Here is a 131,673-nt window from a genome sequence, read left to right as displayed (position 1 = left end):
GACTGAGGTCATTTATGTTAGGGGGGCTGAGTGGTCTCGTGGCCCCCTGCAGATTTTATTTTTTTCTCCAGCCGTCTGGAGTTTTTTTTTTGTTTCTTCTGTCCTCCCTGACCATTGGACCTTACTTTTATTCTATGTTAATTAGTGTTCTCTAATTTTAATCATTTATTTTGTCTTTTTTCATCATGTAAAGCACTTTGAGCTCCATTGTTTGTATGAAAATGTGCTCTAGAAATACATGTTGTTGTTGTTGCTGTCCAAGTCCTTCTGTGATGATATAACGGATTCCAAATTATTTACTGATCCACCTATCTTGGTATCATCGGCAAACTTAACCAGCTTGTTCCTTATATTCCTATCTAAATCATTTATATTTATTAAAAATAGCAGTGGCCCCCAAACTGCCCCCTGCTGGTCACCACACTTAACATCGGCCAATTCTGACGAGGTTCCTCACACCGTCACCCTCTGCTTCCTGTGTCTGTGCCAATTCTGCACCCACCACACCCTGAACTGCCACTTCTTTTAGTTTGATGCCCACCCTCTCATGGGGCACCTTTCTGAAAGTCCACATCAATAATCTCATCTTCTCCTCTCTGGTCGTATCCTTTTCTTGCCTCCTCATAGAATTCCAGACTGTTAGTAAAACACGACCTCCCTCTTCTGATCCCACGCTGACTGTTCCTAAAAATTCCTGTCCTTGCCAGGTGTTGCTCAATCTTCTCCTTAATAATTCCTTCCATTAATGTTCCTGTGATGCATGTTAAGCTTACTGGCCTGTAGTTGCTTGGATCTGCCCAGTCATCCTTTTTATATAATGGGATGATATTTGCCATTTTCCAGTCCTTCAGAATCTCTCCAGTGCTCAGTGACTTCCTAAAACTATGTGTCAAGGGTTTCAAACTGTACTCGCTAGACTCCTTAAGAACTCTGTGATAAATACGATCTGGTCCTGGTGATTTGTTTGATTTCATCTTATTTAATCTCATCAGCTCTTCTCTCTCTACAATCCCTCAGTACCTCCTTAGTAGTCCCTGTTACTGCTCTGAGGTTATCCACTTCCTGACTTGTGAAGACCTCAGAAAAATGTAAGTTTAGGGCATCTGCTATTTCACTGTCTGTATCTTTTCATTCCCCTTTACTGTTCCTGATGCGCTTGACCTCCTCCTTGTCTGTTCTTTTACTACTAAAATACTGAAAGAATCTCGGAGGATCTTCTTTCGCCTTATCTGCTATATTCCTCTCCAACTGTCTTTTAGCCTCCCCTATATCTGGTTATAAAATCATCATCTCTATTTACACCATGTTGTAACGTGTTAAATTTTTGGACGAGTACAACTTAATGAGTATAATGAGTATAACTTCCCATTCTTTTCTCTCTTGCGGTGTTCTGAAGTTGCCCATAAGCACTGTGACTTTAAAGTCCTTCTCACAGTGTCCATGGCTGCTGATGATCTAAATCATTTCTATGTATTAAAAATAGCAGCGGCCCCACACTGCCCCCTGCTGGTCACCACTCTTAATGCCCCTCAATTCTTGATGAGGGTCCTCACATCATCACCCTCCTCTTCTGGTGTCTGAGCCAATTCTGCCCCCATCTACACACCACACCCTGAACTCCCCTTTCTTTTAGTTTGATGCCCACCCTCTTATGTGGCACCTCATCAAATGCTTTCTGAATGTCCAGATCAATAATCTCAGAACATGTGAAGTACATGCACTTTTTTGTTAAAATACTTTTAATGTTTACTTCTGGGAAACTGAGCATAAACGGTAAGCAGAGAAGGTACATTCCCCACAATGCTGTGCGGTTGAATTGAAGCTCCACCCCCTTCCCCACCTTTCTGTGGGCAAGAATCCTGCCTTCTTGTTTCTCGATGATCATTTAATAATAATAATAATCCATCTATCCATCCATTTTCCAACCCGCTGAATCCGAACACAGGGTCACGGGGGTCTGCTGGAGCCAATCCCAGCAAACACAGGGCACAAGGCAGGAACCAATCCCAGGCAGGGTGCCAACCCACCGCAGTAATAATAATAATAATAAATTTTATTTATATTGCACTTTATATTTTAGCAATCCCAAAGTGCTACAGAGTAAAAATAGAATAATAAAAAAACCAGAAGAATCTATAAAATACTTTAACAAAATGACTTTCTAAAAAGATGAGTTTTTAGGTTTCGCTTAAAGGCCTCAGTCCCCTTTGCCCTTGTCCAGAGTCGGTCCTGTTCAGTTTGAATCTTGTGTTACGTCTTTTCTCAGTGAAAACAGGAGATTGAAAATTCTCAGCCTCTTTTGTAAACTACATGGGCTAAGTAATAAAAAAATTAATAAATAAATAATTTTTGGATGGAATATCTCTCTTATAATAAAAGGAAGGCTTGGAAGGAGACGATACGTGATTTTCTTGGAGACACTTTGTCCTACGAGACAAGGCAGTGATTGATGAACAGCGGGACATGCAGAACATGCGGCAAGCCAGCAGCTGATCCAACCGCATCTCCTTAGCTTGCATTCAAAATCACAACGCGAGCGGCAGAGACGCGAAGTGGCTGGCACGTAGCGCGCCCCGGGAGGGGAGTGTGCAAGCGAAGCGAGCAGGAGGCACGGCCCCCTAGTTTCTTTTAAGGGGAAGTGTGACAGTGTCCTTCATCTTCCAGCAGATGGCACTGTTCTGTAGAAATTAAATAAGTAATAAACTTGCCCGTGTTGTTGTTTCTACAAAGTTTCTAGCAAATTCAAGTTACAGCTCCCCTCCAAAAGTCATGAACAGCAAGGCCAATGAAGTTGTTTTTGCTGTGCACTGAAGACATTTGTGGATGAAATCAAAAGACAAAGATGAGAAGAGAGACCAGAGTTTGTGGCTTTTGCTCCCTGGGATTTCCATCTTGATATGTGAACTCTTTGAGGGCTGAATATTTTTTCCCAAAAAACTCGAGTTTTCTTAAAAACACACAAAGTTATTGGCTTCACCCATAAATGAACCTGAAACGTCTGCTGCTGCATACTATGCCTCCTGTCATCATCCGTTTGGCGTCCCTGGCAGCAGTGGGAGGGCACCGGGCTGGCTGTCGCAGTGTGACATTGGTTTGTACGTCTTGTCATCGGAAGTGGTGGTCCTCCCAGGCAAACGTTGCTGTGGGACATCAGCTACACGAATGTGTTCAGCACCACAATCAGCTGATGCTGGTACCTCACATTTGTTTTCGATTTCTGGCTCCAGATCATTTGCATCAAAATCGGAGTCCAGCCACTCAAGAGTCCGATTCAGCGATAACACAAAAAACATCGTACGCGGAGAAATTTGCTTTGCACATGCGCTTTGGTCACTCGTCAGATGTCGATGCCATTTTCGAGGTGGTTTACTCTTCACTATTTAAGAGATGCCCCTTCGGTCTCAGCTTTCAAATCTCACCATTTCAGTTTAGCACACCCTGACTAGAGCTGCTGATTAACAACATAGATGCAGTCTGTACAGTTAGTCATTAGCACTAAAACATAAGTAACATGATAGTTAGAATTAGATACTAACTCTCACTTATTCTGTTTCTCTTCTTGGTACTCAAATGTGGCACTTGGTGCCACGGCCCACCTGCCAAGTTGTTTTGCCTGCCTAATTTAAAGTCCTCTCTGATGGAGGATCGCAGGAACCATCGGGTAGAGGGGTCCTTTCATCGGATTGGCTGGCCCAGCGCTGTCTCAGCTGTGGAATGGCCAATAGGGGAGGCAGCTTGATGGCCGAGGTCTCCAGGACTCTAAACAAATCTAAATCCTATTATGGGATATCATCTACTGTTAAATTCTGCTCCGCACTTGTAATATTTTTATACTGTATTGAGCATTCCTTGGGTTCTGCTCTGTATATTGTATTGTATTAACCCCCCTTGTTTTTGACCCCTACTGTATGCCCAACCTACCTGGTAAAGGGGTCTCTCTTTGAACTGCCTTTCCTGACGTTTCTTCAATTTTTTCCCTACAAGGGTTTTTTGGGAGTTTTTTCTTGTCGTCTTAGAGAGTCAAGGCTGGGGGGCTGTCCAGAGGCAGGGCCTGTTAAAGCCCATTGCGGCACTTCTTCTGTGATTTTGGGCTCTATTGTATTGTATTGTATTGGTGCACATGCAGGGAGTCGAGGTCAGATCAACAAGGCTAACATTCCTTCTAGCAAAGAGAGTTGAACTAAAACATAATGGCAGGATTGGTCACAAGTAACAGCCAATTAACATCCTGTACCCCTGAATTTTAACAAAAGTCAACATCCCCCCTGAAAGAGTTAAACAAGATAGCAGAGCGCACATTTTGTATCGGACCACCCAGATGTTCAAGTGAGCACAAGTCCTGGACCGTGACATGCTGACAGGTGTCTCTCGGTCCGCAGGGGTGTCACAGAAGGTTGACTGTTGAAGTTGCCCTGCATATCCCCTCACAGTTTAAGCTTTGGCCTCCACCTGTGACGACCGCAGTTGTAGTTAAGAAGGGCAGACCAGCGTGAAGACCAGAGGGCTGTCTGTGGGAGAAAAGCAGGCCATTCTGAACCTGAGGGGGGCATTTCAAAAACTTTAGGAGAAGTCGGTACCACCATTTGGAATGTCCTGAAGAAGAACGAAGGCACTGGTGTACTGAGCAACAGGGGCTGAACCGGCCGTCCGAGGAAAACACCACCACCTGCTGACACACAAATGGTGAGGACAGTAAAGAAAAACGGCAAACAACAGTCGAGAACATCAAGAACCACCTCCAGAGAGCAAGGGTGGAAATATTCCAGTCCACTGTTCGAAAGAGAACAACCATATAAAGGCCATACTGTGAGATGGAAAGCACCCATTAGCAGGAAAAAAATCAGAAAGACACAGAAAGTTCTGGAGCAAAGTTTAATGGAGCGGTGAGACAAAGATTAACGTGAAAGACACAGAAAGTTCTGGAGCAAAGTTGAATGGACCAATGAGACAAAGATTAACGTGAAAGACACGGAAAGTTCTGGAGCAAAGTTTAATGGAGTGGTGAGACAAAGATTAACGTGAAAGACACGGAAAGTTCTGGAGCAAAGTTTAATGGAGCGGTGAGACAAAGATTAACGTGAAAGACACGGAAAGTTTTGGAGCAAAGTTTAATGGAGCGATGAGACAAAGATTAACGTGAAAGACACGGAAAGTTCTGGAGCAAAGTTTAATGGAGCGATGAGACAAAGATTAACGTCAAAGACACGGAAAGTTCTGGAAGAACTAAGATTAAAGTCCACCAAAGTGATGGAAAGGCCAAAGTATGGAGAAAGAAGGGATCTGCTCCTGATCCTACACATAAAAGCTCAGCTGCTGTTGTGTTGTGCAAAATCTGCAAATTTTGGAGTCTCTATTTTCATTAAATTTTGCTCAAGACAAAACAACAGCTTAACTTAAACACAGGGCACTTGGTTTGGTTTTCCTGAATTGTACCCGTATCAATCCCAGTACCATGTGTTTGATCCAAGTAGGAATCCAGGAGACGCTTCCAGCTGTACTGCCAATTTTTGAAGGGCACCAGGACTAAATTTGGTTTACAGCTTGGGATCAGGAAGCCGTATCCGATTATTTTAAAACCTGTGAATGGGAGGAGATGCCACGGGACCTGAAATGGCCAAATCAGCTTACAGCAGGAGATCGTTAAGACATCGACAATTTTATCGCTTGGGAGAAAACCGATGACGTCGGAGTGAATTCATTCAGCACTAGCAAATGGTGCTTGCCAAAATTTTGCAAGAATAAAAGTGTTAAAGGAATAATGACGAGGGAGAGAACATCATCATCAGACGTTACAGTAAGAAAGTAGATTATTTTAAGAAGTAGTGACTTGTGAGAGGACTCAGTATTAGAATAGTCACATGATTAGTATGAGATGTTATTATAGTCGCTTACAACAGCAGGAATATTTATAATACAAAGTGTCACACAAACAGGTTAACAGAACATACTGGATAAGAACAGAAATGCAGGGCACATGTCGGTCAGTATGTGTGAAGTGTGGCCGTCGGGTCATGTACTATACCGACGTCTGTAATAATTTGTTGTATAAACGTTATTGTCAACGAAAATATTCCCCTGTGTGTAACCCGCAAGTACCTGTACGTTTAACTCTGGTTTCGATGTAACTCTGGACAATGTAGTTATGGGTAAAAACAGGGCCTGGCAAATAAACTCCGACGTTATTAAATGTTTGTCATTGTACCTTGGTGATCGTCACACAACATGCTAAACAAACGAGGAATTGCCTACGCCGTAATATGAAGGGAATATCTTGCTTTGAGTTGTCAGTGTTATGGAGTCCCGGTAGTTTTTCTGTCGTAATGTTTCGTGTTGTCTGGCAGTTTTCCGCTGCTCTTCAGAATGGCTGTGTGTGTAATTCGTTTTTTGTTCGTTGTCGAGATGCGAGACTTGCTGCTGCTGATCTTCAGCTAATGTCGCTCTGCGGTTTGTCATACGTTGTCTTTGTTGTTGCCTGTGCTGGTTGGTCTGTCGTGATGTCGATGTGTCTGTTTCTGTGCGTTGGTCGGAGTATGTAGGCCGGCGAGGGCGTATTTTGTTGGTCGCCGCTACGCTGTATGTGCCTTTTCATTTTATCGGGAGGCTTACGTCTAAGTGAAGGAAAAAGGAGGCGTAAAATTTTAGTGTCAAAATGCAATTTCGTTCAGTGATAAAATAAACACCAAATAAATACCAGAGTTGGTAACACTGGTCAACAAGTATTTTGCTACTGGGATTCTTTCACCTGTACTTTAACAAGATTCACTTGCTGACTCCAAATCTGAAAACCGTTTCCGTCCAGCATGTCCCATTTTTTAGTTATGATGTTCCAGTTCTTGGACAACTAGGGTGACTGGACAGTAAAGGCGATGCGTTTCAGCATTTTTAGAAATACGTCTGGTCCTGAGAAAAGTGAAAACAAAATTAAGGAAGGTGTTTTTGTTGTTCCTGAAATCCGTGAACTGATGCTTGACGAGGAGTTCAAAAAGAAACTGAAGCCACTGAATCAGTACTCTCATTTGTGCAGGTTGTCCAGAATTTTCTTGATAAGCAGAGCAGAGAATTATACTAAGCATGTGGAGAATATGCTGAAAGTATATTAGCTCACGGGAGACAGAATGTCACTGAAGACGCATTTTTTACATTCTCATCTCAACTTTTTTCCACCAAATCTAAGCGATGTCAGAGATGAGCATGGGGAAAGATTTCACCAAGATATGAAGGTGATGGAAAACTGATATCAGGGAAAATTCACTCCAAGCGTGATGGGTGACTGCTGTTGGTTCTTACAAAGAGAGACGGATGTGCAGTACAAGCGCAAAAGCGAGTGCCTCCAACATTATTGGGCACGCTGACCTCTCTTTTATATTGAGGTAAATTGACATAAATATACTTCAACGTGTCTCTGGTATCGTCTTCCGATTTGTTTTCAGAATAAACACATCAAAACAATTTTGGTGGGATAGAGTCCGAACTCCAGATATCGTGTTGATATATAATATTGATATTCAAAAGTGTCAAAATGTCAATGATGTGTATTTCAAAAACCTGACGTGCTAGCTTAATTACGAGATAGATAGATAGATAGATAGATAGATAGATAGATAGATAGATACTTTATTAATCCCAAGGGGAAATTCACGAATTCATTTCATATATGAAATCAGGCGGCACGGTGGTGCAGTGGTAGTGCTGCTGCCTCGCACTAAGGAGACCTTGGGTTCGCTTCCCGGGTCCTCCCTGCGTGGAGTTTGCATGTTCTCCCTGTGTCTGCATGGGTTTCCTCCCACAGTCCAAAGACATGCAGGTTAGGTGGATTGGCGATTCTAAATTGGCCCTAGTGTGTGTGCTTGGTGTGTGTGTGTGTGTTCTGCGGTGGGTTGGCACCCTGCCCGGGATTGGTTCCTGCCTTGTGCCCTGTGTTGGCTGGGATTGGCTCCGGCAGACCCCCCGTGACCCTGTGTTCGGATTCAGCGGGTTGGAAAATGGATGGGTGGATATATGAAATCATATAAAATGATAAAAAAACAACTTAATAAAGAGCTGCTCCGAAATTCCCAGAAGCAAACAAAAAATATTTTTTTGTAGCCCAGTGTAACTGGTCACATTGAAGAACTGAAGAGTGAAGATGAGCCCAAGACCGAAACTCTGCGAGGAACGCGGATTCCCCACTATTGTTGTGGAGGGATAGAGCACTTGTGGCAACCATTGTTTATATCGAGCACAGACGGACACAAGCGAAATAATACAAGGATATTGACAGCCAGCCAATCAGAACATCTAACAATCACGAGTTATGAAACCCCTGCATCTAATTTTATAATAAACTAGGGGGCTTCACCCCCTGCTCGCTTTGCTTGCCAACCCCCATTTTTGGTTTTCCAGATACACACTTTTAGGATTTTTCTTTGAACTGTAGCTATTTCATTAGTATCACTTTTACTTCTGAACTTATGTAAAAACAATATTTGGAATCTTTCGAGTCCCAATGTGCTGAATCTGTTAAATGAGGTCAGTGAGACTTGTGTTTAATGACTTTGTACCATAATTCAGGACAGGTTTCTCTGTTTGGAATTTCAGCACAGACAAAGCAATCGACATCATCAGCAGTTAATAATTTTTTTTTGTAAAGTAACCAATAAATGCATGTGAGGTAAAACACGTTATTGAAATTCTCTGACTTAAACTTCAAAGCCTTACAATATTTCCATACTTCTCACATATCACTTATGTCCATATATTCGATCTCTATTCGCCTTTTCGTTATTTCTCAGAGTAATAATTTCTTTCTTTGCACTAACGCGATGTTTACTGTCTTTCTTTTGACATGGTTGTCGTTTTTTTCTGCTTTCATATTCTGTATTTTGCTCTGCATGCGTTTCGCACCTACGTTTTTTTTTTTTTGAGGCTTTTGAATTCCAGTTTTCATTTTCTCGAACCTGCTCTCCATGTGTTTGACCCCCATTTTTGAACCTTTTTATGACGTTTTACTTTGTTTTCTACTCTTTGTCTTCTATTTCTGACCTCGCTTTATCCTGCTTTTTTTTCCCAATGACACAGACGGTGCAGTGTCTCCTTTTTTTTACCCATAAGGAGACTCAGACAGTCAAGGTGCCCCAGAGTAAGAGAAGGACCCGGAGAAAGAAAGCCGGCTCCTGTGACAAGGGAGGATGTGAGGCTGGAAGCTCACGTCCGATGATGGGCCACCCTCTGCTGTGTCAGAGGGAAACTCCAATGTCAGCTGGGGAGAGGGGGGGTGTGAGCGTCCCCATTGCATGTCCCAAGTTTGGGGGCACGGAGAACTTGGAGGGGGTGCCGGTCGAAGGGGGGAGTGTTGCCAGGTGGTGGCGTCATGGCAATGGCTCCGCCCCCATTTCCAGCTTTTGTCTTGTAGGACCGGACCCTGGACAGAAGTGTGTCAGCTCCCCGCCATGGGAGATCTGCCCTTTGGCTCTCAGCTGACGGAGGGGCAATGTGGCGAACACCTGGAAGGACTGGAAGAGGGACTACGCCTCCTCCGGACCATGAGAGGGCAGCCACCCTGGTTGGTATGGTGGCCATGGGAACAGAGCATGGAAGCTCAACCCTATAGGGGCCCGTGGTCACCACCAGTGGGTACCCAGATGCCTATAAAGCCTTGGATGTCAGCACTTCTGCCACACCTGGAGGTGCTGGTAGAAGGAAAACCAGGGACACCCGGAGTGCTAGGAAGTGCTGCAGGAAGCTCATCAGGAGGCACCTGGAACACATCCGGGTGGACTTAAAAGGGGCCACCTACCTCCATTCGTGAGCTGCAGTCAGGAGGAAGAAGACAGAGCTCAGCAGAGAGGAGTGGAGGTGGTGAAGAACTAAAGAAGTGGGTGATTGGTGCAAAGGCACTGTGTGCTGTGGACATTTTATTATAATGTGTACTTTATGCAACTAGTGGTGTGTGCCTGTCTGTGTCCAGGGCTGGACTGCCACACCTTCATATTTCTATTCTGAAAAGATGTTTTCACGGGATGTAGACAGTCTGACGTCCGGAGTGCCCTGAACAAGGTTTTCATGAAGGAGGTCTACTTACTCTGCGCTGTTTGGCGTAATCTCAAAGTCCCTGCCACTCAACTGCAACCCCACAGCATGAAGCTGCTACCACCACACTTCCCCATGTGATGAGCCGTGCCTGGTTTCTTCCAGACATGACGCTAATCTTGGTTTCATCAGACCAAGGAACCCCGTTTCTCTCAGTGCGAGGGTCCTTTAGATGCCTTTTTGCAAACATTTGTCTTTTACTGCAGAAGGCCTTCCGTCAGGTCACTCTGGCATGAAGCTCAGATCGGTGCAGTGATGTTCTCCACACAGGTTCTCTACAGCTCAACTAAAGTGACCACCAGGTTCTTGGTCACACGATTGGCTAGTTCTCTAGAGCAGCGGTTCCCAAACTCGATCCTGGGGACCCCCCGTGACTGCAGATTTTTGTTCCAACCAGATTCACAAATCGGTGATAATCATCAATAACAACTGATCTCATTTAATTAGCGGGTCTTTCTTACTCTTATTCTGCATTCAGAAAAAAAAACACAACAGGATGGTTTTTCTATTTACTAGGGGGCTGTGCCCCCTGCTCACTTCGCTCGCCAACCCCTTGGGCGGGCGCTACTCACTAGTCATTTCATGGCTCTGCCGCTCGCGAATGGGGAAGTGGATGTCCAATTTAAACAGATTATTATTTTCATGGGAATTGTTACATATGCATAATTGAGCTAACTAGTTTACATTACTGTGAGTAATTAACCATATTAAAAAACGGTAAAACATAATAAATTGAAAGAAAATTATGTTTCATGTTGAGTTCGAGGTATTCGTTGCATTATACGTTTTCGTTCTGTTTGGCTTTGAAATTAACACGCAAATACTTTTTAAACTTACACTTTTACTGTAAAACTTCAGTATTTCGAATTAATGTTTCGTCAATATCGCCCTGATTTTTGATTCCATGTTTGGAGTTACATCGTGATAACGCAGTGTATAACTGTCCGTGAGTGAATTTTGTTTCTCTCTCTCTCTAATAAATAAACCGACTTTTTCGAATGTTTGTCCTGGTGATTTGTTAATTGTCGTAGCAAAAGCTATTCTCACGGGAACTGTAAACGTTTTAATACGAATGGCATATCGAGATCTCCTTTGTTGTCTCATGTTAGATGTACTACATTGCCTTTCTTGTCGCCTGTTCAAATTTGACATGTCAGAATTGTTCGACCAATTTTTAATACAACTAATCTTGTCCCATTGCGTAGCCCATCACTCAGACACAAATTACACAATTACATTACGACACATTCTTCTTTCTACAGTAATTCGGATGGTGGAAGACCGCACGGTGTTAATGGTTGTAGATATTCTTTGTGATATTGTAAGTTGATGTTTCCATCTTCCATACCATCACCACCAACTGAGTCTATTGATACGCATTTAACCAATTTGCCGTGTAACCGATCGACAATTTTCACGTTAATTAGTTTGACTTCATCGTTTCTAGGTGCTAGGATTGCCCGTGTACTCATTTCATCGGTGGATGAAATTCTTCAATTAGATTTGGACATAATAAGTCTTCTATTGGGAACTTAAAGTGAGGAAAACGTAAAAATTTACAAGAGCCAAGACCACAGGAACTGTGATGACAAAAGCATTCACACGAATGAGAGGTGAGAGGACTGCGGGCGGGCGCCATGAACCGGAAATGGTGGACAGGAGAGCGGGACTTGAAAAAAATCTCTTGGCAATAGTCGCGTCTCGTTTCAAGATTTTCTTTTATAAGAGAGAAGACATTTAGAAATATTTGTTTTATAAAGCTATAAATGCTTAACTCTCTTGTTGTTTTTCTATTATTGTCCCCTTTACTTGTGTAGTTTGCTCCCTTCATTTAACCCTACTACTGACAATTAACAACCAGCACAGCAGACACCCGGGATGATGAAAGCAGACCAGCTAATTAGTAAATAATTAAATAACCAGAACACCTGGAAGAGCAGAATGAAAAGTAGGTTGAAAATACTGTTAACAACTTAATAAAAAATAAAAAAAAAACTACATTCCCCATATGACTGCTTATTACATTTTAATAAAATCTACCAAACTTAATTTGTAATTTCTACATTGACTCCAAGACACAGAAACTGGGAAATAACTCACTTAATTAGGCTAAGAGTCCAATGAAAAATGGAATTTGGTTGGAACAAAAACCTGCAGCCAGAGTTGGTCCCCAGGATCAAGTTTGGGAACCGCTGCTCCAGAGGGAGTTCTGGTTGCTCCAAGCGTCTTCCATTTAAGAATTACGGAGGCCACCACCATGCTCTCAAGAACCTTTGCATTTTTTTTTGCACCCTTCTACAGACCTCAACATAATCCTGTCCAAGATCTGCAGATAATTCCTTCAACCTCATGACTCTATTTTTTGATCAACTGTGGACAGTGTGTGCCTTTACTACCCCGTGCAAATCCTTGAATTGAGCACAGGATTCCAAACATCTCTATTATAAAAAATACAAAAATCTTGGAAGGAGATGAGATGCGATTTTCTTGGAGAGACACTTATACAGTGCATCCGGAAAGTATTCCCAGCGCATCACTTTTTCCACATTTTGTTATGTCACAGCCTTATTCCGAAATGGATTAAATTCATTTTTTCCTCAGAATTCTACACACAACACCCCATAATGACAACGTGAAAAAAGTTTGAGATTTTTGCAAATTTATTAAAAATAAAAAAATTGAGAAAGCACATGTACATAAGTATTCACAGCCTTTGCCATGAAGCTCAAAATTGAGCTCAGGTGCATCCTGTTTCCCCTGATCATCCCTGAGATGTTTCTCCAGCTTCATTGGAGTCCACCTGTGGTAAATTCAGTTGACTGGACATGATTTGGAAAGGCACACACCTGTCTATATAAGGTCCCACAGTTGACAGTTCATGTCAGAGCACAAACCAAGCATGAAGTCAAAGGAATTGTCTGTAGACCTCCGAGACAGGATTGTCTCGAGGCACAACTCTGAGGAAGGTTACAGAAAAATTTCTGCTGCTTTGAAGGTCCTAGTGAGCACAGTCGCCTCCATCATCCGTAAGTGGAAGAATTTCGAAACCACCAGGACTCTTCCTAGAGCTGGCTGGCCATCTAAACTGAGCGATCGGGGGAGAAGGGCCTTAGTCAGGGAGGTGACCAAGAACCTGATAGTCACTCTGTCAGAGGAGAACCTTCCAGAAGGACAACCATCTCTGCACCAATCCAGCAATCAGGCCTGTATGGTAGAGTGGCCAGACGGAAGCAACTCCTTAGTAAAAGGCACAATCAGCCCACCTGGAGTTTGACAAAAGGCACCTGAAGGACTCTCAGACCATGAGAAAGAAATTCTCTGGTGTGATGAGACAAAGATTGAACTCTTTGGTGTGAATGCCAGGCGTCACGTTTGGAGGAAACCAGGCACCGCTCATCACCAGGCCAATACCATCCCTACAGTGAAGCATGGTGGTGGCAGCATCATGCTGTGGGGATCTGGGAGACTAGTCAGGATAAAGGGAAAGATGACTGCAGCAATGTACAGAGACATCCTGGATGAAAACCTGCTCCAGAGCGCTCTTGACCTTAGACTGGGGCGACGGTTCATCTTTCAGCAGGACAACAACCCTAAGCACACAGCCAAGATATCAAAGGAGTGGCTTCAGGACAACTCTGTGAATGTCCTTGAGTGGCCCAGCCAGAGCCCAGACTTGAATCCGATTGAACATCTCTGGAGAGATCTTAAAATGGCTCTGCACCGACGCTTCCCATCCAACCTGATGGAGCTTGAGAGGTGCTGCAAAGAGGAATGGGCCAAACTGGCCAAGGATAGGTGTGCCAAGCTTGTGGCATCATATTCAAAAAGACTTGAGGCTGGAATTGCTGCCAAAGGTGCATCGACAAAGTATTGAGCAAAGGCTGGGAATACTTATGGCCATGGGATTTCTCAGTTTTTTTTTTTATTTTTAATAAATTTGCAAAAACCTCAAGTAAACTTTTTTCACGTTGTCATTATGGGGTGAATTTAATCCATTTTGGAATAAGGCTGTAACATAACAAAATGTGGAAAAAGTGATGCGCTGGGAATACTTTCCAGATGCACTGTACGTCCCGCGAGAAAAGAGATTTGACCAGGCCCGGGACTGGAAATAAAGGAGAAACAGTAAATGACAAAGAAGAATGTCGTAAAGAACTCAAAAACATTGGCGGGGCACACATGCAGAGCAGGTTGGAGATAATGAACGTATGAAAATTTGAAAGTCTCAAAAAAGGATAGTAAAGATCGCATTAGCACAAACAAACTGAAATTACTCTGCGAAATAACGGAACAGCGCGAAGAGATTTAAAGTTTAAATCCAAATAATATATTCAATCAGAGACTTGTAGATTGTCTAATTCATGTTGCCAGTGAGAATTAAAAGATTCCAAAAACATTGGCATGGACCTTTAACAGATTCTTTCAAGTCACGCCATACTTACAACTATTTTCAAACAAGACCACCGTCATCTAAACTCAGTCGTGTGAATGCTTTCATCAGACACACTTCCTGTGCTCTCAGCTCTTATAAATTTTATTAGAACAGTAATTTTATATGTTCTAGATGGCACGACAAAGCGAAGAAGAAATAGCATGGACAAACATTAGAAAAAAAACAATATTCACCTACATATTGTTTTTACTAAAGTTATAAAGCAAAAGTGAAAATAATGCATATGTAACAATCCCCATGAAAATAATTTATTAAAATTGTATATCCGGTAAACCAAACCCGGGGGCGGGTGAGCAAAGCCCCCTAGTCTCAGTGATGATCAACAGAATGAGATGCGCCCAAGCCAAATTTCAAGTGCCACAGTAAAGTGTCTCAATGGGATATTTCAGTTTCTTATTTTTAATAAATTTAGAAAAATTTCTAAAATCTTTTTGCTCTGTCATTCTGGGGTGTTGAGTGTTGCCTGGTAAGGGAAAAAAATGAAGTTATTTTAGCACAAAGTTGCTACATGGAAAAATGTGAAATGAGTGAATGGGAGTATCTGCTCTCCCACACAGCATAACACCTAAGATTTAGAGTCAGTCTGAAATATTTTATTTTTTTTTTAGAAGCAGTACAGATTATGGGGTGTTCAATTTTTTTTACTATTGGTTAATTGGGGGTAAAGCATAGGAAAAGTTAAAGAGTTTCTCCTTGAAGAGAAATTTATGGTGCTCTTTTCAATTTCAAACATACACCGGGTCAAATCTGACCCAAAGACGTTGTAAGGGTTAAGACGTGATCAGGGCAGTGAACATCTACAGCAGTTCAGTAAAGCACCAACTGGCAACGAATGAGCAGACCATATTGGTTTCAATTCTTTTATTAAAGAACAGGTGCCAAAAACAAAAAAATATATATATATAGAATATATATCTTCGTTTCATATTCATATGTCAGAGGATGTAAATTCTGGCAGTTTGTTAAAATGGAATCAAACCCCCATCCCAATTACCATCCCCACGACAATCCAAATACTCTCTTCTCTTTCTCTCTCTCACTAGCACCAAGCATACAGCTCATTAATTAATATATTATATATAAATATATATATATGTATATCAAGAGGAGTAATGCATCAGGGAGGAACTCTACCACATTGTCAATTTTTACAAAGAAAAATTACCAAAAAAAAATTGTGAAATGTAAACCTTAATTTTATTTTACATGTATTAAAAGAATTCCCCCAGAAGAAATTCTAAACCTGAGTTCATCTTGGTATCACTAAAAACATACAAAAATGTATGTACAATGTACACTTATCCTTTACATACAGATGCGTGTATACAGATTTCCTTTTCTTACAAGAACAGAATTTCAATTATTAATTACAATCAAATACAAATATACAGATAAGGGGGAGGGGAATGGACACACACATGGAGGTTGGGCTGATGAAGACAAAGATGAAGCTTCAAAAAGCCCAACTTGGGTTGCATTACTGAAGTGCTTTCACAATGTTCTTTATAACGGGCCTGACAGACAACGGCAAATTTTCTTTAGTGCCTTGAATGGCATTTGGGTGCTGCTGCTGCACCATCTTTACAGTCAGCCGTGGACAAAGAAAACTACACCAAAGGCAAACATTCCCGCCATCGGAGGTCTCGACTCACCTGGTAATGGCCGTGGCCCAGACACCTTGAAGTCTTGTCTTCATGGGTTGTTTTTTTGCCCATTTTGTGCAGTTTTCCTACCAATGTTCTCGGCAAGCTTGCAACCCAAGTTACTACACACGCCAGTACTTCATACGAGCCTTGGCATCCGTAGATTTTCATGGTCACCAGTTTCAGAAGCCATCTCTGTCCGGCAATGAACTCCAAACACTCAAAAGCTTGGGGTATCACAAAGCTTCTTAGGAGTGGCTGCCAAGCTCCACTCACCCATAAACAGTAGTCAAAACAGGGTGTTTTCATAAAGTGCCATTCCAGCAACGCCTTTACCACAGTTGAATCTGACTGAACAAAAGCTACCCAGAAACAAAATTAAAGCAAAACACTGACAAAGACCCCGTGTGCGTAAGCCACCACAATGCCCATGTTTAATCTCCACCTGCCGCTTTTGTTTCTTCGGCTTCAACTAAATCTTCCACCCACAGCAGCTAATCGGCAGCCACTGCGCTGTAGCCCAGATTTAATTGTGCCATCACAAGGGCTACGTGTTTGAAGAAAAGACAAATCAAACCTGGCTGACTGGTTTAAAAAACAGTAGCCTGTAGTACTAGGGTGTTGTACTGTGTTAGCAATCATGGATGTGGTGAGAAGTTAAGCAAAATGACACCTTTTACTGGCTAACTAGAAAGATTACAATAGTTAGTCAATAAAAGGGGTCATTTTGCTTAACTTCTCCCAACAGTAGTCTGACAGAGACTCCTGCTATCTACTGCATAAACTCAACACCTGTTCACCCGAGTCAACATCTCCCAGTGGATCTCATCATCTATTCCTCCATATTCTCAGTTGGTACCCATCCAGCATGTCTTATGCAATAATTCATCAGCAGAGGACCCCCCCGCCTCTTTTTTTTTTTGTTCAACAACAGTAGTCAGTGGTATAATCTAGAGGTGGTCTGTAGTACCCAAGTCAACCCTGATTGGGATTTCCACTTCCAAATGCAAGCTTAACTTGACTGAAATGGCAGCAACTCCAACATGGAGATTTTCACACTGTTGCCAAACGGAGGTGATGTTTCTTCTAAGAGCAGTCACATCATGTTATTCTGCTGCTCGCTTGCCCCTTGATAAGCAGATAAAATTTTCAAAATGTATGGGAGTGGGAGAGAGACACTCAAAGCATCTTGGATTAAAAATTCATGCAGAAAACCTGCCATTTGCAAATGGACAGTCTGACTGTTTAAGCAAGGAATGCAAGAGTAGGGATTCTAGTTGAATCTTCAGGACCAAAGAGACACTGCAGACGTCTCCAACTGTGTACCCTGCCGCTAACGAACTGCTGCTGTGAATTATCAAACAGTTGACCTGCTGGACCATACCTGTATTAGGTACACAAATATGAACAAGCACTTCACTACATACTGCACCATATGTATAATTTATATGTGACACAATTTGACTTGACAATGCGGTGGTACTTTCTGCTGTGACAAGGCACTGGGTTTTAATCCTGATAATTACAAAAAAATAAGCATTATTGACCAACACAGTCCTATTCTGTAAACACTACAACAAAACAACGAGGGCTGGTGGTTAAACTTTTTCAAGTGTGCCAATCCACACCAGGCAGACAAAGACCCCAGTAAACCAATAACAGGCTCCTGCCCAATGACATGCCTGTTAAGTGGACTTGGAAGTCCAGAACTGGCAGGTGTGACCTTTTGAGAACAGATGTATCCTGGAGGGTGTTCTGCACTGGCAGCCCAGTTCCGTTGTGCTCTTAACGGCAAAGAACTGGAATCTTCCCCTCAGGGATCTGCTGGTCACTGCCTGATTGCAATGTCGACTATAAACAAGTCACTTAAATTTTCCAATGCTATACCTGTAATATATTGTTGTATGTGTACTTGTCAAATGCCTTGGGAAGATGTTTACTATAGAAAAGATGCTACAAAAAATAAAATGTTTACAGTCTGGTGCCCTGCAAACCTACCTGGGTAAAATGGATTGGCAGATCGCTGCTAAATACCGAAGCAAAATGTAAAATAAAGTTAACAAGTTAAGACAGTCACAGTGTGGACGGTGCCAGCCTCTTTTAGTTAACATGCTGGCACACCCAACAACATGTCAGTTCAGTTTCCATTAGTCTTAGTGCTACTGTTTTAGAAATTGTGAAGCATTTACTGTACCTGTATAGTGCTACAGGATGAATTCCCTAGGAAAAAGTCAAGCAAACAGTTTTAAACGCCCCTATGTCAGATGAATGCTGTGCAGCAGATTAGTTGCAAAGGTGCTGGACCCTACAGTGTTAAGCACAAAGTCACAGGTTCAATTCCTACTGTCTCCTCGAATGACCCTGAATCACCTCACCTGCCTGTGGTAGAAATGCAGAGAAAAAAACAAAACAACAAAGTCACTACAACGCATCTTGGGATGGTTTCACTACAGAAAGGTGCTTCATAAAATTGCATTCATGGTTTGAGTTCCTCACTTTCTTTCCATTTTCCTGGCAAGATCTGGTGTACTTGCAAATAAAAAAAAAATAAAAAAGTGCAAATTGTGAATACAACAGCACAAAACTTTGACATAAATACTAACTTCAAGGAGAATCAATATAAAACACATTAATATTTGTTTTGCTGCAACATTCCTTTTAAGACCAACAAAATTAAAAGGAACAACTGAAGCCTATCCTTGAATCAATGTCTGAATTTCTAGTGTGTCCCCACATCGGCACAACCTATTCAGGAATGTCACCTTGCATCCACTCCCACCAGTTACAACCTGAACTACCTAGCAGGGATGGCATTCAGCAGGAGGCTTCACCCACACCAACCACCACTCCCTCTCCCCTCTACGGCCAAATGCCAGGCTGATTTATGTTTTGACACATACAAAGTGAAAGAAGGTCACAATGTCATGTAGCATTGCACATCTGTCATAAAGCACATTTCCAAATTCAGTAAATGACACTGAAATCAAAACAGACATATGAAGACAGGATGCAGAAAAAGAGAGGCTCCTGTATGATTCAGTAACACAAAATCATTAACACGACCAAATAAAATCTGGCTGTAAAAGTACAGGGTCTGTGGCCATGGTGATCTCAACTATCAGGAGTTCCACAGATACGAATGAGCACATAAACCGCCCAAATTTTTTCTTTCCAAACAAACTTCAATAAAATTTCAACTGGATGCTGACAAATTTTTTTTAACCTACAAATGAAGCAAATGAGTTTTGACACAGATGAATACGCTAACAACCAACACTAAATCTGAGGCGAGTTACGTCACTGAATGTAACCAATTCAGCACGCAGCTGTACATCAGCCCCGTCACTGGTGAGCTGTTTAGATGAGCATTCAGACCCGCTGCTTGTAATTTACAGCATCCTAAGTACATGTTCCTGCCATATCACCTCAGAAAGCATAATGACACCCTGAGAGACTATTGTGCAAGGACAGCACATGCTTTAGAAGAATCGGTTAGTGATTGACTTGTATGCTGTAATTATGCCTTTTCCAGCACTACCAGGGACTGTATCATTAAAAGCTATTGAATCTTTAAGCATAATGGCAATATACTACTTTATCTATAAGGCTAAACTTAGCTTAAAGGAATACTCCACCCAAAGATAATCATTTATGTTACTTACCCTCAGACTGCTTGTAGTTATGGCTGAGAATAATTGTTTTATGAAGAATGAAGGGAACAAAATTTCTAGTACACAACAGGCATCAATGGTGGGCAATGCTGAACAGCAGCAAACAAAATCAAAATGCCCAAGAAAAAAAATAAAATAAAATCACTCGTGTCAGATCCAGTTCTATACTCGTGATGTCCTGAACATACAGATTTTTACGATAAGTTAAATGGACCATATCTGTAAAGTCCACTTTTTGAACAAGCTTTTGTACTGAAGATCTGTCTCCACCTCTTTATTCATTGGTCAGGAGTCCTGCCTTGTAGCGGCACATTCACTGGCTACCATTCCCTTCACATGATACCAACTAATGCAGTCCCGTTTTGCACAAGCAAACTTTCCAGAAGTGGTTTATTTCACAATGGTTTTAGCCAAAATAAATGCCTGGAGCATACCTCTGAATACCAGATAGGTCAGGGGTGTCAAACCCCAGTTCTGGAGGTCTGCAGGTTTTCATTCTAGCCATCTTCTTAATTGATGACCACTTTTTTTTGCTGCTAATTAGCTATGTTTGCCTTACATTAGCAGCCAAATAATAAGACACAAAACAAGTGGTCACATGACCAGCTCTCGCTCGCCTGTGTCCATCATACAATATCTGAAAATTAAGAAAGCTGAAAGTCTCAGTAAGGTTGACTTCTCAGGTCACCAAAACATATTTGAAGATGTTCTTAGGAAAAAAAAAAAAAAAAAACAGAAAATCAACAGTTTTAGAAATGTCTGCTATGGCAGAATAAGAGCACCATCAAGCCAAGGAATTAAATAACAGGTTTAATTAACAGCAAGAATCTGCTTCTCGTCAAGAATCAATTCAGGGGACTGAATCCTTAAAAACAGGGCTACAACAATAAGGGAAAAGAAGTTAATTAGCAGTGAAAACTGGTCACTGATTAGGAAAAGGGTTAGAATGAAAACCTGCAGCCCCTGTGGCCCTCCAGGATCGGAGATGGACATCCCTGAAAAAGTGAATTATACATGTACCTGTATAACTTATAACATGTACAACTTAATATCAGAAGATCCATGAAAAGAATCGTGTTTGCTGTTCTGCATTGGTCCCACTTGACGCCTACTATATCAGTAATTTTGCTACCTTAATTCTCCATAAAATGCACACTGTTTTCCAGCCACAACTACGTAACATATTTAAAAAAAAAAAAAAAACGTTTTTGGGTAAAATATTCTTTTACAGTGTCATTTGACAATGTTCACTAATGTTAAAATGACAGTGATACAATAAGTTTGAAAACTGTCATAGCAAACTTTGTAATTGCTATTAGACATTAATAGTTTGTCCTGTACCAGTGTGTGCTCCTAACCCCTCTCTTTCAATTCAAAATTCTTCAAGGACAAGAAATTTGATTAATCCAATTAAGGGTCACAGTGGACTGGACACAACCCTGGGACAGGTCACAATCCATTTTAGGGCCCACTCATGCACATCCCAACAAGGTCAATTTAAAATGTCCATTTAACCTGACATGTCTGAGGATGAAGACAGTGTAAGCTAGCCAGCACTGTTTGCAAAGGAACATCTTGCAATGTCCTTGCTTTTTGAAGCTTGGGGTAGACTTTGGCCACTTCTGTCCATATATGTTAGGAGTGGGTTTAGAAAATATCGGCAATTTCTTTTTTTGTGAATGCTTGGCTTAAAGATACCCAGATTTGTAAATGGGCGACTTCAGTAATTTTGTGCATTTTAAACAGATTGCATACACAGACAACTATTTAAACTATCACCATGCCACAGCAATTAGCTTAAAGAAAACATTAATTCCTCAATCCCTACAGAGGTCATTCACCAAGACCATGCAACAGACAATGCGGAAAACATAAATCAGCCTTGATCATTGTCCTTTTCATCTGCTGTCTGCCTTTGAAAAGGAGCATGTTATCACTGACAGGTTCTGGAAAACACTGCTTTATCTAAGACCTAAGTAGCGATTATACCTACATGGGAAGACTGCACGGGAACCTTAGGGGGACTTAACAACAGTGGTGCATGTCACTGTCATTTATAAAACCACCTCTATGTTCTTGCCTGAATGACAGTCAGGAACAGGAAAGAAGGGTTTATGCATGATAGCAATCATTCTTAAGTGGAGACAGGACACAAGATGACTACAGTGCCACCTTAGTGTCTATTACCAGATGTCACAGTGGTTGAAGCAAAACTAGTTCAATTAAAAGTCACAAAGTAGTCTGCGTCATAACCTTCAAATCTGCTCACCAGACAAGAAATATTCCACTGATTGATTAAAAGGTGAGTTTCTCTGAAGGGCCAGGCAGCGAGTCAAACTGGCAGACACTGAAAGTGGCAGCAATCAGAAACACTGCTTTGGATGCAAATGATCTACTGAACAGGCCACTAGTGTACATCTCAGCTCTTACCCACAATGCCCAAGTTTTTCTGTATGAAACAAACGGAAATGCAGATGTAAAAAGGTCCAGTAGCTCCGATAATCATTTCTCAATTGGACTTGCCAAATCAAAAGACAATGAGCACTTCCAATTCCTTTCGGTCGTCTTATCAAAATGTAGAAAATGCAACCAGCCACTTTCGCTTTGCATCTATGTCCTTGGCGAGACAAGTGGCTATTAACAAAAGAAAAAAAAAAAAAGTCACATGAGAACACAGTACATTACTCTGCTGTCAGACATATAGTGGCAGGCATGAGAGTCTGAAAGCACTGTCCAGGAGCTAATAGACAATATCTTGATGACCACAACAGAAATAGGGGTAGAGGTTACACAAAAATAAAACCAGTGTCTTTGTGCAAAGATGCAAAGCCATTACTTTGGGAGAGGTGGGAGTGGGGGAGGTGGTTCAGCTGGCAGTGGTGGGGGCCTGGAGCTTTCTGTGCCTGAGGGCTTTGCCCCCACTGCCATCCCCGGGAAACGGTAGGCAGGCATATAGTCAAACATAGGGGCCTGTGCTGGTTGCACACCTTGGGCGCTCAGCAAGGAGTTCAGCATTTCAAACGTGTCCTGGTATTCATTTGACTGGCTGCTTACACCGTGTCCATTTGAGTCACTCCCCACTGGCACTTTCTCCCCCTTTCCATGACCAAAGCCAACTGCTTGTGACATAAGGGAGGAAGGGAAAGACAAGAGACTTGGAGCAGAGAAGCTACACTGCTGGCTGGATGACTGAGATGAAGAGGAGTTGTGCAGCTTGTGGGAGGAAGAGTTTCTGGAGGATTTGTTCACCTTTGGCTGATGGTTGTGAGAAGCCGCCAAGCTGGAAGTAGACATGTCTTCTGTGAACGGACGCTTACGGGAAGAAGAAGTGCTGCTCTGAGAGGCATTTTGCTTTAAAGAGTCACTGGTATGTTTGCTGCCTATGCTACTCCCTCCACCATGCTTATAAGAATGCTGCTGTTGTTGCTGGTGGTGGTGATGGTGGTGGTGGTGATGGTTGGTGGAATGTCCCTTGTACCGGTCCTTGTGCTTTCCACTGCCCTCATCTGGCGAACTTTGCCTCTCTGGCACTACAGGGACCTTTATTCGCACTTTGATTTCCTCAGGGCGCGAATGAGAGGTAACTGTAGGTGGCACCACCTTTTCCCCTGGTCCAGCTGCTGGCAGCCGAAGCTTCAGAAGTTTCTCCTGTTTGTTGGCTGCATGCCTCTCTGTCTTCTCGGAGCCACCAACAGGGATTTTCACAATAATAGGGGAAGGGTTGGAGCCCTCAGTGTTACTGCTGTCCCTCTGGTGTGGTGCATTTGTCTTATCCTTTCTCTGCTGTACTATGAGTGCCTGCGCGGCGGTGGCATACTGCTCTTTTACGTTGGCTTCCATGTTCTCCAGGGTGCGTTTGTGGGCAGCCAGTTCCTCCGCATGCTTGGCTCGGTACTCGCTCAGGGACACTTTGGCTGGTGGTGCTGGCCACTTCCCTCCTACAACCTGCGGAGGATGGAAGCCCATGTCAGTATTGGCTATGTGGCCATGAGTCGGCACCCTAGGGTGACCACTAATCACCCCAGGATGCTCAGCAACAGTAGCCCTGAGTGTTTCAGAACGAGACTCTGCTTTCACCTTTTGATGCCAGTACTGCTGAGTGCCCTGGGACATTCCAGAAGTGTCCTTCTCTTCTCCTGAAGACATAGAAGGAGGTGCAGACATGCTCATGAGCCCTGCCAGAGCACTTTCTGAAGACGCCATAGAAATCATAGACATCATTGTCTCGGTCTGGTCTCCTCCCTCCTGGACCTTGGATTTCTTTGGTGCAGCTCCTGCCTAAAGATTAAAAAAATAGAATAAAATAATAAGCACATAGCACGGCATCAATTCTGGTTAATTAGTTTAAGTTATTCTAGGACAGGAAGATGAAAAGTAACATTAGTGCAGAGTAGAAGATTAATACCAAATATGCGCTCTTAAATGAACACTCCTAGCTTAACATACAACCTTCATATTCACAATACGGCCCTCTTATCTGGGTTTACAGAGAAGTAGTAACTGACTGAATGGTTTTGTACAAAAAACTTTATTGTTCTTTAATAACGAGTGTTTATGTATATGAAGCCCTCAAAGAACTTTGTGCAGCCACGCTTTGATTCATAGACATGGTCCACAGCACTAGATTAATACTTGCCAACAATAAAACAGCACAGGAAAAAAAAGTCTCATATACTTGATTTAAGAAAATACCATAAACAAGCTCCAAGTACAGAAGGCCAAATCCAGACACTATGCATTTACGCACCCGTCAAACTTCCCACAACCCATAAAATTAAATAAACTTACACGACACTTTTATTGAAATCAGCTTAAAAAAAGCACACACACTACAAGTTCAACTATTTTCACAACTGTTTATCAAAAGCAGAGACGCATTATCAATGCAAGTTTGATGTTCTTTGGTATCTGATAGTATTATTCAACATGTTTTACTGGATCAGTAAATCGCATAGCACCAGTTTTCATTTCCTCTGGAGCCTCTCTGGGTCACAGTCAGTACTCCCCTGTGCTCGACCTCTTTCCTTGCTGTGTCACTCTGCCTTAATGACCTGGTGTTTGGTCTCTTTGTCACATTTGCTATTTCCTGAGAAATGATTGGATTTCTACTATGCTGAAACACTACTGTGATGAACTTCTACTGAAAGCAAATGGTTGTTCTGGAATAATCCTTATATACTTTGAATACCACAGTATCCCAATGTTTTTGACAGGAGATTGTCACCAGACTGTCACTGGGAGCTAATCAGCACACTTAATGCTAATGAATGACAACCCACTCAGTTTATGATGACAAGAATAATGTACCATAGCGGCTCTGCTCTAAAGTAAACTCACGTGATGGATCTGTGTGCAACAACCTTTCTTCATCTAATATTGCCTAACTTAACTTAATAGAACTTAATGGTTCTATGTGTACTGCATTCCTAATATGTCATGCAAGACCTGAAAGAAGAAAAAAAAAAATAAAAAAAAATGGGAGTTTACTTATTTATTATTTGGTGTTGAATGCATCTTTTGCTATAACATTATCTTTGCTCTTAAACCAAATGTACTGCTTTGAATATTTGTTAAGCACTTTAACCATGGGAAAAGACCAATGTAAATAAAATGTATTGCGTGCACTACTGGTCAAAAGTTTTAGAATGCCTCAGTTTGTCGTTTTTCTTCAAATTTAATCATTTGAAATGCAATGACTGACCTAAACTGCCAGAGGGTTCAATTTAAAGTTTAGGTTTGCGTAAAACGAAAAAAGGAAACTTCAGAATATTACAAATAGGCCTTCTTCAGGGAGCAACTAATAGATTACAACCTACAGATGGTCTGCGACAACTAAAGTTAGTTAAGCCTTGCAAGTTGAAGCCAAGAATTTGCGCAGGTGTCCCAACTTCTGTTGATTACTTGTTACTACACCCTCTGAAGATAGACTTGGACAATATTACACTGTAGAAAGTTGCAGATTTCAGTGATAATAGTGTGAAAACTGCAATTAACTAATAAAACGAGGCAAGGCATTATTACCCTTAAAAGTGTAGGCCTTTCATTTAGAGAAATTGCAAAAGAAATCAGTGTCAGTGAGTACAGTGGTGTCCCACACAATTCAAAGGCAATTGGAAAGTGGAAGAAACTGAAATGGGAAGAGATCTGGCAGACCCAAAGTCTCAACCCAATCAGAACACAAGTGGGTCACCAGCTTGCATGATAGGTGCCTCACAGCACAACAGCTTCAATCACAGCTTAACAGTGCGGGCTAAAAACAAAAAAAAACAAAAAAAAAACTTCTAAAACTTCTACTTTCTACTGTGATGACTGTCCTGCAGGTTTGACAGAGTGAATGGCAGGAAGAAAGCCATTCCTTACTGGACAAAATAAGAAAGTGAGGCTTGTCTGAGCCATGAAATACCAGCTGTGGACTACTGCAGACTGGAAGAAAGTCACATGAACCGATGAAACGAAACCTGAAACCTTTGCTTCACTGTGCAGTGTGTGTGTGTACACTGTCAAGTTGGTGAAAGGATGGTTCCTCAGTGTCAGTGCTTGACACCAACTGTCAAATGTGGAGGAGGAAGTGTGATGGTTGGGGTTCTTTTGCTGTAAGCAGAGTTGGTGACTCTCATACAGAGTGACTGGCATTCTGAATCAAGAGGGTTACCACAGCATTTTGCAGCACCACGCAATACCTTCTGGTCTGCATCTAGTAGGTCAGAGGTTCATCCTACAGCAAGACAAGGACCCAAAACATACTTCCAGGCCATGTCAGAAATACATTAAAAGAAAAGAATAAGGTGGTACACCTGAAAACATGGACTGGCCAGCAGCCCCATTGAGCTAGTTTGGGATGAACTGGATAGAAGGGTGAAAGGAAAGCAACCTACAAGTGCAATTCATTTGGAGTTTCTGAACCAGTGCTGGGAAGATCATTCTGACTAATATTTGATTTTCCTTATAGAATTTATAGAAAGAATGCCATGTGTGTGTTTGACTGTCATATCAGCAAAAGGTGGCTACTTTGATGAATCAAAAATGCAAATACAATTTTGTACAGTTAACAATTCCTTGACTTATTTTTTCTATTCTTTGACTTCATGATACATTAAGACATTAAACTGAGTGCATTTCCATAAATACAGAAAAAAAAACGAGGTGCTCTAAAATGTTTGACCTGGTGTAGTATGTTGCATAGTGTCAATTAATATTTTTTTTAACCCTATACATGTGCAGAGATTGTCTTATTAAAAGCATGCTATGCAAGAATACATTTAATTAAAATTAAACATTACTGGTTCCATTTGGTTGACACAAGGATAACTTTTTCAGGAACAGCTGCGCAGTGGCAGTTTAAAACCTCTGGTTCATATAGTGAGCAAATTGTTGGAAATTAACAGTTATAGTCACGTCAATTCGCCACCTTGCCTACAGTATATACAACATTTCCCAGTCTACATCCATAACCAGATTCGCCCACAAACCTTTAAAAATAGATATGTTCTGACATGCATCCTTACCAACCCTAAAATACTACTCATCCCACAGGGCCACCAATCTCACCATCACTTGATATCTAAATACTTGCATATAAACCCTTCCTGAAATTAAGATATTGTAGCTCTCTTTATCCATCATCCATACACTTGAAAGACCTACACAACCTGCTTGCACAGATCCTCTAATCACACTTGCCTTCTCAAACACTGCTACCGTGGAAGAGCACCTCCATACATTACCTTATAGTTTCGTATTCGCTTCAGTCGGCTTGGGGTCTTCTCCAGGATCTGCAGGAACTCATGGGTAAGCTCTAAATACAGAAAAATACACAATACTGAGTGTGGTGGTCCACGTGTAGTTTTTACATAGAGCATAAACTAAACGGCTACTTAAATTAGCATAGTATGAATGCCGTGAAACCTGAGCCTGCCCCTAAGTCCTTGATGCTTAACGCCTCAAGTATGTTAATGAATTCAGACAAGTTGACCTAAATGACTTACTTTCAGTCCATTGCTATGTATAGAAGAGACAACCTTCTCAGACTTGTTAATATATTTAAAACAAAAAATGTCCTTCAAATTACATGGCAAAACTACAGGTGCTAGTTAAGTACAAGCTAACAAAATATACAACATTTCTGATTTAGGACAAAGAGAAGATAAATTTCTCCAAGTCGTCATTAACCATTTTAAACTTTTAGATGGACCTCTCCAGGGTTCGGATACAACTGGCAGCAATTAAGCAAAGGAATGCTTGAAAAATTAAAAACAGTAAAATGAACGGGTATTATTCTAGATTAGCAAAGGCCTCCATCATTTTCCTTTGTTTTTGCACAGATGAACAGTTACAGTGCACTCCATTAATATTGATAACCGTAGTAAATAAAAGCAAAATCAGCTGTGGAAAAAATGTCAGTGTATACCTTCTAGACATTTCATATACTATTTTGACAAAAATCTGAACTGAAGTAAAATAACTGAAAAGGAAACTCTCAAATAGCTTTGTCAAATACGCTATGGGGCCAAAGGTATGTGGACACCGCTCACAATGATTGTTAACAGGTGCATCAGATAAAGCACATGGCCATGCAATCTCCATTGACAAACATTGGGTTGTACTGAAGAGCTCAACAGAGCTGTCATAGGATGCCTCCTTTACCAAAAGCCTGGCAGATATTTTTGATCTGCTGTCTTTCATGAAGTTAAAAGTATGGAGGAGCAACAGCAGCTCAGCCACAAAGCGGAAGCACAGCTAAACTCGGAGCGGGGTTGCTGTGCGCTGAAGCACAGTATGTATAACAGTGGCCTAAATAACAACAGAGTTCCTCTGGGAGCGACATCAGCCCAACTACTGATCATCAAAGTTTCATGACATGGGTTACCTTGGCCAAGCAGCCATACACAAGCCTAAGATCCCTATGTGCGATGCCAAGTGAGTGTAGGGTAAAGCACAATGCCATTGGGCATGGAGAAGTGGAAGTGTGTTCTCTAAAGTGAGAAATCAGGCTTCACTGTCTGGCTGTCTGATGGACAAATCTGGGTCTGTCAGATGCCAGGAGAACGCTACCTTCTGGACTACATAGTACCTACTGTCACATTTGCTGGAGGAGGGATAATGGCATGATCTGAGAGAGGACCCTTGGATTCAGTGAAAAGTACTGTTAATGCTACAGCAGGAAGGCATTTTAGACAATTGTACACTTCAGTTTGGGGAAGGTCCTTTTCAGTTCCAGCATCACTGTACAACTTGCATAAGGCCAGGTCCATAAAGACATGGAGGAACTCTAGTAGGTAACAGAGCCCTGATGTCAACCCTACTCCTCCTAGTTTTCTCAACCAACACAAAAAAAAAATCTAAAGAGACAGCCTTCCAGAAGAGTAGAGGCTGCCAGACAGTCACAAAAGGGTGGGATGGGGACAGTTCCATATTATTACGCATGGTTTTGGAATGGGATGTCCAACAACCTCATGTTAGGTGTGGTGATCAGGTGTTCACAATCTGTTAGCCGTGGTGGTGGATGGCCAGGATGCCTTCATAAAGGAAGAACTAGGGGAGAGAACTTGCACAGGGCATTATATCACCCGGAGTGCTAGATGGCAGCCCCCATAGGCTGCAGTGGTGCCACAGACTCCCACAGGTTTCCATGGGAGTTGGGTTCCGTGGTTGCCACCTGGGGCTTCTGTAACGGACTGCAGAGCCCTACTTTGTTGGCCTTCTGCCTCCTCATGAAGTGCTTCCGGAGCACATAAACGGGCCACTGAAGTACTCCCGGGCGCAAGATAAAAGAAGCCCGCTACCACTGCTCCGGGAGCCAGAGTCGGGAGGAAGAGTTTGGTTGCTAGAAGAGGAGTGGAGACAGAAGGAGAGAGAGAGAGAGAGACAAAGGCAGAGAGAGAGAGAGAGAGACAAAGGCAGAGAGAGAGAGAGAGAGAGAGAGAGAGAGAGAGAGAGAGAGAGAGAGAGAGAGAGAGAGAAGAATGAAAAAAGAAAGGGCTTTGTACTGTGCTGAGCAGTTGGGAAACAACAGCCAAAATAAACGTGTGTTGCTGAACATGTGTCCATGACTGCCAGTGTCGGGGTTGTCGTGTTGGTCTGCCCGCTGGTGGCCACAATAATTTGCAGATTTTCATTTACTACTGTGTGCAGCCTCACTTTGACAACTTAACAGCTGAAACCTTCTCCTAGATTGCTTAATGAGGATGGCCACGGCAAAACTTTGATTTTTTTGGTCACCGAATCATTTTTGTGTCGATTTTGAGGTGCACTTTGCATCACTGTCTTGCTGAAAGACCCAACCACAGCTCAAGTTAAGCTTCCAGGCAGAGGCAGTCAGGTTTTGATTTAAAAATCTACTGAAACTTTGAGTCCATGGTGCTATGCATCCCACAAGTTGTCCAGGACCTTAGACATAAAAATAACCCCAGATCATAAATAAACCAGCACTTTCAATAGTGGGGACAACTTACTTTTCCACATTTCCATCATTACCTTAATGCCAAAGAGTCTAACCAAACTATGCATGAAGAAGTTTTATAAAATGCAAAAATGCTTCATAAAAAAATTAGATTTAACTAATAAAACTTTGATAGTCTTTTCATTCTGGAACGTTCCAACAGAGCAGTAGTTTTACGTTTTACTGGAGTTAGTTTATAATTGTGTATGTCTGAGAGTTCCACCTGTGGGGAAGTGACTCATGTTCTGGAGCTAATAATGCAAGTTAAGTGGCACATCCACAGTCACTTCAAGTTTATAGCAGATAAGACACAGTTACCAATTTCCTATAACCCAATACTTTCATCTTCAGGCTACAATATTACATTCCTTTTGGGATGGATGGATGGATGAAACTGTCCGGTCCTCAAAATAATCTATAAATTTAGCAGTAGCAGATTCCACAAGTGTTCTTAAAATATTTTTAGATATTTTTATTTCTAGGAATTGTCATGTGGTGCTTCACAATGATGCATGTCTAGAGTTTAAGCCCATCTTCTCAAATACAGCTCATATAATGTTAATTAGACAAAATCTAAAATAATGCACTAAAAATGAGCCCACTCCTCAGCTTTAACTTGCCAAAGAAGCAACATGCTTAAATACCGGGACTAGAAGAGAAATTTTATTCTTGAACATACTACTGCTGTGAATACTACAAATACAACTCCACTTCACTAAAGTATGTGCTAAAGATGACCAGGCAAAGTCAGAGAAATTCAACTTCTGCAGTTCGCTTTTTCCCTCCACAAGGACTAAAGATGTTGCCAAATTTAAAATGAAACTTGTCAATCAAGAGGGCAGGGCACAAAGAGACAAATCTTCGGGGGGTTAAGGAGGGAGGCTCACACTGTCAGGATCCGATTGTGATCCCTTTACCCTCCACTCTTTTTAGGTGACTGACAGGGGGGTGGCGTGATTACACATATGATGATAAAGCATTGAGCAACACTTTGATAACTTGCTCTCCTCACCATATATCGGGTCAGACATTTTAGATCTGGGGGGGCGCTATATGTGTGTGTGTGTTTGTGTGTTTATAAAAGAATATCTGATTTAAACTAACAGTTATGCTAAAAAGATTTACCCCTAGGTTTAGGGTGTTTCACTAGCTCAGTTTTTTATTTAAATATAAAATTGATCACAAAAATATTTTACTTTGCCAGCATACCACTTGCACTTCAGAAAAGGTAATTCATTTGTAGATAAGCATGTTTGGGAGATCTAGGGAAAGCTTTGATTGCTGATGCAAGAGGTGTTGTGTGATACCAGCAGGGACCACTTACCCTGTGGTTGCTGTGTGGATACCAATGCCTAATGCAATGGCAGGAATACTGTTGGGTTAAAAATTGGCATAATCCTTTGGGTGATATTCAAAAACAAAAGGTCCCAACTCTGGGGCCATAAAAAGATCCCTGAGCATCTTTCAAAAAAGATTTGGGTTTTTCGGATGTGCTAGCTAATAGTCCATCACGACCTTGTCTATTCTACCATGGAGTGGTGGCTCTGAAGCTAGGGATATGCACTGGCAATCGGAAGGTTGCCGGTTCGAATCCCGTAAATGCCAAAAGGGACTCTGCTCTGTTGGGCCCTTCAGCAAGGTCCTTAACCTGCAATTGCTGAGCGCTTTGAGTAGTGAGAAAAGCGCTATATAAATGCAAAGTATTATTAATTATTATTATTACTCCCACTAATCATTCTATGTGTCTAACTGGCTGGCTAACTCTCTCACGTGTTCACCACCTAATAGCTAATGTGTAGTGAGTGTACTGGCACAAGAATGGCTGCCGTCACATGAACAAGGTGGATGATGCACATTGAGTCTGGTTGAAGTGGCTCCCCATTGTCTTTGTAAAGCGCTTTTGAGTGTCTAGAAAAGCAGTACATAAAATGTAATCAGCTAAATCAAACACAAGTGTATATAGTTTGCAAAAAGTAAAAATTAAATGATTGGGAGATGGACATCACTACAATGGTTTCCACTGATTTTACACAATTTTTATTCCTGTCATACTTAACCAAACTGATGTTTAGGAGTATCTCCTACAACCAGCAAGTCGCTAGTTGACAATGATTAATAAGACCAGTGAAAGCTTGTAATGGCAGACAGCGGCAAGCATTAGTGTTCTGTGTCTATCTTTTCACTCCAGTTAGGGGCATTTAATAAGACTTTAGCAGACTGGGGTCAAAGTAAGCCTTTAATGTACTGTCTGGGCTTATTCATTTTATATTGTCACTTTTTAACAAATACATGTTTCAAAAGGCTGGGTTTCAAATGACACGTTAAAGGTGATGAAGTTAGCCTCAAACAAATAACACAAACCATATAAAGACTGCCTAAGATGCTGTCTCCTTGGATTCACCACCACTTTTATTTGTATGTCAAGAAAATTTTTGAATGGATCTGTCACATTCAACCCATATTTATTCAGCCAGAAGACAGGCTGGTATGGTGCTCTGGTAACTATAAATGAGCCTTTTGTGAGAGACTAAATGTACCTTTGCGATAGACTGGCCTTCATTGCGGGCTGAGTTCTGCTCTATTCCTGTTAACTAGGTTACAGAAAGCACACTCCCCTATGTGGATCAGCTTCTCTAAAGTTATGCACATACATACACACAAATGTACAAGTTTCACAGACAGATTTTTCTGTCTCAGAAATCAAACAAATCCTTGAGGGGATATATACAAAGGGCACAAGTGAATTGCTTCAGTGGCCAGTGTTTTCACTTTGCAGGTATATGTTTAAATACCATGCGCAGGCGATGAACGTCTGGCTTCACAAATTTTGTGATTTTTACTCACTTATGATTCAATCAAGTCCAACCTTAATGATTACCAGATAATGAGAAATTGCTCACTATGGATTCTTCCATTTATCATACAGATACAACATTTATTTATTTATATAGCACGTATTTATACAAACAGTGTAGCTCAAAGAGGATTACAAGACATGAAAAAACAATTAAGATTAGGCAATAATATTAAAGAATAAATAACAAAAAACAAAAAGGTAAGGTCAGATGGCTGGGAAGACCGAAAAAACAAAAAAACTCCAGTTGGGCTGGAGAAAAAAAAAAAATCTGCAGGGGGTTTCAAGGCCAAAAGACAACCCAGTACCCACTGAGCATTCTACCTAACATAAATGTTCTTAAATCAATCCTCTTTGTTTTCAGGCTTCACAAGATAGGATTTCAGGAAGTTGGTGTCGTGGACAATAGTACACTAACACTGAGTATGTTTATACTATACTTTTGTACAATTTATTAAATTGTTTTAAATAGACTAACATTAAACTAAGACTTTATTTTCTCACACCGAGAAATCGACTATAAACTGGACAAGGACTGGTAATATCCACTATAGGTTCCCCATCACCAAAGAAGATGTACAGCATGGATCATCAACTGGCGACCTGCAGGTTACTTCCAGCCCGCAAAATATTAATTACGTAATAAAGAAAATGTAGAGAGAGGAAAATGTGGTATGCTATTTAGAATATTGGAGCCATTCCAAAACAATTGAGATATAGCCCATTAATATAATTTCATTAGGTTTACATACCAAAAATAGGTGCATCCCACCCCAGCTTCTAAAAAACTTCAGCATCGGTAAATGGTTTGTTATGTTTGGAGATAAGCCAGATAGCTATAAAGAGATGCACGTGTTGCCCTCTCTTGTTCAGTTCAAGACTGGTTAATTCTGCTGGTGTTGGGAATATCCAGCTTTCAAGGTCACAATTTTTCTGTGACAGGCCGCTGATTGCTCAAGGTACAACACTTGGAAAGTTGCATGCCTTGTATAATGGTGATGTTTAATATTGTATTCCTTTAAAACTGCTATTGTTTCATTGCAAATGAGGCATACAAGTCTGGCATTACTGAAAGTTGGCTTGTTAAATGCATACTTTTCAATCCTTTCTTCATTAAAGCTGTGGTTTTCCGCGTCAATTTTCTGCTTTAGTCTCTTTGACGGTGACACTTTCCCTTGCGACTGATGATAAACAGGACAGTTATCAGAATGTGAAGCCAAAAATATGTAGATTGCCTCCTGGTGGTTGGCTGGAGTATTGATGATAGGATTTAAAAAAACTAATCTTGAAAACTGGATATTTAAATGCCTGCAAAATTATTAACAGAACCTTAGCTGAAGAAGAAAGGGCAACAAGTGCAACTCTTGAGCCTCTGTGGGTTTTCTCTAATTAAGCATGATGCTTGTTTTAAAGAGCGAATGAATGGTCCCTGACAAACAGGTATATGATTAGGATAACTGCCATTGACAGATAGCACGACAGCTCCCCTAGTGATGGGCAAATGAAACTTCATGAAGCATTTGCTTCATTTTTTTTTTGTCCCTACTAGATGGTGCTCTCTTCTGAAAAATAAAGCACAAACTCACATGTTTTGACCCATTTTTGAACCGAAAGCACTCTTTTGTGGGGACAAAAAAATACTGCAAGTACTTCATGAAGGTTCATTTACATATATCATACCAGAATATTAAAAATACTAAAGTATCTTGATTGCCTAACTGCAGTTATCACACAGATCTAAACTAGTCACATTAAAATAACTTTAGTTTTGTAAGAAAGTGAACATTTTAAACAATAATATCTAATCAAGCCCATTTTAATTTTAGTTGAAGGTTCTGGCCCCCACTGTGCCAAATTTCTGGCCCCCTGGACAAATGTAGTCGATGATCCCTTAATGTAGAGTGTGAGATATACAAGGCAGCAAGAACACAGTTAGCTCTTGAGGGTGATGGGATGAAAGCAGGGAAAAAAAAACGTGTAAGTATCTGAATAACTGTGACAAAGGCCAAATTGTGGTGACTAGATCAGAGCATCTTCAAAATGGCAGGTCTGGTGGGATGTTCCTGGTATGCAGTAATTAGTACCTGCTTAAAAAAAAAAAAAAAAAAGAGGTCCAAGGAAGGACAAATGACATCATAGGCACCCAAGGCTCATTGATGTGCATGTGAGGCAAAAGCTAGCCCGTTTGCTCCAATCCCACAGAAGAGCTACTGTACAACTTAATGCTGGCCACGAGACAAAGGTGTCAGAACATACAGTGCATCACAGTTTGTAGTGTATGGAACAGTGTAGCTATAGACCAGTCACAGTGCCAATGCTGACCCCTGGTTCATTGCCAAAAGCATCTACAATGAGCACAAGCGTCAGAACTGGACCATGGTGCAATGGAAGAAGGTGGCCTGGTCTGACGAAACAAGTTTTCTTTCAGACCACGTGAACGGCCAAGTGTAGGTGCATCATTTACTTGGGGAAGTGATGGCAGCAGGATCCACAATGGGAAGAAGGCAAGCCAACGGAGACAGTGTGATGCTCTAGACAATGTCCTGCTGGGAAACCTTGAGTCCTTGCATTCATATAGATGTAACCTTGACATGTACCACCTACCTAAAGACTGCTGCAGGCCACGTACACCCATTCATGGAAACAGTACTCCTTTTATTATACAGTGTGGTACTGTACTACTGTCACTACCCTGTGGGAGACATGCAAGTAAGAATTTCACTGTAATGGGTGCACATGACAATTAATTAGACCCGGAACAGGGAGCGTAGATTGCCTTGGATTGAAACGATTAAGACACCACTCATCTTTTGGACGGTTGCTAGTACAAATCCCATTTACTACCAGAATGGGATCCTATTCGTTTGGGCCCTTGAGCAAAGCCCTTAACCTGATAATTGCACCAGGGGTGCTATACAATGGCTGACCCTGCACTCTGACCCCCAAAGGTCATGCGAAAAAAAATTCCCCTCGGGGATTACCAGAGTACACCAAATCAAAACTAGATAGTACATTGCAGCTATGTTTTACAATTCTACAAATACAACTGATGTGCAGCAAAAACTTTCACTCAAAATACAGATCTCTTATTTTTAAAGAATTACTACCATGGGTAACATACTGACAAAGCAACTAGTGGTGAGACCATGTGCTGTGAGGATAGAGTTTGCACATGCTCTCTGCATCTGTGTGTTTTTGGTCTATGCAATATGTAATTTGGCTTTCCCCCACATTCCAAAAATGTGCAAATTAGATTAGATTAACTGGCTACTCCAAATTAGTCTGTGTAAATGTATGCATGAATGGGCCCAGCAACGCCCCACACAAATGCAGGTTAGGTGGACTGGCGATGCTAAATTGGCCCTATAGAGCGTGTGGGTCACTGAGTTCACCCTGTGATGAGCTGCATTACAATCTGTGAGAGTATAGGCAAGTTACAGTGACTAAAGAAGGGACAAATCAACAACTACACAACTAAACTCTCTGTCTGTTACAGAGTGAAATTTCTTCTGCTTGGCTTTTAAATATAGAAAATGACAAACACAACTTACCATCTAAAAGCTCAAGGGTGACAGTGGGATCAACATATTCCCACCAGTGCTTCGCATCAGTGGAAACTGGGATCTCCCAGTTTGACCACTTGCATGCCAGGTGAATGCACACACAGGCCACTACAGGAGGCCTATACTGGAGACAGAACGTGGTCAAGTGGAGGCTGTGAAAGGGAGACAAAACCGGACACGTTGGAGCAAAACGTACCTTGCCCGTTAACCTTGCCTTCCTTCATACACAAACAAACTACACACCAGCACTACGGTAGCCACAAGCCAACTCTGTTCTGTGTCAGATATACACTAGTTTATGGTCTGAAATGCTTTTCCAATAATACAAATTCAGGCTTCAGTTAGCAATAGCATAATCCAATGGCTTACCTGTTTGTGGCCATAAAATATGATGTCTGTGCAAGGTCCTTGCTTGCTGCAAGAGAAAGGCCAGGGTGTGAATTGTATAGTATACTGTATGAGATATCACAAGAAGTTACAAAAACAAGCTTGCTATGAAAACAACTATCTAGGGATTTTTGACAGTAGACAAACAACAAACATCTATAACAATTGTCAAAACAGCAGACTATGAAATACTCCAGCAAATAAAAAAAGCCTCATCTTTGTCTTTGTATTGCAAGCTGGCTGAACTAAGCACAAAAAATACAATGAGAATGAACCATTAAATGCAAACAGTAAATGACTAAATAAAAACGTAATAAGTGCAAATGAGAAAAAAAAAATTCACTTAAAAGGCAAATACTACTTATCTTAATCCTGACAGACTACTGATGTTCAACTAAAAAAATCTAATGCTAAATTAACTGTACAGTCAAGTACCATGTGGCTTGAGATGGGTGGTGCATTGTTTGAGGAGTTCTAGCCCTATCCAGTGCTAAGAAAATTTAGCCATAAAAAAATACTTCTAAGCAATACTGTCACAACGTTGTCAAAAATTGCAGAACTCCAACATTACTCCAATGTTAGTTTTAATTAAACCTGGAGTACTGCATGCAAGTTTGGTCACCAGGCTACAAAAAAAAAAAAAAAAAAAAAAAAAAAAAAAGAGACATACATAGCAGCACTAGAGAAAGTCCAGAGAAGAGCGACTTGGTGTGTTACAGGACTGCCAAAGGTGCCTCTCCCTAACTGCTGAGTAAAGGGTCTGAATACAGTTACCATGATAGATCAGTCTTTTTGTTTTAAACTTGCAAACATTTTCTAAAATCCTGTTTTCACTTTCTCATTCTGGGGTATTCAGGGTTACTTAATGCAGGGAAAAAAATGATTTTGGCAAAATGCTGCAACATAAGTGGATAGGACTGGCAAGCTCTTCTGGGCTGAATGGACTGTTTTCGTTCAGATTGTTCCACTGTTCTAATAAAAAGATGTGTAAACGTGAAGGGGTCTGAATACTTTTTGAAGGCCAGGTTTGTTTTTTAATATAAAAAAGGGCTCCTTAAAACAATGCTTAAAACACTTCTCTACCCATGTACGCTGCTCCCCGAATCGAATGACTAGCATCTACCCTGCCAAAAACATTCTTTCAAAAGTGGTCACAGTCTATTTTTTTTTTTTAAACAATAAGGCATCTTTAAATTTAAAACAGCAAGGAGAGTTTATTATGACCACAGTTATCAACGTCCTATAACATGTAAACAACAGTAGGATACACCAAACTCTTTCAGCACAAACTACACCAAGTCTTCCACTGTGATTGACCGTGATGCACAGGACAAACTATCATCTTCTTTTGGCTACCACTGTTGGGGGTCGCCACAGCAGATCATCTTTTTCTATATCATCCTGTCCTCTGCATCTTACTCTTACACCCACCACCTGCATTTCCTCACTCACCTCCTCTTAGGCCTTCCTCTTGCCTGGCAGCTCCATCCTTAGCACCTTTCTCCCAATATACCCAGCACCTCTCATCTGTACTTGTCCAAATCAATGCAATCTCACCTCTCTGACTTTGTCTCCCAACCGTCCAACCTCAGCTGACCCTCTAATGAACTCATTCCTAATCATATCCAGCCTCATCACACCCAATGCAAATCTTAACATCTTTACCTCTGCCACATCCAGCTCAGTCTCCTATCTTTTTGTTAGTGGCACCGTCTCCAACCCATAAAACATAGCTGGTCTCACTACAGTCTTGTAGACCTTCCTTTTAACTCTTGCTGGTAGAAGCACTCTTATTCAGAGCAAGTAGTAATTAAAGCTTGCATTCTGTAAATCATTTCAGTTTTTCACAGAACGGGAAACTTATGTTAACAGCACGTACAGGAAGAGAGAACATTTCTGGAATACTAATGATATACTTATGAACTGCAGTGATTACCGTATATATGCTCGCTGATAAGTTCTCCCGCGGATAAGTCAGGACTTGATATCATCGTATAATTTCTGGTATCTTATAATGTCAGTCGTATAAGTCAAATGCGGAAAACACGTGCTATTGGTGCAAGAAATTATGATATGCTAACACCCACCTGAGAGAGTAACCACGGAGCATACTGCCTTTTTCTTCTCTATGTATTGTGCCTGCGTGACCACACGGTAATACCCGAACTATTTCGAAGCGACATTTGCACTGATTTGTGTTTTTTGTATCTCACACCCTCATCGTAAGAGCATCCCTTATCTACAATGGAGCGTTTGATCAGAAGCAAATGTGTAGCTGGTTTTAAATTAAAAGCCGTTGAAGTGGCGAAAGAAATTGGAAACTGCACTGCTGCAACAAAATTCCATGTGTCTGAGAAACTGGAGGAACCAAGAAGAGATTATATATATATATATATATATATATATATATATATATATATATATATAAAAAGTATTGCATTTTTGAACAGGCATTTAAGTTGGGGTCTGATTTTAAGTATATATGGTAGTTTATATTTCCTTCTTGGAATCCTAACATTAGGATACATTTAAAGATACCAAAAGACGACAACTTTGAGAGATGTTAGATATAAAGTATTATTGTACAAGAGATTACTTTATAGTAATAACATTTGTTTTTGTTTGTTGACCATTCTTCTGTATATACTGTACTTTTGTAAACAACAGTGATTGAAATTTCAAAAACAGGGATACAAGTGGGACTCGTACCACATCACACTCAAATGCTACCATGTGCTTTATTCCGCTACTGCCAAAGAATGGCAAAGATTTCCATTTCCAACTATTAAATGCAAAACCACCATTTCTTTTTTTTCATAAATCAGTTACCTTTACAGTGAGGTTAGACATTTAGACCTTAGGGCAATGAGATTTATCTATAAGTGAAAAACAATCTTCCTTAGATTGTCTTCAAAAGAGCTAAGAATGTATCGGTCAGTCAGTCACCGAGTGAGTGAGGTTATCAGGGACAATTGCCGAGCCTTTTGCCCACCAAGTTCCAGGAATGAAATCACTCAATATCTGCATTCCAAAAAATGACAATATCAGCTCCAATTGATGAGGCAGATGCAATAAAGCATCTGCTTTTGGATCTCTCATCTTTTCCAAAAGTAATTACAAACAGAAGTACATTAATCTCAAACCCATGCTTGTCATTGTGAGACAAAAACAGGACAGAAAGAAATGTAATACATTTTAAACTGTATCCACTTAAGTGATTTTTATAAGAAAGAGCAATGGATTAGTTGAAACAAAAATCTACCCCCAATATCACACTTTAGCCCTGGTGTTACCCTTGCAACTTTCATATACATAAATTCCACATAATACTCACTTATACGTTAAAGGTATTGTAGAAAATCTTCTTATACAATACACTACCGTGGCTGTTCGTTTGTCTGTCCAGGATTTTAAATCACCTGTAGCTCGCAAACCGTTTCACCTATTGACTTGAAATTTGGTACACATATACTATACTATCTACTATCCGCTTTCAGGGTGATGAGTTTTATTACTCTTTATTTTTATTGTAGAATCAACTCTCGGCAGCGCGCAGCAGGGTGGCCGTGCAGTGCATGCGTATGGGCGCCGTTCTCATTCCCTGCCACCTTCGCTAATCATTCTTGAGGCAGATTGAAGACTTAAGTAAGTGAAAAATTAAAGAAAACATAATTGCAACATTAAAACTAACAATCAGTTTAAAAGATGCTGACGAAAGAAGAGAAGCACGCAGGCCGCTAGGGTGGAGAAATGAAGAGCTGCTCAAGAAGTAGCAAGCGCATCAACCTCTGAGCAAACGAATGATAAAACGTACAGAGAAAGAGCTCAAGTCAAGTGTATTCACTGCACGTTATCGTGCAGTACGCCGTTACTGGTGTATTATAATGATTGATGCAACAGTCCTATTGCCTCTCTAGTGGCTTAAATACCCAGTATAGTCGCAAGTTTATTGGACTTCAGAGCATTCAAAGTTGTAGGCTGAATGGTAAATATTTTTAAAGACTCCGAAAGAAAGGCATGTCTTACCTCGGACAAGCTGCGTACATTTCACAACATGAGTGTGTGGGTGATCAATAGTAATTTCAAAGGCTGCAAGAAGGTGAAAAGGGGGATAAGGAGGGAAGAAAAACAGGAAAGAAGTTAGTATTATTTGAGTTAACAGTCCAAAAAAGTGGCACATTAAAGCACCTCAATTATCAGAGAAAAACAAAAAAAAAGACCCTGGATTATTTCTGAGCACATATTATATTTAAATATAAAAAACATCCTTTTCAGCACCTGGATAATAATAGGTATACATTTATTCACTACTCTTAAATCAAAAGCCAATTCCTGCTACTTGTTTAAATAGATGGCCTAGGTTAACTTGAACATGAATTTGTGAAATCAGGAATACATCACAGTCTGTGTTGATTCTAAATCAGGTGTAGGTCATTCCAGGTCAAGAGAACCTAGCAAAAGGTTTACTTTTAATGCCTAATTACGTCAGAATAGCTTCAAATTAACATTGAGAGAACACAGAAGGAGCTACCAATGTCTCTCATGGAATTGTCACCAAACTCTGTGCCATTAGCACCTGTGCATGCTCAGCATCAGGGAAGTCTCATTAAAAGGAAATGTGAAAGCAGAGCAAAAATAAGTAATCATTGGTTCTTAAACTAGTCCTGGGACCCCAAGTGGCTGCAGGTTTTTGGTCCCTCCCCCGTTTCACAACCAACCAGTAATTTGACTTCTAACTGATCTCATTTAATTAGCTTGGCCCTCTTTTCCTCCTCTTATTCTACATTTATAGTACTAAGGTGTTGTGTCGTGTTAGCCATTATGGATGAAATGAGACGTCAAACAAAATGACACCTTTTAAGCCTTGCAAGCTTTCAAGGAAACTCGGGCAAGTTGCAAGATTACAAGGGGCTGCAGTTGCCTCGAAAGTTTGCATATTGTAATCGTTTTAGTTAGGTAATAAAAAGGTGTCATTTTGCTTGATTTCTCATTCTACATTCAGAAAAGCATGGCAGTGTGACTGTACATTTAGAAGACATTTTGAAATACTTTTATACCAAACAGTATTTTTGCTATAGCATTAAATGCTTAACTCTTGATGTTTCCCTATTAATTTGCCCTCTGCATTGTAGTTTGCTACATTAACTGTTCCCTAATAATGATAATTATAAACAAGCAGAGTAGACACCAGGGACATAATGACACTGGATGCTTAAAGACTAACTAATGTGCTGTGTAAATAACGGATTAATTAACCAGAACACCTGGAAAATCATGCCAGAAACCATAAAAACCAAGTTTAAAAAAAAAAAAAAAAAATTACATTATTCCCATGTTGCAAACAAATGCCTGTTACCTATAAATAAACATTTTTACCATTCTTCTATATTAACCCCACAACACAAACTGGGAAATAACAGCTTGCTTAACTGAACTCCTACCCTGTTGGCTGGAACAGGCAGTAGCGACATGGGGAGTTTAAGAACCACTGGTCTTAATAACCAATTTTAGGAAATAAATTAACCCTTTATAAAAAGGCACATTTCTTTAAATAATAAAGACTGGCCTAGTTAGTATTGCTGACTACAGACCGAGAGTAAAGTCAAAACTATCATAAATATAATTCACTTAAGACAGACCTGGCCTTACTTTCAAAACTGCAGTGTAGGACAGGGCTTGCCACTCTAGAACTGCTTTCAAATCGGCTTTTATCTTCAAAGAAATTCTTGTTAACACCATGCGCGTTGCGTTTCTTCCTTTATTATGGTGACTCAGAAATCCCCAGCAGTGCACATTTCACTTTAATGCCTCTAGAAATATTGCACATGAATTCATTCATCCAAACCGGACAGGGAAGCCTATGCTTTTTCTTTTGTCTTTAAATATCTTTGGACTTATCACTGAACGAGTTCAAACAAGAGTTTAAGTAAAACTAAACATGTGTGACAAGTGCACCACTTAATTTGCAGCAAACAATGTGGAAACAAGAGGTTTCATGTAGAGCAGTGCAGCACGGGTTAATGTTAGAGAAGTGGTGGACAAACACCATAACATGCCATCTTCTAAGCCTGCTTCTAAGACTATCCCAGTAAGCGCAGGATGCCAGTCCATCATAGTGTGAACATCAACATGGGCCAGTTTAGCGTTGCCAGTGCACCTAACCTACACGTGTTTGGCCAGAGAGAATATGCAAACTCTAAACAGGGAGTATCCAAGACATGAACCTGCAAGGCAGCAGTGCCAACACTGCACCTCCATGCCACCCATGGTGGGCAACTAAGAATTCTATACTCTAATGTTGTGATTTAAATATTACAAAAAACCCTGAAGACAATGACAGGTTCTTGGGTATTAATAAGAAATGTCACACTACGTTTTATAAAATATAACACAAATAATGGAGCACTTTGCTGTCTGCAGATGGAATTTTAGATCTGGAAAAACGAAGGTTAAAAAAAAATAACCTTAATTAAAATTGGTTGGAGTGAAATCTAGCCGTCAAAGGAAGGACCTAGAGAATTTAGTTTTGATGTGCCATCAAAAAACTGAGACATCCTCATTACTTCTGCATACAGTCACACCATATCCTAGTGTATCCTTAAAAGATAGTCCACTTTCTCTAGAAACCAAAATCTTAACTCTGCTAACATTGTTTCTACTAATTTATGCCACGCTTTCTCCATCTAAAAATTGTATTATAAAATGCTTCAATTAATTACACCGATTGAATTCTAATTTTTCTAAATTTTGTGTGGGGGCTGCAAGGAGAACAACATTTTTGTTTGCACTTTTCAAGCTAAATGTGTGTGAATTCATTCTTTTTTCAAATTAAGGATCGGTTATCCAACATTTGAAGGTTAGCTTTAAGTTATCAAGGTCACTAGCTTGGGAGACGTTAAGATGTACATAGATAAAATTGCTACATAATGTGAAAGCAAGTCACCGTCCAAAGGAGAAGCAACCTGAAGGGTTGCCTTTCCCAAAGGAGGCCTGGCCTTCCACCATTAGTCATTATTTTCTATGAATTTTCTGCATGCCTCCTAAAGAAATCACTTTCAATTATCGTTACTCAATTTTCTTTATTTAAAATAAATAAAAATAAATGCGGACTTTTTAAACACTACAATTCTCTACAACAGTGTACATCAATGTTGGCACTGAAATCATAGATCTTTGAGAAACCTTAGATGTCTGAATTTAACTGAGCACATTCAATTATCTCTTAAACTGTTAAATCAGAAATAAAAAATGATGTACTTTGATCACACACACATGAAAATGACACAAAATTAGCATTTAATTAATAAAACACATAATAGGTGGTGTGGGTCAGGAAGGAATAAATGAAGAAACCTAAATGAAAGGGGAACTGAAGTCAGACTTGTACACTGAAATCAAAGACAAAACTTCTTAAGGTCACACACTGCAGTGCATTTCTGATTCTACAAAACAAGAACAAAAACATGGCATCAAATTAAACAAGCTCAGTTAAAGGCAGGAATTGGCCATTTCATTAAAATTTGGATTCACATGATAGCTAACAGCTGCAAACTGCCCTGAGGAGAAGGATTGATAGGTTATCAAGAAGAGGCTCTCATTTACTAGGAGATAAGACTGTCAAATATGGCTACCACCAGTATTTTCAAGCAGCACCTTGCGTGTCAATCCATGGCAAAGCAGGTCCTCCCGTCTCAGTAAACAAGAAGTCACCAATGGCCTATTTTTTTTAATATTAGAAGTTTCTCTCAAACATCACATAAACCTCTTCACTGGGACTTTAATTTAGAATTCTTTTAGCGGACACAGAGTCATTTAAATAAGCTAACAACAGACACAACCTAAAATAAAAACGGCAAACAGGTGTGTTTAGAATGAAATGAAAAATGAAGAGATGACAGTATGGTTGGGTCCCAAAGATCTCTTCTCCATCCTCCCATCTCTCTTTTTTCTCTCTCTGCTGTGGAGAAGAGTTTGGATTATTAGCCTCCGTCCTGCAAGCAGAGCCCTCACTTGCAGCCCGGGTTTGCTGCCACAGAGCCGCCCGTGCTGACAACTTACCCAGGGTCTGTAGTATTATGCTCTCAAGAATGACCAGGTCTTGGGCTTGTTGCAGGTAAGCCTGAGGTTGAGAGGACAGGCAGGTTACTAATTGGGATGCACCTTTTTTCTGTCAAACAACACAGCCTGCACATTCTGTAACAGGGCATGAAATTCTCTCACACGCTCTCATATGCAGGTTTGCAATGCAAAAATCCCCACAAAAAAAGAAAAAAAGTCACAGCACACTGCTGGGGCTCATTACATGATGACCATTGTCATTTCATTTTGTTTAAGAAAAACAACTCACTAAATGCATGGGAGGACTTTAGATCTGATGAGAGGGATCAGGAAACAATTTAGTATTACAATTAAAAATAACCAAAAAAATAAAAAAACAAACACCCACAAGTCCTCGAATTTCACACCCTGTTGAAAACAGACAACTTCAGTGACATCAACAATAAGACAAAGATGTACATCTTTACAAAACATGCCTAGACTCTTTATTTAGTGAATATTTCAAGTACATGCAAATGTTATTTTATAAACCTCAAAGGCAGAGATGCACAAAGTACGACATTTTCTCAGCCTTTTGATGGTGATCCAGAAACAACTGAAGAAGTACTCACCTCACTTCTGACATCTGGTGAGGGATCCTGAGGGTTCAGAAGGGCATGCATCACCTTAATGACATATTCCAATTTTCGTGGCTGCTCTTCCACTTTGGCAGCCAAGAAGAGAGTTGCAGGCACAATAACCTGACAAGAAAATGTGGAACAGTTGAGAAAGTGATTTGAGATTTATCCAAAACCAAAAGGCAGCTATTAAAGTTACTCTTGGAACAGTACGTGGCAAAATTAATGCAAAACTATTTTTGCACACAGAGTATGTCGCAGGACATGAACAAAGTGAGAACTACAGCTAGACTCCAACCGTTTCAACCAGATCAAGGTGATATGAAAGGACAACAAGTTACCAGGTGGTGCAGGAGTTCAGCAATTAGGCAACCTTCAGATCTTGATATTTTGCAAATGTTAGGCAAAGAGAGAGACTGATAAGCTACGTTGGGCTAAATGGCCTGTCCTCGATGAAACGGTTCTTACTCCAGAGTAATAAAATGGACAAAAACAGAGTGGGATTTAGACAGCATATAATGCAAACAAAACTCAAGAACACCACAGCTTGCGTTATTTCAGGCAGTCAGAAAATGAAACGTTTTAAGGAAGTCAACTTACATTCCTGTGGAATCTCGTGAAGGACTGGATCATGTAAAATCGGTGCATGTATACAATTGCAGTGTTAATTGTCAGCTGAGAGCTGCAAAAGAGTGGTTAAGGAAACTGGAGGACAAAGGGTTTTAGACAAATAGGAAAGACCTGCATACACATTGTAAAGTAAATGTTAACATACACAATTGAAGGAGGTGCCTGAAATAAATGTTGAACACATTAAAGAAATCTCTCTAATGTATGTATTTCCGGAGAAACAGCATACACAGACAGGGCTGAAGCTAAGATAGATTACAATTTAGCCCATATTTGTACACCTTACAGCTTGGGAAAGAAGAAAAATAAAATGACAAACTAATCAGATTCAATTTGCCCTTGACTAGCTGGTCATCCAGCCTTTCACTGAACATTCCATAAAGTAGTGTTTCTCAACATTTATGGTCCCCCGCCTCAGTTTTGCCATTTTCAATTCATTCAAGTGCAAACCACCCTTTGGTGAAACAAGCTCACCTAGAAACAGGGAAACACACTGTGTCCCACTCACAAATTAATGAATGATGGCAACCCACAACAAGACCCAGTGGTTGAGAAACACTGCCATAAAGCATTATGATACAGCTAAATGACAACAAATTGACTATACAAATCAAAATATAAAGAGACTTTCAAAATGAATTACAGAATGTACTGTCACTGTGTACATTGATTAAGAACTATATCAAATATCAATACTACAGTGTACAGTACATTCTAACAATGAGTTTATTTGAACAGTCGGTTTAAAGACAATTTCCTTACTGTCATGCAGTGGGATCACAGCCTGTTGCATTGCACGCTCAAACCACACACAGTAACTGCACTACCACTAAGCTCTAGTTCATTTGATCCAAGATGATGTTGTAAGGAGATCAGCCAAAGCAAAGGCAGTGATGCTTGAGAGTTGCAATAAACATGTTGAGATGCTTCAGACACTGCAGATCCTCATTTTTAGAGCGTGCCTTTCAAATGTGGACAACCTCAAAACACGCTTAAGCAATGGTCACTTGTGCAATCAGCATCCATCAAAGCTAGTTTCTAGAACTGTGCAATTGATAATAGTGCTGCAAAGTGGGAAAACATAATCTGAAGTTGCTTTGGGTCATCTGCCTGTGAAAAAAGAAAAAATCACCCAAGTGGTCAGATCTCCAAAATGGCACCAAAAAAAAAACGTAACCGGGGTTCAGTCTGCCTTGGTGGAGTTGCATACATAGTAATCGGCAGACTCTCATCTAAGCGGAGGTTTTCGCATAACAATTACAAGCACAGGGCTAATCACACAAGACAAAGTCACTATAGTAGCTACGATTAAGTCAAAATGCTGGCAGCACTGTGGATTAACAGGCAGACGTCAAACTCTAATCAACAAGGTGGTAATGCATTCCGTATTTAGAATGTATGACCCACTAAGCAGCAAATAAATTAAATGGCAGATGAATGAGAGAGGTTTCACATTTGTTGGTCAAGTCAGCAGCATTACAAACAATTAAGTTTAGAAAACAACTTCAGCTTATTGGTTCTGCGTACCACCGACATCCTTTATTGTGATCAAGTAAACAATCTCAAAAACAAAGAAAGCTCACACTGTTCAAATCCTAAACCCCCAAAGCATTAATATACTTGAGGTAACAGGCGTAGCCAAGCCTAACAATACCGTAGACGGAGGTTTTGAGATTTCAACAAAGTCTGGTATATGCAACTCAGTTTTTTTTTTTGTATAGTACTCTACACTGAATGCAAACCAAACAGAGCGCTGCGACAATAAATCAGGTAAAATGCATGTACAAAATTTTACACATTGTGTAAAAAGTCCATTATTTAGAAAGATTTAAACATACAAGGAGGAAAAGAACTTTTAAACCGATTAACATAAATGGTAACCAATGACCGGTGTCCCTTAATTACTGTACTATGGCCACTTGACAACTGAGAAGAAGAAAAAAAAATCTCAGGAGCACAAGTAGAGAAAATAAACCCCTGGGGTGGGGGGTCCACAGTAAAGTTTAAGAGAGAAAGAGAGACACAGTCAGCCAGATACACAGTCCTGTAGGCCTTGGCCAATTAGCTCAAATGTGTGAACCCTCTTAAAATACTGAACAGAACAATTTAGAGAAAACAAGAGCAAAGTTCTGAAATGAGTCACGACACAAATAAATACATGATGGACAATGCGGACCAAAGCAAGCTGTACCAGTTTATCTTGATAAAACAGTCATCCCTCAATTCATGAAAAGTCTCCAAAATAAATACAAGTTAAGAAATCTTGATCTACAACACACCACTGAAACAGAATCTGGAAAAGTTGGTGCAATTCTGAACACTGCAAATCAGTGCAGACATAGTACAACTAAAAACCTTAGCAGGAAATAGCAAACCCGGGGTTGGTGAGCAAGTCCGAATCAAACCGGCTAGAGACTATACTGCGACTTTATGCACAGTTTGAGGTAAAGTCCTTGAGCAAAGCTAAGCCCCTCACCTGAAAACTGCTCCAGGGGTGCTGGCCCAGCACTCTGACCCCAAAAGATCATGCAAAAAGACCATTCCCCCTCTGGGATTAACAAAGTATATCAAAATAAAAAATAATGATAAAAGGCAACAATAAAGCTCATCCAAAAAATAATGTTTTCATGTCAATATTAAACTCGCATAATCAGGAACAGGCAGTCATATATTCAAATCAAATTTCCCAGCCTTTTTCTGAAGCACCCAAATATTACAATTTAACTAAGCAGTTGAGGGTCAGGCTAATTTGCACTCCTCTTGCTAGTAAATATCCTTAGGTTGACGGAGAAATGTTTCCCCTTAGTGGATAAGGTGGGGCCCTGCATAGGACAATACTATTAATAAACCACAACAGTTTACCTGCCTGGCATTAAGATGTAGAAATAAAGAAACTGAATCCACTGTGCCACCAAATATGTAATACAGAGCAACTGTCTTCGCCAACAGCTGGGGGCTCTCAGGCAACAGAGGGCCAGGACCCATAAAAACCATTCACTGCTCACCTCCATTTACTGAATTCTCTTAAAACCACTAAGTGATACTTCTCCATGTGACATTGTGCTTTTTGAAAAATACATAAATATTAGTTACATCATTTCACGTTTGACTGACAGCTTAATGTGACTTAACAGGTGCCCTGCAATGGACGGACGCTCTGTCCAGGGTTTGTTTCTGCCTTGTGCCAAATGATAGCTGGGATAGGCTCCAGCAGACCACTGCAACTCTGTTCAGGCCTAAGCTGGTTAGAAAATGAGTGACTGATGGACTTAAAAAGGTCAGGATACTTTATAGTTGTTTACTACCATTTTTATAACTGCAGCACAGTTTAGCAACTTGCTCAGGGACACAGAGGGAGGATACAATGGAACATTTACATTTACATCATTTAGCAGACGCTCTTATCCAGAGCGACTTACAACAGTGTTTGTTAGTTTTTTCGCATACCCCTTGGGGTCAGAGTGCAGGGTCAGCCATTGTACAGCTCCCCCTGGAGCAATTACATGTTAAGGGCCTTGCTCAAGGGCCCAGCAGAGTAGGATCTCTTTTGGCAGTGACGGGGATTCGAACCGGCAACCTTCGGGATACCAGCGCAGATCCTTAGCCTAAGAGCCACCACTCCGCCCACTTGTACAACACCACTCTTACCAGAGATGCGGCTTTATTTGGCGTCTTTCATTTTTATTGATGCTAAAATTAATAATCAAATGGATTAATAAATTACAGCACAACTATCTGTGCACTGGTAGGTGAAGTAACTTGCTCAGAGTCACACAATGAAAAGGTTGAGCCTTCAGCACTGTTCCTCGAAGGCATTCAACACTACAGCTACTGTTAGGAGAAAAAAAAACCCACGTAACTCCAAGACTTCATACAGCTCCTTTCTCAAGTTAACACAATCACACAACCTTTTACAAGAGAGCAAGCAGTACAGCAGCTGACCAAGTAGCTGAGTAATTTACAATGCAACCCTTCTGCTACTAAGTTACATTCCAATTATAAAGTAATCAAGTGAAAGGACAATCAGTGCCAAACTCTTGTCTGTTGCTTCTCAATGGGTTGAGGAGAAGAGAGGAGATGAGAAAGGGGCTTCACGAAATTTCCCAGGCTAAAGATCAACAATCTGACAACAGCATTTTAGGGATGTGAATTTTTGGACCAGAGTGCAGAAATGAGAAAAAAAAAAAACAAGCTAAGAAGCAGAGATGGACATCAACTAAAAGGAGTCTTGTATGCAACACTGAAGCTTTCTGGATTGCCTACATTAGAGTTATATGACAATGGCCTCCTGCAATGCTGTTAAAGTATCAAGTATACTGATTAATATTGATATACATACAAACTAGCTTTCAAAATTGAAAAAGGGGCAAAAAATGCAACACACAAAAAAACCATTAGTAAGATGCCTCATTACCAACATTTGAATTAATGCTCAACTACTGAATTGTTGTGATGAGTTCAAAAGCACAATTCCGTATCCAAGATACTCTATTATAGCAGTGTTTCCCAACCTCGGTCCTGGGGACCCATTGTGGCTGCAGGTTTTTGTTTCAACCAGCTTCTATTTTTAATTGGACTCCTAGACTAATTAAGTGATGTGTTATTTCCCAAGTTCTGTGTTTTGGGAACAATATAGGAATTAGAAAACTAAAGTTTGGTAATTATATATAAACTAGTCATTTAGTCCGTTACAATAACGGGCGCTAGAACAGTAGTGCATAAACATTAGTAGGAACAGTCTATATTAAATGGCAAGGGACTTTGACCTCATTCTGTTTGTTGGTCGTATTTTTCTTTCTTTCAGCCTTTCTTTTGTTGATGTTTACTTGCCGAGCTGACCGTTCTTCGTGGGCTGCCGCCATGTATTGTGTGTCTTTAATTTTCTGTGACAGTAATACTATCTTGTATGTCCGCTGGCTTGTACGTCCGTAATATACCTTTAATTTTCTCTGGTGGTAATACAGGCGTGCGCGTCGGTAATATACCTTTAATCTCCTCGGACAGTAATACTGGCTTGTATGTGGCTGTAATATGCGTCACTGTATTGTGTACCTTTAATTTCCTCTCGCAGTAATACTGGTTTGTATTTCCGTAAAACGCCTCTAACTTTCTCGGACAGTAATGTCGCGCATCGCACCGTGCCCTGCGCATACGCACTTCACCAGAAGACACACACACACGGACACCTGGATGCACACAGGGATTTTATTAAAGAGGATAAATGCACCAAGCAGTTATATGGGAATAATGTATTTTTTTCTTTTTAACAATATTTTCATCTTGATTTTCATTCAACTTTTCTAGGTGTTCTAATTGTTTAATTAATCCATTACTTACTAATTAGTGGATCTAATGCTAAAGTAATTGCAGCCTTTGATTATTCAGTATTGTTTGCCCAGGTGTCTGCTCTGCTTATTTTTATTTGTTATTAAGAAGATATGAAGGGGAAAAACTGCACAGGGAAAGGGCAAAATATAATGAAATCAACAAAAGAGAGTTAAGCACTTAAATCAATAGCAAAAGCAGAAATATTTCTAAATGTCTTATAAATGTAAAAATCATGCTGCTGTGCTTTTCTGAATGTAGAATACAAGAAAAATAATACCAGCTAATTCAATGAGATCAGTGTTATCAGGTGTTCTCACTGATTAGGAATCTGGCTGGAACAAAAACCTGCAGGCACAATGTGTCTCCAGGACCGAGTTTGGGAAACACTGCTATATAGTATGTCTAACTTCAATAACACCCAAGTCTGAGAAAGTAAATTCGGCAATTATGCTGTAAATGGCTTGTTTTTAATATTTCAAGTTCTAGAGATAGTTTGTTCACTGCAGCTTGCATCATTTAAAGCAAAATGTGAGAGCCATTTCTGTTCCGGTAATTGGGGTTTAGTGGGAATATAACAAGAGTTATGATGCCAAGGATGGGCAGGCAACTTTCCAATGCCAAAGAAAAGTCAGTACAATGGGTTCGTGTGGTGTAAAAGAAAGGGCATATCTAAAGCTAGGCATAAACACCTTATCAAACTCAACCTTCAGAAAAATCGGGATTTAAAACGACAGTCTGCAATGAGATATCAAGTAAAATGACACCTTTTATTGGCTAACTAAAAAGATAACGATAGGTGATGAAGCTTTCATATTGAAATATTTTTAGTTAGCCAATAAAAGGTGTCAATTTGCTTGACATCTCATTGCATCCATAATGGCTAACACGGTACAACACCCTAGGTACTATGAGCAACAGCCTGGAAAACAAAGCAATCCTAACTGAATGCCAAATGTTAAACACACGACTTATAAGGTACAGCACACTAGTAGGATGAAGTGCTAACACAGCATTTTTAGGACTGCCATTCCTAACAGGTCTGCCTCCTGCCTTTCATCACCTGTAATATCATGCGACTAACCAGATCTAATTTTAAGACCCAGTCACATGGAGGAATAATGGGTTAAAAACAGATAAGGTTGGGAATATTACTTGTTTTAATTAATCTATAGGACAGCTACATTTTTTTTAAACTTGTGAAAACAATTACAACTTTTTCCTCACTGCATTTAAGTAACACTGTTTAACACGATGTATTATCACATCACAATGAAGCAGATTCCCAATGGTGAAACAATCTTAAGATTTTAATAGGTGCTACTCAATGCTCCTGCCATCACTGCTCAACACCACCCAAATCTAGCCAACCTGCCTTCCAAATACCACTGTATACAAGTTGCTGAAAACTGTATTTTTTGGGCAGTGACGAATTACTGCCTTAGGAAAGTATCGCTAACTTAACTAGAAGGTCAAAATAGCAGTACATACAATGTGTGTCTCATTACCAAGACTCCTGAAGCTCAGGGAAACAGAGGTCAATGGTCCTAGTGGCAAGGGAGGGGCTCTAATACAGTGGTTCTCATAGACCACCAGGGATCCTTGTGTGTGATTCAAGTGGCCGGCAAGCTGACAATATTCTGGGCGTAAATCCGAGACTGGCTGATAAGCTGGGATGCTAAATTACAAATGCAGAACTTTCTTAAAATAAATTATGAAAAAATACAGAATTATGCTAACAGGTGATTGTCAGACTCAAGTTGGTCCTCTGTTAGATTTGACAATAGAAAAGTGGTCATCAATCCACAACATTGAGTACCACTGCTCAAATAGATTAAGAGAAAATGTCTGTACAGCCTATTAATGAAATCCAGAAACACGGACAAACTGAATTAAATGTACCAAAACATTTACAAAAAAAAAAAAAAGTGTTATATGCTGCACATCAATAAAAACAAATACATTTTGTGCAGTACCTTTTTTTATTAGAACGGTGGGTCTCCTTGCAGCATTATATGGAAAGCAGAAAACACCCCTGGATAGGACTCCTGCACAACAAAACAGTTCAATAATGCTAAACTGTAATAATCTGCATTTAGACTACACATTTATGGAAGTTTTCAGTCCTGGCTAAGATTACAACTAGTGCACTAACAAAGTAACAGTACAGAAGCGATCATGTGCCCAGGAAACGTAATGAGTAATTGATGTTACTTAACTTTATAGGTATTTAAAATAAAAATAAAAAATATCACCTATATACACACCCGCCAATGTGATTCAATAACAACAAAAAAAAAAACGTACTTAACTACTAATAGTTGGGCTACGGGTCCAGGACCACCTGAAATCTAAGTAATCAACATAGACCTCAGTGTTAACATTTACAGTGTGCCATGTAAAGCATATGTCTCTAGTATATGCCATTTAGTATAGGATTCATAAAAGCATTGCTAATGTTTGTGACACGGCATCTATTGAAATGATAAACACAATGCAGAGCTTATTATTAAAAAGATTTGTTCTAAGTAATCAACATAGACCTCAGTGTTAACATTTACAGTGTGCCATGCAAAGCATATGTCTCTAGTATATGCCATTTAGTATAGAATTCATAAAAGTATTGCTAATGTTTGTGACACGGCATCTATTGAAATGATAAACACAATGCAGAGCTTATTATTAAAAAGATTTGTGATGTGCCATCTGTTGGAATGACAAGAAACATAGCAACCAGACGAACAGACACTTATCCTTTTATTGAGGTGGATGTGGTGCCAGACCAGAATGCAGTGCAGGCTTTCATAATAAAAATGTACATTAATATGGCGCTTTTCTTGCTACTCAATGCACTTTACATAAATAGGTGTGCCACTTCAACCACTGCCAATGTGCGGCTTCCACCTGAATGATTCTTGTGCCAGTACACTTACCACACATTAGCTGTTAGGTGGTAAAAGGATGAGAGAAACAGTTAACCAAAATGGGACAAGGTATGATTAGAGGTCCAGAATAACCAGCCAAAGGCAGACAATTTAGACAGGACATGGGGAAACACCCTACTTCTTTTGAAAGATGCCCAGGGATCTTTAATGATCAGTCAGACAGGACATCAGCTTTACGTCTTATCTTAAGGACGGCACCAATTTTGACAGGATGGATGGATGGATAGATAGATAGATATGAAAGGCATTTATAATGATAGATAGATAGATAGATAGATAGATATGAAAGGCATTTATAATGAGATAGATAGATAGATAGATAGATAGATATGAAAGGCATTTATAATGAGATAGATAGATAGATAGATAGATAGATAGATAGATAGATAGATAGATAGATAGATAGATAGATAGATACTTTATTAAACTCAAGGGGAAATTCACATACTCCAGCAGCAGCATACTGATAAAAAAAATATTAAAGAGTGATAACAATGCAGGTATACAGACAGACAATAACTTTGAACAATGTTAACATTAATTAATGTTAACAGTCACTGGGGCAAAGGGTAAGCACCCTGATAGCACAACTAACACCCGTTCATAATTGGTGCCAATTAAACCACAATTCTACTTTTATTCACTTTGGTTTCAGTCAAATTCAATTACTGATAGCATGCAATGGCTTTTGACTCAATGTATTATCTAAATAGAGGCCAACTCCTCGAGAATCACAAGAATTAAGTAGATTCTTTAATTCTGATGCTCATCAGTGCTCGTTTATTTTTCCCTGATAACATTCAACATAGTAGATTTTGAGGAAAAAAATAAGAACTGAGGAGTACTTTACTGTCTTTTTTTAAGTAGAAAGAGAGCTAATATTAAACAAAAAATATGCACCATAAACAACTGGCTGCAAGAAAAATCTGCAGGCTGCCGCAACACTCTGGAAATGTGACAAGACACCATTTGGCTAGAGGTTGTTATAAGACAGGCTCAAAGTAAGTGCAGCTACTGATCTATTTTATTACAGACTGAGCATCCCTAATGTGAAATTCAAAAATCATTAATCCTCCAAAATCAGAAAAGGAAACCTCTGCTGAGTTACAGTGATAGAGCAGGAGTCTATGGAAGTCAAAGAACTGGCAGTTATGTTCACGAAAATATAAATTGCAAAATATGCCAGGAGATGCAGATTTCAGTACTCAAAACAACCCAAATCAACAAATCTATCACAAGCACATAAACAAAGGAGGCTGCCCAACATCCACCTTCTGACTGCACATCTAAAAGAATAACTACTAACTGTAAATGCAAACATGTCATACCATAATATAGTTGCAGTGCCTTAACACAGTTTTTACACAGACCACAATGCTGATCTACACTGTATTTGTTGGCATTGTACAATATGTTGATGCAATAGTCACAATGACAGAAAGATATCATAGCAGATAGGACTTCTCAAAAACATGAAGCCAAGTAGCTACATCACTCTATATGTGCCTGTTTCTTCTGTCGCTGTGCTCATTACAATGTACTAATCAATAATTAAGCTTCAGTTACCTTGTGCTACTAAGATTCTGAAGGGACAATAGCAATTTTAGATTTTTAATTTTATCACAGTGGCAGGACTTGAACCAACAACCTCAGGGTTTAAGTTGAAAGGCTTAACCAACATGTCCCACTGCCTGCCTATACTGTACAATGCAAGAGTGGTACAAAATGCACCAGAAATGGTACGCCATACTCCAACTAAAAAAAGCAACTTAATTACTTATTATTACATCTTTATCCAAGCAGATTTACAACATTTGCAATAAAATTGGCTGCAAGTCTTTTGTTTTTTTCCCCCCAACTGGAGCTCTTGCAGGTGAAGTGACTTGCTCATGGTCACACAACATCAGCAGGTTGTGAACCCAAAACCTCATGGTTTGAAGTGCAAAGCCCTAACCATTATGCCACACTGCTTGGCAAATAAATCTATTTGGTCTTTAACACTATGGGTAAAAGGGGAGCCGTTATCAAGCTCTAAAATTCTCAAAAAGGCAGAAACCGCTAACAGAGTTAAAACTAAGATTAAAAACGTGCACTAAAGTGCGATCACGTTTGGAATGAAGCAGCACTCTCCTCCCACAAAAGTATTTGGGAATCTGGTACAAACTACTTTATCAATGCAGGAACAAAATAAAACCTGATGACATGACCACTCTCTGCTTGGGTTTTACAATTCTTATGTTGTTAGGTTTGCCAACCATATCTCCAGCTAGGAAGAACAAATACAATTTTTCTCCAAATTACGTGTTATAGCTGTACTGTGTGTGGACCCTTTGAACAATCAGACTGGTCAGTTTTGCTTTGGTCTACTTGGTCATTTTCACTTTGGTTGCCAGGTCAAATCCTACAGACAGAGGAATCGTCAGGCAACAGAGGTTTAGACACACAAGGACATGGAGGAAAGCCATAGGATGAATGCTGAGAGATGCCTTCAAGTATGTGCAACAATACAAATGAGGTTTTTACAGTGGGCAATGGAAGGCTGTTTACTAATGGAGGTAGTCCAATAACATGACACGGGGTGAACAAGGCGACACCATCTAAAAATATGGCTTTACAAGAAAGTGATAGGGTGAGGAAGCGCTGGGCACACACAAGGCTCTCGAGGAAAGTTACTAGACTAACACTGAGAGTCTCCTCTAAAGAAGGGAGGGGGTATTTGTAAGAATATGAATGATGCATTCACAGCAAGTAAAGGGATCCTGTCTACCACTGGTGGTACTCTATAAGCGGAAAGGAAACCAGCAACACACTGTGAAATGAGTCTGAGAATCTGCCTGTTAAAACACACAAGGATCCCGACGAAAGGCAGAAAACTAACAAAGAGTCATCTCCAAAGATGGGGAGCAACAGTAAGAAATATGAATTATGTTTTTACAGTGGTTAAAGAGGTCCTGTCTATTAATGGTAGTCAAAAGGAGGCAAGCAGCACACTTGGAAATGACAAGAGTCTGAGAATCTGGCTTTACGGGAATGCGATCAAGCAAGGAAGCAATGGGCCAAGAGAGGTCTAAACACACAGGATACCAAAAAAAAGGCACTGGAGGAATACTCAGGGTACACAAGGCAAGGGAGGACCCGTCTTCAACTATTAATGTAGCTAGTTAATAATATTTTAACTGTTCCAACTGCATGATTCTGTGTACCAAATTTTGCATTACTTCGTGCCACATTTATAACATGGCAACTACTGGGGGAAAAAAAAAATGGAGAAAAATCAAAAATTGTATTTATTGCTACACTTATAAGGACCTTATAAAAAATTAAATTAGCTGTGCTCTTCTATCTGTTGCACACCTGCATGCATCTCGTGCCATACACCATGTCAGAAGGCTCACCCACTGACTCATCTCACCAAACTCCATCACTTGTTCCAAAAAATTCCTCTCTGGTAGATATGCTAGGTAAATTAAAACTAGACACCTGAACAGTTTCTTTGCCTGAGCCGCAGCCCTCACAAACCAGTAATTTAGCCTGTCCTTTTCATTTTTTGTCTCTCAAGTCACATACCGTACAAAGGTGCAAGTGAGCGTTTGTGTGCATATATACTGTAATGGCGCTATTCTGCAACTGTTTATAATGAATGTTATTCAACCTATTTGTATGTGATGCTGCGTTCTGTTATATACAATTCCAAATCTACCAAGTTATATTCCTGTACATTAAATATTGGCGAATAAAAGTGACCCTGATCAGTTGAGTATTATTCACGGTTATGATGTTCCAAGAAACAGAGACAATTATGTACCGTTGTAAATTCATGGAGCACAATCAGTCGCCTTAGAAGTTTACAGGGTGCTTCTGATTGTACGCATAACCAGAGGCGGCCAGGCGACCTAACCACCTCAAAAAGCACATCTATGAACAGTCGGCTACTAGTCTGCGATCCAAAAACTGGAAACCTCTAAATTCTAACCAAGGGAGCTACTGTAGTAATTTGACCCATCCCCCACCCCAAACTTCCGTTTCGGGATCGATGGGGTTACAGCAGGTTAGCCACCGTCCACCCCGAAAAAACGACAAAGACACGTTAAAACTAACAACCTCGTGCACACCACGTGTTGACTCAACTCCTATAAGAGCCCGATAAAGATGTCGACACCCGCGTCCCTGCCAGGCTAGCCGACTGAGCGCCGGGGGACGATCGGTTTGCCTTGCTGCGCTAGGCCCAGGTTGCGGCCTACAGGTCCTGGAGCTAGCATTTTTAAGACACCCGGGTTGAAAAATACGCATTTCGTTTAAAAGACTCGAAAGATGAGAAGCACTCGGAAATAAAAGTACAGTGAGGCTGCGCAATGTGGATCACGTCGTCCTACGCAACTCCCGCGCCCGATTTTTAGAATATCTCCATGCCACCCGGCCGGCTTCCCGTGGCCGCTAGTCCAACAACAAGAAAAAAACAAAAGATACACATTGAGCCTCTGTCCCATATCCTGCAGAAGGTTGGCGGCTTGCTGTCGGTACGAGAGCTCCTTGTCGGGGTCAAGCCCTGCCCGGCGAGACGGACTATTCTCGATCTGTTCCCGTGTAAAAAACCATTTTCCGTTGCAGGGAGAAGAAGACTGAAACTCCGCCGCCATCGCTGAGAGGAATAAATAAAATAGAGAGAGCGAGAGCGACGCGAGCCAGCCCGCCCTCTGACCTAACATCCGGTTACGTCATTTCCGTATGTTCTACTTTTTTTTGAGGGAAGGACAGTACGGGTTTCAGTTGTGCTCTGTTGACTTTTGGCAGTAGGAGTGGTAAAACGGTATGATATGCGGCAACAGGTCAGTCAGGGTGGGCGCTATTCATCCAGACACGTTTGTCTCTCCAACAGATTCTTAAATTAATTGTTTAGACATATATATATATAAATTGTTAACGCATGTGTTTTATGTAATAAAACAGCAAAATCTAGCTTTCCTGGACACCAGTTGACTGTGATTTGGCATGGCCTCGATTCTGCGTGAAGTTCATATTTTTCAAATGCCTGTGAAACTGTCGTTGCAGCGACGCAGTTTATGAGTTTTTCTATTGCAGACAATTGCTGTTGGAAAAAAAACCGTAGGAATTTAATTCATTGAGCTGCTTGAGAAAAGAAAGCGCTGGTTCTCCTGTGCGTTAAAATGTAATTAGCTTTAAGTTCTGTCCCTTGTGAAAGACGTGACTCCTGCGTCGAAACTGTAATTTATTTAAAAAAAAAATCCGCTCCAATTTTAAAGCAAACATAACTTTAATGCAAAATCATCTAGCAACGGCTCCGCCACCAGCGCATTCTGCTGGTATTTAAAGTCACTCCCCAGTACAAAGTATCACGCAGTCTGGAACAGTTTGTACTGGAGCTCTTAAAGGCGCACCGCACTTTGTATACAGAGTGTCTGTTATACAGCGACTAGGGGGCTCCGCCCCCTGCTCGCTTCGCTCGCCAACCCCTGGTGTTGGGAATGACAAAGAGCGTGATGTATGAATGAGATATAGAATAGTGTGACGGTGTAGATGATGCAAATAGAAAGCAAACAATAAAGTGTGTGGCACAGTGTAAAGGTTTATTTGAAAATGTCTTTGTACACGCCGTTTAAGTGTAAAAGGTAATTCCAGCTCAGAACTTGTAAGGTCATTTAAGATGGTTATTGTTGTGATCAGAGTCAACTTTGTCAGAGCTTAGAAAGAGTTGTGTCTCTCCAGGAAGTAATGGAATGACTTGGGTATTTATGTTTTCCATATTAATATTTTTTGGACATAATATAGTGCGTTGTGTTAAAAGGGGCATTTGGTCTAATGAGATTGCTGTTCCAAATGTCTCTGTAACTAAGTCGTCGCAGATAAAGGCTTGAGGAATTGTAATAATATGTGGCTGAAGTCCATCTGTATTGGTGAGTGTACCATCTCTCAGTTGTAATAAGCAATTGTTATGATCTGGTTCTGGACATCGTATCTTTTTTACTAACTGTATCTTTTGAAAGTAATGCCAATTGTCTGCGTATTTTAAGGTGCACTGAACAATAGCTGAGTGCATGGCATCTGGAAGAATAGCTAATCACTGTCTAAAATCTCCTCCTCATAAAAGTACCTTTCCTCCAAATCGAATATTATTATTCATAAACGTTTGTAGAAGTTTATGAATGGTGTTGAGTAAGTGACTTCATGCCATTGAACATTCATCAATAAACAACATTTTTTCAAGATGGATGTCACGTGCAGTGCCACCGTTAATGTTCATAGTGGATACCGATTTGTAGGATCTAATGTAGTTGATAAAGATTTAACTTTCAGGTACATCGTCAGTTATAAGCTTCTGTAGATATTCAGTATATGAATGTAAAGAAGGCAGTCTAATTTGACCCTTTTGACAACAACGTGTAAATGTATAACTTGTATTGCCAGTTGTTTCTTCAGGGAAGTGAACTGAATGACAATGATTGCAAATGACATTCATTAATCCGAATGAATTTTTCTGGTGTATATTTCGCTTGTGCCGTTTGAGAGGCGCGTTGTTGCATGTGTAGTATTTGGGACGTGTTGTTTTGGAGCTGTAATCGATTTGCCTGTGCTGTGTGAGAAGCCCGTTGTAGCCTTCGCTGCCATTAACGTATGTCGGAGACGGGAGGTGTTTCGTTTTGAATCCGTGCCTGTTGCGATGCAGCACTTTGATTGATAGTTTGCGTCATGTGGATCTAGGATGTAGATTTGTGCATATTTGCGTTGTTGATTTGTTTCAGGGTGCACTGTTCCAATGCGATGCAGTATTTGTGCACATATGCGAAAGCAGTATGGTCCATTGCCTTTTGGTGGCCTGATATTTACTAAAAGCAAATGAACTATTGTAGGATTTAATGCAGTTCATAAAGTTTTTACTTTTAGGTACATCGTTAGTTAGAAGCTTTAGTTGAGCTTTGCGTTTTTGGAGTCGAGACATTTTTTCTTTTAGAAATATGGATAAGTAATAAGGAGTATTGCACTCACTGTTAATATGGAGCCTCTTCTGCGGTTGAATGGTTAATAGTGCCTTATTGTAATGAGATCCACCTATGCTGCATAGCCGTCTATTTTGTTGTTTCTTTCGTGTTCGTGTGTTTGTTCCTGTTATCATTTCCTTTTCGTTTTGTACCCGTGACCGTGTATTCATGACTTGTTTCTTTCTCAGCATGCGAAATATGGATAAGTAATAAGGAGGATCGCAGTCACTGTTAATATGTTTCCTTTTCTGCAGTTGAACGGTTAATAGTGCTTTATTGTAAGGAGATCCACCAATACTGACACCTATGCTGTCTAGTGTGAAGGTGTTGACGTTCACTTTAGAATATGTGGCTTTGGGTGTCACTTCTTATGGATGTGTGGGGTGAGGATTGTTGTCGCGCGAGCGTCTTCTTTCTTTTTGTGTTCCTGTGTCTTGTTGAATCCCCCTCTTTGTGTGTGTCCCGTCCCTTGCTTGTAGGGTCTGTGGGGTGGTTTTGTGTTCTTTTTTTTGTGTTCCATGGGCTTGTTGAATCCCCCTCTTGGTGTGTGTCCCGTCCGGTGCCTGTAGGGGGGGGGGTGCCTTGCTGTTGTGCGCGAGCCTCTTTTTTTTTTTTTTTTTTTGGGTCTAGTTTCGTGTGCAATGTGTTTCGTGCTTTGCTTGCGTTTGAATACTTTTTTATGTGCCTTTTCCTTTTTTCGGTGCTCTTTGCGCCTCATTTCTCCATTTTTCCTGTGCTCACTCCTTTTTTCTGTGGTCTTGTCCGCCTCTCGCGGCCCCTCATCCGCCTTTCTCGGCTCCTCAGCCGACTCTCGCGGACTCTTTTTGCGCCTGCGCAGTACGTCTTTTTGCAGCTACGGCCCATTGCCGGATGTGCCTGCGTCCATCATCCGGTTTAGCATTTAGCATTTAGCATTAGTAATATGGATCAGCCACAACATTAAGCCACTGACAGGTAAAGTGAATTGCAATAGCATCTGTCAAGGGGTGGGGATATACAGATATTATTAATAATAAATCATACAAATGCATTTTATTTACTAGAGAAAACAAAAAGTAAAGGCAATTTGAAAATTTGAAACGCTACGAATAGAAGCTAACACAGTGACAACATTTATTTCCATCGCACGTTTTCATATAAATGATGTAGCTCAAAGTGATTTACAAAATTGAGAAAGAAAAAATATAAAAATAGGCAATAATAATTAACAAAGAATAAATTAAGGTCCGATGGCCAGGGAGGGCAGAAAAAAAAAAAAACTCCAGAGGGCCGGAGAAAAAAACAATCTGCAGGGGTTCTGAGGCCACGAGACCACCCAGCCCTCACTGGGCACCCACAATACAACACTTCTGCCATGGCTGATACGTAATTCGAACCCACACAAACACCAACATTTATTTCTATAGCACTTTTTCATATAAACGTAGCTCAAAGTGCTTTACAAGATGAAGAAAGGAAGTTAATATAAAACATTAACAAGTTTAGGCAATAATGTTATACAGTATGTAAGAAAGAAAAGGGAAATGTTGGATTGTCTGGAGTACAGAAAAAAACAAAAAAAAAACTTCTCCAGTTAGACTGGAGAAAGAAAAAAAAAAACAAAATCTGCAGGGGCTCCAAGGCCAAAAGACCACCCAGCCCCCACTGGGCATTCTACCTAACATCGATGGTCTAAATCAGTCCTCATGGTTTTCAGGCTTAACAGTACAGAGGAACCTCGGTTTGCGAGTATAATTCGTTTCCCGGAAACGTGCTCGCAGTACAAAGCTCTCGTATATCAAAGTGAATTTCCCCATAAGAAATAATGGAAACTCAGATGATTCGTTCCACAACCCAAAACTATTTATATAAAAATGATTAATACAAAATATAAAGTAAAAATACATAAAACAAATTAACCTGCACTTTACCTTTGAAAAGAATCATGGCTGGTGTGAGTGAGTTTCTAAACTCTTGTGGGATTCCACCCAACGGGACGACATGTGGAAGAGCATCCCAAAGCAATCGCAGTCTCCCAGCGCTGTAGCAGTTCGCCGTAAAAGCGAATCTGAAAAGATTGCAGACATGCTATAAGCACCTGCTGTCGATGGGTGATATAAGGAACAAGGAACATTATAAATGCACAGGGCACAGTACTACTTGGCCACGACCCTGCCTGACTGCTGTGTACTGCCTGACACTTTACATATAGGAGAGCGGCAGATCCCGCTACAATAAATAATCGCGCTGTTGTTGTTTCAAGCTGTATAAAGCTGGTGTTGCTAAACTACTGAGACTCAGCTTTGTGTTTTCGAGTGCAAGACGGGGACTCGCACATCACAGCGCACACACACAGTCACAATGCTGTAGTAAACAGTATACGCTCGTACGGATGTTGACTATACGAGTGAGGCACGCCAACTGAGCCCGAGAATAGGAGACGATTGCCCACAATCCCGCAGCGAGAGAGAGAGAAGAACCATCAGCTCAGTTGTGATCACATGACAGTCAGCAGACATACTACTCGTATTGCAAGACCTCGCTCGTTTATCAAGTCAAAATTTATTACAAATTTTAGCTCGTCTTGCAAAACACTCGTAAGCCAAGTTACTCACAAACCGAGGTTCCACTGTATAGTCCAAATTGTTGAAGTGTAATGAAAATAAAATCTCTCTATATATAAAATTCAACCTCTGTCTGTATGTGTGTCTGCTTTTCATGAGAGAACTACTTGATTAATTTAGATTGGGATTTTTTTTTTAATAATTTGCTTGATTTTGCGACTTCTCTCATTGTACTAAGTATTATATTTCAGTTGCGGCAACGACGTATTCGTGTGAATCTGAGAGACAGACTGCAGGCCAAGGGGAGGGGGTGGCGGGACCTCAAGAGTAGGGAGCCGCTTAGCTAGCGATGCCTGTTGGTTCAGCAGACATTATCATCTAGAGATTGTTAAGAGTAACATTTGACTTTTTTGAGAGAGAGATCAGAGCTACGTGTGTTTTAGAGGGTACCTGCTCATTGGCCGCATGCACTTCTTTCTCCCCACACAGGGGACACTCTCCCGTTAGAGCTAAACACGATCAGATACAGTGCCAACGTTTGACGTACTTGCCTTTCGTTTGCCGAGAGATACCGTATCAACTTTTTACATTTTTGGCAAAGAGATCACAGCTACATTCTCGCCCCTGATAGCAAAACCAAAAATATTATACAGTGGTGTGAAAAACTATTTGCCCCCTTCCTGATTTCTTATTCTTTTGCATGTTTGTCACACAAAATGTTTCTGATCATCAAACACATTTAACCATTAGTCAAATATAACACAAGTAAACACAAAATGCAGTTTGTAAATAGTGGTTTTTATTATTTAGGAAGAAAAAAAAATCCAAACCTACATGGCCCTGTGTGAAAAAGTAATTGCCCCCTTGTTAAAAAATAACCTAACTGTGGTGTGTCACACCTGAGTTCAATTTCCGTAGCCACCCCCAGGCCTGATTACTGCCACACCTGTTTCAATCAAGAAATCACTTAAATAGGAGCTGCCTGACACAGAGAAGTAGACCAAAAGCACCTCAAAAGCTAGACATCATGCCAAGATCCAAAGAAATTCAGGAACAAATGAGAACAGAAGTAATTGAGATCTATCAGTCTGGTAAAGGTTTTAAAGTCATTTCTAAAGCTTTGGGACTCCAGCGAACCACAGTGAGAGCCATTATCCACAAATGGCAAAAACATGGAACAGTGGTGAACCTTCCCAGGAGTGGCCAGCCGACCAAAATTACCCCAAGAGCGCAGAGACGACTCATCCGAGAGGTCACAAAAGACCCCAGGACAACGTCTAAAGAACTGCAGGCCTCACTTGCCTCAATTAAGGTCAGTGTTCACGACTCCACCATAAGAAAGAGACTGGGCAAAAACGGCCTGCATGGCAGATTTCCAAGACGGAAACCACTGTTAAGCAAAAAGAACATTAGGGCTCGTCTCAATTTTGCTAAGAAACATCTCAATGATTGCCAAGACTTTTGGGAAAATACCTTGTGGACTGATGAGTCAAAAGTTGAACTTTTTGGAAGGCAAATGTCCCATTACATCTGGCGTAAAAGGAACACAGCATTTCAGAAAAAGAACATCATACCAACAGTAAAATATGGAGGTGGTAGTGTGATGGTCTGGGGTTGTTTTGCTGCTTCAGGACCTGGAAAGCTTGCTGTGATAGATGGAACCATGAATTCTACTGTCTACCAAAAAATCCTGAAGGAGAATGTCCGGCCATCTGTTCGTCAACTCAAGCTGAAGCGATCTTGGGTGCTGCAACAGGACAATGACCCAAAACACACCAGCAAATCCACCTCTGAATGGCTGAAGAAAAACAAAATGAAGACTTTGGAGTGGCCTAGTCAAAGTCCTGACCTGAATCCAATTGAGATGCTATGGCATGACCTTAAAAAGGCGGTTCATGCTAGAAAACCCTCAAATAAAGCTGAATTACAACAATTTTGCAAAGATGAGTGGGCCACAATTCCTCCAGAGCGCTGTAAAAGACTCATTTGCAAGTTATCGCAAACGCTTGATTGCAGTTATTGCTGCTAAGGGTGGCCCAACCAGTTATTAGGTTCGGGGGGCAATTACTTTTTCACACAGGGCCATGTAGGTTTGGATTTTTTTTTCTCCCTAAATAATAAAAACCACCATTTACGAACTGCATTTTGTGTTTACTTGTGTTATATTTGACTAATGGTTAAATGTGTTTGATGATCAGAAACATTTTGTGTGACAAACATGCAAAAGAATAAGAAATCAGGAAGGGGGCAAATAGTTTTTCACACCACTGTATATCAAGAGGCCCTCATATACGAAAGCTATCAATATAAATTCTTCTCAATACAATATCTAACATTGCTTCAAGTAAACATGGTGTGGTATCCAGCTGGGGTTCATGCCCTGCCGGGATGCCCAGGAGGGCTTGTGCCTCCTCCAGAACATGAGGGGGCGCCCGCCCTGGTTGCTTTGGGGGCCACGGGTACACAGCATGGAAGCTCAACCCTGTAGGGGCCCATGGTCTCCGCCAGGGGGTGCCTCAATGCCTTGGGAGCCCTGGACCTCAGCACTTCCGCCACACCTGGAAGTGCTGGGGGGGAAGAGGATTGGGGACACCCGGAGGACTTCCGGATACACCGCCAGAGCTTCCGCCACACAGGGGTGTGGCCACAGAAGCTCATTGGGATGCACCTGGAGTCCATCCGGGGTGGATAAAAGGGGCCGCCTCCCTCCAGTCAAGGGCAAGAGTCGGGTGTAAGAGGACGAGGTCTTAGAGGAGAGACAGGAGGCGGCCTGAAGAGAGTGAGGCATTATGGTATTGGCCTGGACTTTGGGGAAGTCTGTGGGTTGTGTGGCACTTCTGTAAATAGTAATATAATATAATAAACATGTGTTGGGTGACAAAACGATGTCTGCCTGTCTGTGTCCGGGCTGTTCCCCACAATGGGTAATGACTGAAATGGGTTGACTGTTGCTTTGCTGAATTTGTGGCGATGTTTACTGACATTCAGTAATGACCGATGATTGTTAATTAAATGAACTGTGTCAAGTTTAGGGTTATGTACTGTCAGGGGTAGCGATTAGCCCTTGGCTTCTGTTAGATTGGGTAGCCCTTTCAAAGAAGGCCATCGGGATACAAAAACCCACAGGAGTAGCTGGCGTGGCTCCTGGCTGTTGCTAAGGCATTCTAAAGTGTAGCTGTTCCAGAGGAGATGCCCAAGGGGGCAGCAATAGGACCCTAGCCCCTGTAAAGCTGTTCTGTTTTGAAGTTAAGGTCGCCAGCCTTGGCCATGTTGCTCGGTTGCTCGGTTTGGGTGTTTGAGATAATGACTGATGAGTGGACGTCACATAGCTCAGTGCTGCGGGGCGTACACGTGAATCAAGGCATTGCCAGTATTAACTTGTCCACCAATATAAAAAGAAGAAGAAGTTAAACAGGCTTTCATGGACACTTTTACACCCCAAAACAGGTGCACAATGTTGATCGAATGTTAAAGTATCACAGCACTCGGAGATGCAAGGGGAACCACCCTCCGCCCCGCCACTCACCTAGCGAATAAATAAATCAGACTTGAGTACCAGAACTTTTGGTATTTCGACTTCAGGCACTCATACAGGCAGAAGATAAGAACCACCATATTGTGTTTACCAGTTTGCTTAGCACACAAAGGCCTGCAAAAACCGAAGCAGAACTCCAGCTTTGTGCTGTGCTGCTGAAGAAGTTGCTTACCGGTGAAACCTAAGGCCGAGTTGGGGTGGCGGCCTGAACGGCTGCTTTTCCTTCTCTGCATTTTAAGGCTGAAATGACATTTGTTTTAAGATCTGTTGTCACTTGTTGTATTCCCATTAAGCAATAAATCAGTTCCTTTCCAAGTTGTTAGTGAATAAGACAGGTCACACATTCATAAATTTGCAAACCTTTCATTTTCACCTTTGTCATTATGGTTATGGAGGGTAGATTGGTAAGCAAAAGTGGGAATTGGAATCTGCAAGGGTGCAGAAAGTGAAGGGGCCTGAATCCACTGTGGGAGAGCCATTTGTTAGTTAGTTTGGTTATTTTAAATTGATGGAAGTTTTTTCCTAGTTATGTTAACATACAGCGGGGAAAATAAGTATTGAACGTGTCAACGTTTATATTTCTAATGGGACTACTGACATGAAATTATCACCCGATGTCAGTAATAACCCAAGTAATCCACACTTACAAAGTGATGTGTAATAAAGTGGAATGGCACAGGGAACCCCTGAAGAAAAGGCGGTGTAAAACAGCCTGGAAAGCCAAGAAAGCAGCTGACGCCTGTCAATCCTGATAGCTCCCTAGCAGTGCACATGCATATCAGCTGCTTTAGTCCTAAATGATGGCCTGTCATTACTGAGGTGTTACACAAGAAGCACTGCATGATGGGTTATACTCAACAACAACAATATTTATTTATATAGCACATTTTCATACAAAAATTAGCTCAAAGTGCTTTACATAATGAAGAAAAGAAAAATAAAAGACAAATATACAAAATTAAAATAAGACAACATTAGTTAACATAGAAAAGGAGTAAGGTCCGATGGCCAGGGTGGACAGAAAAAACAAAAAAAACTCCAGATGGCTGGAGAAAAAAATAAAATCTGTAGGGGTTCCAGGCCACGAGACCACCCAGTCCCCCCTGGGCATTCTACCTAACATAAATGAAATAGTCCTCTTTGTAGTTCGGGTTTTTCATGGAGTCACTTGATGCTGATGGTCATACAGACGTCTGGCTTTTAATCCATCCATCATTGTTGGAACATCATGGAGCTTTGGGTAGATGGTGGTGGCGCAAGCCGGAAAAGGAAACCGAAGAGAGAGTAGGGGTTAGTACAGATTCTGAATGAATAGTTATTATAATGAATTGGATATACAGAGTATCAGGATTAAACTACAGTGAAGTTATGAGAAGGCCATGTTAAAATAATGTGTTTTCAGCAGTTTTTTAAAGTGCTCCACTGTATTAGCCTGGCGAATTCCTACTGGCAGGCTATTCCAGATTTTAGGTGCATAACAGCAGAAGGCCGCCCGCCTCACCACTTCTTTTAAGTTTTGCTCTTGGGGTCATACTCAGGGTATGACTCGGGGTCATATTCTTGACTTGCTTTGTTCAAATGGCGTGAATAATGTCTCTGTCTCAGGTTCACTCTCTGGTAATTCTAATCATAAGCTTATTGAATGTAACTTTAGCATTATTACCACTACAACTGTCAAGAAAACATCTGTCTCCTATCGCAACATTAGGTCTGTTAGTTCTGATGTGTTTGCTTCTTCCCTTCTGTCTTCGTCTCTTTCTGAATTGCATAGTCTTCCCTCTCCTGAAAACATGGCTTCCCTTTATAACAGCTGTGTTTCCCAACTGGTAGATAATAATAATACATTTTATTTATTTGTAGGCGCCTTTCTAAACACTCAAGGACACCGAACAATAGACAAAACACAGATTATAAACAAAACTAAAATACAAAAATTAAAATCAGACAGAGCAATTGTAATCAAAGAGAAAAAGCAGTCTTAAACAAATGAGTTTTAAGTTTAGATTTGAAAAGTAAAAATGATTCAATATTTCTAAGCTCAGATGGTAGTGAGTTCCAGAACAACTGAATGCTCTGCTCCCCATAGTGGTAAGACGGACGAAGGGGACAGTTAAGTGGATGGAGGAAGAGGATCTAAGGGTATGGGAGGGAATGGCAACATGGAGGAGGTCAGACAGATATGGAGGGGCGAGGTTGTGGAGAGCCTTAAAAGTTAGTAGAAGAATTTTGAATTGAATTCGGAACTGAACTGGAAGCCAATGAAGCTGCTGCAAAACGGGAGTGATATGGTGAATAGAGGGGGTTCTAGTAATGATGAGGGTGGGCAGCTGAATTCTGGACCTTCCATCTATTATCCAACCTGCTGAATCCGAACACAGGGTCACGGGGGTCTGCTGGAGCCAATCCTAGGGCACAAGGCAGGAACCAATCCCGGGCAGGGTGCCAACCCACTGCAGGACACACACAAACGAACCAAGCACACACTAGGGCCAATTTAGACTCGCCAATCCACCTAACCAGCATGTCTTTGGACTGTGGGAGGAAACCAGAGTGCCCGGAGGAAACCCATGCAGACAAGGGGAGAACATGCAAACTCCACGCAGAGAGGACCCGGGAAGCGAACCCAGGTCTCCCAACTGCGAGGCAGCAGTGCTACCCACTGCGCCACCGTGCCGCCCTTATGACACATGTAACTGTGTATAATGTTTCATGAGCCTCTACACCAGTGGTTTCCAACTCTGGTTCTGGAGGGCTGTACTGGCTGCAGGCTTTCATTCTATATCATCCATCCATCCACTATCCAACCCGCTATATCCTAACTACTGCTGGAGCCAATCCCAGCCAACACTGGGTGCAAGGCAGGAAACAAACCCCAGGCGGGGCGCCAGCCCACCACAGGGCACACACACAGGATAATGGAGGACCGCCAATGCACCTAACCTGCATGTCTTTGGATTGTGGGAGGAAACCCACGCAGACACGGGGAGAACATGCAAACTCCACGCAGGGAGGACCTGGGAAGCGAACCCAGGTCTCCCAACTGCGAGGCAGCAGCGCTACCAACTGCGCCACCGTGCCGCCCTTCTGGACCAGTTGAAGCTTATAAAGAGATTTGCGAGAAAGACCAAAGAAAAGGGAATTGCAATAATCCAGACGAGATGTGAGAAGGCTATGAACAAGGATAGCAGTGGTGTGGGGCGAATACGATTAACGTTACACAAGTGGAAATATGAAGACAAGGAGATGTTTTTGATGTGGGACTGAAAGAATAAAGTACTGTCAAGGATGACACCTGTGGGGAAGGGGAGACAGAGGAATTATCAATTACAAATGAAAAATGACCCGTTTTGGATAATGTTCATTTTGTACCAATGAGGAGAACCTCAGTTTTGTCAGTTGTTATTTAATTTAAGAAAATCTGAAGAAAACCAGGATTTGATTTCTGCTATGCAATCAATAAGTGAGGAGGATGGATAGGAAACAGTAGGTTTGCTGGTGAGATAGAGCTGGGGGTCATCAGCATAACAGTGGAAGCTAATGTTATATTTATAAAAGATATTACCGAGGGGAAGGAGGTCAATAATGAAAAGGAGGGACCCCAGGACAGAGCCCACCTGAAGTAACAGCGGTGGGTTGGGATGTGAAAATTTGAAGCTGAACAAACTGAGTGTGGCCTGAGAGGTGGGATCTGAACCAATCTAGTGGAGTGTGGGTAATGCCAATCGAAGATAATCTATTGAGAAGAGCAGTGTGACAAATAGTGTCAATGGCTGCACTCGGATCAAGGAGGATGAGAATAGGAATTAAACCAGAATCAGCTGCCATAAGGAGGTCATTAGTCATTTTGATAAGTGCCGTTTCTGTACTGTGGAGGGGATGAAAACCAGACTGGAACTGTTCATACAGATTATTGTGAGATAAATGAGAATGAAGTTGAGTAGCCACTGTTTTTTCAAGAATTTTGGAAATGAAGGGTAGATTAGAAAAAGGACGAAAATTTACTGAAATTAGTCAGATCGGCACCAGGTTTTTTCAGTATTGGGGTTATTGCAGCAGTTTTAAAAGATGAAGGAACATAACCAGTAGTGAGAGAAGAGTGGATTATAGCAGAGATAATGGGGACCAGAGAGGGGAGGCAGGCTTTGACCAGAACTGTAGGGAGGGGGTCCAGTTGACAGGTAGGTGGCTTAGACTTAGGGACAAGATCTGAGATTTGTGAGAAAGTAGGAAGCTGAAAAGAGGAAAATGAGTGAGTTGGTGGGTGAAATTCAAATGAAGTACTGGAGGAATCGGTACATAGAGACTGGTGAATCTTCTGGATTTTTTCATTAAAAAAGGACATAAGGGAATTGCAAAAATCAGTTGAGTAAAAGTGAGAAGGTAAAGAATCCGGGGGTTGTGTGATATTGTTAAGTAGTGAAAACAATGACTTGGTGTTGCCTTCATTGGAAGAAATAATGAGAGTATAATAGTTAGATTTAGTTTGGGCAATACAGTCCTTGTAATAAAGTATATGGTTTTTATACATCCCTTTGTGAATAAAGAGTCCAGATTTTTTATACAATTGTTCAAGTTGCTGGCCTTTGGTTTTCAAAAGCCGAAGTTCAGGCATGAACCAGGGAGCAGAATAGGAGAAAGAAACAGATCTAGCTTTTAATGGAACGACAGAGTTAAGAATACCATTAAGTCCAGTGTTATAGTGTGAGACCAGTTCTTCAGGAGTGGATAAATTATCAATGTCCATAAGGGAATCAGTACTAGAGGAAAGAGAGCCTAAGTTAATATTCTTAATATTACGGAAAGACATGAGACGGGAAAGTTTAGTATTGGAAACTGCAAGTCAAGTCAAGTCAACTTTATTTATAAAGCACTTTACATACAACAGCTGCTGACCAAAGTGCTGAGTGCAAGTTTAACATTGAATGAAATAAGAAAATGATCAATTATGGGGAGTTCATCTGCAGTACAATCAAGTGGGGTGTGCCAGACGGCTGGCGCCTGGATGGTCCACGAGAGGGCAGCCGCCCGGGTCTGCTTGGGGGCCACTGGAACGGAGCTGGGAAGCTCATCCCTATGGGAGGACGTGGCCACTGCCAGGGTGCGCCCGGACAGTTATGGAACCCTGGATTGGCAGCACTTCCACCACACCAGGAAGTGCTGCCAGAAGAAATCCCAGGGATACCCGGTGTCTTCCGGGTGCTCTCCTGACACTTCCGCCACACCAGGAGGTGTCGTCAGACGGAGCACCTGGAGCTCATCCGGGTCAGTATAAAAGGGGGCTGCCTCCCTCCAGTAAACGAGCCGGAGTTGGGAGGAAGGAGACAGAGCTTGTGAGGAGGGGAGTGGAGGTCCAAGAAAGAAAGTGTTGTTGGGATAAGGCATTGTGGTGCTGTACAGAAAATAAAGGACTGTGCTTTTGGACATTCTGGTGTCTGTCTGTCTGTGTCCTGGGGTATGCTTTCCACAGGGGTAACTCCAGAACAGCAAATCAAGTCCAAGATATGTCCTTAACTTTGCTCCCTTAAGGACTAGGCATGTTCCAGCCTCCCGCTCCTGTCCCTGGTCCACCGATGAGCTCAGAGCTATGAAAGTCACTAGCCGGCATCTTGAGCAGCTTTATAAGAAAACGGGCCTCATAGTTCATTCACAGCTTTACACTGAGCACATACTTAAATATAGGGATGCCCTTAACTCTGCTTGCTCCAACTATTATTCCTCTGTCATAAATGGTGCTAAGTCTAGGCCTAGAACTGTTTTTAGAACTGTTAATAAACTCCTCCAACCCCCTCCTCTAGCAGGCCCCAATACAGCTGAACCGTGTCAGGCTTTCTTACATTTCTTTAATACCAAAATTGATCAGATCTATCAGATGTATCACATTTTCCCCTTCACACAACAATCACTCACTCATTCTGATCTGCCATCTCCATCATCAAGACTCGCTTGTTTCTTGCCTATTGACTTATTAATAAGTCTAATGCCTCCTCCTGTCTGCTTGATCCTATCCCCGACTCCTCTGCTCATCCATAATTAGTATCCCTGTTGCCTCATTGGTAAATGCATGTTTCATTTCAGGTCCTGTCCATACTGCCCTCAAAACTGCTGCAGTTTCCTCAATTCTTTAAAAACCTGACCTGGATCCTTCCTTTCTCTCCAGTTACAGGCCCATCTCTAATCTCCCTTTTTTGGCTAAGGTGATGGAACGCGTGGTTGCTACACAACTCCATACTTTTCTTGTAGATAATACACTCTATGAGCCGTTTCAGTCTGGCTTTCATACACAGCACAGCGCTGAGACAGCTCTTCTCCGCGTAGTCAATGATCTTCTCCGGTCTGCAGATTGCAGTTCCCATAATATTCTCCTCCTTCTTGACTTAAGTGCAGCACTCAACACTGTTAATCATGAAATCCTCCTGTCACGTCTCCCTGCTGTAGGCATCTCTGGCTGAGCCCTTCAGTGGCTCACATCATATATTTCTTTTTTTTTTTTTTTTAATTTCATTTATAATTTTATTGTAATAATTTACACAAATCAGTCCCTTTTTTACAAATAATAGGATTGAAAAAAAAAACAAAGAAAACAAGTCGACCCCCACCCAGAGAGAGAGAGAGCATGGCCAACAGAGTAAAACTTAAGGCTTGTAGACATACAGTGCATCCGGAAAGTATTCCCAGCGCATCACTTTTTCCACATTTTGTTATGTTACAGCCTAATTCCAAAATGGATTAAATTCATTTTTTTCCTCAGAATTCTACACACAACACCCCATAATGACAACGTGAAAAAAGTTTACTTGAGGTTTTTGCAAATTTATTAAAAATAAAAAAACTTAGAAAGCACATGTCCATAAGTATTCACAGCCTTTGCCATGAAGCTCCAAATTGAGCTCAGGCCCATCCTGTTTCCCCTGATCATCCTTGAGATGTTTCTGCAGCTTCATTGGAGTCCACCTGTGGTAAATTCAGTTGACTGGACATGATTTGGAAAGGCACACACCTGTCTATAGAAGGTCCCACTGTTGACAGTTCATGTCAGAGCACAAACCAAGCATGAAGTCAAAGGAATTGTCTGTAGACCTCCGAGACAGGATTGTCTCAAGGCACAAATCTGGGGAAGGTTACAGAAAAATTTCTGCTGCTTTGAAGGTCCCAATGAGCACAGTGGCCTCCATCATCCGTAAGTGGAAGAAGTTCAAAACCACCAGGACTCTTCCTAGAGCTGGCTGGCCATCTAAACTGAGCAATCGGGGGAGAAGGGCCTTACTCAGGGAGGTGACCAAGAACCCGATGGTCACTCTGTCAGAGCTCCAGAGGTCCTCTGTGGAGAGAGGAGAACCTTCCAGAAGGACAACCATCTCTGCAGCAATCCATCAATCAGGCCTGTATGGTAGAGTGGCCAGACGGAAGCCACTCCTTAGTAAAAGGCACATGGCAGCCCGCCTGGAGTTTGTCAAAAGGCACCTGAAGGACTCTCAGACCATGAGAAAGAAAATTCTCTGGTCTGATGAGACAAAGATTGAACTCTTTGGTGTGAATGCCAGGTGTCACGTTTGAAGGAACCCAGGCACCGCTCATCACCAGGCCAATACCATCCCTACAGTGAAGCATGGTGGTGGCAGCATCATGCTGTGGGGATGTTTTTCAGTGACAGGAACTGGAAGACTAGTCAGGAAAAAGGGAAAGATGACTACAGCAATGTACAGAGACATCCTGGATGAAAACCTGCTCCAGAGCGCTCTTGACCTCAGACAGGGGCGACGGTTCATCTTTCAGCAGGACAACAACCCTAAGCACACAGCCAAAATATCAAAGGAGTGGCTTCAGGACAACTCTGTGAATGTCCTTGAGTGGCCCACCAGAGCACAGACTTGAATCTGATTGAACATCTCTGGAGAGATCTTAAAATGGCTGTGCACCGACGCTTCCCATCCAACCTGATGGAGCTTGAGAGGTGCTGCAAAGAGGAATGGGCCAAACTGGCCAAGGATAGGTGTGCCAAGCTTGTGGCATCATATTCAAAAAGACTTGAGGCTGGAATTGCTGCCAAAGGTGCACCGACAAAGTATTGAGCAAAGGCTGTGAATACTTATGGACATGGGATTTCTCAGTTTTGTTATTTTTAATAAATTTGTTAAAACCTCAAATAAACTTTGTTCATTTTGTCATTATGGGGTGTTGTGTGTAGAATTCTGAGGAAAAAAATGAATTTAATCCATTTTGGAATTAGGCTGTAACATAACAAAATGTGGAAAAAGTGATGCGCTGTGAATACTTTCTGGATGCACTATAAATCCATCCATCCATTATCCAACTCGCTATATTTAACTACAGGGTCACGGGGGTCTGCTGGAGCCAATCCCAGCCAACACAGGGCACAAGGCAGGAAACAAACCCTGGGCAGGGCGCACACACACACACCAAGCACATGTTAGGGACAATTTAGACTCGCCAGTGCATCTAACCTTGCGTGTATTTGGACTGTGCGAGGAAACCCTCGCAGACACGGGGAGAACATGCAGACTCCATGCAGGGAGGACCCAGGAAGCGAACCCAGGTCTCCTTACTGCGAGGCAGCAGCGCTACTGTGCCGCCCTCATTCAATAAATGTAATTTATCATTATTATTATTATTATTATTAAAAATACAGAGCTCTCTCAAGACATTCACAAACACACTGATGACATTGGTGATGGATGTCTTTCTGAATGTTCCAGTGAGCGCCGTTGGGATCCTAATCCGGAAGTGGAAAGAACATCATGTCACCATAAACCGGCCACAGCCAGCTGCACCTTGTAAGATTTCAGTCCAAAGAATAATCAGAAGAGCCAAGGACCACTCGGCGAGAGCTTCAGAAAGACCTGGAATGAGCAGGTCCAGTAAGCGATGCACTCCACCGCCATGGCCTCTACACACACCGCTCACCGCACAAGACTCCACTGCACATTGAAGCTCATTTAAAGTTTACTGCACAACATTTGGACAAGCCAATGAAATACTGGGGGAGTAGAGTCTGGTCAGAGGAGAACAAATCTGAACTCTTTGGATGTCATTAGTGGAGAAGCAGCACCGCACATCACCCCAAAAAACACCACATAGAATTGAAGGAAGGATGAATGGAGAAATGTAGCAGGACATTCTTGATAAGAATCTGCTGCCATCTACCAGGATGCTGAAGATGGAAGGGGGGGGGGGGGGCATTTCATCAAGACAAGGACCTCAAACACACAGCCAGGGAAACTCTCAGTTGGTGTCAGAGAATAAAGAAAATCAAGAAGCTGCTAGAATGGCCCAGCCAGTGTGGAAACAAAAAAAGATGTAATTGAACAAAATGTATGTGTGTATAGAAAATAGGACAGAGTGATGAAACTTGTTTGTGTTTGGCGTGCGTGACAAAAAGCATGTATACTTTCTGGAAGTTTCTTTTGATGATGTGTGTGACAAGAAAATATACCTTTAGGGTAATGACTTTACAAAAACTGGAAAAGTACAATGAGTCAGGATGCTATTTTTTGCTTACATGGTCAACGATCAGGAGATTAGAAAGGTATAAAAGAACAAGGACATCTGCGCTCGAGGCAGATGAAGTGCGGTGTCCTAGGACTGTGTTTCTCTGACATTTTACCCTTGCCTGGTATGTATTAATAAAAGGTTTTGACTAATTTTAATTTTCTTCTCTGTCTTCAGTCACAAAAATCGTCCACAGTTTTGGCGCCCAGACGTGGGGCCAGAGACGGCCGGTCGACTCCTCCAGCGAGACCATTTCAGTGATCCGTCTTACCAGCGGACTGCCGTTAACTTGAGATATCCGGCAGCAGAGCATGCAGCTCCGGCAAAAGTTAGGACTGCCCTGTCCTGAAACAGTTCTTGCGTGAGGAGCCCCTGGTCTCCTCTTTGCTACATCCACGGTGACTGAACGGATTTCCAGACAGAGCTTGCACATTTCCAGGCTGGGGTAAGCACCGGGGGATTTCCGAATATTTTTTATTTTCTAAATAACGGGAGGGCGAGTTTCCTGTTGACCGTCTAGTCATACTCATATCTCAACGGGTTGCTTAAGGTGATGGAGACTTGACCCAAGCAGTTTGACGCATACGAAAGGTCTGACGAAAGGATACTGGCCTCACCCATATCCTAGACTCGGCTGGACGTATTGATGTAGTATTCTGCTGAACCGAATCGGACACGAAGTCACCTGAGCTGGAACCCGGGGATGTGAGCGGACAGGCTAACGGGACGAGTAACGGGGTGGTATGGAAATATAAACCGAAAAGAGCACAGATTACAGGATTGCTGTTAGGACGAAATAAATAAATCTACATACAGAATAAGCAACAAAACCGTGTTCTCCTGGGAACTGGGACAGGATCGATAGTTAGGTGTCTCCCCTTGGGACTAAGAAGGGAACAGTTTAGGTTTAGTGAGTGGCACACTTAATGCCTTGCTGATTCATACGTACAAGGGATTAGACAAATCAGTATATAGTTGGAAAATTAAATACAGAACCCAGGAGAGCAAGGGGACATAATGGGAATTTATAACAGTAAGCCTGTTAATCGCCGCACAGGGGGATCAAAATCATTAGTGCTGGAGGGATTATTTTCGGAGGATCAACAGACGCCCCGTAAAAAATGGGTCTCCTAGAAAATTTATAGAAAAGAAGACAGGTTTAGATTTATCCTATTATTTTTTTCCCCTCCTCAGAACCGACCTCAGGCACCTCTATTATCCCCTCCTCTATTCCCCATTCCGACTGTCCCCCCTGCACTACAACTAGCAGAAGTTTCCCCTGATGATTCCCCAGGCACAGATCACTATGACTCACCCTGTACTACACAAACCCCCGTCTCTAAATGCACTCGAAGTCACAAACCAGCTCCAACTTTTTTCTCCTCTGATCCTTCACCTTCACTTACTTGCCCTTTAATAAAAGTTCCCAATCCCCATTATAACCCTGCCCATCCAGCTGGACCCCAAAATCCCACAACAGTTATGATAAATCGGAATTGGGACATCCAAGAACTAAAAGATGTCGTGAATGCACTTCCAGATCCAAAGGAAGTAGGAGGACTAAAATTTGTTGAACAACTTGATCAATTAGATAGCATGTATAAGCCTAATGCTGCTGAATGGACCCAGGTACTTCGTCGAAAGTTTGGGACCACATGGGCCACTGTTAGCAGGGGTGTCCGCAATGACATTCCATGGGTATGGAACCCAGCTTTAACTCGAGGACAGGGGATAGGTGGAGAAGGCGAATTTAACCCACAATGGGAGGCGTTGAGACAAAATATTGCAGAAAAATATAAAAAAGGAACGGACTGGTCCCTTATTTCTGCTGCAAAACAAAAGAAAGACGAAACAGTTGATGAATGGGCACATAGGATTCAAGACCTTATGGCTAATCACTCGGGCTTGGGAAATGCTGATGACCGCACCCGAGCTGCAGTTCCACCTTTTGTTTCCGGCTTGCGCCTTGATATACAAAACAAAGTCCGCACTTCCTGTATTGAGTGGGAAAGTGCCACGTTTGATGAAGTCAAACGACATGCTGAACAGGCCGAATCGGACTCTCATGCCAAATTATTGGTAGCACAGATGAACTATTATACCAGGAATGCTCCTGACCAAGGTCGAGGATATGGCTTTAGAGGAAGGGGACGAGGACGAGGAAGAGGACGAGGTGGTTTTAGAGCTCCTCCTGTTGACCACACTAAGAATCCTTTTATTCCCTCTCCCTTTAATCCCAATGTTAATTCCTACTCTTGTTACGCCTGTGGTGAAACTGGACATTTTCGTCGGGAGTGCCCTCACAGACAGCAACAGCCCCCACCTCCCCTTATTCCACCTGTTTCCTCTGACACCCCTGACTAACAATACTGGCCATAGGAAAACACTGGGACCTCCAGCCACTCTTTTCAACTACCTTTGCTCACCCATAATTCAGAGACTGATCCTTTACTGACATTGTTCGTTGATGGCACTAAGACTGTTTTCTTAATCGATACTGGTGCCACTCGCTTGCTGGCAAAGGTCCCTACCTCGAACAAAACTGTTACTGTGCTTACTGCTTCTGGACAACCTCATCTTCTTCAAGTATCAAAACCTCTTCAAGTCCAGTCACGTCCTGGCGGACATACCTTACTGCATCGTTTTCTTTTGAATCAGCTTTGTTTTTTCTGTTCAACCCCCAAGTTGTTGTGTCAAATTACCCCTTATCCCAAACCCTCTTTTGCAGCATGGACTTTAGATATTTCCCCACACACCATTCTCCTCAAAGCCCTACATTCTTTTTCCCCTTGTCTTTTTCCCAATTTACAGGCCCCTGACATTTTACACTGTACTGCCCAATACTTCCCTATAGAAGTAGACACCACCTGGCTAGAATCTTTCCTTACTTCTGGTATTTGCCCCGAAACCCTTCACATCTACTATTTCATCCACAAAGGCAGTTGCTTCTGTTCATTTTACATGCTCACAGCACATATATTATCTTGGCAAAATAGTGCCTCATATTTTTCCTTAGCTAAATCACACACTGTTAAATGGGAGAAAATAGGACCATGGGTGGAAAAATGCCTTGAAAGAACAGACTGGTTACAAGTTACTCCGGGTGTTTTTGATACTCCTGACCATTTAATAACTAAAGTAGTGTTTCAAAGGATAGCCCACTGTGAGCCTCTGGTGATCCACCCGAAGTCCTCCTTCCGCCCGCACCGTGCCCAATATCCTTTGTCTCCCGAAGCAGAGGCTGGCATCTCCGCCGTACATCCCGATCTCGTCAAACGCGGTACCGCCGATGGACATGGACCGTCATGCCTCAGGGATACAGAGAAGCCCTTTGTGTTTCTGGTTAAGCTCTTGCCCAAAAATTTAGAAGGCTTTTGGCCGGACGGGATACAGTATGTAGATAGAAGGCTTTTGGCCGGACGGGATACAGTAGCGCTACGAAAGAAAATTGTACAAAAGATACCCAGAAATTGTTGCTGTTTTTGGGGGACAATAGATACCCAGAATGTTTTTGGGGGACAATGGCCATAAAGTTTCTAAAAGTTAAGCTGCAGCTAATCAAAACAACTGTAAAATCGCATTACAGCCACTGCAGACAGTGGGTTCTAAATTTTACTGAAAGAGCACAGCCGTTGCAACAACTGGCTGAGAAGGCTCTGTAACCTCAAAGCTACTCTTTTATCTGCGCCCGCGCTAGGTTTGCCTGATCATTCTCGTCCATTCACTTTGTTCGTGGACGAAAAGCAGGGATTTATGAATTCAGTACTGACGCAACAACATGGAGATAAACAAAGACCGGTGACTTATTTTTTTCTAAAACAAAACTGGATCCAGTGGCCGCAGCATTTCCTCCGTGTCTTCGTGCTGTGGCTGCAACAACAGAAGCTGTATTAGCAAGCACGGATGTAGTTCTCATGAAATTTCTTCTGTCCTTTTCTTTTTTCTTGTGAGTTAATATTCTCTGTGACTGTAGCCTTTTTTCTGGGAATGCGGTTTTGCTGTGGTATCGTACCGTGTGGTTTCTCGATAGTTGGATTTGTCCTTGTTGTCGTAATTGGATCGCCACGGAAGTTTTTCTTCCTTGATTGTCGCTGACTCAGTTCGCCAACGAAGTCTCCTTGATCTGGAAACCGGCGCCGTTTAGCTGAGCAGGATTGTGTTAACACCAGCTAACATCATGAGAGGCTGTTTTATGTTTGTTTGTCCTGAAGAGTTGAACTTGCTTTTCTTCAGAGTCCATTCGTTTCTGTTTCCTTTGCTGCATTGTTTCCAAATATAGTGTAAATATAGAATAATACTGGGGTGAAGTGTGTTGAAAATGCTTTGGGTGATTTTGTATGTTATAGAGTGTATTAAAAGGGATCCCTATGAGTATCAGAATGTACTCTGTACTTTGTCAAATGCTACAATTGAAAAATGGAGCGCCCTCAACCAGTTACGCAGTGGTCCAAGGGGACCGCCTGCTGGAAGCAAATCAAATTTCATAAAGCTAAGTGCACAAAACAGCTGAACTCGTAGCACTCACTTAAGCATGTCAGCTGTCCGAAGGGAAGATCGTAACAATTTATACAGATTCCAGGTATGCTTTTGGAGTCTGCCATGATCATGGAACACTATGGAAACTAAGGGAATTTAAGACCAGTCCTGGAGAGCTCTAACTAAAAAACTGAAAAAGATAATTATCGATTTGTGTAATTGGTTTAGCGCAAATGAATTGTCTCCACTTTTGTTTAAGGCTTGTAAATATACAAAAGTATTTTTCCTTTTAAACCCTGATCAAGTTTGAAGGGAAAATGCTCTTTTAATAATATTACATGAGAAGGGAGACAAGTTTTTTGGCGATAAGCGGAATGTGTCTAATTGTGATATGAATGTGTGTGTCTAATTGTGATATGAATGGAAGTTGTGTATTTTAGGTACTATAAAGGAAGAGCATGGTGACGCAGTGGTCAGCACACTTGATACGAATAAAGGTTCAAGCACGTATGTTTTCCTTGTTAATAATAAGCATGAAGGAAAAGACGCGTTTAAATATATTGCATAGATAACCTTTAAGCACAAATTAAGACCAGTACTGGCAAACCCATCCAACATCAGAAATTGATCGAATCCCTTTAGAAGTTATAACCAAACCATCGGAGCTAGCGATTGTTGGGTGTCAAGCTCACACGGGAAAACAGGATCCTGCTAGCAAAGGGAATGATTTAGCTGACCACTTTGCTAAAGAGGCTGCATATAATAACACACCAATTTCTTTATTCCAACAGAGAAATGACCAGGACCCTGATAATTAAATTATTTCTTTACAGAATGCAGCCACGGATATCGAAAGGAGAAAATGGTCCAAAGAAGGGTCCCTCTCTGATGGAGTCTGGACTCATAAACACACTAACAAACCTTTTCTCCCAATGATTTTCTCTCTAGTCTTGCAGGTTTGCGAACCTCGTTGAAGGAAATCCACCAGCAGGTTGATCAAGCCTGGAGGACCAGCCCCCTTTCCAAGGATTTACCAATTCGTTTGGGCACCTGGATCCTGGTTCGAGATACTCGGAGGAAACACTGGCATCAGCCTAGGTGGAGAGGACCATTCCAAATTCTTCTATCCACACCACACGCCGTGAAAGTTGAGGGACTGCCTGCCTGGATTCACGCCTCACATTGCAAGAGATGGCACCCTTGATTGCTGTGCTACTATGTTTTTCTTTTCCCTTGTCTACTGCCCTGGTCACCTTGACTTTCCCGTTGGGAATCACCACATCAGTGCAGTTTGATTTCTGCTCTATTATCAACTGTGGGACTGGTCGACAAGCCCAGTGGACCGGATCTGACAAATACGTGTGTATGAGGGGAAGTGACTGCGACAACTGGCAATGGGTTTTTGCTAACACTGGAACTGAGGACTGGGGTTATCAACCTTTTGAGGCCCAAAAATACGGTTTGAAAAATCGGTTTTCTATCATAAAAGGACATGCCTCTCATTGTATGTGCTGACAACCATTGTAACTCAGGTATTTATGTATTAGGGGTATATGTATCTGGAACAGACCCTTTAGGGAGATTTCTAATTAAGATTGACAATCCTGTTACTAACACCCCTCATTCTCTGGCACACACACCCATCTCCCCAACTTTTGGTTCAGATTTTTCTCCTGTTAGGATTATGAATATTTCTACCCTTTCATCCACTTTTTCATTTGTCACCTTTCCCCCTAATTGGTCTGGTACCTGTGCTCCAATCCAATTAGTTATGCCTTTTAGACTTCTATGCCTTTTAGACTTCTATCCTTACCTCCCTCTCACTCCCCATATTATTCCACACCTCCTTTTTTTATTTCCGACATACCCGCTCCCTTTTCCATACGCCTACTGATATCTCCTTACATGGCCCTGGAGTATACATAGATGCTATTGGAGTCCCTAGGGGTGTCCCAGACAGATTTAAAGCTAGGAATCAAGTCGCAGCGGGTATGAATCTATCATACCCCAAATTACTATTAATAAGAATGTAGACTGGATTAATTATAACCAACAACGTTTCCTTAACTTCACCAAAGACGCTATTGAAGGTATACATGAACAGCTTGATCGTACTTCTCTGATGACTTGGCAAAATCGTCTAGTCTTGGACATGTTACTTGCCGAAAAGGGAGGTGTTTGTGCTATGTTTGGTGATGCTTGTTGTACATATATTCCAAATAATACCGCGCCAGATGGATCAATAACTCGTGCATTGGCAGGCCTCACTGCTCTCTCTAAAGAACTTTCCACTAATTCTGGCATTACAAATCCCTGGGATCAGTGGTTTGCATCCTCCTTTGGGTCCTGGGGACAATGGATAAGATCTGTTTTCATTTCTTTGGTTGTGACATTTTGTCTCCTCCTCCTGGTTGGTTGTTGTATTATCCCTTTGTTTCGCTATATAATATCTAAGTACTTTACCGCCTCTATGGAAAGGGCATATGTGCTACATGATGAGCGCATGTCTCGTATAGCTTCTTCCATTTTCTCTCCCCTTTCCCTTTCATCAACCATTTCAAAATAGAATTTATAGGCCCACATCATTTTTGTTCAAAAAGGGAGGAGTGTGGAAACAAAAAAAGATGTAATTGAACAAAATGTATGTGTGTATAGAAAATAGGACAGAGTGATGAAACTTGTTTGTGTTTGGCGTGCGTGACAAAAAGCATGTATACTTTCTGAAGTTTCTTTTGATGATGTGTGTGACAAGAAAATATACCTTTAGGGTAATGACTTTACAAAAACTGGAAAAGTACAATGAGTCAGGATGCTATTTTTTGCTTACATGGTCAACGATCAGGAGATTAGAAAGGTATAAAAGAACAAGGACATCTGCGCTCGAGGCAGATGAAGTGCGGTGTCCTAGGACTGTGTTTCTCTGACATTTTACCCTTGCCTGGTATGTATTAATAAAAGGTTTTGACTAATTTTAATTTTCTTCTCTGTCTTCAGTCACAAAAATCGTCCACACCAGTCACCCGAATTGAATCACATTGAAAATCAACGGAAGGAACTGAAGGTCAGAGTTCATAGACGAGACCTCCGGAACCTTCAAGATTTGAAGACAGTTTGTGTGGACGAATGGGCCAAAGTCACACCTAAGCAATGCAGGCGATGATTTTCTCCATTCAGGAGGCGTCTTGAAGCTGTCATTACCAACAAAGGCTTTACTGTTAAGTATTCAGTAAATTTCAGTAAGTGTGTTCAATACTTTATTCCCTGTGTCATTCCACTTTATTCCACATCACTTAATGTATAGACTTGCTTATTTTGATTTCTTTGTATGCGTGGATTACTTCTGTTGACTCATGCTGGATCCTACATAGCCAACTCCAGTAGCTGCTCGATTTTGGGAACCTGAAAAAGACAAGAGTTACACACCATATTGGGGAAGACATCTCATCAGAGACACACACAGCAGAGCCTGCTGTTTCAGGAGATGTTCATGGTCCAGGAGACAGACAACAATTCTAATCAATTTCAGTTTATTTTTGTATAGTGCTCTTAGTACGGGCACAGAGCACCGAGATATAATATGTATAATATGCATTATATAATAGATAGATAGATAGATAGATAGATAGATAGATAGATAGATAGATAGATAGATAGATATGAAAGGCACTATATAATAGATAGATACATAGATAGATAAATAGATATGAAAGGCATATAATAGATAGATAGATAGATAGATAGATAGATAGATAGATAGATATGAAAGGCACTATATAATAGATAGATACATAGATAGATAGATAAATAGATATGAAAGGCATTATATAATAGATAGATAGATAGATAGATAGATAGATAGATAGATAGATAGATAGATATGAAAGGCACTATATAATAGATAGATAGATAGATAGATAGATATGAAAGGCACTATATAATAGATAGATAGATAGATATGAAAGGCACTATATAATAGATAGATAGATAAATAGATATGAAAGGCATTATATAATAGATAGATAGATAGATAGATAGATATGAAAGGCACTTTATAATAGATAGATAGATAGATAGATAGATAGATAGACATGAAAGGCACTATATAATAGATAGATAGATAGATAGATATGAAAGGCACTATATAATAGATAGATAGATAGATAGATAGATAGATAGATAGATAGATATGAAAGGCACTATATAATAGATAGATAGATAGATAGATAGATAGATAGATAGATAGATAGATAGATAGATATGAAAGGCACTATATAATAGATAGATAGATAGATAGATAGATATGAAAGGCACTATATAATAGATAGATAGATAGATAGATAGATAGATATGAAAGGCACTATATAATAGATAGATAGATAGATAGATAGATAGATAGAACAGCAACAGCAACATGTATTTCTATAGCACATTTTCTTACAAATGATGTAGCTCAAACTGCTTTGCAAGATAAAGAAAGAAAAAAAAGAAAGAAGAAAAACAGATATAAAAATAAAATTAGGCAATATTAAGTAACAAAGAATAAAGTAAGGTCCAATAGGCAGGGAGGACAGAAGAAAAAAAAACTCAACAGGGCTGGAGAAAAAAAAACAAAATCTGTAGGGGTTTCTGAGGCCATGAGACCACCCGGTGTCACACACGTGTGTGAATAGGAGGCAGCTGAAGAATAATGGTAACACATCTGCTCAGGGGCGGCGGGGTGCACTAACGCTCTTTCTAAGTTCCCTGCAGACCTTTCCCGGGAATTCCCACCAGGAGTCACTGCCTCGACTCGGGACGCGCCACTTCCGGTCCTGGCCCCGAGGACAACATCACGTCCCCCAGACTTCTTATAAAGCCTCACTCCCTTCCTCTGGAATTCAGTTGTGTTTTGGACTCAGTCTTGTAAACATTACTCACTACCAAACCTTTTACTTTTGCAGCCAGGAACACATTATATGAGTGGCTGCCCCAAACCTTCAAAATGTCTCAGGTCTCTTCTTGTCACACCGGCCATCACTAGGAATTCTACTTCACATCTTCTTTCGGCTGCTCCCGTTAGGGGTTGCCACAGCGGATCATCTTCCTCCATATCTTCCTGTCCTCGTCATGTTGTTCTGTTACACCCACCACCTGCATGTCCTCTCTCACCACATTAACAAACCTTTTCTTAGGTCTTCCTCTTTTCCTCTTCCCTGGCAGCTCAATCCTTAGCACCCTTCTCCCAGTATACCCCTCATCTCTCCTCTGCACATGTCCAAACCAACACAACCTCGCCTCTCTGACTTTGTCCTCATTTCTAATCCTGTCCATCCTCGTCACACTCAATTCCAATCTTAGCATCTTTAACTCTGCCACCTCCAGCTCTGTCTCCTGCTTTCTGGTCAGCGCCACTGTCTCCAGCCCATATAACATAGCTGGTCTCACTACCATCCTGTAGACCTTCCCTTTCACACTTGCTGATACCCTTCTGTCACAATGATCTAAATCAGTCCTCATGGTCTTCAGGCTTCACATGAAAGAATTAGATGATGATGGTCATGTGGACATCTGGTCTTCAATCCATCAATGTAGGGATAGCACGGTGCCCTGATCAGGTGGTGGTGGTGCAAATCGTCACCACAGAAAACCGGAAAAAGAGCAGCAGAGAAAGTAGGGGTTAGTACGGATTGTGGAGCCATGAAAATAAATAATATTTAAATGCATATACAGAATATCAGGGTAGATAGTTAGATAGATATGAAAGGCACTATATAACTGGTAGACAGATAGAATGATGGATGGGAAAGGCAAATAGATAGCGTCACACATGTGCACTTGAAGTACATCTTCAGGGCCTGTGTGATGGTAATTCCACTCTGAGTCGCGTGTTGGCAGTGGAGCCGGTTATTAGGCAGGGCAGGTGGAAGAAGCAGGTTTGGGAGGCCATCTTTCACCAGTCATTAGAAAAACTTGTGTGTGAGAAGCCACTCGACTGTTTTTTTGTATGTTTGTTATTTTGCCTTTTATCCATCAATTATACTGGGTCATCTGTGGTGTTTATTTCACAGTAGTTACAGTCAGGTCCATAAGTATCTGGACAGTGAAACAAATTTCATAATTTTGGCTCCGTACGCCACTACAATGGATTTGAAACAAAGCAACCAAGATGTGATTGAAGTGTAGAGTTTCAGGTTTAATTCAAGGAGTTTAACAAAACAATTGTATGAGCCGTTTAGAAAAGTCAGACATTTTTATACATGGTCATGGTCATTTGGACAAACCAACATAATCCATATTACTAACCGAAGGTTGTAAACCGGATATGGACGCAGGGCGCAGGTGGCGCCCAAACAACACAACCTGTTCACTACACTTGCTCTAATCCACTGTGCCAGTAATAGATCACATAACGGTCACAGACTCAAACCCAGCGGCTTCCCAGACTCAGTGGCTGGCACACGGACACCACAACCTGTAAACTGAACTGCCAGCAGTCGGTGTCAGCAAAGGCAACGGAATCACGTCTCCACAAAACGAGACCACTCTACTACAGATATGCTTATGTAATTAAATGACGTTTCCCGGGCGGCACGGTGGCGCAGTGGGTAGCACTGCTGCCTCGCAGTTGGGAGACCTAGGGACCCAGGTTCGCTTCCCGGGTCCTCCCTGTGTGGAGTTTGCATGTTCTCCCCGTGTCTGCGTGGGTTTCCTCCGGGCGCTCCGGTTTCCTCCCACAGTCCAAAGACATGCAGGTTCGGTGGACTGGCGTTTCTAAATTGGCCCTAGTGTGTGCTTGGTGTGTGGGTGTGTTTGTGTGTGTCCTGCGGTGGGTTGGCACCCTGCCCAGGATTGTTTCCTGCCTTGTGCCCTGTGTTGGCTGGGATTGGCTCCAGCAGACCCCCGTGACCCTGTGTTCGGATTCAGCGGGTTGGAAAATGGATGGATGGATGACGTTTCCCCAGACGCACCCACCCTCCATGATATATCATCCATCCAGATATCGGACGGAACAGAAACTGATTGCCATTCTTGGATTTCCGATTCGCTAGCGAATCACGGGCTTACTTGTCTATATATAAAAAAGCCAAATACCATTGACTCATCCATCCATCCATCTTCTCCCGCTTATCCGAGGTCGGGTCGCGGGGGCAGCAGCTTGAGCAGAGATGCCCCGACTTCCCTCTCCCCGGCCACTTCTTCTAGCTCTTCCGGGAGAATCCCAAGGCGTTCCCAGGCCAGTCGGGAGACATAGTCCCTCCAACGTGTCCTGGGTCTTCCCCTCGGCCTCCTCCCGGTTGGACGTGCATGGAACACCTCACCAGGGAGGCGTCCAGGAGGCATCCTGATCAGATGCCCGAGCCACCTCATCTGACTCCTCTCGATGCGGAGGAGCAGCGGCTCTACTCTGAGTCCCTCCCGGATGACTGATCTTCTCACCCTATCTTTAAGGGAGAGCCGAGACACCCTGCGGAGGAAACTCATTTCAGCCGCTTGTGATCGCGAATACCACTGACTCACTCATCATGAAATCACCCGAACTATGAGGACTTACCCTTGTTACCCTTGGTCCATAAGTGCTCGCTAAGAAAAAAATATTATGGTCCCAGCACGTTCTGTCTGTATGTCTGTCCGCTTTTCACGAGAGAATTACTTAACGGATTTAGATCTGGTTGTTGTCTATAATTTGCTTGAACATTCTGTTGATTTTGCGACTTTCTCATCACGCTAAGTATCATAGATCACTCGTGATACCGATTTATTAGCACAAATCCGAGAGAGACACATCGGGCTGCGGGCGTGGTGGGGGGCCTCGGGGCATAACCTTAACTCCGCTTAGTTAGCGAACGAGAGCACTACTTAATGGGTTTAGATCTGTTTTTTTCTAGAATTTGCTTGAACATTCCGGTTGATTTTATGACTTCTCCCATCGCACTAAGAATCTTAGTTCGCTTGCAGGAGTGATGTATTCGTGCTAACCCCAGACAGAGGCTGTGGGCCAAGGGGAGGTGGAAGAGTGACATCAGGAGTAGGGAGCCAGGCAGGGCCCTCCTCACTGTCCTCTTTCACTACTCCGAGGGCAAAGCCACGGGGGATGGCTGGTCATAAATTCAATGATCATCTTAATACATAATTCGCCAGCCTCCTCACTCGCTCACTCACTCACTCACGTCAGTACGAAGCCGAATGCGCAGTCGCCTTCTGTGCAGCTGCCCGAAAAACCTTACAAGACCGACATCCAACCCCAACATCACGGCAGGCGGCGGATTTACGGCCGGAAAAATTCAAAGAGAAAGGCGACTTCGATTAAAGCTCTAGAGTCCTGAAAGGCGATTTCGACTACAGCTCGGGGCCTAATTACGCATTCATTCAATACACCAATATCAGGTTTGTCGGTGCTTATACTTATTACTATTCCATATTGTACTGGAACATTCATCATTCAATATTATACTATAGGCCTCGAAAATTCATCAACTAACAGTACAAGCCTGTACAGTAATGAGTGAAGCGGACTACAATCATTACCAAACAACTTCTTCGTTACTTATCATTTGTTCTTCATACACTGCTGACACAAACTCGTGCCCGTTTCATCTTACGTTTCTCTTTGTCTAGTTTTGAATATTTGGATGAAAATCCTTGCCAGTCAATGACTGCCTGAAGTCTGAACCCCTGGCTATCTTCTAGTGCTTGGTTTCCACCCTAGTGATGCTTTGCCAGGCCTTTACTGCTGCTGTCTTCAGGTGTTGCTTGTTCGTTGGACTTTCTGCCATCAGTTTTGTCTTCAGCAAGTGACATGCATGTCCAATTGGGTTGAGGTCACTTGATTGACTTGCCCATTAAGAATATTACACTTCTTTGTGTTGAAAAGCACTTGGTTTGCTTTTGCATTACGTTTTGGCTTATTGTCCCATCTGTACTGTGAAGCATCATCCTGACGTTTTGGCAGCATTTGTCTGATATGAGCAGACAGTATAGCCATGTACACTTCAGAATTCATCCTGCTACTTCTGCCAGCAGTCATATGATCAATAAACACCAGCGACTCACTTCCATTGGCAGCCATGCATGATCAGGCCATAACTTGGCCTCCACCATGTTTCACGGATGATGTGGTATTCATCAGATCATGAGCCACTTCTTCTCTTCTCCATACTCTTCTCTTTCCAGCATTTTGCTCCATATTGCTCTTGGTTTCCTTTGCCCAACAAAACTTGTTCCAGAACTGGACAGGCTTTTAAACAATGTTTTCTGTCCATGCCTAATCTGTCCTTCCTATGTTTGAGGTTTACCATTGATTTGCACCTTGTGGTAAACCCTCTATCTTTACTTTCATGAAGTCTTCTCTTGATTGTACACTTTGGGAATGATTAGGTTTATCTCCCAGAGAGTGGTCTTGGTTTGGCTGAATGTCGTGAAGGGGTTCTCCTTCACCAAGGACAGATTTCTGCAATCATCCAGCACGGTTGTCTTCCATGGTTTTCCAGACCTCCTGGTGTTGTTGAGTTCACCAGTATGTTCCTTCTTTTTGAGAATCTACCAAATGGTTGACGTGACCACTCCTGGCATCTCTGTTATCTCTCTAAAGGGTTTGTTTTGTTTTCTCAGCCTAGTGAAGGCCTGTTTTTACTTGCATGGACGGCTCTTTGGACCTCATATTGAGAGTTGATCAGGACAGCTTCCAAATGCAAATTCCACACTTGGAATCAATTCCAGATCTTTTATCCACTTAATAGTTATATTGAAATAATGAGGGAACTGCTCCCACCTGGCTGTAGATCCACTTCTCAGTCAAATGTCCACATACTTTTGAGCTATGCAGAAAAATGGCTGTCATTCCTAAAAGGCTTATACGATATTTTTGGTAAACTCTTTAAATTAAAGCTGAAAGTCTACACTTCAATCACATCTTAGTTGTGTCATGATTTAGGCTGAGAACTGATGCTTTATAGCCTTTTCCTTTAAGAGAAGCCATGTTTGTTGTTTATTTCGCCGTATACAATTTCTTGTATTAGGAATTTGTTAGTTTTCGCATACCCCTTGGGGTCAGAGCGCAGGGTCAGCCATTGTACAGCGCCCCAGGACAATTACAGGTTAAGGGTCTTGCTGAAGGGCCCAGCAGAGTAGGATCTCTTTTGGCAGTGACGGGGATTCGAACCAGCAACCTTCTGGATACCAGCACTGATCCTTAGCCTCAGGCTCGTGACTTTGACTTAATCAACAACCAGCATAAAAGTTCAGCCTTTCACCAGGAACCTTATCAGACCTGTGGATAAAATCCTTAACTTCATCTTGATCAGTTGTGTGTTTTCTCTTCTTATATTGCCTGGTTTTAACTTATTGCATGTTATTTCACCTTGATGTTGCCTCTTGTCTAGGTTATGGTCTTTACGGTTTACTTTTATTTTCTTTTGTTTTGCCTTTTGCCCACTTCTCCCAGTTTACCCACCAAATCACTTCTCCTCTTTTCCTGCTGAGTCAGGACAGATTGCTTTATTTCACATCCATTGTGGTGGCGAACATATATATATATAGAGCCAAATCCCTGCGCTTCGCAGCGGCGAAGTACTGATTTTAAATTTTTATTAAGAAGAAAAGAAAACCTTTTTAAATTGAGGGAAAATATACCAATAACAATTTGTTAAGGATCTGTTTTTTTGTGAAGATGCCTTTACACAGCCTGTCCGCTGTTTTATAAACGAACGCCATATAAGGCCGTCCTTTCTCCTTGCTTATTAGTTCTGTATTCTTTTATTGTTCATTTATTACGATTGTTATAGTTATTGTGTAGCTATTTGAGACTCACTTTTCTGTTCAGGTACCCATATTCTTTATGTAGTCCGCGGATTTTCCGCTATTTTTTGTTCGCTTATTACGATTATAGTTATTTATTGATTCCCTTCTTTAGCTGACTGCCTGCTCATATAAGGCGCTCTGCTGTTTTTTTGTGAAGCAGCCTTAACACAGCTTTTCCGCTGTTTAATAAACAAACGCCATATAAGGTCTTCCTTTTTCGTTGCTTCGCCAAGGAAGCAGCCTTTTTATGTAATCCACTGGTTCACCGCTGTTTTTTTGCTGGTTTATTACGATTGTTATAGTTCTCTTTGTATACCACGTTGTCAGTTCAGCACTACGGTTGTAATATGACCAAGCCGTGCAAGCTTACTGTTGAGAATGCAACGTATAGTTGTACAGAAGAAAAGCAATCTTGCCTCAAATCAATGGCAACCTTTTGTAGGTCTATGAACTTAATTTAAACTTTAGGTGTACACTGTGCTTTGTTTCTGAAGTACCTGCACTCATGAATATGTCTGTATGCGTCAGTCGCTTCATATGTTCACGTGAGGTGCTCTCTTGTGTGATGTTGCGATGTCCACGGCTTTATTTAATGTTAGCTAAGACCCGGCACTTAACATTGCTGTAGCGAGAAACTTTTAACTCCATTACAAAGTGATCCAAATTCTCGTTTATACCTTGTGTCTTCTCATTAAACTTGTATGTCGCGAATATGGTATTGCAAATGGCAGTGGGAGCGTTTCTATAAACTTAATTTAAACTTATGGTTTACACCGTGCTTTGTTTCCACAGTAGCTGCACTTATGAATATGCTTGTATGCGTCACTCGGTCGCTTCTTATTGTTTCGCTGCCTTCTCAATTGTGTAATGAATAATAATAATAATACATTTTATTTATATAGCGCCTTTCCCATGCTCAAGAATGTTTTCTTCAGTGCTATTTGGGGCTCTTCCTTATTTTGTACGTACTGCATTCACAGTCAGTTCACGTGATTACGTGGGAGGTGTGATGACGCGATATGCAACTCCGCCTCCCACGGCCATGGAGGTGCACTCTATTACAGTATATGGACAAAAAAGAGGTTCTAGTTATGACCGTTACGCGTAGAATTTCGAAATGAAACCTGCCTAACTTTTGTAAGTAAGCTGTAAGGAATGAGCCTGCCAAATTTCAGCCTTCTACCTACACGGGAAGTTGGAGAATTAGTGATGAGTGAGTCAGTCAGTCAGTGAGTGAGTCAGTGAGGGCTTTGCCTTTTATTAGTATAGATGAATGTGTGTGACATATTTAGTCTTGATGATCGAACAGTGAAAAGGCACAAGGTGAGGCAGACAGTACCGTGCCGGCCTGAAGGGGGCGCATGTGAGCCCAACAGGTGCACGTTGCTGCTGTTCTTCTACACGGATGCGTGATTCAGTTAGCGATATCAGAACGTCAAGTGCACTGCTGCGTTCTGTTTATTTTTATTATTTGTTCCTACTGCCTGCCAAAATGGAAGATTACGATTTTTAAAACTAATGGAAAATAAGGACTTTTACAAGAAAGTGCCGGAGATTTTCCTGATAGGCACATGGATTTCATTTACAAATAAAAGGTAAGACCGTAAACGGTTTTCAATTTTATAAGAAAATGGGATCAGAGTAAGAAAAAAAACAATCCAATATTTAAAACTAAATTTTGTCCATAAATAAAATATTCTTTTGTTTTTCTTGTTATCCTTTTGTTGAGCAGTCCGCATTAAAATTGATTAAAGCATCAGAATAAAAAGCTTTTTTTTTATTAATTTTTATTGTAATCATTCCATACAAATAGATCAATTTATAACCAAACAAAATTGAAGACAAATCAAACCCCATCCCTGAGAAGGAGAGCTTAGCTAAAGGAGAATTGCTTAAGGCTTTTTAATAAGACAACAATAAGCAAAAGAAAGGGAGAAGTAAATATATAGGTAAATAAGAGATGGAGAAGGGAATTAAATGCGGTAATCGTTATTTCTCTTATTCTAAAATAATATTGATCAGATCCTGCCAGGTTTTGAAAATAATTTTGTACAGATCCTCTAACTGAGAATTAGATTTTTTCCAATTTCAAATAATATAAAACATCGGTTTCCCACTGACTTATCAGAGGAGAGTTAGGATTCTTCCAATTTAACAGAATAAGTCTGCGTGCCAAAAGTGTAGTGAATGCAATCACAGTTTGCTTGTCCTTCTCTACTTCAAGTCCGTCTGGAAGAACACCGAACACAGCTGTTAATGGGTTAGAAGGGATTGTGACACCAAGGCTGTCTGAGAGGTACTTAAAAAATTAGGGTCCAAAATGATGTTAGTTTGGTGCAGGCCCAGAACATGTGACCCAGTGAGGCAGGAGCTTGATTGCAGCGTTCGCAGGTTGGATCTTGCCCTGGAAACATTTTGGACAGTTTTAAGCGAGACAGATGAGCTTGATACATAATTTTTAGTTGAATAATTTTATGCTTTGCGCATATGGAGCTTGAGTGAATTCTCTGCTTTGCTACCCTCCACTCCTTTTCTGATATATTGATTAAGAGATCTTCCCAATGTCCTCTTGGATCTTTGAAAGGTAGGGACTCTAATAGGATTTTATATAATGTGGAAATGGTGTTTAATTCCACGAAATTGAGCAGTATTTTTTCCAGCATTGTGGAGGGTGCGAGGTGGGAGAAATCGGGCAATTTCTACAAATTGGGCAATTTAAAAAAAAAAAAAAAAAAAGTTAAATATTTCAATTAAGGTCAAAATTGAAATCCGTTTTTTTGTACACCACTCTATACTTTCATTTGTATTGAATGAGTATGAATTGTAGATTTGCAACAGCAAGTTTAGAACACATTACATTTATAGCGGCGACAGAGAGCAGAGAGAGCACATTTGCCATTGCGCTAACAATAAACACTGCCCTCACCCACCTGGAAAGAGGAAATACATATGTAAGAATGCTGTTCATAGATTACAGCTCAGCATTCAACACCATCATCCCCTCAAAACTCGTCTTGAAGCTTGACGACCTTGTGTCGGGGACGACCATCTGCAGATGGATTTTCTCCTTCCTGACAAACAGGCCCCAGGTGGTGAAAGTCGGCAAACACACGTCCTCATCACTCATTTTAAACACAGGAGCGCCGCAGGGCTGTGTGCTTAGCCCCCTCTTGTATTCCTTGTTCACCCACATCTGTGTTGCAAAACACGGCACAAACACCATCATCAAGTTTGCAGACGACACAACCATCATAGGCCTTATCACTGACAACGATGAGACGGCCTACAGAGAGGAGGTGCTGGCATTGAGTAATTGGTGCCTGGATAACAACTTGTCTCTTAACGTCAGCAAAACCAATGAGATGATCGTGGACTATCGGAAACAGCAAGGCGGAAAACACCAGGCCATCTACATCAGTGGCATAGAAGTTGAAAGGGTTAACAGCTTCAAGTTCCTCGGAGTAAACATCACCAAGTATCTCTCGTGGACCCTTCACATAGACACTGTGGTTAAGAAAGCTCGCCAGCAGCTCTACATCCTGAGGAGGCTGATGAAGTTTGGCATGAATGCCAACATCACCTCAAACATTTACAGGAGTGTGGTCGAGAGTCTGCTGACGGGCTGCATTACCATCTGGTATGGGAGCTGCTCTGCCAGCAGCCGGAAATCACTACAGAGAGTGGTGAAGGCAGCAGAGCACATCACGGGCAAGAGTCTCCCTGCCGTTGAAGACATTTACCTCCATCGGTGCCTGCGTAAGACAAGCAGCATCATAAAGGACCACAGCCATCCATCACACCAGCTGTTCTCCTTGTTACCGTCTGGCAGATGATACAGGAGTCTGACTGCTCGGACTACAAGACTTAAGAACAGTTTTTACCACCAGGCCATTCGACTCCTCAACAGCAACACCTGAACACTTACATTGCATTACGTCTACATTGCACTACTCACACACAAACTGTATCTGCACACACTCTGAATACTGACTGGAACATGCATCTGCACTTTATGGAATATGCATCTGTACTTATAAAACATTATCTGTGCAATACTGTCATTTGTACTTGCTGCTCATCCAACTCATATTGTTCTATAACTTCTTTTATACGTACACATTTTATTTTATATGGCTTGTCTATTTTTAACTTGTAAATTTTTTTTTTTTATTACTATTTTTAGCTTTATTGGATCTAGGCTGAGTGACTTGTTTTTCTCGTCATACACATTTCATTGTATATTGACCCTGTGTTAACCTATATATGACAAATAAACCTAAACCTAAACCTAAATGTTAACATTCATTCTTAGCCAAATCTGCGCCTTACCTGTCTATGTGTGTGTAAAGAATGCCGATGAGATATGAAACATAACCAGTAGTCAATGTGCATGCTGGCTGCCAAGTGAATAGTCGATAAGCTACTCTTTGGGGTTCATATATTTGTAAATCTGACTCTGAGAGTCTCACCAGCCATGAACCTCACAGCACGTCACTGAGGCAAAGGTACCTGTCAGGGCCCTGCTGTTTCTATCCGTATGAATGGATAATGATTATTTTTATCCATGTAAATGCATAATAATTAGTGATGTATAGCTTATCATTTTATGATTCTATATTACATATATCAGATTTGAGAGGAACATGTCAAAGGAACTTACTGATTATACTTAACGTAGCATGTAAATCAAACCTTTAATGTAAAAACACCTTGCGTACTTTCATTTTTGCAAAGTCTTTGATTATAGTCTGAATAATCGAGGGAGTCGACTCAACTGTTCAACTGATATTAACAGTAAGCCATTCAATCGATCTTACGTCATGCTTGTTCGCAGGTCACTCATAATCAGCTTGAGCTTTGAAAAGCTGCGTTCAGCAGACGCAACAGTTACAGGAATTGTCAGAGTGATACGTAATGCAACAGAGACGTTTGGGAAAGAATCTTGCAAATTGTTCTCGTATATGAATTGCAAACTTTTAAGAGCAGAAATAGTCTGTGGAACCAAATTTGCTAAATATCGCAATTTGGGATATAAATCGTGAGCATCAACATTGGACCCACTAATTTCATCTGTTAAGATATTGCGGAGAACATCGCAACTCTCTCTCACATCAGTTTCGCTCATGCTCGTAATGCATCCGAAATTGTGCAGGAACCCAAAATTGTCATAATGGATTTTCATCTGCTCAGATCGTTTAGTCATTGACAATAGGGCTTGATCTAGCAAGACATTAAAGAACTCAGCGCAGAATTTTTCTTTAGGATTCTTTAGGATTACATACTCTCCGTCTTAATGAAATTTATTTTATCTTGTAGCGTTTTTGTAGAATAAACATTTGAAATGTGGTACTTCGTTTTGGCTCACCCTGCACTTCTGATTTATTTTTTCCACACTACCTGCTCAGACGCTGCTATTCTACACTTTTCCCGACCCCAACAGTGCAGAAGAGAAGTTCTGCAATGTCGTAAGAAGCACATCATAGGACTCCTCAAGTGCGTCAGCTGGGAGGCAAACCAGCCAATACAGCCATCCTGATTGTATATGTATGAGGTTCATTAGCATAGATAGATAGATAGATAGATAGATAGATAGATAGATAGATAGATAGATAGATAGATACTTTATTAATCCCAAGGGGAAATTCAGATACTCCAGCAGCAGCATACTGATAATAACAATAAAATTAAAGAGTGATAACAATGCAGGTAAAAACAGACAATAACTTTATTTAATGTTAACGTTTACCCCCCCGGTGGAATTGAAGAGTCACATAGTTTGGCAGTGGAACGATCTCCTCAGTTTGTCAGTGAGCAGGACGGTGACAGCAGTCTGTCACTGAAGCTGCTCCCCTGTCTGGAGATGGTCCTGTTCAGTGGATGCAGTGGATTCTCCATGATTGACAGGAGTCTGCTCAGCGCCCGTCGCTCTGCCACAGATGTCAAACTGTCCAGCTCCATGCCAATAATAGAGCCTGCCTTCCTCATCAGTTTGTCCAGGCGTGAGGCGTCCCTCTTCTTTATGCTGCCTCCCCAGCACACCACCACATAGAAGAGGGCGCTCACCACAACCGTCTGATAGAACATCTGCAGCATCTTATTGCAGATGTTGAAGGACGCCAGCCTTCTAAGGAAGTATAGTCGGCTCTGTCCTTTCTTACACAGAGCATCAGTATTGGCAGTCCAGTCCAATTTATCATCCAGCTGCACTCCCAGGTATTTATAGGTCTGCACCCTCTGCACACAGTCACCTCTGATGATCACGGGGTCCATGAGGGGTCTGGGCCTCCTAAAATCCACCACCAGCTCCTTGGTTTTGCTGGTGTTCAGTTGTAGGTGGTTTGAGTCGCACCATTTAACAAAGTCCTTGATGAGGTTCCTATACTCCTCCTCCTGCCCACTCCTGATGCAGCCCATGATAGTAGTGTTGTCAGCGAACTTTTGCACGTGGCAGGACTCCGAGTTGTATTGGATGTCTGATGTATATAGGCTGAACAGGACCGGAGAAAGTACAGTCCCCTGCGGTGCTCCTGTGTTGCTGACCACAATGTCAGACCTGCAGTTCCCAAGACACACATACTGAGGTCTGTCTGTAGGATAGATCACGATCCATGCCACCAGGTATGAATTGTTATGACACTCAAGAGTTCCCAAAATGCCCAGTAGAGGGCGAAACCATCAAAACTCAAGTAACAAGAGCAAGTGTTGGACGTGTACTGTCTGCAAAACGGGCAGTCAATTCAGAAAACAGGATTGAGGCACAGGAGAAAGAACAGAGTCGAGGCAAAGCGAGGGTCCAAACCGAAAGTCAAAAACAGAAAACATCAGAGCCAAATGGTAAACCAAAAATCACAGCTGTGTTTCAATAACCAGTAATCAAAATCATCTGTAAAGTGAGTCACTTCAGGGGTCATTCCAATCTTGGATGCAAAACGTCCATCGTGACGACATTTGAACCTGTCACCAGTGTAAAAGATTCCCAGACACACAGAGATGTCCAAACGCACGCTTTTATTTTCCCTTTGCGCACGCAGCACAAACCCACAATACAGTAATGGCTCAGTCCTTATCTTTTCCTTCTCTGTCTTTTCTTCACCACCTCCTGTCCTCTCCTGCAAGCTCCGTCCTCTTCCACCCGACTCCGGCTTCACGAGTTTCCTTTCTAGTGTACCTGGAAGTGCTCCAGGTGCTTCCTAATTAACATCCGCCAGCACTTCCGGGTGTGGCAGAAGTGCTGTATGACAAGGCTCCGGAGCTGTCCAAGAGCCCCCTGGTGGTGGCCACGGACCCCAACAGTCTTGAGCTTCAAAGCCCCATGCCCTCTGGCCCGATGCAACCCAGGGTGGCTGTTCTTTCACATACCAAGGAATGGCTTGCCCTTTTCTCGGTCCCCTGTACATCCAGGCTTCCCGACAGGGCACGATCCCCGGCCATCCATCACACCAGTTACTCCGATGTCCAGCTTTCCTAGCATACAGAACCTGCACTATGATGACCGCAACGTTAAAATGGCTGCCCCCCCCCCCCCCAAGTCAAAATAAAATGAAATGAAATGAAACAAAGGCTCCAATCAAGAAGACATAAACCCCAGAAACAACACCTACATGATTTTTAAAGCCAAAGAAAAGCCTGGAAAATATCAGCAAGGGTGAAAGGGGAGGTCTACAGGACCAGCTATGTTATATGGGTTGGAGACGGTGGCACAGAAGACAGAGCTGGAGGTGGCAGAGTTAAAGATGTTAAGATTTGCATTGGGAGTGACGAGGATTAGAAATGAGGACATTAGAGGGTCGGCTCAGGTGGGATGGGTGGGAGACAAAGTCAAAGAGGTGAGATTGCGTTGGTTTGGACCTGTGCAGAGGAAAGATGCTGGGTATAATGGGAGAAGGGTGCTAAGGATAGAGCTGCCAGGAAAGAGGAGAAGAGGAAGGCCTAAGGAAAGGTTTATGGATGTGGTGAGAGAGGACATGCAGGTGATAAGTGTGACAGAGCAAGATGACGAGGACAGAAAGATATGGAAGAAGATGATCCGCTGTGGCAACACCTAACGGGAGCAGCCGAAAGAAGAAGAAGAAGAAAAGCTTGGGAAAAAAATGCAAAAGCAACTCTGTTCATAACTCGACCTTTAGAAAAGAAAAGATGTATTCTTCAAAAATGGCTCTGTAACAAAAAGTAAGCTCAGTGGAGCACAAAAGCCAGAAGTCCCAATCACAAACCCAAAGAATGGCCGAAAAACAGAGCACAGGAGATCACAGAGTACTCACCACCTCCCAAGCGTATTCAAAATGAACCGCAAGGGACTGTGGGTTTCCCCCGCCTTTACTGGGCTGAAGACCTGTCCCTGACAGGGAAGGGCAGCTGGCTCCGCCTCTTGGGGAACCACCCACATTCTGTAACGTAAGATACAGGAGCACACGGGAACTTAATAGTCCACAATATTAACATACACCCTGGCTGAAATACAACTAGCATAGGCCATATATGGTTGTTTGAGGGTGGCAACCGGTTGCAGTTCAAGAGGCATTCACGTATGCAAATTTTCAAGATGATTGTGATTTATAAATTGCGTACAAATATGCACATGGCAGGTTTTATAAATCCCATATTTTTCTTTTTTGCCATACACACACTTTCACGTTTGAATCCATGCAAAGTTTTTACAAATGAATGAATGTCAGGTGCTGCAGTCATTAACGTCACAGTTACCCGAGGGTTATGTTGAAGACCCATGCTGGCCACCAAATCTCACTGATGCTTCAGCATACGGAGGCCACTGTGCCCTTTACCTCATTCATGTGTCTTTTTCACTTTTTGACTCTCTCACTTGGACAGAGGCAGTGGTGCTGTAAGAATTATGTTTCTGGACTTCTCTAGCACCTTCAACACCATCCAACCTCTGCTCCTTAGGGACGAGCTGACAGAGATGGGAGTTGATTCATACCTGGTGGCATGGATCGTGGACTATCTTAAAGACAGACCTCAGTATGTGCGTCTCGGGTACTGCAGGTCTGACATTATGGTCAGCAACACAGGAGCGCCGCAGGGGACTGTACTTTCTCCGGTCCTGTTCAGCCTATATACATCAGAATTCCAACACAACTCAGAGTCCTGCCACATGCAAAAGTTCGCTGACAACACTGCTATCGTGGGCTGCATCAGGAGTGGGCAGGAGGAGGAGTATAGGGACATCATCAATGACTTTGTTAAATGGTGCGACTCAAACCACCTACACCTGAACACCAGCAAAACCAAGGAGCTGGTGGTGGATTTTAGGAGGACCAGGCCCCTCACGGACCCCGTGATCATCAGAGGTGACTGTGTGTAGATGGTGCAGACCTATAAATACCTGGGAGTGCAGCTGGATGATAAATTAGACTGGATGATAAATTAGACAATAATGATGCTCTGTGCAGGAGAGGACAGAGCCGACTATACTTCCTTAGAAGGCTGGTGTCCTTCAACATCTGCAATAAGATGCTGCAGATGTTCTATCAGACGGTTGTGGCGAGCGCCCTCTTCTATGCGGTGGTGTGTTGGGGAGGCAGCATAAAGAAGAAGGACGCCTCACAACTGGACAAACTGGTGAGGAAGGCAGGCTCTATTGTAGGCACAGAGATGGACAGTTTGACATCCGTGGCAGAGCGACGGGCGCTGAGCAGACTCCTGTCAATTATGAAGAATCCACTGCATCCACTGAACAGGATCATCTCCAGACAGAGGAGCAGCTTCAGCGACAGACTGCTGTCACCGTCCTGCTCCACTGACAGACTGAGGAGATCGTTCCTCCACCAGACTATGCGACTCTTCAATTCCACCCAGGGGGGTAAATGTTAACATTATATAAAGTTATTGTCTGTTTTTACCTGCATTTTTATGACTCTTTAATTTAATATTGTTATTATCAGTATGCTGCTGCTGGAGTATGGGAATTTCCCCTTGGGATTAATAAAGTATCTATCTATCTTTTCTTATATTTAAGTGATTGCCTTAAAGGATGTGACCACTAGAGGGAGCTGCAGCACCCCAAACTCCTCACACAACCTCACAGACACAAATTCTGGTTATACCGAATACTTTGCACAAAGGCTTTAAAGCAAGTCATAAACTGACCACAACACAATCATTCTCTTCTCTTCTCTCTCTTCCACACATTCCCAGGTGTGCTTTGTCCTCCTTCCACCTGACTCCCAACTCGCCAGGATGAGCTCGAGTGGTCGCTTTTATTCTGGACCCGGGAGTACTTCTAGCCTGATGGAAGCACTTCCAGGTCAATCCCAAAAAGCATGGACTGTGAATTCTTTCAACTCCACCCACTCGAAACTCAACAGAGCTGCCTCATGGGACTACAGGTCCCAGCATGCTCTGCAGGCATCTGTTTGGGGATCATAACCCAAGGAGGCTGCCACCTAGTGTATTGAAGGTGAAAATACTTATCAGTGCTCATCTCCTTGTACTGGCCTCCCAGCTGGGTAAGGGCTCGTTTTATACTTCACGCTCAGCACATGTACGCGCACGCGTTATGGCTTCCATGCGTTCCCAGCATTCATTTGACTCATCCTCAGAAATTAACACAACACGTGCGTGAGTTGCAGTACCAGCAAAAAGTCGGGGGGCGCAGTGTGATAAAAGTCGGAACGTGACGTCAAAATCTGTTTACTATTTACATGTGACAGAAAGCTGCTATGCAGATCCTACAGGATCGATGTGCGCGTTTCGATGTTTGATGAATGGTTCGATGTGGTAAAGCAAAATACCGACATACAGATGCATTCGTGGTGCTTTTATATTCAAGCATCGCATATTCCTGATCGTAACGACACGATACGTTTTAAAAGTCTCACATACCATCTTTTGTGCCGTCTTTTTTTTCCAGGGCTTCCTCTGCTCCTTACAGCAGCGGATTGCCACGCTGAGCACATTAAATGTATGATATTCCAACTCTCTGCACATTTAGAATCCTTAGATTTATACTTGAAACTAGCAAAATACCCGCGCTTCGCAGCGGAGAAGTAGTGTGTTAAAGAGGTTATGAAAAAGTAAAGGAAACATTTTAAAAATAACGTAACATGATTGTCAATGTAATTGTGTTGTCATTGTTATGAGTGTTGCTGTCATATATATATATACATATACACATATACACACACATATACACACATATACAGATATATTATATATACATATACACATATATTTTTTTATATATATATTTTTTATATATATATATATATATATATATATATATATATATATATATATATATATATATACACACATACATACATACATATACACACATAGATGCACTTACAATAACATAGAAATCAATATAAACAACATTAACATCATTATCATATGAGAATATGAAGTAATATATAAGAAGCACATTTCATATAAATATAAATTATTAAACAGTAAAATGTTCTTCTATAATTTGCTACCGTGGCTTTTCGTTGGTCTGTCCAGGATTTTAAATCACCTGTAGCTCACAAACCGTTTCACCTATTGACTTGAAATCTGGTACACATATAATACGTCACGTCTGCTATCCACTTTATGGGTGATGATTGTATTACTCTTTTTATGTTTATTTTATTTTAGAATCAACTCCTATCTGCGCACACCAGGGCGGCCGTGGGCAGATGCGTATGGTGTATTCACTCCATGTTATCGTGCATTGCGCTGTCACTGGTATTTTGATAAAAGAATTTGAACAATATATAAGAAGCGTATAAATTATTAAACAGTAAAACATTAACATTTAAGAAGTAAAGTTAGATTAAGTACTACTGCAGTGCCTTCGGGTATACCTCATTTTTTGTTTGCCCATTACATGCTTAAATGTATACATTTTTTGGTGTACCTACCCGAGAACACGCGACATATAACCGAGCGTGGGAGAAGCATGGATTTTAAACACGCGTTGAGTTCATCTGCTGGTCTCCCTCGTGGAATAACTGGTAATGTTTGACTAAAATGTACAGCGAGTAAAACGACATTACCTCCTTTTTTTTTTTTTACGATCTCTGAGATGTTGCTTTTTTCGGTTCAAGGCTTCATAAGCTCTTTTATGTGCCATGGTGTACTTAATAAGTAGTAATTATCCGAAACCATCATCTTTGAATGTTGCAAGACTTTCGCCTTGTATGTAGATCGGGGTAATTACATTCATTGCATTCCTAGTGTGAATCACAATCTGATTGTATGGGTGGTTACCTGGCACTGTAGGGTTGCCACCTGTCCTTTAAAATACGGAATCGTGCCGCGTTTGAGAATGAAATTGCGCGTCCCGTTTTGAATCAATACTGGACGGGATTTATCCCGTATTTTTTTTATCATTTTTTTTTTAAAGCAGCGTCTCATGTAAATCATCCCACACGCATTTTATGAAGATGCCTCCTTTCCTACTTTTGATTGGGTAATACTTGATGTCATCGTTAGTTTGCTTGGTGTTTTTAACTGTCCAGTGAGGAGGGCGTGTCTTTTAAGTACAGTCTGCAAAGTGTTGGCACTGAGATGTGGCGTCAGCGCCATAGTTGAAGCCCCTAACGTTGCGGTCAGCAAGTCGGCTAACATCCGCCATGTGCCGTCTTTCAGTTGCGAGAAGCAGATCATAGAATGGTTGAAACTGTTGCCCCTAACGTTGCGCCACGGCGTGTGGTTCGTTTATACCTCGTGTCTTCTCATTAAACTTTTATCTCGCGAATATGTTATTGCAATCCGCAGCGGGAGCGTTTCTATAAACTTAATTTAAACTTACGTTTTACACCGTGCTTTGTTTCCCTTATGAACATGCTTGTATGCTTAACTCGCTCCGTTCTCAATTGTTTAATTAATTTTTTGCTCTTCGCTGTTTGCGGCTGTTCCTCCATTTCCCCCTACTTCGTTCTTTTATCTCGCGAATATGTTATTGCAATCCTTAACGGGAGCGTTTCAATAAAGTGATTGAAAATAGTTTTGCATTTACCTTTTTAGTAAAAGGCGAGCTTTTAAGCCTGAGAAATCACCCCGTAAATGCACACGTTTAATTGGACATGTGTTAATATGTATGGTTACACAGTATTAAAAGACAGTGAACAACGTCAGTTACCTTTCTTCCCGCGTTTGATAAAAGGTGAGCTTTTAAGCCTGAGAAATCACCCCGTAAATGCACACCGTTTAATTGCACATGTGTTAATATGTATGCTTACACAGTATTAAAAGACAGTCAAAAATTAACGTCATTTACCTTCGTTCCCGCGTGTGACTCGTGCTGTAAATGTCTTCCTTGTTTTTAGTTCACGTGATTACGTAGGAGGCGTGATGATGTGATACGTGACTCCGCCTCCTCCATTACAGTGTATGGACAAAAAATATGTTCCAGTTATGACCATTACGCTTTGAATTTCGAAATGAAACCTGCCTAACTTTTGTAAGTAAGCTGTAAGGAATGAGCCTGCCAAATTTCAGCCTTCCACCTACACGGGAAGTTGGAGAATTAGTGATGAGTCAGTCAGTCAGTCAGTCAGTGAGTGAGTCAGTCAGTCAGTCAGTGAGGGCTTTGCCTTTTATTATTATAGATTACTTTCATGATGAAATGCATTAAAGTATGTATGTTACATTTTACAGATAAATTGTTAATTTCATTTTAAATAATGAATACTGCTAATAATTACACACGTGGGGGTGACACGGTGGCGGCGCGGTAGCGCTGCTGCCTTGCAGGGAGTCACATCGCTGGTATTCCTTGCCTGGAGTTTACGTGTTTTCCTGCTGGATTTCCACAGTGTGCTCCAGTTTGGTGACACTAAAATAACGCCAGTGTATGTGTGTGCTTGTACTCACCTTGCGATGACCTGATGCCCCATCCAGGGATTGTTTGTTCCTTGTGCCCAGTGCTAGCTGGAATGGACACATCCCTGGATTGATGGATTTAATCATTAAATATCCTTTTCAGAGATATTGCGGTAAGGTGTCATCGGAATTTAATGGATGTTCCAGGCAATTCACAACACAGCGAAGCCGAACCAGTTCTCCCCGTGATGATATCTTGCACTGCCACGTGGTGGATTCTTCCAGATTTACGTAAAGTACGCGCGCAGGTATAAGCAGTACAACGCTTACGTAGCAGGAGCGTCCGCTGGAGCACGTGTCGGGTCACGTGAAGTATACACCCCGGTAAGAATCATTGTTTAAACCTGGTGGTGACGCCAGTACAGGTGTGCCATTCATTACAAGGTATATCCATCCATCCATCCATGTTCCAACCCGCTGAATCCGAACACAGGGTCACGGGGGTCTGCTGGAGCCAATCCCAGCCAACACAGGGCACAAGGCAGGAAACAATCCCGGGCAGGGTGCCAACCCACCGCAGGACACACACAAACACACCCACACACCAAGCACACACTAGGGCCAATTTAGAATCGCCAATCCACCTAACCAGCATGTCTTTGGACTGTGGGAGGAAACCGGAGCGCCCGGAGGAAACCCACGCAGACACGGGGAGAACATGCAAACTCCACGCAGGGAGGACCTGGGAATCGAACCCAGGTCCCCAGGTCTCCCAACTGCGAGGCAGCAGCGCTACCCACTGCGCCACCGTGCCGCCCACAAGGTATATTCAACCCCAAAATGATACTTTTTAAATGTTACTTACTCCGTATAGTTTGGAGTGGTGACAAAGGAAAATGTTTTTGTGGAGATAATGAATATTTAAGGTTCAACGGTGTCGGTAGGGGACCAGCGGTGGACAGTGCCAAACGGTGTGGAAAAAAAAAAACTTAACAAGTAACTCGTGACGCATCATCCACATTTCCGGTATCCACTTCATGGTCAAAACTTGTAAAACGTGTGTTTCTTTTCTAAAATATTACTAACAGGTACAGTATATCCTGAAAGCTGTGCCTTAAATGTCAGCAAGGAAGACGTCTTTCCCATAATGCTGTGCGTTAGACTTGAAGCCCAGACTGTCCTCCTTATTCAATGGTGAAGAAACCTGTGAATTAATCAAATGAAATTATCACAGACATGGAGATAATTATTTACTTCCCCATGTACATTATGTGCAACTGTGCAAGTAAAAAAAAGCTATTTAATAATATAAAAATGACAACTAACGCAGACCCCACAACCACACATTACATTCGTTTATCCCATAGCAGCTCTTCTGTCAACCCTGACCTTTTCCTTAATGTAACCACTGTTCTTGGTAAAAAAAAAATAATAATAATAATAACACGAAAGCTCTAACACAATGCAAAATAAAAAATAATAATTTTTTTGTTAAGAGATGACAATGGAATGTTGACTCGAAGCTGAAAGAATTAGAAGATTACTGTGGAACACTGAGCGCAACTGCCTAATGAAACGTTTTCGCACAGCGCAGAGCGGACGCAACAGAAAGATGGAATTGAACTGATGAATCAAGAAGATGGCCAGCAGAGGCCGCCAAAGCACAACAGAAATACAACTGGAAGGGTCGGAATGGCAATCACGCCGCCCATTCATTCTCCGTCTGAAGGTCATGTTCTCAAAAGCGAATAATAATCGTAATAATAATAATAATCGTGATTAAACAGTGTTTTCTGTCAAGAGATATGTATACATTGTTTATTAACATAACGGGACTTTGTTTTCTAAGGACACGGTCGGTTTTGAGGTCTCCTAAAACTCGATGTTTAACAAAACTTAAAACAGTAGGCTACCACTAGATTATACTCTGCTGGTGTGGAACTTTCAAAAACGACACTGAATCTCAAACCTTCTCTCATCACAATGAGATCTGACAGTATTAACTACCATAACTTCAAGGTGATGCCTGGGATAGCAAAAATAAAAAACACCTGTTGCGTGATAAAAGTGATATACTGTATCATCACTTCAAACATATTAATTACTATGGCATTCTACATTTCAGCTGAATTTCTGGGGTTTCTTCAGGCTTGACTTCTTTTGTCACGCATTCACAGTACAATGATATTCTTCTTAGTTAATCTAAAAACAGACTAGTGAGAGCTGAACAAAATCATCTACCGGCGACGAATACAAAAACATAAAGTAAAGGTGACACGACATGAAATTTTCAAAAATGCTCACACTCAGTTGTTCAAAAGATGGACAGATATGAAAGGCACTATATAATACAAGTAGTGACAGATAGATAGATATGAAAGGCACTATATAATACAAGTAGTGACAGATAGATAGATATGAAAGGCACTATATAATACAAGTAGTGATAGATAGATAGATAGATAGATAGATAGATAGATAGATAGATAGATAGATAGATAGATAGATAGATAGATAGATAGAACTTTAGTTTTGTCCCCAATAGGAAATACAGTCATATGAAAAAGTTTGGGACCCCATCTTAATTCTTTGGATTTTTGTATCTCGTTGGCTGAACTTCCTTTTAATATCTGACATGCCTTATGGAAACAGTAGGATTTCAGCAGTGACATTAAGTTTATTGGATTAACAGAAAATATGCATTATAATAAAATTAGACAGGTGCATAAATGTGGGCACCCCAACAGAGATATGACATCAATACTTAGTTGAGCCTCCTTTTGCAAATCTAACAGCCTCTAGATGCTGTCCTCCTATAGCCTTTGATGAGTGTCTGGATTCTGGATGGAGGTCTTGTTGACCATTCTTCATACAAAATCTCTCCAGTTCAGTTCAATGTGATGGACAGCCTGCTTCAAATCATCCCATAGATTTTTGCTGATATTCAAGTCAGGGGATTGTGACGGCCATTCCAGAACATTGTACTTCTCCCTCTGCATGAATGCCTTTGTAGATTTCCAACTGTGTTTTGGGTCATTGTCTTGTTGGAATATCCAACCCCTGCGTAACTTCAACTTTGTGACTGATGCTTGAACATTATCCTGAAGAATTTGTTGATCTTGGGTTGAATTCATCCGACCCTCAGCTTTAACAAGGGTCCCAGTCTCTGAACAGGCCACACAGCCCCACAGCATGATAGAACCTCCACCAAATTTGACAGTAGGTAGCAGGTGTTTTTCTTGGGATGCGGTGTTCTTCTTCCGTCATGCAAAGTGCTTTTTGTTCTGACCAAATAACTCCATTTGTGTCTCATCAGTCCAAAGCACTTTGTTCCCAAATGAATCTGTCTTGTCTAAATGAGCATTGGCATACAACAAGCGACTCTGTTTGTGGCGTGAGTGCAGAAAGGGTTTCTTTCTCATCACCCTGCCATACAGATGTTCTTTGTGCAAATTGTTCTGAATTGTAGAACGATGTACAGATACACCATCTGCAGCAAGATGTTCTTGCAGGTCTTTGAAGGTGATCTGTGGGTTGTCTGTCACCATTCTCACAATCCTGCTCATATGCCACTCCTGTATTTTTCTTGGCCTGCCAGACCTGCTGGTTTAACAGCAACTGTGCCTGTGGCCTTCCATTTCCTGATTCCATTCCTTACAGTTGAAACTGACAGTTTAAACCTCTGAGATAGCTTTTTGTAGCCTTCCCCTAAACCAGGAGACGCAACAATCTTTGTTTTCAGATCTTTGGAGAGTTGCTTTGAGGATCCCATGCTGTCACTCTTCAGAGGAGAGTCAAAGGGAAGGAAGCACAACTTGTTATTGACCACCTTAAATATCTTTATATCTCATGATTGGACACACTTGTCTATGAAGTTCAAGGCTTCACGAGCTCATCAACCAAGTAATCAGCATTGAGCAGTGACAGGCATTCAAATCAGCAAAATTACAAGGGGACCCACATTTGTGCACAGCCAGTTTTTCACATTTGATTTAATTTCATACAACTAAATACTGCCTCACTAAAAATCTTTGTTCGGAAAACACCGCAGTACTCCGATGTTCCTAGGAAATGAAAGACATACCACTGTTAAATTTTGTGTTGAAAGGAGAGTCAATTATTATGCAGGCTGAGAGGGGTTCCCAAACTTTTTCGTATGAAAAACAAATACACACCAGAATGACTAAGAAGAAAGAAAGCATCTGACTTGACAGTCCCAGTCCCAGTGTGGTGCTCTACAGGCGTATTGCTGTTAGTATAAAGAGCCCCCAGTTGCGTTTCTTCAACACAATTCTGCTGCATAATTCTTTGGCTGAAAGTCCGCAATTCTGGTGTGTCAGAGCAAGGATGTGCAGCATTGTTCATTATGGCACTCCGTTTCGTTTTCATTCTGTCCTCTACTTATATGTGCAGGGACTACAGAGTAGGTAGATAGATAGATAGATAGATAGATAGATAGATAGATAGATAGATAGATAGATAGATAGATAGATACTTTAGAGCATGGGTGTCGAACTCCAGGCCTGGAGGGCCGCAGTGGCTGCAGGTTTTCATTCTAACCCTTTTCCTAATCAGTGACCAGTTTTCACTGCTAATTCACCTTTTTCCCCTTTATTTAGAAGGATTCAGTCCTCTGAATTGATTTGTTTCCTCATTAAATGACAGCCAAACAGAAATGAGACGTGAAACGAGCCAACAGATGACCAGCTTAACCTGGGGCTTCAAATTCCAACCAGTATCTTAATGAGAAGCCAATGCTCACTGTTAATTAAACCCATTATTTAATTATTCATTCTGCCACAGCAGACATTTCCAAAACTGATGATTTTATGTTTTTTTTCTAAGAACACCATCACGATGTTTTGATGACCTGAGAGATCAGCCTTACTGAGACCTCCACCTTTCTCTATTTTCAGATTCTGTGTGATGGGCACAGGTGAGCTGGTCATGTGGCCGCTTGTTTCATGTCTCATTATTATTTGGCCTCTAATTAAGGTAAAAGAAACAACTAAGGGGCCTGAGTCAAGTTAATTAAAAGAAGTAATTAGCAGCAAAAACTGGTCACTAATTAAGAAGATGGGTTAGAATGAAAACCTGCAGACACTGCGGCCCTCCAGGGCTGGAGTTCGACACCCCTGCTTTAGAGTATGTCCTATAACTGAGCTCACCCTTGTTGATTCAGTGGTCCTCTCTTTTTGTGATGTTGCCAGCACAGCACACCACACTGGCCATCACAGAGCTGTAAAAGATGTGAAGGATGTCATTTCCCACATCAAAGGAGCCCAGTCTCCTAATTATAAAGAGCCTGCTCAATCTAGTTGCTCTGAGTTACGAGACCAGTCCAAAATGTCACTGTATTTTTAGCAATGCACCATCTTCACATCCACTCCTTGAACAGTGACGAGTTGTAGAGGTCCTTTGGTGCTGTCAAAGTCAAAAAGCAGTTCCTTGGTTTTTACTGATGTTAAGTTATAGACAATTCTCAAAGTTCTCCCCCTGACTCCTCTCCATTGTCTCACCCTCCTTATCATCACAACCCATAAACGCAGAATCATCTGAGAATTTCTGCAAGTGACCTGACCTGCTGAGGTGTATAGCGTGAAGAGAGAAGCAGACAGGCTTGTTCCTTGTGGTGCTCCAGTGTTGCTCATACAGTCCTCGTGTCTCACAAATCACAGATGTCTGAAATGCGGATAGTAGATGACCCTATGTAATGTAATTTTTCATTTACAATACAATACAATACAATTTATTTGTGTATAGCCCAAAATCACACAAGGAGCGCCGCAATGGGCTTTAACAGGCCCTGCCTCTTGACAGCCCCCCAGCCTTGACTCTCTAGGAAGACTTGGAAAATCTCCCAAAAAAAAACTCTTGTAGGGAAAAAATGGAAGAACTGTTGGAAAAGGGCAGTTCAAAGAGAGACCCCTTTCCAGGTAGACTGGGCACACAGTGGGTGTCAAAAAGAAGGGGGGTCAATACAATACAATACACAGAACAGAACACAAGAAACGCTCAATACAGTCTAAAAATAAAAATATTACAAGTACGAAGCAGAATTTAACAGTAGATGATATCCCATAATATGATTTATGAGAAAGAGAGCTAGGCCAGCAGAGTAAAATTTGAATAATATTAAAAATAAGTAAATAGATAGACTAATCTTTCTATATAATACGCTACCGTGGCTGTTCGTTTGTCTGTCCAGGATTTTAAATCACCTGTAGTTTGCAAACCCTTTCACCCATTGTCCTGAAACGTGGTACACATACTGTGTGATGTTTACTACCCGCTTTTAGGGTGATGATTTTTATTTTTATTTTAATTTTATTTTACTGTAGAATCAACTCTCGGCAGTGCGCAGCAAGGAGGCTGTGTGGCGCATGTGTACGTGTATCGTTCTCATTCCCTAGCACCTTCGCCGTCGCTTCCCCTTCCTCTTCATATCTTTAATCATTCCTTGAGGCAGATTGAACACTTAAGTGCCAGCTTAAGTGACAAATTAAGAGAAAGTACTAAGTAATTGCAACAGAAAAAACTAACTTAATTAGTTTTAACATGAAAAGATGACGACGAAAGAAGAGAAGCAGTGGGCCACTAGGGTTGAGAAAAGAAGAGCTGCTCAGGAAGGAGCAAGGGCATCAACCTCTGAGGAAATGGATGATAAACGTACAGAGAAAGAGAGAGGAGGAAAACTAGGAAAGTCAAGTCAAGTGGATTCACAGCACGTTATGGTGCAGTACGCCGTTACTGGTAAATGAATAAAAATAAATAGAATAAGAAAAGAGGGGAGAGAATCCGCTTCCTCAATTTAAATGCTTATTCTAAAATGTTATTGATTAGATCCTGCCAAGTTTTGAAAATGTTTAGTACAGATCCTTTAAGTGAGAATTAGATTTTTGTCCAATTTCAGATATACAGTGCATCCAGAAAGTATTCACAGCACATCACTTTTGCCACATTTTGTTATGTTACAGCCTTATTCCAAAATGGATTAAATTCATTTTTTTCCTCAGAATTCTACACACAACACCCCATAATGACAACGTGAAAAAAGTTTACTTGAGGTTTTTGCAAATTTATTAAAAATAGAAAAATTGAGAAAGCACATGTACATAAGTATTCACAGCCTTTGCTCAATACTTTGTCGATGCACCTTTGGCAGCAATTACAGCCTCAAGTCTTGTTGAATATGATGCCACAAGCTTGGCACACCTATCCTTGGCCAGTTTTGCCCATTCCTCTTTGCAGCACCTCTCAAGCTCCATCAGGTTGGATGGGAAGCGTCGGTGCACAGCCATTTTAAGATCTCTCCAGAGATGTTCAATCAGATTCAAGTCTGGGCTCTGGCTGGGCCACTCAAGAACATTCACAGAGTTGTCCTGAAGCCACTCCTTTGATATCTTGGCTGTGTGCTTAGGGTCGTTTGTCCTGCTGAAAGATGAACCGTCGCCCCAGTCTGAGGTCAAGAGCGCTCTGGAGCAGGTTTTCATCCAGGATGTCTCTGTACATTGCTGCAGTCATCTTTCCCTTTATCCTGACTAGTCTCCCAGTTCCCCACAGCATGATGCTGCCACCACCATGCTTCACTGTAGGGATGGTATTGGCCTGGTGATGAGTGGTGCCTGGTTTCCTCCAAACGTGATGCCTGGCATTCACACCAAAGAGTTCAATCTTTGTCCCATCAGACCAGAGAATTTTCTTTCTCATGGTCTGAGAGTCCTTCAGGAGCCTTTTGGCAAACTCCAGGCAAGCTGCCATGTCCCTTTTACTAAGGAGTGGCTTCCGTCTGGCCACCCTACCATACAGGCCTGATTGGTGGATTGCTGCAGAGATGGTTGTCCTTCTGGAAGGTTCTCCTCTCTCCACAGAGGACCTCTGGAGCTCTGACAGAGTGACCATCAGGTTCTTGGTCACCTCCCTGACTAAGGCCCTTCTCCCCTGATCGCTCAGTTTAGATCGCCGGCCAGCTCTAGGAAGAGTCCTGGTGATTTCGAACTTCTTCCACTTACGGATGATGGAGGCCACTGTGCTCATTGGGACCTTCAAAGCAGCAGAAATTTTTCTGTAACCTTCCCCAGATTTGTGCCTCGAGACAATCCTGACTCGGAGGTCTACAGACAATTCCTTTGACTTCATGCTTGGTTTGTGCTCTGACATGAACCGTCAACTGTGGGACCTTATATAGACAGGTGTGTGCCTTTAAAAATCAGGTCCAATCAACTGAATTTACCACAGGTGGACTCCAATGAAGCTGCAGAAACAGCTCAAGGATGATCAGGGGAAACAGGATGCACCTGAGCTCAATTTGGAGCTTCATGGCAAAAGGCTGTGAATACTTATGGACATCTGCTTTCTCAATTTTTTTATTTTTTAATAAATTTGTAAATATCTCAAGTAAACTTTTTTCACGTTGTCATTAATGGGGTGTTGTGTGTAGAATTCTGAGGAAAAAAATTAAATTAATCCATTTTGGAATAAGGCTGTAACATAACAAAATGTGGAAAAAGTGATGCGCTGGGAATACTTTCTGGATGCACTGTATAACATGAGTTACCCACTGACTTAAAATTGGTGGGCTAGGATTTTTCCAGTTGGGCAAGATAAGCCTACATGCCAATAGTGAAGTAAAGGAAATTACAGTTTGTTTGTCCTTCTCCATGTTAAGCCCCTTCATGAGCCCACCACACACAGCCGTTAGTGGATTAGTAGTGACTGTGACACCAAGGCTGTCTGATAGGCATTTAAAGATTTTGGTCCAAAATGATGTTAATTTGGCGCAGGCCAAAAACATGTGACCCAGTGAGGCTGGAACTCGATTGCAACGTTCGCAGGTTGGATCTTACCCTGGAAACATTTTTGGACAATTTCATGCTCGATATATAATTTTCAGTTGAATAATTGTGTGTTTTGCACTTATGGAGCTTGAGTGAATTCTGAGCATTGCTACCTTCCATTCTTTTTCTGAAATGTTCAGTGAGAGATCCTTTTCCCACTGTACTTCTTTTACATATTATGGAGATGCTGTCTGAGTCCTCGAGACTGAGCAATATTTTTTTCAGAATAGAGGTAGGTGGAAGGTGAGGAAAATCGGGCCGGTTCAGTTTAACAAACTTTCTAATTTTAAGGTAGTGAAAGAAATGTGTTGCTAGGAAGTTAAATTTGGAGTGTAATTGTTCGTAGGATGCGAAGACATTGTTTGTGTATAGATCTCTAAGTGATTTAATCCTAAATGTTTTCCAGACATTAGAAACTGCGTATGTTTGAGAGGTTGGAAAAAGGTGGTTCTCATGCAGAGGTGCCGCAGATAGAAGCTTCTCTATCTTAAAATACTTTTTACATTAATTCTAATGAGAAAATAGTTTTAGTTTTCAAACAAATCTGCTTCTGAACAGCCTTTTAAGAACTAATTATGTTCAACAACTAAGGTTCTACTGTACTTGAACCAGGGATATGGCCCTGGCTGAATCATAACAGTACTGAATGCCCCATTTTGGAAGCTGGAGTCAGAAACATGATCTAAAGGAGCTTGAGATTTCCAAAGAGATCCACAAAAGCAGGCCAGGATCTCCTGTGGGATGCCCTCCACAGCACAGCTCCAAGTGCTGCTCTAACTCTGTTGCGGAGGTGTTGGATAATGAAGCCCAAACCTGTGACCACACTGAACCCTTTGTTGCAGTTCTTTATGGAATCTGCAATCTCCATGGATTGTCCGGTATGAATAGTTCACGAAGCAAAGCCGTCCATTATAAATTGTATTGAAAATGTAAATCCCAGCCACCAATTAATCTTAGCCAGGGTTTCTCCCTCAGCTGGAGTTCAGATCAGAGTTTCTTTGCAGCCTTTGTCGATTTTCGTAAAGCGTTCAACTCAGTTGATCGAGCTGCCCTGTGGGACATCCTGAGGGTTCGCGGGATCCCCTCAAGGTTGCTGGATATCATGGCCGGCCTGTACACTGGTACTGTGAATCCTGTGCAGAGTGGAGGCAGAACCTCTCTGTTTTTCCCCAGTTGATTTTGGGGTTCGTCAGGGGTCTGTTTTTGCTCCTACTCTGGGTGTTGGGCAAGGTTATGGGGTCCAGCAGCTGTGGGGCATCTGTTGGTGAAGAAAAATTCATGGATCTTGACTTTGCCGATGATGCTGTGATCTTCACAGAGTCAATGGAGGCTCTGATCGGGGCTCTCGAGAGACTGAGTGAGGAGTCTGAGTGTCTGGGCTTGCGAGAGTCCTGATAAAAACCAACAGCCAGGCCTTTAATGACCTCTTGGGCACGGCCATCAGCAGTGTGTCTGTCTGCGGAGAGAGTGTCGACCTCATCGAGACATTTACTTACCTCAGCGGTGACATTCATGTCTCTGGTGACTCTTCCTATGAAGTCAGTAGACGGATTGGGAGAGGATGGGGGGATCATGAGGTCACTGGAAAGGGGTGTTTGGCGCTCCCGGTATCTATGCAAAAGGACGAAGGTCCAAGTCTTTAGAGTCCTGGCGCTTCCTGTCTTGCTGTATGGTTGCGAGACATGGACGCTATCCAGTGACCTGAGACGAAGACTGGACTCCTTTGGTACTGTCTCTCCAGAAAATCCTTGGGTACTGTTGGTTTGACTTTGTGTTGCTCATGGAGTCCTGAATGAAGCACATGGCCTGTATTGTGAGGAAGCGTCAGTTATGGCACTACGGCCATTTGGCGCATTTCCCCGAGGGTGATCCGGCTCATAAGATCCTCATTGTTGGGGGCCCGAGTGGCTGGACCAGGCCAAGGGGTCACCCATGTAACACCTGGCTGCGGCAGATAGAGGGTCATTTCCAGAGGGTGGGACTGGACCGCGTGTCTGCCTGGGGGGTTGCCAACTGGGATCCCGAGCTGTTTCGTTGTGTAGAGGGTGCGGCAACGCACTGGTACCAGTGCATGCTCCCCAACTTGACTTGACTTGGAGTTCAAATTCAGGTTTTGTTAATTTTTGATTCTTTTATTTTATGTTGAATATGTACATCATTCTTTTGTTTTTTGTTTTCTCTATGTATATCAGTTGCCTCTGTTATGTTCAGTGTGTTTCGTGGGAGGTCCCACCTGCCAATCACCCTATAAATCTGAAGGACTCCCACAGTTCCTGGTGGTTCATTGTGAATGCACTTTGGTGTTGGGGAGTTCTTGTGTTTTGCTGTGCCTTGTGCTTGTCTTGAGATGTTCTGGATTTTTTTTTAATCTTTGCTCTGTTTTTAACCTTGGCATTTGAGTTGTGAACTGAGACTTTGTTGTGCCGACGCTGACCTTCTTTTCTTCTCCTCCCTATGCAGCGCCAAGAAGCCACGCATTGAGGGCACTTAACCCTGCCCCATCCAGGGTCCATCGGGAAAAACAGAACGGCTGCCCAGAGAGGAGCTGCCATTTGACCCAGGAGCACTTTGCGAGATGGACCTCCTCATTGTCTATTGGAAAGCCACATGCTACGATTGCGCCGGATCGGCAAGCATTTCTGTTGCCTTTGAAACTTTTACTGAATGAGACAACTCTGTTGGCGTCTCAACTATTCATCTGTTGTCAGTCCTACCTTACTGCACCCGGCCACAGTGGTTTATTACAGTTTGCTACCACTCACGTGTGTCTTTAATTAATTTAAATTAATTAATCCTTGGGATTAATAAAGTATCTATCTATCTATCTATCTATCTATCTATCTATCTATCTATCTATCTATCTATCTATCTATCTATCTATCTTCAGATAAAACAGTTAAACGATATTAATAAAAGCACAGTGCATTTCACATCTCCTGAGTCATGTTGTTTACCTGAGCTGAACACAATCAGGTACAGTGGCAACGTTAGACGTCGGAGTGTGCCGACCTTCTGCTTGGCCAGAGACACCTTGCCAACTTTTTTACATTTTTGGCAAAGAGATCACAGCTACATTCTCACCCCTGATAGCAAAACCAAAAATATTGTATATCAAGAGGCCCTCATATACGAAAGCTATCAATTTAAATTCTTCTCAATACAAATTATTAAATTTTTTTTATTAATTTTTAAAGTTTATCCTGTTTCACTACTACGTGGGCGGAGCTGCAGGGGACAGCTAGTATAATATAATATAACTAGGGGGCCTGCTCGCTTCGCTCGCCAACACATGCCAGCACTACGCGCTAGCCTCTTTGCAGTTCTGACACTCGCATATGGGGATGTACAATTTAAGCAGATTTAAATTTTCATTTGAAGTGTTACATTTGCATCATCGCAACGTATAACTGCCTGTGATTGAATTTCGTTTCTTTCTCTTTATTAAATAAAATGAATTTTTCGAATGTTTGGCTCTGAGATGTGTTAATTGTCTTTGCAAAAGCTATTCTTACGGGAAACTGTGAACGTTTTAATATGAATTACATATTAAGATCTCCTTTGTTGTCTAAAGTTACCCCTGAAGATGTACTACATTACCTTTCTTGGATTCATCCTTCATTCTACAGTAATTCGTGCGGTGGAAGACTGGATGGTGTTAATGGTTATAGATATCCTTCATGATATTGTAAGTTGTTGATTTCATCTTCCGCATGATCACCAGCAACTGTTTCAGCATAGTCTATTGATATGCATTTAACCATTTTACAGTGTTATCGATCGACATTTTTGGCGAAAATTTGTTTGACTTCCTCGTTTCTCGGTGCTAGGATTGCCCGTGTACTCTTTTTTTTTTTTTTTTTTGAGTACCCTTCATGATGAAATTCTTCAATAAGATTTGGACACAATACGTCTTCTTTAAATGGGAACTAAAACTGAGGAAAACGTTAAAATTTATAAGAGCGCAGAAAGTGTGTCTGACAAAAAGCATTCACAAGACTGAGAGGTGAGAGTACCATGGTCTTGTTTGAAAATGGTTGATAGGAAGGCGTGACTTGAAAAAATCTCATTGCAATATTCTGGTCTCGCGGGACTTGAAAAAATCGTTTTCAAAAAGTCTTGTCTCCTAAAAAGTCTTGTCACGTCAAAAGATTTTGTTTATATAATGAGAGATATAATATAATATAATTAAGATAACTTAAAAGCCCTTTCAGATATCACCATGATTCCTGTTTCAGATATCTAAAACACATTTTAAATATTTCAAATTCTTTTCATGATATCTAAAAATGGGTCTGTGGTCCATTTCAGAAATTTAAAAATGTATCTCAGGTTATCACAAATTTTATTTCAAGATGTCTCAAATACATTTGAAGATATCTTTAAAAATCCATGAAATTATTTCACTCGTTTTCAGCCATCTACAATATAATGAAAGATTTTTCAAATATATTTCAAGATGTCAAAAATGCATTTCAAGATATCTCCAATACATTCCAGAAATCTCAAAATAACTTCCTGTTCTTTTCGGAAATGTCTCAAATACAATTTAAGATACAGTGGGTATAGAAAAGAATCCCCCCCCCATTTGAAATATTCCCATTTGTTTTGCTTTACAGCCTTAAATGAAAACACACAAACCAATATTTTTTCTAGCTTTACTTACTCAATTCAATCTTTAACATCCAAGTGAAAGATATCACAGCTACAGCAGAAAAATTTAAAAAAATCTAAAACAAGAAATCCTGAGATTAATAAAAGATCACCCCCTCCTAAACTCCATTAGGCGTCACTGCCCACCATTTCCATTGTGGTTACTGGCTGTGATCAGTTGTAATGAGTGTGATTAGTGAAGCTGTTCCTGGAGCATTCATTCCCTTCCTTGGTAGAGCAACTGACAGCAAACAACTGACTATGGATGGCAGGCCACTTTGAAAAGATCTCAGGGATAGAGTTGTGGACAGAAATAAGGCAGGAGATGGAGACAAAAAAAAATCTCAAAGGCTTTATCAATCCCAAGGAGCCCAGTAAAGTTCATCATAAAGAAGTGTTTGGTACCACTGGGACCCTTCCTGGATCCAAACTGGATGGAAGAGCAAGGAGGAAACTGGTGAGAGAGGCTACCAAGAGGCCAATGGCCACTTTGAAGGAGTTACAGGATTTGATGGCACAGAGTGGTCATTAATGGTGTGCATGTGACAACAATTTCACAAGCGCTCCACAATTGTGACTTGTTCGGGAGGGTCGCACTTTTCAAGAAAGGCCACACGAAGGCTCGTTTGAGCTTTGCAAGAATGCTCCTTGAAGATTCTGATGCCAAGTGGAAAAAGGTGTTATGGTCAGATGAGACCAAAATCAAACTATTTGGCCTCAATACCAAATGGTACACCAATGCAGCTCACCCTCCACAACACACCATACCTACAGTAAAGCATGGAGGGGGCAGCATCCTGTTGTGGGGGGCCTGGGGCTCTCTTTAGGGTAGAAGGGAAAATGGATGGGGTAAAATACCATCAAATTCTTGAGGAAAACCTGCTACCCTCTGCCAGAAAGTTGAAGATGGGCAGAATGTTCACCTTTCAACACGACAACGACCCGAAGCACACAGCAAAATGGACCGCACAGTGGCTGAAGGAGAGAAAAGTGAATGTCCTGGTGTGGCCAGTCAGAGCTCAGACCTAAATCAGTGAAAATCTGTGGAAAGATCTGAAGATAGCAGACCACCAACACTCACCAGCCAATTGGACCGAACTTGAGCAGTTAAACTGTATAGAAGAGTGGGGGGCAAATATTGAGTGGGCTCAGTCTAGATGGGCAAAGCTGATAGAGAAGAATCCCAACAGACTCAAGGCTGTCATTAAAGTAAAAGGGGGGGTCAACAAAATGACATTGACATTGGGGGGTGATCCTTTATTAATCTCAGCAGGTCTTTTATTTAATCATTTTTCTGAACTGTAGCTGTGATATCTTTCACTTGAATGTTAGAGGTGGCATTGAGTAAGTAAAGCTGTGAAGAAATATTTTTGTGTGTGTTTTCATTTAAGGCTGTAAAGCAAAAACAATGGGAATATTTCAGAGAGGGGGGGTTCTTTTCTATACCCACTGTATTTTAAAAGAGACCGGTAGTGCAATTGTAACAAAAGGACATTTTACAAGAAGTGATTTTGAGAAAAAAATGTATTTGAGATATCTTGTAATGTACAGGAAGTACATAGTTGCAATAACTGAAAATATGCTTGAGATATCTTGAAATGCATTTGCTGTTTCGCAACGTGTATTGCAGATATCTTAAAATGTAAATGAACATTTTGAGATATCTAGAAATGCGTTTCAGATATCTTAAAAAATAAACAGCATTTTGCAATATCTAAAATTCATTCCGAGATATCTCTAAATGTTCATTTGGCTTGCCATATTTAAGATATCCTAAAAACAATGACTGCTATCTGAACATATGTCTGTTTTAAGACATGTTAAATACATTTTAAGATATCTCAAATCAATTTACAGCCGCAGTAGCAGGCAGGGTGGTGTCTAAGACTTTGGGCTTCACACCCTGAGGTTTTTAGGTACAGATCCTGGTACTGACACTGTGTGACCTCGAGCATGTCACTTCACCTGTTCTAAGTCGCCTTGGATAATGGCGTCAATGACAAAATATAGATAGATAGATAGATAGATAGATAGATAGATAGATAGATAGATAGATAGATAGATAGATAGATAGATAGATAGATAGATAGATAGATAGAGTACTTTATTAATCCCAAGGGCAAATTCACATACTCCAGCAGCAGCATACTGATACAAAAAACAATATTAAAGAGTAATAAAAATGCAGGTAAAAACAGACAACAACTTTGAATAATGTTACCGTTTACCCCCCCCGGGTGGAATTGAAGAGTCGCATAGTGTGGGGGAGGAACGATCTCCTCAGTCTGTCAGTGGAGCAGGATGGTGACAGCAGTCTGTCGCTGAAGCTGCTCCTCTGTCTGGAGATGATCCTGTTTAGTGGATGCAGTGGATTCTCCATTATTGACAGGAGTCTGCTCAGCGCCCGTCGCTCTGCCACGGATGTCAAACTGTCCAGCTCCATGCCTACAATAGAGCCTGCCTTCCTCACCAGTTTGTCCAGGCATGAGGCGTCTTTCTTCTTTATGCTGCCTCCCCAGCACACCACCGCGTAGAAGAGGGCGCTCGCCACAACCGTCTGATAGAACATCTGTAGCATCTTATTGCAGATGTTGAAGGACGCCAGTCTCCTAAGGAAGTATAGTCGGCTCTGTCCTCTCTTGCACAGAGCATCAGTATTGGCAGTCCAGTCCAATTTATCATCCAGCTGCACTCCCAGGTATTTATAGGTCTGCACCCTCTGCACACAGTCACCTCTGATGATCACGGGGTCCATGAGGGGCCTGGGCCTCCTAAAATCCACCACCAGCTCCTTGGTTTTGCTGGTGTTCAGGTGTAGGTGGTTTGAGTCGCACCATTTAACAAAGTAATTGATGATGTCCCTATACTCCTCCTCCTGCCCACTTCTGATGCAGCCCACGATAGCAGTGTCGTCAGCGAACTTTTGCACGTGGCAGGACTCCGAGTTGTATTGGAAGTCTGATGTATATAGGCTGAACAGGACCGGAGAAAGTACAGTCCCCTGCGGGGCGCTCCTGTGCTGCTGACCACAATGTCAGACTATTCATTTTAAAGTAAGTCTGTAGGCTTTTTAGTATAACTGAAGTTCATTTAGTGATATCCCTAAATTTTCATTCGGCTTGCCATATTATATCAATAATAAATCGGCGCAAGTTTCTTTATTGATGTGACTCGGGCCAATGCCGTCCAACTGCAGAGCCAAAGCCGGATACATCTCACTCAGGCGGGAAAACGTGAACGCGGGAAGGACCAGCGGCAGTGGGCGGAGCAGCGCGCCAAGCCAATCAGAAATCAACAGACGCCCATGTGCTCGTGGCCGAAGAGATGGCGTTGACCTGAGCCGAAACAGAAGTTCAGCCTGCCCAGGAGATGAAAACTAAAACGTTGGTAAGGCGATATAGTTTTACTTTTTTCCTGTCGTACAGCACAATATAGAATTTGTCATTTTTTTGTGTAATTCTATTGAGTTAAATGACAATGTCTCGCTACTGGACGGCGTCCCATCAGGGCTCAGTTTGTGTCTTGCAAGTGATGCAGCCTGCGCGGTACTGTATCCAACTACCCGCACCGGTGTGTTGCGTTTATTTTTTAATCCTCCTCATCTCTGGCAGTCCTTCCCCTGCAGTCGCTCACCTGAATACTCTGTCATTCGTAATTAATTCAAACTCCGTTTACGTGTCCCTATTCTGCACGCGTCTTCTTCCGTCCATAATATGTCACAAGACCGTCACTTGGCTTTGCCTCTTTGACGTTTCAATTTTGGGTTCCATCTTCGTCAGACATTCTGGAAATCTGAAAGTTTTAAGTATCGATTGCTAATTAAGAAACTTTATAAACGGTTTTGGAAAAAATAATGGAATACTGTTCGGTTCTAAAGTGATGGCTGGTCACTTGTAAGTAAGATGCTGCAGATGTTCTATCAGATGGTTGTGGCGAGTGCCCTCTTCTACGCAGTGGTGTGCTGGGGAGGCAGCATTAAGAAGAAGGATGCCTCACGCCTGGACAAACTGGTGAGGAAGGCAGGCTCTATTGTTGGCATGGAGCTGGACAGTCTGACATCTGTGGCAGAGCAACGGGCACTCAGCAGGCTCCTATCAATTATGGAGAATCCACTACATCCATTAAACAGTGTCATCTCCAGACAGAGGAGCAGTTTCAGTGACAGACTGCTGTCACTGTCCTGCTCCACTGACAGACTGAGAAGATCATTCCTCCCCCAAACTATGCGACTCTTCAATTCCACCAGAGGGGGTAAACGTTGAACATTATTCAAGTTATTGTCTGTTTTTTACCTGCATTTTTTATTACTCTTTAATATTTTTTGCTGCTGGAGTATGTGAATTTCCCCCTGGGATTAATAAAGTATCTATCTATCTATCTATCTATCTATCTATCTATCTATCTATCTATCTATCTATCTATCTATCTATCTATCTATCTATCTTGTATAAGGAAACTAGCCAAAGTACCCAGCGTTACCCAGATAATATTTATAGAATGCGTTAGATAGATAGATAGATAGATAGATACTTTATTAATTCCAAGGGGAAATTCACATACTCCAGCAGCAGCATACTAGAAAAGAACAATATTAAATTAAAGAGTGATAACAATGCCGATAACAACGCAGGTATACAGACAGACAATAACTTTGTATAATTTTAACATTTAGGAAACAAAATAAAGCTGGCCCATCCGTCATGTACGTCGCCTCACTCTCAATGTCTTTGCTCTCCTGAGACGAGAATTTTTGGGGGAGTGGGCGGGGGTCTGATTGGATTCCAGAATTGCGGCAGCTACTTGCTGGGTTGTAAGCATGGACGCTGTCATGTCTGTCTCGCCCTCCTAGTTCAGGGTTGATGGCTCGTTTGCAGGAGTTGATTCTGCCCTTTGATTGTCCTTTGCGTTGCGGTGCATTTCCACTCTCGATCAAAGCCCACCCGAGCACCCCCCTGCAAAAGCGCACAATGCCCAGGGCTGGATCAACCATTAACTCTTTGAGGGCTAATTAATTTTTTCCCTGTTTTGGCCCAATATTTTTCCTAAAAAACGGTTTTCTGAAAAGCACACAAAGCAATGGTTTCACACATAAGTCAACATAAAATATTCATTTATGGCAAATATCACTGTTTCTTGTTCCATGAGCCTCTACAGTATGACAATTAACATACCTATCTTGGGATTAATAAAGTATCTATCTATCTATCTATCTATCTATCTATCTATCTATCTATCTATCTATCTATCTATCTATCTATCTATCTATCTATCTATCTATCTATCATAGTCCTGCAAGGTATGGCAGTGTTTGAAGCAGCCAGTGACGTGCATTGCCACATCATGCTGCATGCAGTTTGTGTTATGCTGGTGCCGCTGTTTCATTCATCTGTTGCTGCATACGATGCTATCTGGATTTAAAGTGCATCCGGAAAGTATTCACAGCACATCACTTTTTCCACATTTTGTTATGTCACAGCCTTATTGCAAAATGGATTAAATTAATTTTTTTCCTCAGAATTCTACACACAACACACCATAATGACAATGTAAAAAAAGTTTACTTGAGGTTTTTGGAAATTTATTAAAAATAAAAAATATTGAGAAAGCACATGTACATAAGTATTCACAGCCTTTGCCATGAAGCTCAAAATTGAGCTCAGGTGCATCCTGTTTCCCCTGATCATCCTTGAGATGTTTCTGCAGCTTAATTGGAGTCCACCTGTGGTAAATTCAGTTGATTGGACATGATTTGGCACTTCTGGTGAAGTGCTCATGCGCGGGGCACGGTGCGATGAGCGATATTATTGTCAGAGAAAGTTAGAGGCGTTTTACAGAAATACAAACCAGTATTATTGCGAGAGGAAATTAAAGGTACACAATACAGTGACGCATATTACAGCCACATACAAGCCAGTATTACTGTCAGAGGAGATTAAAGGTATATTACGGACGTACAAGCCAGTGGACGTACAAGACAGTAGTACTGTCGCAGAAAATTAAAGACACACAATACACAGCGGCGGCCCACGAAGAACAGTCAGCTCAGCAAGTAAACATCAACAAAAGAAAGGCTGAAAGAAAGAAAAATACGACCAACAAACAGAATGAGGTCAAAGTCCCTTGCCATTTAATATAGACTGTTCCTACTAATGTTTATGCACTACTGTTTTAGCGCCCATTATTGTAATGGGCTAAATGACTAGTATATATATATATATATATATATATATATATATATATATATATATATATATATATATATACTGTATATACACACACACTAGGGGGGCCACGCCCCCTAGCAGCCCAACCCCCAGTTGTGACCACAATATTAGTAAAATCTGTAAATGAAATAAAATTTAATCCAGAAAAATTAATTATTATTAATTTTTATTATTAAAGTAAAAATCATGAAATGATAATATTTACTCTCTTACCGATTGGAGTATTCATGTTAAAATGAGTTCCACTATACTTGATGAGTATTTATAAGAGACTAAATAAACGATCCATTCATTTTAACTGACAATGTCATAGATAAAAAAACTTTTTAAAAAATGACTCATTAAAATAACAGGAAAAATCACGTGAAAACTAAATTGGTATGTAATGGGTCATCGTAACTCGACCTTCAGCTAACTAAATCACCCAAATACAAACATTGGTGTTATGAAAAGATCATTTTTTTAGTAGTTGGTTCCTGTGAAGGAAAGTTTACTCGATCAAAAATAAAAACCATGACTTTCTTGTTATTAAAAATCACGACTTTGATATTTTAGTTTAAAATTTACAAACAGAATAAGAATCTGAAAATCTAACAACATGACATTAAACTTTGATTAATTCTGAAAAGAATGATAGCAAAAATATGTATGTAGGTTTTAAAATAAGCCAAATTTAAAGCGTGACAAAAAAAGTGACATAAAAACGTCACATAAAATCGTTGCACAAAATCGTTGCACTTTTAGGCTTAGGATTTTATATATATATATATATATATATATATATATACTATATATATATATATATGAGTAGATATACACATTTAGATAGATATGAAAGGCACTATATACATAGATAGATAGACTTTATTAATCCCCAAGGGGAAATTCACATACTCCAGCAGCAGCATACTGATATAAAACAATATTAAATTAAAGAGTGATAAAAATGCAGGTATAACAGACAGTAACTTTGTATAATGTTAACATTTACTCATTTGGGGTTGGAGAAGATGTGGCAGATACAGAAGAATGTTTCCATCAAAAGGTAATTCAAAAAAACAACAGTGAATTCAAAAAGTATTCAGACCCTTTCACTTTCTGCAAACTTTATTGTTTTGTAGAGTTGATTTTAAATGGATAAATTTGTAATTTTTGCTCATAAATCTATACTTAATTACTCATAATGACAAAGCGAAAGCATGTTTCCAGAAAGGGTTGACAGTTTATTAAAATTTAATCTGTTACAAAATATAATTTGCAGAAAGTGAAGGGGTCTCAGTACTTTCTGAATTCACTGTAGTGCTGGTTCTCAGCAGTGAGTTTGGTTTCCCTCTGTGTATATTAGTGCTTTAGTACTAGAAAACCTATATGGATCCTCTTCATTAATTCAAAAGCAGTTAAATTGTGGCGAATGTTTCCCTGACTAATCAGCAGTTATTTGTTTTGAAGGTGCATGTCCTGTGATTGTGTTTAAAGGGGAGCTAAAATACAATGAGGCAAGTGAACATGAAATGCAATGGAACATTAGGAGACAAATACTTTGGTGGAGCACATGAATTCTCAGTTAGAAGTGCTGCCAGGTAATTAGGACTTTTAGCTGTTCTTTATTTGAACAGCTAACCAACCAATTTCACTCCAACCAGTTGCTTAATTAGGCGCGGAGTCTTGTCATTAATTAAACCCGTTCTTTAATTCCTTGGCGTGTTGCTGTTCTCATTGTGCAATAGCAGACATTTCCAAAATAGTTGATTTTCTCTTTTCTAAGAGCAGCACTGTTCAAATGTTTTGGAGACCTGAGAAGATCAGTATTTCTGAGACCTTCACCTTTCTTTATTTTCAGATATTGTATTATTGACACAGTTTGCTGGTCATGTTTTGGCTCATTTTATAAATAATTATTGTTTGGCTGCTAATTAAGGAAAAAGAAACAAGGGGCCTGAGTCTTTAAAATCAAGTCAAATAAAATTAATTCAAAAACAGTTAAGTAGCAGTAAAAACAGGTCAGTAATTAAGAAAAGGGTTAGAATGAAAACCTGCAGCCACTGGGGCCCTCTAGGACCGGAGTTGGGGAACCCTGGTTTATATGTAATCCTAAATGACAATTTTGACCTTTACATTGAAGTTACCACAAGAGGGAGCTCAAAATGATTTTACCTGCTCAGTTTGTTCAACTGTAACATAACATACATTTCAGCGCAGGTATACTTTAATAAGGCAAATCATGAAAATAAACTAGCAACCCAGTAATAATATCCTGAAATGAAAAAATATTTATATGGCAATTTAAAGTTTAAATTAAGCAAGCCAGTGTTATTTGTTTAGGGCTTTGGCCTGTTTTTTGATTTGTGGCATGAGGACAAATTAAACTGCTTGTCAGGTGTTTTTAGTACATTGAACTAGTAAGACGGTGATTGTTAGCTGCCAGTTATGTCTGTTTTAGTCCTAACCTAAACATCAGTGTAGGAGAAAGAGTACATTTCTCGCAAACTCTCCTCTTTGTCTCTGAGCATACGTTTCTTTAACAGTTGTAATTATGAATTCAATCTTAACGGTTGTGATTTATAGTAAGTCATTAGTGACAAGAGTCTTAATTATTCTCATAGCCCAACTTCTTAGACACTAGATCATTCGGTCTACTAAACAAGACATAATTCTACTTTGTATTTAGAAACTGTTGAGTTATGTGAAAGTTATTGCTTACTTGCTGTTTAATGATTGTAGTGCTGAATCTTAATTGTTAGAGATCCCCATGGCTCTTTCTCTAGTTTTACAGGTTATTTTATTCAGCTTACACTTGTATCCAAAATCCACTGATAAATAATAAGTATATACTATAATTGTTTCTAAATTTCTGCTTGTGGGGTACTTTCAATGACAAGATTTTTCTTGCTTCATACTGTATATCCATCCATCCATCCATTATCCAACCCGCTATATCCTAACTACTGGGTCACGGGGGTCTGCTGGAGCCAATCCCAGACAACACAGGGTGCAAGGCAGGAAACAAACTCTGGGCAGGGCACCAGCCCACCCCAGGGCGCGCACACACACACCCACCAAGCACAGACTAGGGACAATTTAGGATCACCAATGCACCTAACCTGCATGTCTTTGGACTGTGGGAGGAAACCCACGCAGACACGGGGAGAACATGCAAACTCCACGCAGGGAGGACCCAGGAAGCGAACCACAGGTCTCCTAACTGCGAGGCAGCAGCAGCACTACCACTGCGCCACCGTGCCACCGTGCCACCCTGCTTCATATAGCACCATTAAAAGTTAACATTGTTACAAGATACTTCACTAGTATAGTATAAGTATTTCAGTTTTTCACAGTATTAGAAATGGTATGCTGCACAGCTCAGGCAGGGTGTCACAAGGAGTATTGTACTGAATACTAGCTTAGAATCATTTAATCCCAAAATGTTACTTTGTCTGTATTAGGGCTTACAAACCTTGGCCTAAAGGCAAACATTAGCATATTTTACCCAGCAAGACATTTTCAAAATGATGCATGTTGTGTTTTTTTCATTAGTGAATATAAGCCATTTTCTATGTGATAGTCTTAAAGTTTACAAGGGATCAATATTTCATGATCTGTTTCTTGAAAGTGTTATATTAGACACTTATCATAAATAGAAAACATTGACCAGATTACTTTATAGGGCAGCACGGTGGCAGTGCTGCCTCGCAGTAATGAGACCCGGGTTTGCTTCCTGGGTCCTCCCTACGTGGAGTTTGCATGTTCTCCCCGTGTCTGCGTGGGTTTCCTGCAGGTCTCCGGTTTCCTCCCACAGTCCAAAGACATGCAGGTTAGGTGCATTGGAGATCCTACATTGTTCCTAGTGTGTGTGCTTGGTGTGTGTGTGTCCTGCGGTGGGCTGGCACCCTGCCCTGTGTTGGCTGGAATTGGCTCCAGCAGACCCCCGTGACCCTGTGTTAAGATATAGCGGGTTGGAAAATGACTGACTAACAGTCTATTACTGTATACATATGAAATCATTAACACAACTGCAGCCTACCACAGCCACTAGCCATTCCATTTCAACCTGTAGCTGGAGATTGTCACCAGCCTAATTAAAAGTTAAGGTATGAAACCAACAAGAAAAGAAGGCAGAGGGGAGCAATTTTTTAAATCATACTCCCACCATCTTTGGAAAGGTTTCCTGCTACATCTAGACAGAATCAACTTGAGTCTCACCTGAAACACTAAAATTATGATACACTCTAAAAGTACTGAATCATGTCTTACATTTCTCAGTCAGTTTGCATGGCTCCAAGTGTTAACCAGCTAATGCATCAATTTAATAAAACTTGACCATAGAGTGCCTAACTGACTAAGTCACTTATCATCTTTGAGTTTGTTGTGACTATAATTTCTGTGTTATCAGATAAGGCAGACAACAAAGGATGCATTTTGAAAACAATCATTCATTTATACAACACAATATAAAAGCTTATTTTTTATATTTCTCAGTTGAACTAACAGTTGGTTATTCAACTTACTTGAAGTTGCAGGATTACTACTGACACATAAGATAATTGTCATTTTCAAACCCTAAAAGTTTGATAAAGCTAATAATATGATTTGTCTTGTTCTAGAATACATGAATATACAGTGTGAAAAAAATATAACTTAATTCCACATTTTGTTATGTTACAGCCTTATTCCAAAATGGATTAAATTCATTTTTTTCCTCAAAATTCTACACACAACACCCCATAATGACAACGTGAACAAACTTTACCTGAGGTTTTTGTAAATTTATTAAAAATAAAAAAACTGAGAAATCCCATGTACATAAGTATTCATAGCCTTTGCTCAATACTTTATCGATGCACCCTATGTTCAGATTCAGCGGGTTGGAAAATGGATGGATGGATGGATGCACCTTTGGCAGCAATTACAGCCTCAAGTCTTTTTGAATATGATGCCACAAGCTTGGCACACCTATCCTTGGCCAGTTTCGCCCATTCCTCTTTGCAAAACCTCTCAAGCTCCATCAGGATGGATGGGAAGCGTCGCTGCACAGCCATTTTAAGATCTCTCCAGAGATGTTCAATCGGATTCAAGTCTGGGCTCTGGCTGGGCCACTCAAGGAAATTCACAGAGTTGTCCTGAAGCCACTCCTTTGATATCTTGGCTGTGTGCTTAGGTTTGTTGTCCTGCTGAAAGATGAACCGTTGCCCCAGTCTGAGGTCAAGAGCGCTCTGGAGCAGGTTTTCATCCAGGATGTCTCTGTACATTGCTGCAGTCATCTTTCCCTTTATCCTGACTAGTCTCCCAGTCCCACAGCATGATGCTGCCACCACCATGCTTCACTGTAGGGATGGCATTGGCCTGGTGATGAGCGGTGCCTGGTTTCCTCCAAACATGATGCCTGGCATTCACACCAAAGAGTTCAATCTTTGTCTCATCAGACCAGAGAATTTTCTTTCTCATGGTTTGAGAGTCCTTCAGGTGCCTTTTGGTAAACTCCAGGCGGGCTGCCATGTGCCTTTTACTAAGGAGTGGCTTCCGTCTGGCCACTCTACCATACAGGCCTGATTGGTGGATTGCTGCAGAGATGGTTGTCATTCTGGAAGGTTCTCCACACTCCACAGAGGACCTCTGGAGCTCTGACAGAGTGACCATCGGGTTCTTGGTCACCTCCCTGACTAAGGCCCTTCTCCCCCAATCGCTCAGTTTAGATTGCCGGCCAGCTCTAG

General features: G+C 41.4%; 1 protein-coding gene and 1 long non-coding RNA gene across 6 annotated transcripts; one reads left to right on the top strand and one right to left on the bottom strand.

The window, feature by feature from the left end:
- Window positions 1–22,576: 22,576 nt before the first annotated feature.
- On the bottom strand, window positions 22,577–59,327 carry ccnt1 (cyclin T1). 5 transcript variants are annotated; one of them, XM_028798610.2, is made up of 10 exons: window positions 59,120–59,323; window positions 46,353–46,434; window positions 45,747–45,875; window positions 45,136–45,196; window positions 41,104–41,166; window positions 37,060–37,105; window positions 36,679–36,842; window positions 27,560–27,630; window positions 23,913–24,113; window positions 22,577–23,780 (listed from the first exon to the last, which is right to left on the bottom strand). In XM_028798610.2, the coding sequence occupies exons 1-10, from the start codon at window positions 59,287–59,289 to the stop codon at window positions 22,668–22,670; spliced, it is 2,100 nt and encodes a 699-aa protein (XP_028654443.2). In that variant the 5' UTR covers window positions 59,290–59,323; the 3' UTR covers window positions 22,577–22,667. The 5 variants fall into 5 exon arrangements, 4 of the variants coding, with proteins under 4 accessions (XP_028654443.2, XP_051781017.1, XP_051781018.1 ...); XM_051925057.1 differs by lacking the exons at window positions 36,679–36,842; window positions 37,060–37,105; XR_007934490.1 differs by lacking the exons at window positions 22,577–23,780; window positions 36,679–36,842 and having other exon boundaries at window positions 23,976–24,113; window positions 59,120–59,327.
- Window positions 59,328–59,428: 101 nt separating this feature from the next.
- On the top strand, window positions 59,429–84,425 carry LOC127527203 (uncharacterized). The gene is made up of 3 exons (XR_007934511.1): window positions 59,429–59,478; window positions 77,410–77,677; window positions 82,657–84,425. It is a non-coding gene; the product is annotated as an uncharacterized LOC127527203 (long non-coding RNA).
- The last annotated feature ends 47,248 nt before the right edge of the window (window positions 84,426–131,673 follow it).

Source organism: Erpetoichthys calabaricus, chromosome 3 (assembly GCF_900747795.2).
Source record: "Erpetoichthys calabaricus chromosome 3, fErpCal1.3, whole genome shotgun sequence".
In the NCBI taxonomy this organism is placed as follows: Eukaryota; Metazoa; Chordata; class Cladistia; order Polypteriformes; family Polypteridae; genus Erpetoichthys; species Erpetoichthys calabaricus.
The sequence above is the reverse complement of the archived record's forward strand: the minus strand, read 5'-3'. Positions and strand labels throughout refer to the sequence as shown.

What these genes read in the sequence shown, in the direction of transcription:
- ccnt1 (XM_028798610.2), bottom strand. Translation starts at nt 59,289, where the DNA reads ATGGCGGCGGAGTTTCAGTCTTCTTCTCCCTGCAACGGAAAATGGTTT. An exon ending in ATGGGACAGAGGCTCAATGT is followed by an intron (nt 46,435 to 59,119) that starts GTATCTTTTGTT and finishes ACTCTTTTGCAG; the next exon opens with CTCTCAGCTGACAATTAACA. An exon ending in TCACGAGATTCCACAGGAAT is followed by an intron (nt 45,876 to 46,352) that starts GTAAGTTGACTT and finishes TTTTCTTGTCAG; the next exon opens with GTTATTGTGCCTGCAACTCT.